This window comes from Arachis stenosperma, chromosome 5 (genome assembly GCF_014773155.1).
Source record: "Arachis stenosperma cultivar V10309 chromosome 5, arast.V10309.gnm1.PFL2, whole genome shotgun sequence".
Lineage (NCBI taxonomy): Eukaryota > Viridiplantae > Streptophyta > Magnoliopsida > Fabales > Fabaceae > Arachis > Arachis stenosperma.
This window is the reverse complement of record NC_080381.1, coordinates 113,593,169-113,737,347: the sequence shown is the minus strand read 5'-3', so window position 1 is coordinate 113,737,347 and position 144,179 is coordinate 113,593,169. Positions and strand designations below refer to the sequence as shown.

The 144,179-nt window shown below is 34.9% G+C and overlaps 4 protein-coding genes and 2 pseudogenes across 4 annotated transcripts; 1 reads left to right on the top strand and 5 right to left on the bottom strand.

The window, feature by feature from the left end:
• Window positions 1-2,878: 2,878 nt before the first annotated feature.
• On the bottom strand, window positions 2,879-3,756 carry LOC130979361 (kunitz-type trypsin inhibitor-like 2 protein). Its single transcript, XM_057902786.1, has one exon. The coding sequence runs from the start codon at window positions 3,658-3,660 to the stop codon at window positions 3,046-3,048; it is 615 nt and encodes a 204-aa protein (XP_057758769.1). The 5' UTR covers window positions 3,661-3,756; the 3' UTR covers window positions 2,879-3,045.
• Window positions 3,757-38,378: 34,622 nt separating this feature from the next.
• LOC130978999 (kunitz-type trypsin inhibitor-like 2 protein) lies at window positions 38,379-99,942 on the bottom strand (annotated as a pseudogene).
• A 5,496-nt stretch (window positions 99,943-105,438) lies between these two features.
• Window positions 105,439-107,673, bottom strand: LOC130981105 (receptor-like protein 44; annotated as a pseudogene).
• Window positions 107,674-112,332: 4,659 nt separating this feature from the next.
• On the top strand, window positions 112,333-114,636 carry LOC130981104 (protein MAIN-LIKE 1-like). Its single transcript, XM_057904729.1, has 5 exons — window positions 112,333-112,410; window positions 113,492-113,913; window positions 114,022-114,207; window positions 114,292-114,382; window positions 114,502-114,636. Exons 1-5 carry the CDS (start codon window positions 112,333-112,335, stop codon window positions 114,634-114,636), a joined length of 912 nt encoding a protein of 303 aa, XP_057760712.1.
• A 519-nt stretch (window positions 114,637-115,155) lies between these two features.
• On the bottom strand, window positions 115,156-116,166 carry LOC130981103 (uncharacterized). Its single transcript, XM_057904728.1, has 3 exons — window positions 116,138-116,166; window positions 115,333-116,069; window positions 115,156-115,232 (listed from the first exon to the last, which is right to left on the bottom strand). The coding sequence occupies exons 1-3, from the start codon at window positions 116,164-116,166 to the stop codon at window positions 115,156-115,158; spliced, it is 843 nt and encodes a 280-aa protein (XP_057760711.1).
• Window positions 116,167-119,038: 2,872 nt separating this feature from the next.
• Window positions 119,039-119,890, bottom strand: LOC130982362 (kunitz-type trypsin inhibitor-like 2 protein). Its single transcript, XM_057906337.1, has one exon. It carries the CDS (start codon window positions 119,842-119,844, stop codon window positions 119,215-119,217), a length of 630 nt encoding a protein of 209 aa, XP_057762320.1. The 5' UTR covers window positions 119,845-119,890; the 3' UTR covers window positions 119,039-119,214.
• Between the last annotated feature and the right edge of the window lie 24,289 nt (window positions 119,891-144,179).

Here is a 144,179-nt window from a genome sequence, read left to right as displayed (position 1 = left end):
AATATAGAAACTGATACTAGGAAATTATTTGAGAAATTAGAGTTTGTATAATTTTAAAATAATCAACAATGTTAGATAATCTTTTAATTTGTCATGTCATCCTTTTTCTTAGCTAATTATGTGTTTTCTGTCAACAAAAATAACAGTGTTTGACATTGATTATTTCTGTTAAACTTAATAATTTTTTTAAATTATTTTTCTCAACATTAGAATGTTTTGATTTTGAATATCATTTTTGTAATTTATTCTTTAAAACTATATAAGGTTTCATCTAATGGTGTAAGAATTCATCAAATCCTGTTTTTCAGTCTCATCAAGTTTGAGTCATGAAAATAAAAAGTAAGGGAAAGAAAAAACTAATGTACAAAACATTATCATAATTTAGTTATTACCTACAACTACAAACTCCTACCCTCTTAGAAAATAGCAAAAGAAACTGAAATTGATTGGTAAAAAAAAATAATAATAATAAAACTACCCCCTTCTTTCTATCTCTCTGGTTAACTACAAAACTTTACATTTCTCAGAATTTGGACCCAAGGGAACTGAAATCTTTTGTTATTATGCCCGAGTCAGAAGTTGAAAGCTAATCAAAAGGGTAGTTGATTTAGTTAACGGCGGTTTTGACTTCTCAAGGAAGCGAATTTACTACAAGGTTGTTGGTGTAGGGTGTTGTGTGAAGAAGTTGAAGTCATGGCATGAATCTGCAGCACTGTACAGATATGATATCCTTTCATATTCACATGGCTCTGGATTCAGCCATAGATCTTCTTGCATCTTGTAATTAGCTAGACCGAAAGGCGGCAGAGAAATGCCGCCGCCACCACTGTTTCCGTTCTTTTTCTTGCATTTGTTTCCTTCAGTGCTTCCCCAACCACAGCACCAATATATGTCTTTCTCTGTGTCAATGTTGTCACTTTCTGTTTCACAATCTGCAGACACATGTAAGAAATTGTGTTCAGATTTTGGCGAGGATTCGATCATGCCTGGTTTCGCAACAATTGCATAGGAGCGAGTCTCCATTTTGGTTCTTGAAATTGTGTACATGCTTTACTTTAGCATATGAAATTAAGAAAGTAATTATTTGGTTCCTGAAATTGTATAGCGTGATTCAATTTTAGGGACTAAACTGTTAATTTTTCTAAATGAAAGATTTTTGAAGTGAAAAGTCATTTTAGTACACAACTCTAAGGACCAAAATAAACGTTCACTCAATTATGTAAATCAAACTAAATAATTTATGTCACTCTTGATCCAAAACAATGCATGGACACAATAAACATGTCTAGTATCATAATTTTCATTTGTGTAAAAAGTTCCTCGATTCTTCCTATTTGGCAGTTGAGAAAACATGAAAGATGCAGTCTACCACGTATTCCTAAGTGTTACCTTGAAAAGATGAGGACAATGTGTGATAAGTGAGGAAGCATGCTTCTAAGTCCTTGTCATTTTTTCGACTCGGAATGGTGTAAATTGGGTACCTATTCAACATAGATTTAACTTCTTATAGAAAATAATAGTGTTATGAAGACGATGTAGAAATCACAACTATAAAAATCATTATAATTTATAAACAGAGCATTTTTTATTCGACACTAAGAAAGAAAATGGCCTGATGGGAAAATCACAATGAATGATGCTAACCATGAAACCGCCATCCAACTTGCCGGGGAAATCTCAACACTTTTGAATGTCATTAGTGCCGGATGGGTTCTAGCTAACTCGGGAATCTGAAACAAGAAACAATCACAAGTTATGCATCGTGTAGTGTACCATACAAACCTATCTATCTATCTTCACTTGAGAACAAAAGGCTACCTTCACTTGAGATCCTTCAAAGTGAAGTATTCAATTGAATCCTTATTACCATGAGGTTGCCACAGGCTATTTAGATCACTCAAGAAACTCTGCCTAAACCGTCATAAAAGCAAAAAAAATTTTAATGCAACGGTTGAATCTTCTATATTTGTTACCGTGTGGATTTGTAACTCCATGGGAATGCATTAACAGTAATTTCTGTCACTTAGTAAGGTATACATCTAGTTAAATTAAATCTTCTAAGAACCTATAAGATGTACAATTCATCCATCAAAAAATTCTTTATTAAGAATGGTTGCTAATATCTGACATGATCAACAAATCAGAGTCTGATCTCTACTTTTGTTCTCATTTTCTCATGGTCCTCTCATCTTTTCAACAAAGTGACGCCTCTTCTCTTCCAACTTCTCGCCGATATACAGTTTAAAGGTGAAAACTCGTATATAGTTTGTCTTGATGTAAAATTGATATTTAAGAATAGTTAAATAATTTAACAAATTTAATTAATTTAATCATTTTTAATTATCAATTTAATATGAATATAACTGCATGCAATTTTTAATCCTATTTGAATTAACCAAACAATATAGACATTTTAGAATTTATTTGGAAAAAAGCAACTCCATTATTCAAGTACGAAGCACACGAGCTCCTCGTGGGAAAATAGTTTAATATACTTTACCACGAGGACAAGAATTATATACACACAGTGTTGTAGTTCCATTAATATAATGAGTCTCCCTCCGATTTATGAACTTATTATACCACTCTGTGCATGCATGTTATTGATCATTATTTCTATCTAAAGTCTAAACAATTTATGATTATCTATTGAATTCTTTTAAAAAGTATTTATAATATAAGTATTACTTTTTTGTCTCATTTTTATTTTGTGTGCGTGTTACATTTTTCTTTAAGTTACAAATATTTTAAAATTAGTAACCTATTAATATGATTTAATTACAAATTTACATAAGTAGTTATCGATTAAAACCTTTTAATATAATTAAACATTTTATGTTACATTAACTCATCAAGCATAAATATGCAAGAAAGGGACTCAGAGAAAAAGTTGTTGTATTTATTAAATTTTTTCAACACTTTTGCATCAAGATTCTGCTAGCAACTGTAACCAACAGAATTCATCACAAGAAAAACTATGATGATTATTCATTCAACCCTACCTTTTCCATGCACGAGATAATTATTAATAATTTCATATGCAGATTAAACTACGGATCTAATTACATTATTGTAAGAACTAGACTCTACGAACACAATGTCAAAGGCCTCACCCTCAGTGAGATTCAAACGCCTTCCCCCTTCACCATTATCAAACCTTCCAATATCCAAACAAGTTGGTGAACCCGCAACACAGAACACAAGCTTGTATCCGAATTTGTATTTCTTAATGCTGAATGTGCCCGGGAAAGTTTGCTGGCCAGGGTGGTCCTCAGGACCACCAATGCCTACGCAAGCTTTCGCGATTTCATTGTCAACAAAGATAATCCACTTCGAAGAGTCCGCGCATTTTGGCTTCTTTGTGAACTCTATTTCCAGTGGAGTACCCTCGTAGATTTCGAGGGTACTTACTCCTGGAATAGTGAATTTCACAGAGATGCCGTTGACAACCTCAGAATAATCTTGAAGCACAGTAACCGGACACTTTGAGTTTCCGGTTGTGGCGAGCTTTACTCCGCCCCCCGGTGGGCCGAATATGGCCGGCAAAATGTAGTACTCGCGACCGGGGAAAATGGGGTTGCCATTTGAGTCCAGAACTTGTTGAGCAAAGGCCAAGGGAAAAGCAAAGAAGAGAAAGAGAGGAACTAGGGCTGACTTCATTGCGTCAATACTAAATATTAAATAATTGATTGAAAGAAATCTATTGATGAGGTTGCTGTTTGTGACTTGTGGAGTTTGAAGCCTCCCTTAAGTATTAACTCTATTTATAGATAGAAGAATCCAATATGGCAAAAGCTAATAAGGAACATGCATACTTGTGGTGTAGCTAAGTATGCAACCTATCTTGGTCAAGTTGTATTTGTTTTCACTTCAATTTGTACCAATTAATTAACCCATCTTGATAATCATCAATCTTAATGTATCTACATTATTGCATGTATCTTTATTTAATAATGGTTTAAGTTTTTTGAATAAATAATTTCGTATGATATATTATTAAAGTTTTAATGATTAAAAAATTTGAATTTTAATCTTTATTCTATAAAAGAAATGAATTTATATGACAAAAAAAATGAAAAAAATTTATGCAAAGTTCACGCTTTAAACTTTAAAAAAGTGGTTGTATAAAGAAATATGTTAAATAATTTATAATTATTTATATATATTTTACTTAAGTTTTGGGGGTTTTTTCGATTAAGTGGTTTATCTGCAAGTAAATAACATTTGATAAATTAATAATAAAAGTACTACTTAAATTATTGCTGGTTCATGCTCCGCGAGGTGTAATAATTAACCACAGAATATTAATATTCATGAATATTTTATTCTTCCACGTTGAGCACGACCAATCAGTTATTCAGTTTTATATCGGTGATGTATATGTCTCTCTCTGATATATGGTTCAAAGTTTATTTTGTAGATAGTGAGGTGTGTACATTAAGCAATAACGTGTAGCTTCCTTTTTCTGATTTGTATGGAGAACTGCAAACACAAAAGGCTGCTACTGTAGGTTGATGCAGACATTGTCATACTTGGGGTAAGTTTAGTTTAAGAAAATTACTATTAATGTAAGTGATTATAATGTTTGGAAATTGGGTTGAAACTTTTTAGTCTTACTTAGAGTAAATGGGCTTCTTGTTTTGTACAAAATGAAATTATACAATCATTTTTAAATTTTTTTTTATCATTATGTTCTAATATAAAAACTGTTTAAATTTTTTATTCTTAAATGGATTAAAAAAGTAAGAATGTGCAGGACATTGTTTTGAGCTTTTAAAAGAAACTAAAAAAAGAAAAGAATGATGTATGTTAATAATAATGATAATATATAAAATATATATTTATTATTGCTATAGTCAAATTATTAATACATAAAACTTATTATGTTTACAATACGATGATAATAATTATGTTTACAAATAGTAAAACTTTATTATCTAATATTTTTAATTATATGTATAATATTTAAAAAAAGATTAAATCTTTTTATAAAGAGATACTTATATCTTTAATTATTTTATTATTTAATTTTGTTATCGTTATATAAGGTATTTTTTAATTTTAGTAATTTTTAATTAACATGAATAAGTAAATAAGAATACAAATAAAAAAAAATGAAGATTATGAAAACAAATAAAAATAAAAAGACATTGAAATAATTTAAAATAAAAATGTAAAGATTATGAAAATAAATTAACATAAAAATAAATAGTTAATAAAAATTATTAATATAAGGATTATGAAAATTAAGTGAAAAAATTAAGGATATATTATTTTTTATTAAAATATTTAGTCCTCCTTCTTATAAATATTAATGAAAAGATTTAGTCCTTTTTAATAAGTTTATTATTAAATATTTTTGCTTAATAATTAAATCTTTTTAACGGTCTTTTAGCCTAATTTTTCATGTTTTTTTATCTTATAAAATTTGAAGAAAATAAAAAGACTGAAAATTTTAATTGTATTGATCAAGTAAATAATATGTCTACTTGAAAATGTGTGATAATTACTAAGTAGACATACTATTTACTTGATCAATGTAATTAGAATTTTCAGTTTTTTTTCTTCAAATTTTATAAGATAAAAAAACATAAAAAATTAAACTAAAGGACCGTTAAAAAGATTTAATTATTAAAAAAAATATTTAATAACAAACTTATTAAAAAAATCAAATCTTTTCATTAATATTTATAAGAAGAAGGACTAAATCTTTTTATAAAAAAAATAAATATATTTTTAATTATTTTTTCACTTATTTTTCATAATCCTTATATTAATATTTTTCATTAACTATTTATTTTTATGTTAATTTATTTTCATAATCTTTACATTTTTATTTTAACTTATTTCCATGTCTTTTTGTTTTTATTTGTTTTCATAATCTTCATTTTTTTATTTTTATTTGTATTCTTATTTACTTATTCATGTTAATTAAAATTACTAAAATTAAAAAAAAATTACTTATATAACAATAACTAAATTAAATAATAATATAACAATAACTAAATTAAATAATAAAATAATTAAAGATATAATTATCTTTTTATAAAAAAATTTAATTTTTTTCTTAAATATTATGCATATAATTAAAAGTATTAGATAATAAATTTTTACTATTTGTAAACATAATAAATTTTATGTATTAATAATTTGATTATAGCAATATATATATTTTTTGTTTCTCATGGTCTCCTCTAACCCGGCTGTAAGACCCAAAACTTTTGAAAAGTCTTATTATGATCAAGTCTCAAATCATATAGCTATTTATAGCCTTAATTTCAGAGATTATTTTATTAAAGATAATTAAGGCAAGTTTTGATTTATTGAATTTGAGACGAGTTATGATTATTATCCAATTTTATAATTATTGGGTTATTTTCTATATTTAAATTATAAAGTTGATAGTTATGAAATAATAAGGATTTTGTATGATTTGAATTAAATAATTAATATTTCAAATATTAATACGTTACTTTGGAAGATAAAGGGTTTAATTATATTATTTCTAATTATTTTGATTTGGGCATTTTACGAAAAATAATTTGTATGATTGATGAGCAAGTAGTATTTTTATACACTATTATTGTTGGATTAGAACTCATTTCTAATTACTATATTATTTCCAATTTTATGTGAAATGACCATAATGCCCTTAACCCTAATTTTTGAAAATAAAACCCTAACCCTAAAACCCTACCCGGTTACCCGTTGCTCCCTATTCCCCAGCTGCAGCCGAAACCTTTCCTTGTTCCTAATTCAGCAGCAGCCGCTGGCCCCTTTCTTTCCCCCAAAAACTGCAGCAAACACACACCAAAACCCTTCAATGGAAACAGAACAGAGAGAGAGAAGGCTGAGTCGCGGCGGGGGAGAGGAGAAGTGAGCTCGCCGTCGCGCCACCACGCCACCACCTCACGCCTTGCCACTGGGCCTCACGCCTCGCCGCCGTCATCTTCGCGAGAATGAAGGAAGCTCTTGCTGCCACTGCTGCTCGTATAACCGACGCCGTCGCGGGTTAGAACTCAGGCGTGAGAGAAGGTCGCGAAGAAGGAGGGAACTGCGCCGCTCAGCCGCAGTCTGAGAAGCCTGGGTCGCCGTTCTGCCTCGCCATCGCCACTGAAGCCGCACCCAACCCAGCTGCGCCGCTGTCCCTGCGCCGTCACAGAGCAGATCTGAGGCGAGGGAGAACCGGTCCGCCATTGAGCTGCCGGGTCAGGAAAGGGGTTCATGCCGCCGGAATTTCCCTGCAGCCGCCGCTGAGGCCAGGGTGCTATGGTGGCTGCTAACCGAGTCGCCGTTGATGATTGGGTGAGGCTATGATGATTCTGAGTTGCCGTGTCACTGCCAAAGTAAGGAAACTCACTGGAATAGCATCACCGGAGCTGATGCCGCTGCCTGGGTCGCTGCGGTACGAGCTGCCGTTGATAGAGCTCCTATGTTCAGTGATTTTTGTGAGTTCCGGCTTTGCGGTAAGGGTGTTAAATTTGTGGTTTCTGTCATTTTGGGTTTCGATAAGATTTTGATGCTGCGCGGTGTTTTATAGTTGATCCACCGGAGCTTCTGGCCGCCGCCGGAACTGTTGCTGGGCCGGTTCGAAATCGCAGCTGCCTCATTGTGTTATTTCGGTAAGAAACTATGTTTCGAACAATCTCGCGTTAGTATTTGGTTGTGTTTGGTAACGTGAGATTGAGTCCTGATTATTATGTTACGATTAGTGTTGCCTTGGTTATTGCGAAAGTGGCTGGGAGCTGAGGTTTTGGTTGCCGTCGGTTCGGGCTGAGGCGGAAAGGACTCTGTGAGGCGTTTGAGTTATGGATTTGCGCTTTGAGGTAGGGGCGCTTTCCAAAACTATATTTTATGTATTGGAATTATTACATATGGATACTGATGTGAGATATTGTGTATTTAGTGATTGTATCTGCCTTATGTATTACTTGATTAATTCGAATGATTATGGATGTTGATTTGGCTGAATTGTTGTGCGGCTTGTGAAATGTAATGTTTGAAGTTGATTCTTTAAAGATTTGAAATCTGAGTTTAATCCGTTGAGGATTGGTTTGATTTGAGTAAATTATTTTGATGATTTGAAAGGTCGAATGTACCTTTGAATTTAGCCTGGTTCATTTTAATTGATTTGGTTTTGGACCAGTGTTTTGGTTATTGAACCGTTTCTTTAAAGCTTTGGAAATGAGTTATATCGATTAATATTGAGTTGATTTTGAAATGATATCCTTGAGATACGCCACTGAGGCGATTGTTGGATTTAGCTTGCTTTAAATTGATTTCTGGTTTTGAGCTGTTGAAAAGGAATGAGAAATGGTTTAGTTGGGACCCGAACCGGGTGGCAAAAGTCCAAGTTTTAGGGGAGGTGCTGCCGAAATTTCTACAAAATCCTACACTTGTTTGTAAGGTTATTTAAAAAGGGTTGGATTTGAGAAATTGTATTATTTGATTTATTAAAAGGATATTTATGTTTTCAAGCTTAATTTATTTGATGAGCCTTATACGTTGAGTTCGGCTTATTTAGAATTGAACTATTTCTACCGTTTGAATCACTGAAGGAAAGAATGATGCTTTAATATTGGTTTCAATATAAAACGGAGTTTTTAGTGATTTTTAAAGGAACCTAGACTTTTGATTGAGTAATCAAGTTTGAGGCATTTTGGAAGAGTTGAAAAAAATGGGTTCCAAAAAGAAATCTGAAAGTGGTTTGATTCAAATGAACCGGTTCCGTTTCAAATGAGTTGATTTTTGGACCGGGTTGGAACTTGTGATTTTGCATGATCGGTTTTATGATAAATTCAGTTTTATTTACTTGAACCAAGGATTTATGATTTTAAGAGTTTCAATGAATTTTAAGGAATTTATATAAGTTGACCTTCCCTAAAGACTTGGGACTCTGCCGAGAAACTTTTGTTATAAAAATCCCATTGTTGGATGGGTGATTTTGAATGCTTTGAAATAAATCCTTAACTTGCCATGGTTTTGGAAGTTTTGGAAAGAGAATGCCGAGAGTGGCTTTGTTTTAAAAAGGGAATTCACTTTGAGTAAAATTTGGCTTATGAGCCTGAGATGATTTGAGAAATGAGATCCTTTAAAGCCAAGGCTGAAAAGAGTTGAAATTTGATTTCAAAGTGAAATGGCTTGAGAAAAGTGATTTATGGCTTAAATGCCGGTTTTATGAATTTGATGATGTTGAATATGGAAGTGCTGTTTTGTTATGGGCCGGAAAGGCTGTGTTTGATTATGAATATTGGCTGGTTCTGGATTGAACCGTGAGCCGGAATAGTTGTGTATGGTATTGTTTTATGGCTGATTGCCGAATGAGTTGTGGGCCGTATGGCTGACTATGAATTATGAATTTAAGCCGGATGGCTGAGATGGATGTTGATCCATGGTTAGAACTGAATGAATATATGCTTGAGATACCTGGGTAGTAGCAAGGGTTGTGGTTTGTCCCACTTGCTCCGGGTCAGAGACTGTGATACCTGGGTAGTAGCAAGGGTTGTGGTTCGTCCCACTTGCTCCAGGTTAGAGACTGTGACGCCTGGGTAGTAGCGGTAGTAGTGGTGATTCCACTCGCTCCAGGTTGAGCTGTTAAACACCCGCCTGGGTAGTAGCCGCAGTAGTGGTTATTCCACTGGCTCTGGGTTGAGCGGGTAGTAGCAAGGGGGTTGTAGCTCAAACTTACTTGCTCCGCGATGGGTGTTTCTGTCCATGGTTAGCTACCAGGACGTGTCGGGTTGGCTATATAACCGACAGATGATATCATCAGCCACTAGGGACAGGCATGCATCATATGCATCTATGTGACATTGTTTGGGTATGCATATTGTACTTGGTTTGCCTATGTGATTAACTGCTAATTGTTTTACTTGCAATAACTGTTTGTTTGTGTTTGCATCTTCCTACTTGTGTTTGCATCTGGAACTCTGTTGGATTGTGGTGGATTGGTTGTGGTTGGATTGTTTGGGCCTAGGGCCGTGGTTGAATGAGATGGACCGATGGTTGATTTCGGTTTTGTGGTTCTGGTTTGGAATAAGATATGAAATGCTATTTCGGTTCAGTATAGATAAACCTTTTTGAAAGGCTTTGATGTTTTGAGAATTGAACGGTACCTCTTTCAGAAAAGATTTCCGACTTTATTTTTATTTGAAAACGGTTGTTTTTGAAAAGAGGCATAAGACGGTTATTAATCACTGGTACGGTTTATCTTCACGTATCCTATTACAGTAATTCCCAAAAACCCTCTACTGAGAACCCTTTCGAGGATGATGTTCTCACCCCCCTATATTTTTCCCCTTTCAGGATATGGCGCAGAAGTTATGAAGAGTTCCATTATTTGTTATTGAGATGTTCTGTATTGGCTATTGCTTTAGATTATTAATTATTGTACCCTCGCCTTTATCTTGATATATTCTGTAAGAGGGATAGGAATTGTATTGGTTAACGTCTGTAATATTATTTATATATGTGTGTATATATGGATGTACTCTTTATGAGTTTTTGTAAGTTGTATGGTTTCTTTGGATGTACGTTATCGAACGAAAGTATTTTTGGGAACGGTATTTGCGGTTTAAAGTTTCAAACAGGCTCATATTTTAGTAATAAATAGTATAAGAGTCGTCGTAATGTCCGAGCTATCAGAGTAGCGCAGCCGGAAGCGTGAGCTTTGGTAGTTAGGGTATTACATTATGGTATCAGAGCAGTTCTTCCTGTAGAGCCTGAGGAATGGACTGACTATGCTTCAATTGCATACTCTGAGTGTTTGTCATGTAATAGGTCTTGTCGAATGACGAGAATTAGAGCTTTATGCACATGACGATCTATTGATTTAACGCTGTTAGTCTTGCATTGCATAACTCCTAATATTAAGTTTGGCCGGCTTAATACTAGTGAATTATGTATATGAGAGCACTGATGGGTTATCATAGATGAAATCCGAGTTTTGAGTAAAACGAATCGCGGGTTTTGGGAACGTTGGAAACTTTTCTCGAGGCTATTCAGTTGTGTGTCTTGAATTTTGTTCGAGTCGGCCTGTTCTTTCATATTCTAACTTGAAGTTCTTGTTGCTAGTTATTTTGAAAAGTAGCTTGATTTTTCAACTTCATTCTTCTATTCATATGCGTTCTTGTTTGATCTTAAGTGCATATGCTTGGTTGAAATCCTTGTTGTATCTACCTTTCTCTATTTGAGTCCTTCTTGATTCAAGTATTCTTTGATATAGCCTTGAACTTGTCTTAATGTGCTGTGACTTTTAACTCTGGGTTCTGATTTCATTCTTTGAGAAATTGTTGATTCAGTTTTTCTCTTACTTGACAGTGATCACAGCCAATTTTGAGATTTTATAAATTGCTGTTGATTAGATATATACTTTTCTATATATGAAACTTTGAAGATTGCTCATACCGCTTAGCAACTATCTATTTCCAATACCTCGCTTGTGTTTTTACTGGTTTATGGAACTGCATTTACCTTAAATTACAATTTGACTTTCTAGTAATTTTACTATAGTTCCAATGCACATCTTCATTTGATTATGTATTTGGATATTTTCCGAAATTCTAGAAAGGAAAGATTTTTTCGCTTTTATTCCGGTCGAGTTTTGTTTGATGAACTTCACTTAATTCATTTTGATTTGAGTCTGGTTTAGTATACTACATGGTTTATGCCACTGTTGTTCTTTTGAAAATGTTGGACTCATAGCTTTCTTCTTATGAACGGACTAAATTCTTTGTTAAACCTATCATCTCTATGAATGTCATACTTGACTTTGTTTTTAACTAATTTCTTACATCTTGTGAGCATTACCATTGATCTTGGTTTATCCAATCTTGTGAATCTCATTCTTATGTGAGTTAGTTTGATTCGTTTCAAAATAGTGCATCATTTATATATCCTCTCATTATCTTTACAAAAGTTTTTAGTTAAAGATTTATCCTTGAGAAATTACTAATGATTGAGTTGTCTTTTCCTTATGACTTTTGTATTCTTTTGGATCAATTGAAAGCTTGTTTGATGACTCATGCCTAGTGAATCTTGTTTGAACTACTTTGGTTTAAGATCCTTTCTTGTATGGCTTGACTCCTTTTCAAGTACATCCTAATATCCTTGAATATCCTTTTGAAATGGTGATTTCAACTATACTTTTGGAGTCTTGTTTTGAATTTTTAAAGAAGTTTTGAATTCTCTTTGAAGAAATTCTAAACTGAATCTATTCCCTGTTACTTGATTGAGAGTGAAACCATTATTCGATTTTGATGAAATTGTTCTTAAAGTTGGCATGCGCTATTTTAAATGAGGTTTTGAAAAGTTTCCTTGTTTAGTGGAAACCGGTTCGTTTGTAACGCACCACTTATTTCCTTTACCAAATTGTAAGCAAATTTTTACTTCGGAATTTCCTTTCTAAAAAGAGTTTAACTCATCTTTTGTCCTTGCTATAGATGTCATACACGCTTGTTTGAATATGGACTTTGGAAAATTTTGAACAAGCATTTGATTTTTCTTCCAAGCCTTCTGAACTACTTTTGGCTGAGTTTGTGCACCTGACTATCTTTCTAAGATACTTGAGGAAATATTTTAGCTTTTAGCCAAACTTGTGTGCATTTTGTTTTTAAAACTCTGCATGATATACTTCAACATAAACTTGTATTACAGCAAAGCCACGTTTATGCTTTTGTTACTCTATTGAAGCATGTTTATTACTTGACTTTCTTCTAAACTGCGAAGTGATTTTTCCGCAAGTTTTCGATTCTTTTATGAACAATGTGTTCGAGAGTATTTCTAATCGTGCTCTTAAGTTCTATGAGTTTTGTCTTGGGTCTGGGATATTCTTTTCTGTAAACCTCATACTTCTTCGACTCAGCTTGAATTTGTTTCAAACTGATGCGCTGGTTTTCTTGTTGATCCTATTGAACTTCTTTGATCCAAGGGTTATCTTTGAAGTTGTCAATTGATTTATTTTTAGCAAACTTCATTGCTTGAGCGTCTTTGTTTATCTAGAAATTGGATGCATCCTCTCAAATCTATTACTGCCATCCTAGACATTTGACTCTCCTTTTTAAATCTTGTATCCTTCTGAGTAGACTCGAGAATCATTTTGATATCACGTGTGACTTGTAGACGTAGTAACGCGATGCGTTAGTTCTTTAAGACGTGATATGTGTATACGGAAGTTGAAGCGGTAGGTGTGCAACGTTACGAGTGGTGGGTGTTTTGATCCTTGCGAACGGGTTTGTGGTTGCCAGGCTTGTGATCGAAATTGGGGTTTGTAAGGTGCTTGATGGAGTTGGAAAGTTGAAACTTTGAGGTTGATATGAGATTAGTGTGCGGAGGTTAAGCACGTTGTTTTAACTCCATCCTGTTTTATAGCCTTTGATGCTTTGCCCTTCTATCACATGATCGACCCATGTTAACTTTTGGATTGAGCCTACCTTATAACGTTTGCTTTGCAATCACACTCCTACCTTTACATCCTTAAGCTCATGACAATCAAAGTATTTGAAAACCATATATATGTTTATATGTTGAGACATTTTTGCTTATTTCTTAAATGTGTTCAAGAATGAACTGTTATGAAATTTCTTTCGTTTTGTATCAATTTTCGAGGGCGAAAATTTTTATATGGTGGGTAGAATGTAAGACCCAAAACTTTTGAAAAGTCTTATTATGATCAAGTCTCAAATCATATAGCTATTTATAGCCTTAATTTCAGAGATTATTTTATTAAAGATAATTAAGGCAAGTTTTGATTTATTGAATTTGAGACGAGTTATGATTATTATCCAATTTTATAATTATTGGGTTATTTTCTATATTTAAATTATAAAGTTGATAGTTATGAAATAATAAGGATTTTGTATGATTTAGATTAAATAATTAATATTTCAAATATTAATACGTTACTTTGGAAGATAAAGGGTTTAATTATATTATTTCTAATTATTTTGATTTGGGCATTTTACGAAAAATAATTTGTATGATTGATGAGCAAGTAGTATTTTTATACACTATTATTGTTGGATTAGAACTCATTTCTAATTACTATATTATTTCCAATTTTATGTGAAATTACCATAATGCCCTTAACCCTAATTTTTGAAAATAAAACCCTAACCCTAAAACCCTACCCGGTTACCCGTTGCTCCCCATTCCCCAGCTGCAGCCGAAACCTTTCCTTGTTCCTAATTCAGCAGCAGCCGCTGGCCCCTTTCTTTCCCCCAAAAACTGCAGCAAACACACACCAAAACCCTTCAATGGAAACAGAACAGAGAGAGAAGGCTGAGTCGCGGCGGGGGAGAGGAGAAGTGAGCTCGCCGTCGCGCCACCACGCCACCACCTCACGCCTTGCCACTGGGCCTCACGCCTCGCCGCCGTCATCTTCGCGAGAATGAAGGAAGCTCTTGCTGCCACTGCTGCTCGTATAACCGACGCCGTCGCGGGTTAGAACTCAGGCGTGAGAGAAGGTCGCGAAGAAGGAGGGAACTGCGCCGCTCAGCCGCAGTCTGAGAAGCCTGGGTCGCCGTTCTGCCTCGCCATCGCCACTGAAGCCGCACCCAACCCAGCTGCGCCGCTGTCCCTGCGCCGTCACAGAGCAGATCTGAGGCGAGGGAGAACCGGTCCGCCATTGAGCTGCCGGGTCAGGAAAGGGGTTCATGCCGCCGGAATTTCCCTGCAGCCGCCGCTGAGGCCAGGGTGCTATGGTGGCTGCTAACCGAGTCGCCGTTGATGATTGGGTGAGGCTATGATGATTCTGAGTTGCCGTGTCACTGCCAAAGTAAGGAAACTCACTGGAATAGCATCACCGGAGCTGATGCCGCTGCCTGGGTCGCTGCGGTACGAGCTGCCGTTGATAGAGCTCCTATGTTCAGTGATTTTTGTGAGTTCCGGCTTTGCGGTAAGGGTGTTAAATTTGTGGTTTCTGTCATTTTGGGTTTCGATAAGATTTTGATGCTGCGCGGTGTTTTATAGTTGATCCACCGGAGCTTCTGGCCGCCGCCGGAACTGTTGCTGGGCCGGTTCGAAATCGCAGCTGCCTCATTGTGTTATTTCGGTAAGAAACTATGTTTCGAACAATCTCGCGTTAGTATTTGGTTGTGTTTGGTAACGTGAGATTGAGTCCTGATTATTATGTTACGATTAGTGTTGCCTTGGTTATTGCGAAAGTGGCTGGGAGCTGAGGTTTTGGTTGCCGTCGGTTCGGGCTGAGGCGGAAAGGACTCTGTGAGGCGTTTGAGTTATGGATTTGCGCTTTGAGGTAGGGGCGCTTTCCAAAAACTATGTTTTATGTATTGGAATTATTACATATGGATACTGATGTGAGATATTGTGTATTTAGTGATTGTATCTGCCTTATGTATTACTTGATTAATTCGAATGATTATGGATGTTGATTTGGCTGAATTGTTGTGCGGCTTGTGAAATGTAATGTTTGAAGTTGATTCTTTAAAGATTTAAAATCTGAGTTTAATCCGTTGAGGATTGGTTTGATTTGAGTAAATTATTTTGATGATTTGAAAGGTCGAATGTACCTTTGAATTTAGCCTGGTTCATTTTAATTGATTTGGTTTTGGACCAGTGTTTTGGTTATTGAACCGTTTCTTTAAAGCTTTGGAAATGAGTTATATCGATTAATATTGAGTTGATTTTGAAATGATATCCTTGAGATACGCCACTGAGGCGATTGTTGGATTTAGCTTGCTTTAAATTGATTTCTGGTTTTGAGCTGTTGAAAAGGAATGAGAAATGGTTTAGTTGGGACCCGAACCGGGTGGCAAAAGTCCAAGTTTTAGGGGAGGTGCTGCCGAAATTTCTACAAAATCCTACACTTGTTTGTAAGGTTATTTAAAAAGGGTTGGATTTGAGAAATTGTATTATTTGATTTATTAAAAGGATATTTATGTTTTCAAGCTTAATTTATTTGATGAGCCTTATACGTTGAGTTCGGCTTATTTAGAATTGAACTATTTCTACCGTTTGAATCACTGAAGGAAAGAATGATGCTTTAATATTGGTTTCAATATAAAACGGAGTTTTTAGTGATTTTTAAAGGAACCTAGACTTTTGATTGAGTAATCAAGTTTGAGGCATTTTGGAAGAGTTGAAAAAAATGGGTTCCAAAAAGAAATCTGAAAGTGGTTTGATTCAAATGAACCGGTTCCGTTTCAAATGAGTTGATTTTGGACCGGGTTGGAACTTGTGATTTTGCATGATCGGTTTTATGATAAATTCAGTTTTATTTACTTGAACCAAGGATTTATGATTTTAAGAGTTTCAATGAATTTTAAGGAATTTATATAAGTTGACCTTCCCTAAAGACTTGGGACTCTGCCGAGAAACTTTTGCTATAAAAATCCCATTGTTGGATGGGTGATTTTGAATGCTTTGAAATAAATCCTTAACTTGCCATGGTTTTGGAAGTTTTGGAAAGAGAATGCCGAGAGTGGCTTTGTTTTAAAAAGGGAATTCACTTTGAGTAAAATTTGGCTTATGAGCCTGAGATGATTTGAGAAATGAGATCCTTTAAAGCCAAGGCTGAAAAGAGTTGAAATTTGATTTCAAAGTGAAATGGCTTGAGAAAAGTGATTTATGGCTTAAATGCCGGTTTTATGAATTTGATGATGTTGAATATGGAAGTGCTGTTTTGTTATGGGCCGGAAAGGCTGTGTATGATTATGAATATTGGCTGGTTCTGGATTGAACCGTGAGCCGGAATAGTTGTGTATGGTATTGTTTTATGGCTGATTGCCGAATGAGTTGTGGGCCGTATGGCTGACTATGAATTATGAATTTAAGCAGGATGGCTGAGATGGATGTTGATCCATGGTTAGAACTGAATGAATATATGCTTGAGATACCTGGGTAGTAGCAAGGGTTGTGGTTTGTCCCACTTGCTCCGGGTCAGAGACTGTGATACCTGGGTAGTAGCAAGGGTTGTGGTTCGTCCCACTTGCTCCAGGTTAGAGACTGTGACGCCTGGGTAGTAGCGGTAGTAGTGGTGATTCCACTCGCTCCAGGTTGAGCTGTTAAACACCCGCCTGGGTAGTAGCCGCAGTAGTGGTTATTCCACTGGCTCTGGGTTGAGCGGGTAGTAGCAAGGGGGTTGTAGCTCAAACTTACTTGCTCCGCGATGGGTGTTTCTGTCCATGGTTAGCTACCAGGACGTGTCGGGTTGGCTATATAACCGACAGATGATATCATCAGCCACTAGGGACAGGCATGCATCATATGCATCTATGTGACATTGTTTGGGTATGCATATTGTACTTGGTTTGCCTATGTGATTAACTGCTAATTGTTCTACTTGCAATAACTGTTTGTTTGTGTTTGCATCTTCCTACTTGTGTTTGCATCTGGAACTCTGTTGGATTGTGGTGGATTGGTTGTGGTTGGATTGTTTGGGCCTAGGGCCGTGGTTGAATGAGATGGACCGATGGTTGATTTCGGTTTTGTGGTTCTGGTTTGGAATAAGATATGAAATGCTATTTCGGTTCAGTATAGATAAACCTTTTTGAAAGGCTTTGATGTTTTGAGAATTGAACGGTACCTCTTTCAGAAAAGATTTCCGACTTTATTTTTATTTGAAAACGGTTGTTTTTGAAAAGAGGCATAAGACGGTTATTAATCACTGGTACGGTTTATCTTCACGTATCCTATTACAGTAATTCCCAAAACCCTCTACTGAGAACCCTTTCGAGGATGATGTTCTCACCCCCCTATATTTTTCCCCTTTCAGGATATGGCGCAGAAGTTATGAAGAGTTCCATTATTTGTTATTGAGATGTTCTGTATTGGCTATTGCTTTAGATTATTAATTATTGTACCCTCGCCTTTATCTTGATATATTCTGTAAGAGGGATAGGAATTGTATTGGTTAACGTCTGTAATATTATTTATATATATGTGTGTATATATATGGATGTACTCTTTATGAGTTTTTGTAAGTTGTATGGTTTCTTTGGATGTACGTTATCGAACGAAAGTATTTTTGGGAACGGTATTTGCGGTTTAAAGTTTCAAACAGGCTCATATTTTAGTAATAAATAGTATAAGAGTCGTCGTAATGTCCGAGCTATCAGAGTAGCGCAGCCGGAAGCGTGAGCTTTGGTAGTTAGGGTATTACACCGGCAGGCCAAAGACTAATCCGTCGCGGTACTGAACTCTATTTAAGAGTTTGCTTCCGACAGTTGCTTCAGTGGACTAGTGGGCTAACCATTAGACCAACCCAACTTAGTTAATAAATATATCTTTTATATTATTAACATACATAATTTCTTTTAGTTTCTTTGTAAAAGCTCAAAACAATGTCTGCACATTCTTGCTTTTTTAATCCATTTAAGAATATAAAATCTAAACAGTTTTTATATTAGAACATAATGATAAAAAGAAATTCAAAAAAGATTGTATAATTTCATTTTGTACAAAACAAGAAGCCCATTTACTCTAAGTAAGTCCAAAAAGTTTAAGCCCAATTTCCAAACATTATAATCACTCACATTAATAGTAATTTTTTTAAACTAAACTTGCCCCAAATACGACATCGTCTGCATCAACCTGTATGACAGCCTTTTATGTTTGTAGTTCTCTATACAAATCAAAAGAAAAAAGCCACACGTTATTGTCTGATGTACACACCTCATTATCTATATGTATGGATGTTTCTTCTAATCCACACCATAAAACTTTCCTCTATTATAAACTATAGGAGCTAGTACAGTGGCGCAAGAAATAATAATAATAAAGTACTAGATCAACGTTAAAGGCATTAAAATCAATTATCATCAAATAGAATATATATTAAAATAAATATATATAAAAAATAAAAATTAAACGTTATGTAGTACATGTGGCGCTGTCCTTGACTGACGCGTGGCCACATGTTTTCCACGTTGTTGCCGCATGGCTGCAGGAACTGGTAGAGTGGTTGCGACTTGCGAGGTTGCAGCAATTAGATAAATGGAGCCCAATTAAAGAGAGTTATTAAAGATAAAATTGATGCTAAATTGTTAATGATATTAGATATTTATTATTTTTTTAATATTTATATTAATATTTTAATAAGTTTTTTTATTTGTTTTTATGGTATCTCCAAATCCGACAGGTCAAAGATTAATTCGTCGTAGATCTAAAGTCCATTTAAAAGTCTGCTGCTGGTCAATAGATTACTGTATACATAAGATGAAATTCGAACCTCCGACACTTACTTAAGCGAACAAGTGAACTGACGATTTTACTAACTCAAATTGATTTAATAAAGTTTTTTATTCACTAAATTATTTTTAAATTTTTTATTTACGCTCAACCCATAAAACAAGCGTTTGTCTTAGTGGTCTGTAATTGCTATCAGAAAGGCCAGCTGCATGCATGAACTCATATATTAAGGTTTTTCTTTAATTGGTAGGGAAAAAAAGGTTTTCCTTACACTGCAAGGCTTATTTTTTGGTTTTTTTTGCGATATTTTTTAATTTGACAGAACAATAATTAATTTGTTTTGGATCAAAATTTTATTTAAAAATTTGTTATTGGCTAATAAATTACTACATATACAAGATGATATTCGAACTCGCGATATTTGATTAAGTAGAATAGTTAACTAATCACTAAAAACCAACTTAACTTAATTTTTGGCAGGCTTGATTTAGTAATCTCTATATATGCTTTGTTTAAAAAATGCACTGGATTTAATTCTTAGTTATAACTAAAAAATAGGTAGATAGAACTCATGAAGAAAGAAGGATATATGTGTATTAGACTGTAAGTTGACAAATAAAAAAAAAAGAAAAGATTTTCCAAGCTTGTGACTAAGGCCAAATATATTTGCTATCTAGAGAGCCAATGGTTATTGAAAAGATGTTTTTAATATATATAGTGTGAGTAAGTAGGTGTATATACCGTGTGTATGACACAAAAAAGAAAGTTTTTCAAGCCAAATAAAAAAGTTTTCATTAATTATTCATATAAGACTTTTATAACCTAATTTATAACAGGCACCACTTAAATAAAGATCCCAAAAATAATTTTTTCTAAAGACGCCTACGTGGTAAAATTTAAATTATACATTCTAAAACCACACTTTTAACTACATAACACTTAAAATTATAGTATTTTATGAGAAAAGCGTCACCTAATGGAAAAAAGTAAATTAAAAGATTTAAGAGAAGAAATAATTAAATTATCAAAATTAATAGATCAAAAACTAATGATTTTAACTAATGTTAATTGTAATGACACCGAATTTTTAAAATCAATACAAAATGATTTTTTTCAAAATCTTTATTTTTACTATAAGTTTTATTGAAGGACTTCAAAAACCTGAAAAAACTTATATTTCACATGGAATTTCTAAAAAATGCTACCATGGAAATGATTCCCCACATCTCTATCATACTTTTAACCCACAATTAAATTTTATAGTAGATATGCTTAAAGAAATATTAGTATCCATAAAATTTCAAAGAAATAAGGAAAAAGAGGAACCTAATATAAACAAAATTAAACAAATATTAAAGAAATATTTTTAGAAAGAGAATCCCAAAGAAAAAAAAATTCAAAATATAGCCAACATAACAAAACTAAAAGTAAAACCACCATTGAAATTATGAATATTGAAAAAAATTAGAAGAAGTTACAATGCTTTTTAAACAATTAAAAATGGCTCAAGAAAATAATATTATGGAACAAGAGTTTCAAATAGAAGAAGAATTAGTAAATTCTGAAAATATAGAAAATGAAGAACACATCCTAGATTATTCAAGTGATGAAGAACCAGCAATTCCAATACAAGTAAAAAATGAAGTTAGAACATTTAAGGATAATCAATCTCAATTTAAATGGGAAACAGGTTTTGAAAATTATGCTTTTAAAAAGGGATTTATAAATAAAAATTCAAAGTATACAAAAATACCATCAAAGTACGTTCCTAAAATCCAGGAAACGGAAGGAGAAAGAATGCTCGATTTAGACTGTAAAAAGAATGAAATTTTTTTTTCGAGAATTGGTTGAATTCCTTCTTATTAGAAGCCTTTACTAATCCAAAACTTAGTGAATTGTCTGAGGAGATATCTGGAATTATATAGGGTTTCATACTAAAGAAACTGTAAGAGATTATATGACATCAATAGAAAACCAAATAATAGAAGAATTAGCAACAAAAACAACAGTTTACAATAAGATATTACATATAATGATGATTTTGTATAAAGAATTTTTTGGAAAAAATATTATAGATCATAGACAAGAAGTCTATAATAAAGAATATCAAGAAGCAAAAAACCATTTAGCTAATATTCAAATATATGATTTATGTAATGTGAAATCTTACATATGTGAATACATAATATATTATTATAAACTAAAAGAAGAAGATAAAAACCATTATCTTAGTATGTATATAACAAAACTTTCATATCCTGCTAATGAATTTATAATGGGAAGATTTATAAGAGAAATAAATAGAGGAACAATTGAAAATAATTTTGGTGGAGCAACCTCTGCAATAAGAGAGGAAATAAAAGAACGTTGTATGCAAGAAGCAACTCAAAAAAGATTTGAAAATATAATTAGAATTTGCTGTCAGGATAATGAAGAAATACCTCAAAAATATGGTCTTAATAAAAATTTTCAAAGAAAAAGAAAATATCAATTTAGAAAAAGAAAATACTATCCAAACTGGAGAAAAAAGAGGTATTTTAGAAAAAGAAATAACAATAAAAACAAAAAACAAAAAATGACTACTGCCCAAATAAAAAAGAAAATTGTAAGTGTTGGTATTGCCAAGAAGAAGGATACTATGCAAATGAATGTCCAAAAAAGAAGGATAAAAAAGACCTTACCAAACAATTAGAAATTGCTAAGTCTTGCTTCATGAAACCATTAGAAGAATCAGATGATAACTTAGACTAATTTTTGAATATGTCTCAGAAACAGACTCAGAGACTGAGCAATAATGCCATATTTATTACTATAAAAATAACAGAAAAGTTTATAAATGCTTTCATAGATACTGGAGCAACACAATGCTTTGCTAGTACAAATATAAAACTTGGTTGGGAAAAATTAAACAAACCATCAAGAGTTAGAATAGCTGACAAATCAATACATAAAATTGACCAAAAAGCAGAAATAGTTGAAATATTTATTCAAAATTATAAGTTTATTGTTCCATCCATATATATGTAGATTCTGGGATGGATTTTATCATAGGAAATAACTTCTTAAAGCTATATCATCCATTCATTCAAGAATTAACATATATAGTTTTAAAAACTCCACACGATTCTTCAATAAATCAAAAATCAAAACGTATAAAGATACCAACTACTACCACAGATAAGATTTTAAAATTTAAAATATTTTTTATATTAGAAACATGTTATTTAAATTTATATTTTCAGATAAATATCTCAAAAAATAATCTTGAAATGAAGAACTTTTGGATGAAATTTGCGTTGAAAATCCTTTAGATATTAAAAATACAAATAAAGAATTAGTAAGCATTAAATTAAAAGATCCTACAAAAGAAATAAATGTTCCAAATAAAATTCCTTATTCTGCAAGAGATAGAGAAGAGTTCTCATTAGAATGTAAAGATCTTTTGGAAAAAGAAATTATAAGATTAAGCAAAAGTCCTCATGCGGCTCCAGCCTTTTATGTCAAAAACAATAATAAAATTAAAAGGGGAAAACGAAGAATGGTAATTAATTATAAGAAAATGAATGAAGCAACTGTTGGTGATACTCATAAACTTCCAAGAAAAGATTCTATTTTAGAAAAAATCAAAGGAGCAACTTGGTTTTCATCTCTTGATGCAAAATCAGGATATTGGCAACTTCGTTTAGACGAAGAAACAAAGAAATTAACTGCTTCTACTTGCCCAATAAAAGAATCAACAAGTATGTTGCTCTATGAATGGAATGTTTTACCATTCGGATTAAAACAAGCCCCAGGTATTTATCAAAGATTTATGGAAGAAGATCTAAAAGAGTTAAATGAATTTATTTTAGTTTACATTGATGATATATTAATTTTTACAAAACAGGATAAAGAAGATCATCTTCAAAAATTATTAATAGTTTTAGAAAGATGTAAAAAAAAGGATTAGTTCTTAGCAAAAAGAAAGCAAAAATTACAAGACAAGAAATAGAGTTTCTTGGGTTAATTTTATCCACTCAAGGAAAGCTAAAACTTCAACTAAATATTTTAGAAAAGGTAAATTTATTTCCTAATAAAATAGAAGATAGAAAATAATTACAAAGATTTTTAGGGTGTATAAATTATATTTCTGATCAAGGATTTTTAAAGAATATAACAGAATACACTAAAAACTTATTTCCAAAAATAAGTACTAAAAAAGAATGAAAATGGGAAGAAAAAGATAGTATGCAAATTCAAAGAATCAAAGAATTATGTGAAAAGCTTCCGGAACTTTATATTCTAGAAGAAAACGACTACTTAATAGTAGAAACAGATGCTTTGGACATAACCTGGTCAGGATGACTAAAAGCTAAGAAAGCTATAAAAAGTTTGGAACAAGAAAAAGAATAATTAGATTCTAAATATTCCCCAAAGGAATCACTTTGGAACAAGAAAAAGAATCACTAGATTCTAAATATTCCCCAAAGGAATCACTTTGCAGGTATATTTCAGGGACTTTTACTCCAACAGAACAGAGATATACTACTCATGAAAAGGAAACTCTAGTAGCAATTAAATCTCTTAAAAAATAGAAAATTGATTTACTACCCAAAGAATTTACATTAAGGATAGATTCAAGTTACCTAACAGGTTTCATTCGATACAATTTAAAAGTTGATTATAATCATGAGCGATTGGTAAGATGGCAATTATTTTTGTTACAATATCCAATAAAAATTGAATATATTAAGGGTGACAAAAATATTATTACAGATACATTAACAAGAGAATGGAGTTCGTTTACAACACATTAAATCAAGAAATTTAAAAATATCAGTAAGAACTCGAAGAATGCAAGCATTGTCAGCAAATAAGGACATAGATCCAATCCCTCAAGAAGGCCATTGAAGCAATGAAATCAACACAACAAGCAAAACCATCAGAGTTTAGCCAGCTAAGCATGGTGGACAAACCAGGTGAAGAAAAAATTTCAAAAAATAAAATAATTGCTGAAATTATTAAAAAATTCACACAAGATAAAAAATATTATGTAATTTATAATGGCCCCATGAAAGGAGTATATGATGCCTGGGAAAAAGCAGCACCATTCACACATCAATCAAAGATAGTTCATAAAGGAGGATTTTTAACACTAGAAGAGGCAAAGGAATCCTTCAGGGAATATGAAGCTATTCATCCAGAGCAAACCCTAAAAAGAGCAGATAAAGCTCCAATTCAAGCCCAGAGAACAGTAATAATGAGAAACATTCCTACAAGGGCTGAAATCAAGGAAAAGAAAAGGGTCTGTAGATCAAATCTCAGAGAAACCCTTAATATAGTCCTGAATTGGACTGAAGAAAAAAGGGCAAGTTTGGGATACTATCCTATTGCCAAAGAACAGCTAACAAAGCTGGTTATTTTTCCAGAGGCTTTTCCATCTGACACTTATCAGTTTTTCCAGTATGGATTAATTGATACAATTTTAATTTTTAATGATCTAAAAATTATTAGTGAGTTTCCTGCAAGATTCGTTGATGCATTAAAGAGATTTAAAAATATGATTGACAATGTAAATCCAAGGGATATATCCCTAAAATTTACAAATAGTCAACCTATTTTTAATGAAGAAGAAGAATGCTTAGTTCCGGCACACCAAGTAATATTCATGTCTGTCTTCCCAGGAAACTTTCAACCAATTGATCAAATTCAAGATTTAACAATCTACAGTCATGAAGGAAGACTAGCCAGCACATTAGCAAGGGTCTTTGGAAGAACTCAAAAAATAACAAGGGAATCTCACACAAGAATTAATTATAAAAGCAGAAATACTCTGCTTGTGTCCAGTAAAAGAAATAAAATTGAAGAAAGAGAGATGAGACTCTTGGTGAAATTTGAATCTGCATTCTACAATTTATCCGGACTCTTAGAAAAGCTCCCTGAAAGGATAAAAAAGGAATCTCTGCTATTTGATAAAAGACAGAGAAGACCACAAGTGCCAGCTATGTGCCTCGGAAATATCTGAAGAAAGCAATAATGAAATGGAATCCACCCACATAATAAAAGAAGAGGACAGTGCATCCACCCACATGATAAAAGAAGAGGACAGTGCATCTGAAGCATCTCTCAACATTATTGCATAATGACGTAAGCGCTTAGGTCATAGAGCACCAACAATGTAGCTGGTGCAAGATAATAAACAATGATGTAAGCAATGACGTCATAAGAAGGGTAAGGATGGGACTTGTCCATCAGACCCAATGGTGCACGAAATTGCAATCACACTTTTGCAATTCCGCACAACTAACCAGCAAGTGCACTGGGTCGTCCAAGTAATACCTTACGTGAGTAAGGGTCGATCCCACGGAGATTGTCGGCTTGAAGCAAGCTATGGTTATCTTGTAACTCTTAGTCAGGATATCAATAATTCTCAGGTTTAATTGTGAAAAGTAAAAGAACATGAAATAAATACTTGTTTTGCAGTAATGGAGAACAGGTTGAGGTTTTGGAGATGCTCTATCTTCTGAATCTCTACTTTCCTATTGTCTTCTTCTTCATGCACACAAGGCTCCTTCCATGGCAAGCTGTATGTAGGGTTTCACCGTTGTCAATGGCTATCTCCCATCCTCTCAGTGAAAATGTTCAACGCGCTCTGTCACAGCACAGCTAATCATCTGTCGGTTCTCAATCAGGTTGGAATAGAATCCAGTGATTCTTTTGCGTCTGTCACTAACGCCCAGCCCTCAGGAGTTTGAAGCTCGTCACAGTCATTCAATCCTTGAATCCTACTCAGAATACCACAGACAAGGTTTAGACCTTCCGGATTCTCTTGAATGCCGCCATCAATTCTAGCTTATACCACGAAGATTCTGATTAAGGAATCCAAGAGATATTCACTCAATCTAAAGTAGAACGGAGGTGGTTGTCAGCCACACGTTCATAGGTGAGAATGATGATGAGTGTCACGGATCATCACATTCATCAAGTTGAGGAACAAGTGATATCTTAGAATAGAAACAAGCGTGATTGAATGAAAAACAGTAGTAATTGCATTAATCCATCAAGACACAGCAGAGCTCCTCACCCCCAACCATGGGGTTTAGAGACTCATGCCGTAGAAGATACAATGAGAAACGTGTAATGTGTCATGAGGTGAAGATACAATGTCAAAAGGTCCTATTAATAGTGAACTAGTAACCTAGGGTATACAGAAATGAGTAAATGACGTAAAAATCCACTTCCGGGGTCCACTTGGTGTGTGCTTGGGCTGAGCATTGAAGCTTTTCATGTGTAGAGACTTTTCCTGGAGTTAAACGCCAGCTTTTGTGCCAGTTTGGGCGTTTAACTCCAATTTTTGTGCCAGTTCCGGTGTTAAATGCCGGGAATTCTGAAGCTAATTTGCAACGCCAGTTTGGGCCATCAAATCTCAGGCAAAGTATGAACTATTATCCATTACTGGAAAGCCCAGGATGTCTAATTTCCAACGCAATTGAGAGTGTGTTAATTGGGCTTCTGTAGCTCCAGAAAATCCACTTCGAGTGCAGGGAGGTCAGAATCCAACAGCATCTGCAGTCCTTTTTCAGCCTCTGAATCAGATTTTTGCTCAGGTCCCTCAATTTCAGCCAGAAATTACTTGAAATTACAGAAAAACATACAAACTCATAGTAAAGCGCAGAAAAGTGATTTTTAAATAAAAACTAATAAAAACATACTAAAAACTAACTAAAATGTACTAAAAACATACTAAAAACAGTGCCAAAAAGCGTATAAATTATCCGCTCATCACAACACCAAACTTAAATCGTTGCTTGTCCCCAAGCAACTGAAAATCAATTGGGATAAAAAGAAGAGAACATGCTATAGACTCCAAAATATCAATGAAACTTAGCTCCAATTAAATGAGCGGGACTAGTAGCTTTTTGCTTCTGAACAGTTTTGGTATCTCACTTTATCCTTTGAAGATTAGAATGATTGACATCTATAGGAACTCAGAATTCAGATAGTGTTATTGATTCTCCTAGTTAAGTGTGATTATTCTTGAACATAGCTACTTTATGAGTCTTGGCTGTGGCCCAAAGCACTCTATCTTCCAGTATTACCACCGGATACATACATGCCACAGACACATAACTGGGTGAACCTTTTTTGATTGTGACTCAGCTTTGCTAGAGTCCCCAATCAGAGGTGTCCAGGGTTCTTAAGCACACTCTTTTTGCCTTGGATCACTTTTTATTTCTTTTTTTTTTGAATTCACTGCTTTTTCTTGCTTCAAGAATCAATTTGATGATTTTTTAGATCCTCAATAATATTTCTCCTTTTCCATCATTCTTTCAAGAGCCAACTAGTTTAACATTCTTTAATCAATAAATTCAAAAGACATATGCACTGTTCAAGCATTCATTCAGAAAACAAAAAGTATTGTCACCACATCAAACTAATTCGATTAGTTTCAGAGATGAATTCAAAATCCCGCACTTCTTGTTCTTTTGTGATTAAAGCATTTTTCATTTAAGAAAGGTGAAGGATTCATAGGACATTCATAGCTTTAAGGCATAGACACTAAGATACTAATGATCATGCAGTGAAGACACAAACAAAGATAGAACATCAAGCATAAAAATCGAAAAACAGAATAATAAGAACAAAGAAATTAAAGAACGAGTCCACCTTAGTGATGACGGCTAGTTCTCCTTCTTGAAGATCCTCTGGAGTGCTTGAGCTCCTCAATGTCTCTTCCTTGCCCTTTGTTGCTCCTCTCTGATTTCATGGAGGATAATGGTTGCTTTTGTTGAGGTCCATGAGTGGACTCTCTTGTTTGCTCCATCCTCTTTCTTAGTGGTATCCATGAGGACTTGGTCTACTCTTTGATCAAAGTTGACCCTTTTTGAGTTTGAAAGGGACCTCGGGGATCACCTTCTTCTTGGCCACAACTTCATAGAAGTGGTCTTGATGCACCCTTGAGATGAATCTCTCCATCTCCCATGACTCGGAGGTGGAAGCTTTTGCCTTCCCTTTCTTCTTTCTAGAGGTTTCTCTGGCCTTAGATGCCATAAATGGTTATGAAAAAATAAAAAGCAATGCTTTTACCACACCAAACTTAGAAGGTTTGCTCGTCCTCGAGCAAAAGAAGAAAGAAGAGAGTAGAAGAAGAAGAAATAGAGGAGATGGAGGTGGCTTTGGTTCGGCCAATGGGGAGAAGTGGTGTTTAGGTTGTGTGAAAATGAAGGAGTGAAGATGGGTTTATATAAGAGTGGAGAGGGGGTGTATGGTTCGGCCATTATGGGTGGGTTTGGGAGGGAAAGTGGTTTGAATTTGAATGGTGAGGTAGGTGGGGGTTTATGAAGGATGGATGTGAGTGGTGAAGAGAATAGTGGGATTTGATAGGTGAGGGGTTTTTGGGGAAGAGGTATTGAGGTGATTGGTGAATGGGTGAAGAAGAGAGAGAGTGGTGGGGTAGGTGGGGATTCTGTGGGGTCCACAGATCCTGAGGTGTCAAGGAAAATTCATCCCTGCACCAAGTGGCGAGTAAAAATGCTCTATATGCCAATTCTGGCGTTAAACGCCGGGCTGGTGCCCATTTATGGCGTTTAACGCCAGCTTCTTGCCCCTTCCTAGCGTTTAACGCCAGTCTGGTGCCCCTTTCTGGCGTTAAACGCCCAGAATAGTGCCAGACTGGGCGTTAAACGCCCATTTGCTGCCTTTACTGGCGTTTAAACGCCAGCAAGTTTTCCTCCAGAGTGTGCTATTTTTCTTTCTGTTTTTCATTCTGTTTTTGCTTTTTCAATTGTTTTATGATCATCAACCTACAGAAAACATAAAATAACAAAGGAAAATAGATAAATATAACATTGGGTTGCCTCCCAACAAGCGCTTCTTTAATGTCAGTAGCTTGACAGTGGGCTCTCATGGAACCAAACTTAGAGTTTGAATGTGGGGGTTCAACACCAAACTTAGAATTTGGTTGTGGCCTCCCAACACCAAACTTAGAATTTGACTGTGGGGGCTCTGTTTGATTCTGTTTTGAGAGAAGCTCTTCATGCTTCCTCTCTTTCCTATCTGCAAACCATGGTACTTCCTGAATGGCAAAGAGTTGCTCATCCGGAAAGGTTTCAGAGATCTCAGTAGGAGGGTGGGGCACTCCTGCTACTGGTTCTATCCGGGACAAGTGATCAGCTACTTGATTCTCTGTCCCTTTTCTGTCTCTTATTTCTATATCAAACTCTTGCAGAAGCAACACCCATCTTATGAGCCTGGGTTTTGAATCCTGCTTTGTGCGTAGATATTTAAGAGCGGCATGGTCAGTGTACACAATCACTTTTGATCCTACTAGATAGGATCTAAACTTGTCAATGGCATAAACCACTGCAAGTAACTCTTTTTCTGTGGTTGTGTAATTCTTCTGTGCATCATTTAAAATACGGTTAGCATAATAAATGACGTGTAGAAGCTTGTTATGTCTCTGTCCCAACACTGCACCTATAGTATGATCACTGGCATCACACATTAGTTCGAATGGTAATGTGCAGTCTGGTGCAGAGATGACTAGTGCTGTGACCAGCTTAGCTTTCAGAGTCTCAAACGCCTGCAGACACTCCTTGTCAAAGATAAATGGCGTGTCAGCAGCTAGCAGATTACTCAGAGGTTTGGCAATTTTTGAAAAATCCTTTATAAACCTTCTGTAGAATCCTGCATGCCACAGAAAGCTTCTGATTGCCTTAACATTGGCAGGTGGTAGTAATTTTTCAATTACCTCCACCTTAGCTTGATCCACCTCTATTCCTTTGTTCAAAATTTTGTGCCCAAGGACAATTCCCTTAGTCACCATAAAGTGACATTTTTCCCAGTTTAAGACCAGATTAGTCTCTTGGCACCTTTTCAGGACAAGTGCTAAATGATCAAGACAGGAGCTGAAAGAGTCTCCAAATACTGAGAAGTCATCCACGAAGACTTCCAGGAACTTCTCTACCATATCAGAGAAGATAGAGAGCATGCACCTCTGAAATATTGCAGGTGCATTACACAGACCAAAGGGCATCCTTCTGTAGGCAAATACTCCAGAAGGACATGTGAATGCTGTTTTCTCTTGATCCTGAGGATCTACTGCAATTTGGTTATAACCTGAATAGCCATCCAAAAAGCAGTAGTATTCATGACCTGTTAGTCTCTCTAGCATCTGGTCTATGAATGGTAAAGAAAAATGATCCTTTCTGGTGGCTGTATTGAGCCTTCTGTAGTCAATACACATACGCCACCCTGTAACTATTCTTGTAGGAACCAGTTCATTCTTTTCATTATGAACCACTGTCATGCCTCCCTTTTTGGGGACAACGTGGACAGGGCTCACCCAGGGGCTATCAGAAATAGGATAAATAATCCCAGCCTCTAGTAACTTAGTGACCTCTTTCGGCACCACCTCCTTCATGGCTGGATTTAGCCGCCTCTGTAGTTGAACCACTGGCTTAGCATCATCCTCCAATAGGATCTTGTGCATGCATCTTGCTGGGCTAATGCTCTTAAGATCACTTATGGACCACCCAAGAGCTGTCTTGTGTGTCCTTAGCACTTGAATTAGTGCTTCTTCTTCCTGTGGATTTAAAGCAGAGCTTATGATCACTGGAAAAGTGTCACCTTCTCCCAGAAATGCATATTTCAGGGATGGTGGTAGTGGCTTGAGCTCGGGTTTAGGAGGCTTATCTTCTTCATGAGAAATTTTCAGAATTTCTTTTATTTCCTTTAGTTCCTCCAGATTAGGCTGAACATATTTAAAGATGTCATCTAGCTCTGATTCGAGACTTTCAGTCATATTGACCTCCTCCACCAAAGAGTCAATAATATTAGTGCTCATGCAGTCATTTGATGTGTCTGGATGCTGCATAGCTTTGGCAACATTCAACTTGAACTCATCCTCATTGACTCTCAGGGTTAATTCCCCTTTTTGGACGTCAATGAGGGTTCGTCCAGTTGCTAGGAAAGGTCTTCCTAGAATGAGAGTTGCACTCTTGTGCTCCTCCATTTCTAGCACTACAAAGTCAGTGGGAAAGGCAAATAGCCCAACCTTGACAATCATGTCCTCAATTATGCCTGATGGATATTTAATGGAGCCATCAGCAAGTTGGAGACATATCCTGGTTGGTTTGACTTCTTCAGTCAAGCCAAGCTTTCTGATAGTGGATGCAGGTATTAGGTTGATACTTGCCCCAAGATCACATAGAGCTTTCTTGGTACAAGTACCCTCTAATGTGCATGGTATCATAAAGCTTCCAGGATCTTTAAGCTTCTCTGGTAAGCTCTTTAATATGACTGCACTGCATTTTTCAGTGAGAAAAACTTTTTCAGTTTCTCTCCAATCCTTCTTATGACGTAAGATCTCTTTCATGAACTTAGCATAAGAGGGTATTTGCTCAAGTGCCTCTGCAAATGGAATCTTTATTTCGAGAGTCCTGAGATAGTCTGCAAAGTGAGCAAATTATTTATCCTGTTCCGCTTGGCGGAGTTTCTGAGGATAAGGCATCTTGGCTTTATACTCTTCAACCTTAGTTGCTGCAGGTTTATTTCCTACAGAAGTGGTTGGAGAAGCCTGCTTAAGGGGGTTGTTATCAGCACTTGCAAGTGTCTGACCCCTTTGTGGCGTTTGAACGCCAGGATTGGGTGCTTTTTGGGCGTTTAACGCCAGATTGCAACCCTTTTCTGGCGTTTGAACGCCAGAATTGGCTACCCATTGGGCGTTTAACGCCACTTTCTTACCCTTTTCTGGCGTTTGAACGCCAGAATTATTCCTCTCTGGGCTCTTACTATCCTCAGAGGGATTTTGGGTAGTTGGTGGGTCATCCTCTGTCAGTTGTTCCTTTCTTAGCTTTCTGCTGCTTTGAGTTGATACATTCAATGTCTTCCCACTCCTTAATTTAACAGCTTGGCATTCTTCTGTTATCTGTTTAGATAGTTGCTGTCTTGTCTGATTTAATTGTGCTTCCATATTCTTGTTAGCAATTTTAGTTTCTTGGAGCACCTCTTTAAATTCTGCTAACTGTTTTGTCATCATGAGTAATTGCTGATTAAGCTCAACCATCTATTCTTGAGGGTTAGGATCAGTAGTTACTTCCATAGCTTCTTCTTTTATAGAGGACTCACTGCTTGAGTATAAATGTTGATTTCTAGCAACCGTATCTATGAGCTCTTGAACCTCTTTAATCGTCTTCCTCATGTGTATAGATCCACCAGCTGAGTGGTCTAAAGACATCTGAGCTTTTTCTGTAAGCCCATAATAGAAGATGTCTAACTGTACCCACTCTGAAAATATTTCAGAGGGGCATTTCCTTAGCATACCTCTATACCTCTCCTAGGCATTATAAAGGGATTCATTATCCTCTTGTTTAAAGCCTTGGATGTCCAGCCTTAGCTGTGTCATCCTTTTTGGAGGGTAAAGTTGATTCAGGAATTTGTCTGATAACTGTCTCCATGTTTTTATACTTGCTGTGGGTTGGTTATTCAACCACCTCTTAGCTTGATCTTTTACAGCAAATGGAAACAGTAATAATCTGTAGACATCCTGATCCACCTCTTTATCACGTACTGTGTCAGCAATTTGTAAGAACTGTGCCAAAAACTCAGTAGGTTCTTCCTGTGGAAGATCGGAATACTGGCAATTTTGCTGCACCATGATAATGAGTTGAGGATTTAGCTCAAAACTGCTTGCTTTGATGGGAGGTATACAGATGCTACTCCCATATGCAGCTGTAATGGGGTTAGCATATGACCCCAAAGTCCTTCTGGACTGCTCAATTCCACTTAGGTCCATGATGGAGAAAGGAAGATGATGTGGATTGCAAGTAAATTATATTTTTATTTTTTTTATTTAATTAAAAGTGACTGAAAATAATAAAATAAAATAAATAGAAAATAAAATAAAATTTCAAAAATTAAAAGAAAATAAAATCAAAGCAGATTGAAAACTAAATTAATTAATTACTTAAAAAGATTTTGGAATTAGCAATTAAGAAGATATGATTAAAAATTATTTTGAAAAAGATATGATTGAGAAGATATGATTGCAATAAAAAGATATGATTGAAGAAATTAAAAAGATTTGATTTTTGAAAAAGATTTGAAGAAAAATCAATTTTTAAAATTAGAATTTTGACTTGAATAAAAAAAAAATAATTTTGAAAATATTTGACTAATTTAAAGCAAAATTTCGAAATTTATGAGCAAAATAAGGGAAAGATATTTTTTATTTTTAAATTTTAATGAGGAAAGAGAAAAACAACAAAATAACACTAAACTTAGAAATTTTAGATCAAAACAAAGAGAACAAACAAGAAAACTTTGAATGTTAAGATGAACACCAAGAACACTTTGAAGATCAAGATGAACACCAAGAACAAATTTTTGAAAATTTTTAAGTAAATAAAAGCACAAAAGACACCAAACTTAAAATTTTTGGAAAATCAAACAGAATTTTTCGAAAATTTAAAGGAAAACACAAAGAAGACACCAAACTTAAAATATGAAACTAAACTCTAATAAAAGACTCTAAACCAACAAAATTAAAATATTCCTAATCTAAGCAACAAAATAAACCGTCAGTTGTCCAAACTCGAACAATCCCCGGCAACGGCGCCAAAAACTTGGTGCACGAAATTGCAATCACACTTTTGCGATTTCGCACAACTAACCAGCAAGTGCACTGGGTCGTCCAAGTAATACCTTACGTGAGTAAGGGTCGATCCCACGGAGATTGTCGGCTTGAAGCAAGCTATGGTTATCTTGTAACTCTTAGTCATGATATCAATAATTCTCAGGTTTAATTGTGAAAAGTAAAAGAACATGAAATAAATACTTGTTTTGCAGTAATGGAGAACAGGTTGAGGTTTTGGAGATGCTCTATCTTCTGAATCTCTACTTTCCTACTGTCTTCTTCTTCATGCACGCAAGGCTCCTTCCATGGCAAGCTGTATGTAGGGTTTCACCGTTGTCAATGGCTACCTCCCATCCTCTCAGTGAAAATGTTCAACGCTCTCTGTCACAGCACGGCTAATCATCTGTCGGTTCTCAATCAGGTTGGAATAGAATCCAGTGATTCTTTTGCGTCTGTCACTAATGCCCAGCCCTCAGGAGTTTGAAGCTCGTCACAGTCATTCAGTCCTTGAATCCTACTCAGAATACCACAGACAAGGTTTAGACCTTCCGGATTCTCTTGAATGCCGCCATCAATTCTAGCTTATACCACGAAGATTTTGATTAAGGAATCCAAGAGATATTCACTCAATCTAAAGTAGAACGGAGGTGGTTGTCAGCCACACGTTCATAGGTGAGAATGATGATGAGTGTCACGGATCATCACATTCATCAAGTTGAGGAACAAGTGATATCTTAGAATAGAAACAAGCGTGATTGAATGAAAAATAGTAGTAATTGCATTAATCCATCAAGACACAGCAGAGCTCCTCACCCCCAACCATGGGGTTTAGAGACTCATGCCATAGAAGATACAATGAGAAACGTGTAATGTGTCATGAGGTGAAGATACAATGTCAAAAGGTCCTATTAATAGTGAACTAGTAACCTAGGGTATACAGAAATGAGTAAATGACGTAAAAATCCACTTCCGGGGTCCACTTGGTGTGTGCTTGGGCTGAGCATTGAAGATTTTCATGTGTAGAGACTTTCCTGGAGTTAAACGCCAGCTTTTGTGCCAGTTTGGGCGTTTAACTCCAATTTTTGTCCCAGTTCCGGCGTTAAACGCCTGGAATTCTGGAGCTGATTTGCAACGCCAGTTTGGGCCATCAAATCTCAGGAAAAGTATGGACTATTATACATTGCTGGAAAGCCCAGGATGTCTACTTTCCAACGCAATTAAGAACGCGCTAATTGGGCTTCTGTAGCTCCAGAAAATCCACTTCGAGTACAGGGAGGTCAGAATCCAACAGCATCTGCAGTCCTTTTTCAGCCTCTGAATCAGATTTTTGCTCAAGTCCCTCAATTTTAGCCAGAAATGACCTAAAATTATAGAAAAATATACAAACTCATATTAAAGCCCAGAAAAGTGATTTTTAAATAAAAACTAATAAAAACATACTAAAAACTAACTAAAATGTACAAAAAATATACTAAAAACAGTGCCAAAAAGCGTATAAATTATCCGCTCATCACCCAACCATTATAAATAGATTGCTTAGGCAATTGTAGAAGTATCAGAAAATAGAAAGCAGAAGGCTAAGAGTACTCATATGCTAGGAGAGCAAGGAGGAAGCTGCTGAGGCGATTCTGTAGTCTGACAAAGAATTCCCTTAGGAAAAAATAGTTTTAAACTCTCCTCTGGAGTTAATATCTACAATTTCCCCTCTGGAGATAAAAACATCGTATGTAAAATATACTAAATAAAGGAAGTTTTTCTCCAAAAAGGTACGTCTTTATCCTAGTCTCTTAGTTATGAATTATTTAGAAAGTTTAGAATTAACAGAAGAATCTGATTATTATAGATTAGCTGCTTTATTAGATAATGAAAAATAGGCTGTTCTATAAATAGAACTAAATCTCAAATCAAATGAAAATTTTAATAAACAAAGTCTTTTAAAAGAAGTTTTTAATAGAAAAAATATAATATACTATGGAAAAATTTGACTTGAAGCCCCTGTAAAAATAAAATCTGCTAATGGAGAACTTGAAATAGCTTTGATAAATGATGAAGAATTAAGTAAACAGATTGAGAAAATTAAGGATCAACAGAAAAGATCTAAAATTGGATGGATTCATATTAGTACCATACAAGTTTTAATCAAATCTACATATATGAAAGGAATTAATTCACCAATAAGTTTAGCAATCTGTGACAAAAGAATTACTGATGACCCAATAGATCAAATAATTGGAATTGTTCATGGAAATTTGGCAAATGTAAATGTTAAATTTAATGCCCATCTTGGATATACTATACCTTTATCAACTGAAAATCTTGGTAGATCTATAAGTTTAGCTTATAAATTTCATTGAAAAAATTTAATGGAACAAGATGATGAACCATTTTCAATTACATATGCAATAAATTATGCTTTAACAAATAGCCATCATAGTATAATATTTAAAAATAGAGAAAGAATTTATGTTGATGAATTATTTCAGAAAATTGTAAAAACAGAAATACCAAAATATAAAGCTATTGAAAACCCAGTTCTATTATTAAAAGAACCATCAAAAAGATCGGTTTCATCAAATTTTCAAATAAGAGAATCTAAAATCAATAGTCCTTTAAGTTTATCTAAATTAAAAATTAAAGAAGAAAACTCTGAAATAAAAGAATTAACAAAAAAGGTCGAAAAATTAAATGAAACCCTAAATATTAAATTATGACAATAAATAAGGAAGAAATATATGTAACTTATCAAGATAAGAAACAAGAGCTCTTTGAAAGAGAGAATCGTTTAAATTATTTGCAGTTTTCTGAAATAAATCAAAGAGCATTTGAAGCTCTAAAAATAATCTATAACAAGTTGAAAAAAGAAGTTGAAGAGCTAGAAAAATTAATAGAATCTCTAGAAAATAGTCATGAATCGATGATAGAATTTGCAGAAATTCTAAAATAAATAATGCTAAACAAAACTATTTTTAGAATTATAATAAGATTACCTAATTTATGAAGTATAAAAAGATTGAGAAACCAGAAAATAAAATAAAAAGGAAAAGAGCGAAAAAATTAAAAAATAAAATAGAGGAGTATAAAAAAGAATTAAATAATCTTCAGGTCGAAATTGATGATCTTATAATAAAAAAGATAGAAATAAGAATAAATATTAACAAGATGGAACTAAATTTAGGAAATTTATAAATGCCTGGAAAACCATATTACGATTTAAAAGAATTAAAGCTGTTGAAAGAAAAGATGGAGAATGAAATTGAAAAATTAGAAAGATATTTAGAAGAAAGAGAAAGTGTAGAAATAAAAGAAGTTTTTGAGGATTTAAGAAATTATATTAAAGAAAAAGACAAACACATAAAATATTTTATATATAATAATCCCTGTAAAAAAAGAATATTATAATTATGATAGAAATTAGAACAGAATTAAAAAATTATAAATATGAAATCAGAATTATAAATATACATCAAGGACTAGTAATAAATAATCATATAACAAATACAAGAGAAATTGTAGAAATGGTTAATACTTTAGATTATGAAGTTGCAAATTATTTTTATCAAAATCCTTTGAATAGAGCACCACCAATACAAATTATAAACTTATTCGAAGCAAAATATGAAGAGTTAGTAGAAATTTCGAAAGAAGAATTAAAAGAAAAATCGAATTTGAAAAATTGGTATCAGAGCCAAGTTAACGATTAAGGGTAACACTTTCTCTTTAAGTAACACTTTTAATAATACGCTTTTAAATCAATAACAACCACAAAATGAAAAACGTCTTTACAAAAAGATGAAATTGGCAACTTCACCGTAACATCCCCCATTCATAACATCCATATGATTATCCACCTAAAAATATGTTTATATAAAAATAATAATTATAATAATAACACGTATTATAGAGTTTAGTTAAATCATTTTATAATATTCAACTATCACATTCATATAAAATCATCTTCATTAATGTGACTAGTCATGTTTTTTAATAATATTCTTACTGTAATTAGTGTAAGTATAATTAGACAATTATTTTATAACGGAAGAACGAATTATCAATGAATTTCTTCAGACACGTAGCAACAGTAAGACAAAAAGAAAAATTTAACAAACTAATCATTGATCGTCAATAAAGTGATGAACATCAAAACATGACAATTAGAAGAGCACTTGTCACACGTATTGTAACAGATGCAAGATGTGTCACACATCACAAGATATAAGCCAATTTATTACATGACATTGATTGTTACATTATTCTTCAACATTATACAACACTAGCATATAATGATCATTTGATTCATGCAATAATGGAGTATCGTCCATCGACAACACCGGCATCTTCAAACACAACCTCATAGTTATCAATTAAAACTTTTTCAATATAAACAATTTTTATTGGTCGTACCAATAATTAACTTTTCTAAACAAAATTTATGAACTTATGATAAACCTACTTTCATATGCAAGAAAGGGACTCATAGAAAAAGTTATTATATTTATTAAATGTGTTCGATATATAGTGAACACTTTTGCAACAAGATTCTTCTTGCAACTGTATACATCACAAGAAAAATTATGATGATTATTCATTCAACCCTACTTTTACATGCATATTCAAATTAAACTACAGACCTAATTCCATTATTGTAAGAACTAGACTCTATGAACACAACATCAAAAGGTTCACCATTAGTGAGATACAAACGCCTTCCACCTTCACCATTCTTATTAAACCTTCCAATATCCACACAATTTGATTCATAACAGAACGCAAGCTTGTACCCGAATCTGGCCCTTTTAATGGTAAATGTTCCTACGATAACATGCAGGTCATCAGGATCATGGTCCTCGGGACCACCAATGCCCACACAAGCTTTCTCGATTTCATTGTCAAAAAGGAGAATCCACTTGGAAGATTCTACGCATTTTGGCTTCTTTGTGAACTCTATTTCCAGGGGAGTATTCTCGTAAATCTCGAGGGTACTTATTCCGTAAATTTCATAGGGATGCCGTTGACAACTTCAGAATAATCTTGAAGGACAGTAACTAGACACGTTGACTTTCCGGTTGTGCCGAGCTTCACTCTGCCGCCGGGTGGGCCGGCTACAGATGGCAAGATAAACTACACCACATCCGACAGATAGCAGCGGTTATTTGTAGAATTAGCAGTGGTTTTTAACCGTTGTCAAACGGATAGCAGCGATTGATAAATTTGCTGAAAGATAGTGTGCAGCTAAACTCTTAGCAACGGTTATAAATAACCGCTGGTACAACCGCTGCTAGATGGTATTTTACAGCGGAATTATTTTACAGCGGTTTCATCCACTACTAAATTGTGAAAATATGATTTAAGGGAGATTGCAGCAGTTGTCAACCGCTGCAAAATATCATACGTTTACTAATCCTGTTATGAATATAGCAGCGGATTAAAACCGCTGCCAAATGTCGAGTAACACTTTTTAAAAAAAAAAAACAGAATTTATAATAAAATATGACACCTCTTTTATTCTTTATATGTTCATCCACTCAATTGCGTTAATTTATTAAAAAAAGCAACAGCCAATCCAAAAATAACACACGAAATAAAACATAATTAATTTTGCAAAGGTGAATCATTATAATGATAATTTGCATTCAGTGCATCCATTACTGTAAACTACAAATAAAGTCAACAAAATAAAAAACTACAAATAAATATCTCAAAAGTCATTATGAAAGTAAATAATAAAAGGGTATTCCGCTTCCTACACTGATAAGTTAAATCATTAGTGCCCACACATCATTTTGAATGGGATGAGGTTGGTGCACCTCTCAAAGAATCCAAATCCGCAGCTATTTCAGGTGGCAAATTACCTCCTTGCTGCTGGATTACGTATGTCAACAAATTTCCCATTGTCTATATTTTTGCCTTCCCTTTAGCTGCCTCTGTCTGCATTCTCTGTCTTTTTGCCTTTTCCTCTGCTGCTGCTGCCTTGAGTTCTGCTGCCTCCGCCTTGAGTTTCACAATCTCCATCTGATACTCCTCAATCTGTACACCGTAGTCCGACTGCTCTGAAATATGACGAAAACACCGACTTGGACATGTACCAATACCGAGTCTACAAACTCTTCCTGGGTGCTCCTTGCCAAGCACTTGTGCAAGAGAATCATTCTGTGAAAATTTCTTGCTAGAGGGGTCTTGGCTCTCAATAAGTTCAATTGCTTCCTGCAAACATGTGAGGTCCGGATTTACACTAATCTAAATTCAATGATAGTAATTGCAAAGGGAGATTTGAAAAAGTAATGAACATAATTTACCCCAACCAAACGCGCTTCTTTATTCATATAATTTCCATTCTTTTTTTATGACTTATGGTCCATCCCTCTCCTCTCCCAATAGGCCTTCCCTATCGTTGCTCCTATAACACTCATCAACACACATTTTTATTAAAGACAACACTGTATTACCAGACACACGTCAACATTCTTAAACTAAAGTTAAATTAATTACTTCTTGGTGCCTCTTTCTTGCCATCGTTTTAGAACCTCCGGTGTGTGTGTATTGTTGCTTTGAACGATTAACGGCATTTATTCTACACTTCTCCTACACACAAAATGAAGAAAAATAAATGTTATCGGGATAAATTACTACACTGTTAATGATTTGCCAAATCAGCCTTGAGGGTACAATTTCAGGAAACAAAAAAATGATAAGGTGATGAACTTTTGGGTAGTAGTTTTTCCACTATCATAATAAATTCATCATAGTTAGGAGTAATTCATTACCATTTAAAATCACATACAATGACATTTCAACTACATATTGGTTACCTTCGTGTCATCGTCCAACCGATATTGAAGAAACTTTTTCCAATGATTTGCCTCTATTCCTGTTGGCTTACGCCTGATGTTTTTCTCAAAAGTTAGTTCTTCGTCATAAACCTTATGGAACAAATGATTTCTTGAATTCCTCCAGCAGCTTCCTATTCTTTGTACGATTCCCCGCTTTATCCACCCTCTTTTATCGTCCTCATAGTGGAAGACTCGCTACAAGAAGTTCAGATCAAAAGACAACATATAATAATTAACCACCTCTAACAGACTTATGTATTATCAAAAGACATACTTTATGACATCAACAATTTTTGACAACCAAAATTCACAGTAGTCAACTACAAGAAAACCCAACATGCACTATCCTTCTCTAATTTACCAGACTAAAACAAATAAAATAGAAAACCAAAGAAATCCACCTACTAAAGGAGAGTTGCATCACCAAAAAAACAGCATCCCCATAGAAAGGAAACAATGAAATAATGTCTCAAGACAAAATTAAAACCACATAAACATTCAAAATATCAAACTTTGGACGGTAACATAATCAACTTGTGCAAATGTGGTCCAAATTTATTTTCCTTAGACATTTTCAAATAACCGAAAATCATAAATAATAGCTAGTCACTCTCTAATTAATAGCAGTAGGAATAGCTTTAACATTCTCATGAGGTTTATAAGTTTTATCATTAATATTGTTAGTATTATTACTACAGTTATTAGTTACATTGCTATACATGAAGGATCAGATTAATTGGGGATTAAGCTATATAATTATATACTGCAATTTAAACTATACAAAAGATTCCTTAGAAATTTATCGAATATTCTATAAAAATCCGTATGGTCGATTTCATGTGTGTGCGTCTTAATCTTTCCTTCTATTGTTCATTTAATATGTAAAAAAATAGCAATTTATACCGAGCATCGATAACGCCTTACTTTATCAAGCAAAAGGGTAAACATTACCTTAACCTGGTCATACGCATGCTCCTTGGAAGCCTTGCTCATTGTCTTCCAACTCTTTGCACAAATTGGTAATTGTTGAAAATCAGACCCCATTGTCCCCAATAACCCGCTCAATAAGCCCGCTGCCTGACCAACTTGTTACAACTCTCTGTTATGGTGTAGAATGATCTTCTTTCCAGAAGGAAGTGCTAATGCCTCCTTAACAGTCAGCTCCATAGAAGAGATCACACCATTTTCTAACAGCAATGAACAAACTTCAAATGCTATTTTACTAAGAGAGTATAATGCACGGAAAAGAATAATTACATTTACTAAGAAGCAAGCATCAGAAGAATACCTATGACATCAACAACCAAATAATCAGTGTCCTTTTTTTTGCTGTTGGCATTGCCTTGACGTTCAGCTTCATGTGCGGCAAACATGTTATCTAGATGGTCATCAAATGACTCGATCTCATCCGCCTCCGGGTCATAGTCTGCGTCTTCTGAATGGTCATCTACACCTTCATGTGAATCCGGTGGATGCTTTCTATTTGTCGCAGGAGCTCGAGTGTCCCCAATGTCACCTGACGAATCCAGCCGTGTTTCATTGCGAGGTGGTCGAAAGGGTACAGCGTTAACACGGGATTGTCGAGCACCGTTGCCTGAACGCGGTGGTGGAGGGGCTCTTGCACGTCGCTGTGCACTTGAAGTACCTGCTCCCGTATCATGTGTTCCATCCGTTTGCTAAAAACAAAGTAGTTAGAACATCAATTTATTTTATTCGATTTTCCCACAAATTATATTGAAGAAGTGTATACACTAAAAGGCAAATGAACATTTTAAATAAGTGGTGCATGAAATAACTCACCGAATTAGCGTGGGTTTGACTATTAGGACCAGCTACAATTTCGGCTGCATTACTAACGGTGTACCGAGGTTTTCTTGGCATTTGATTATTCCTTTACCAACACAAGGTCATTAGAGAACCAGCAATAGAACGACAATGGAAAACCAAATAGTGCAAAATGAATATACCAATTATATCAATCAAGTTTCAAACAACATTTAAGGCATTATATAGCAATTTTGTTGCTGAATAATAATAAATAAATGAAATTAAATAATCAATTCAAAGTTTGTTATCAACTTTCAAAGGTGCTAATAAAGGAGACAAACTCGGTGGTGTTAAAGACGACATTGGCAACAACTTTTCATCCCCAACAAACATTTGACTAAGTAAAATGAGAAATTAATGTAACCTTAGCAAATTGAGCATTAAAGAAGTTGTTAAATAGAAACTTTTGAGATGTAAATATCTATCGTATTAAATTTTCCCTGAACTAGTCATGCCCAGTGTTGAGGCTGTAAACCAAAGATTGGGGGTAAGACTCATTAAAAATTGATACTTATTCAACCTTTCTATAGCAACAACTTTTTCAGGTATCTCTAATTAATTTTGTAAATGTTGAAAACGTCTGATTGGTACGTAACAGGTCTATCTTGCATGTAAAGAAGCAGATCATCAATAACCAAAGGTAGAAAAATTCAGTATCATAACATTTGGGTAGGAGTCGCCATGGTTTGGATTTTCAAAAATCCAAACAAGATCCACTTTAGAACCAATTTTATGGTTCATGATACCAAACTGGAACCGGATTAAAAAGAGCCACAGGTTTAATACGGGTTTGAAGAAACAAAAACCTATTTCATAGCGGGTTTAATATTTAAATCTGGTGTCATTTATTAACCAGATGTTAAATCCAGTTTTTTAATATCGAAATTAAAAATCCAATTTTAAATCTGGTTTTAAAATATCCAAATTTAAAATCTGGTTTTATTTTTAACATCAAATTTTAATACCAGATTTTTTAACCAAAAAGCCAGTTTTAATCAAAGTATGGTTTTTTTATCCCTCCCTGTCCAAACCAGAAGAACAACCAAAGCCAACAAAAGAACAACAAAGCTTCTAATTAGCTTATAATTTTCATGTGGACTGAATTTAAAAAAAAAATCCAGATCAACATCAACAAAAAGGGACAGCAACATTTCAGATCTCGAGGTAAACAAAAAGCATCAAAGGACGTAAACAAAAAAGTGAGCAGAAAAAAAAAAACACAGAACAATAAAATCTTCGAGGCAATGGATGAATGAATAACAATAACAAAATCATATCTTGTTCCTAAAGGTAAAAACACAATCACAATCAACGCAGATTAATAGTTGGAGAAAGAACTAATTTTCAAAATCAGATAATCAAAATGCAGCTCAACCTCAAGAATCCCAGCAGCAATATGTCAACAATATATCAGATAAGCGAACAAACTGCAATTCAAACTCAAGAATATCATGATTGTATGATGAACATAATTCTAAACAGCAATGTTTACGCACAATCCAGTTGAATCGGTAAGCATATGGCAGCAAAATCAGCATCGATATAGTGGATAAATAGGATCACACAATCTCAATAATTACAGCAACAACCATAAGTCCATTTTCAATATATAGGTCCAAAATATGAACTTCTCTTGTAACGACTTCAGTAGAGATAGAAAAGTACTGGTCCATTTATAATAACATTATTTTTTTTTGGTCTCATTTATTCAGAGTTCAAATAATACAATTTAAATTTGAAAAGGGTTCGAATTCTGGGTTAGACTGAGGGAGAGTGTGTATGTTCTGTAAGACCAAAAAAATAGAGAGAGACAAATATATAAAAGACATTAATAGATAAAAATAAATAAGTAAATAAATTGGGGAGGAGAATTTTAGCCACAAAAGTGTTTGCCTCAGGTTAATTCAAAGATGAATGACGAAATTTGAGAAGTTGGGCCCAAGTGTGTTCGCTCCAAAATCAAATAATTAACCAAATTATTCAAACTTAGTAAAATTAAACAGGAAAATGGACCAGAATCTGGAAGAATAGAACTAGAACAGGGCAAAAAGAAAGGGGACAGGGGTGTTGCAGCGGCGGTGGATGGAGGATGCAAATACAGGCGGTGGTGGACGAAATTGTGATCCTCAAAGTTGGTCTCTTTGTACTTGTATGAAATTTAAATATTGGCTCTATCAAGAATACCCCAAAGAGATCATGGTATGATGAATTGGGATCTTAATAATCCCTGGTAATGGCACCAACAGCTTAGTGTTGTTGTTGGACCAAAAGAGTAACAGGCACTGTTAGAGAATCTCACAACTCCGTTCAACTAACCAGCAAGTGTACTGGGTCGTCCAAGTAATACCTTACGTGAGTAAGGGTCGATCCCACGGAGATTGTTGGTATGAAGCAAGCTATGGTCACCTTGTAAATCTCAGTTAGGCGGATTAAATTGGTTTATGATAAGTTCGAAAATTAATAATAAACAGAAAATAAAATAGGATAGAAATACTTATGTGAATCAATAGTGGGAATTTCAGATAGGCGTATGGAGATGCTGTGCTCCTCTTGAATCTCTACTTTCTTATTACATTCATCCAATTTCTTCTTACTCCTTTCCATGGCAAGCTGTATGTAGGGCATCACCGTTGTCAATGGCTACATTCCATCCTCTCAGTGAAAATGGTCCTATGCTCTGTCACAGCACGGCTAATCATCTGTCGGTTCTCAATCAGGTTGGAATAGAATCCCTTGATTCTTTTGCGTCTGTCACTAACGCCCAGCCTTCAGGAGTTTGAAGCTTGTCACAGTCATTCAATCCCGGAATCCTACTCGGAATACCACAGACAAGGTTAGACTTTTCGGATTCCCATGAATGCCGCCATCTATCTAGCTTATACCACGAAGATTCTGTTGGGGAATCTAAGAGATATGCGCCCGGCCTAAGGTAGAACGGAAGTGGTTGTCAGTCACGCGCGTTCATAGGTGAGAATGATGATGAGTGTCACGGATCATCACATTCATCAAGTTGAAGTGCAACGAATATCTTAGAATAGGAATAAAAGAGAATTGAATAGAAAATAATAGTAATTGCATTGAAACTTGAGGTACAGCAGAGCTTCACACCCTTAATCTATGGTGTGTAGAAACTCCACCGTTGAAAATATATAAGTGAAAGGTTCAGGCATGGCCGAATGGCCAGCCCCCATGGTCTAAGGACTAGGCGTCCAGAGATGTCTAATACACTAGTAAAAAGTCCTATTTATAATAAACTAGCTACTAGGGTTTACATGAGTAAGTAATTGATGCATAAATCCACTTCCAGGGCCCACTTGGTGTATATTTGGGCTGAGCTTGATCTATCCACGAGTTGAGGCTTCTTTTAGAGTTGAATGCCAAGTTGTAACGTGTTTTGGGCGTTCAACTCTGGGTCATGACGTGTTTCTGGCGTTTGACTCCAGACAGCAACATGGAACTGGCGTTGAGCGCCAGTTTACGTCATCTAATCCCGAATAAAGTATGGATTATTATATATTGCTGGAAAGCTCTAGATGTCTACTTTCCAACGCCGTTGAGAGCGCGCTATTTGGAGTTCTGTAGCTCCAGAAAATCCATTTCGAGTACAGGGAGGTCAGATTCCAACAGCATCAACAGTCCTTTGTCAGCCTCCTTATCAGAGTTTTGCTCATGTCCCTCAATTTCAGCCAGAAATTACCTGAAATCACAGAAAAACACACAAACTCATAGTAAAGTCCAGAAATGTGAATTTAACATAAAAACTAATGAAAACATCCCTAAAAGTAGCTTGAACTTACTAAAAACTACCTAAAAACAATGCCAAAAAGCGTATAAATTATCCGCTCATCAGGCGGCAGGCGCCGGTGTGCTAGAACTGTGTTGGAACTCTGTGGAAAGAACAGAATCTAGCAATTCCTGCTTTGTAGTGCTTGTGCTATAACTGCTTGTTCTGCTTGTGCTGGAAATCCGTGAAAAGAAGATAAAAATTTTTTGAATGAACAATTTGGAGAATAAAAATGATAACAACGTGACCCATTCCTTATCTTTGTTGTTTGGAACTATGTTGCAGTAACAACATAAAAACATTATGAAAAAGAGCTCATGCAAAAGACGAAAATCTGTTACATAGGAGAAATCATCATCAAACTAATCATCAATTGAAGAAAGATATAAACAATATAAACTAATTACATGAGAGTGAAAAAGGAACAATGATGGAAAATTTAGTAACCTTAAGTGACTGGACAGAAATTATAAAACCAAAAATCACGGTTTCGTTATCACTTCAACCCTTTGGTTAAATTTAAGAGCCTTCTTCTCAATGATTAAAAGGACATGATTATTGTGCAGAGGAATAAGCTCAGTATTCGTGCAAAATCTATCTAAAATAAGAATTATAAAGTGGTTCGGGGTGAAGGAAGCGCAGAGTAGGTTATGAAGAGGGGAGACACTGAATGCTAAAATATTTGGTGGTTTTTGAAATCCTAACAACTTCATCTCAATCAGATTTTCCGGCTTTTACTTAACTATCTTATTTGATTTCAAATTTTGCTAAAACGTTGGGTGGTTTTTTGAAATCCTAACAACTTCATCTCAATGAGATTTTTTGGCTTTTACTTAACTATCTTATTTGATTTCAAATTTTGCTAAAATATTGGGTGGTTTTTTGAAATCCTAACAACTTCATCTCAATCAGATTTTTCGGCATTTACTTAACTAGCTTATTTGATTTCAAATTTAAATTTTTTTGTTATTTGAGTTGAGTAGCCCGTTTCTCCTACTACTTATTTTAACATTTTATTTAATCAAGTTATCCTTCTATTTAATTATTTGTAACTGAAAAAAAAGCCTTGTTTTCAAAAATAGACTGTAAATCCGGAGAATATAGGCAAATTCGTTTTTTCTTTTACTTATCTTCAAAACAGACTTGATAATATCTTATATTTTAAATGAGTTTGGTCGACTATATAATAACAGATTTCACTTAAGTATAATTGTAAACTCATTATCTCCACTCTTCTTCTTATAAAATTTTAGGTTCCAACAACAGTCGTCTGTGGGTTTCATCAATTTCCAACTACACATTCTTCCAGGTACCACCATTTTCATTGTTAAACACTAATCTCCTTTCCAATTGTTATAATCAAGGTTTTGTTGTACTTAATTTTCCAAGTAATTCAAAATCTCATTACTAGAGTTATTTAACTATTTCTTTTCATTCGTATGACAATATTGCTTGTTTTTTCCTATTAGCTCTGGTTTCGTCTTTAAGATTAATTGCTATGCTTCAAACTAACTCTTTAAACTCTATACCCCGAAACTCGTTAGTTATTAGGTGCTTCATCTAAATTTTTAAATAGGTTTCTTAAATTTCTCCTACACAATAAGAAAACTCCAAATGTATTTAAATTTATCGCATCGTCTCAAAGTTATTTTTGCCAAAAAATTTTAACATGGAAAGCTTTATTGCAATAATGCTAGTCAGTGTGTAGGTCCTCAGAGAGCTAATCAGTAGAAACATTCAAATAAAAAAAATTACAACACAGCAACAACACAAAAAAGTTTCAAAAGAACATTTAAAACACAACAACAACACAACACCTATAGGAATATTGAAAACAAAGCAACACAGAAAGAAATATCTAACAATCAGCATTCTCGGGTGCTCTAAATTGAACGTGTATGCTTAAATTGCCAAAGGGTAAGTTTCACTTGGAGATTGAAGAACACCTAAACAAAGGAAACTTCAATAACAGCTTAAATCCAAATTCACAATCCCTTTAAATTTAAGCAACAAGCAACTTGAGAACTAAAGCAAGCTTAACAAGGTTCAACAATGAACTAAAGCAGTAATTTTTAGATAGTTTAACTAAGAAAAATCAGCAAATCATACAACCAATCAATCCAAAATAAAACCAAAACTATAATACACAACAGAAGCAAATTTAACTAATGATTTAAAATTTCAATCTCAGTAGCATTGACAGAATAAAAAAAATTGAACATTGCATAAAGGAAAAGATAGAAAAAAATTGAATACAGCAGAATACTCAAAGTCAACATACATTTGATTAATCATATAAGAAACAAAATAAAAAATTTAAAAAATTAAAAAAAACAAGAAGGGCAGAAGAAATGAAGTCTGAAGAACAAAATGCCAGAACCAAAAATGAAAAGTTGAAAACAATGCCAGAAAGTAGAAACCCAGAACTTACCCGCGACGTGAGTGACCCGCGACGTGAGTGAACAGCGACGGTGAGTGACCTGCGACGGTGACTGGCCCGCGACGAGCAGATACGGTTAGGAAGAGAAGAGTGGCGGCGGCTGGGGGAGCTGACAGTGGTTAGTGGGGCAGTGGCTGGGGGCTAATGTGGGCGGCGCTCTTTTCTCCCCTAGGTTAAGCAACTAGGGATTTTGGTTTCTATGAGAGAGTGAGACAGATGGGAGAGGGGTCGGGTGTTTTAGGGGGTGGGGTTTTCTTTTTTTTCTTTATTTAGAGAATCGGTCTTTTGATAAACCTGACTGGTTCAGTCGGTTCACCTAATTATCTTATATTATTGTGATATAATATAATCATATTAAATTAATTTTAGTGATAAAACTGTTTGAAAAAATTTTGATGAATTTCTTAAATGTTTTGGACATTATTTTATATGTACTTACTATGTTACATCTTTTTGATACACTTTTCAGAATATTTTGTCGGCTTATAAACATATAGTGCGTAATTATTTATGTGTTCTTGTTGTCGGCTTGCAATTTTTCTTGAGGTTTTTTTCTTTTATTTTGAATTTATTCATCTTAAGTCACCAAAAAAAATTATTAACAAATATATGAAATTATATATTATCCAAACAATTAGGTTTAAAATTTTAAAATTTTAAATTATATTTATTTAAATTTTAAACATTTAAATTATAGTTATTTATATGTTACATAACTTGAGTAAAACATGTTATTATTAATAAAAAATTGAGAGACTAATTTAAATAAATAAGTATATACATATACGTATTAGCAATTTAAAATATTATTTAAATATATGTTCTAAATATTCGAATGACTTAATTAAAGTAAAAACTTAAAGTTTAACTAGAACATAAATTCCATTTAATTCAAATTATATTATATTAGATCAACATAATTTGAAAACTAAATTTAAAATAGCACGGTACAAATCAAGCATTTGCATAAAATTTATTTATGTGTGTTTTTTGGTGTACAATAGATATGGACAAAACCTGAATTCTTAAGCCACGAGATAGCATAGAATATAGACGAGGACTTAATAAGTTCCTAGACTTTGCATTTGCAAATGCATCGTCAGATAACATGATAAAGTGTCCATGCCCTCAATGTGGGTTTCAATTTATGCAAACAAGAAAGGATGCGTACGACCACGACCACCTGTTGATAAAGCCTTTTCCTCCTGGATATAATTTGTGGTTGTGTCATGGTGAAAAAGTAGCTGAGGATATATCTACTGGCACACCGATACTTGAGAAAGTTACAACCGAGAGAAATCCATATCTTCAAATGGTGCATGAGGCATTTAACTTCACAATGCCTCCTAGAGGTGAGGAGACCACAAAAGGGGATCCTGTAGAAGACGATGATCTGGAGTTTTCGTACTTGTACGATGGTCCAAGTCGCGAGGCAAAGGATTTTACCGATCTTCTTGCGGATGGAGCGGAGGAATTATATCCCGGCTGCTCGAAATACTCAAAGTTGTCTTTTCTGGTGAAACTGTATCACATTAAGTGTATGTGCGGGGTGAGTGACAAGGCTACGTCGATGATCTTAGACTTATTGCGGGATGCATTCGAGCAAGCCAAATTCCCATCCACTTTCTATGAAGCAAAGAAAACTATACAAAAGTTGGGGATTGAATACAAAAAGGTTGATGCATGCCCGAATGATTGCATGTTGTATCGGGGTGATGATGAAGATGCTACCAAATGCAAGCAGTGTGGGACTTCACGATGGAAGCAAAAAACACGAAAGGGTTCCGTTACGAAACTCAAAATACCGATCAGGAAGAACGGAAAGCCTCTCCCAGCAAAAAACTCTCCGTTACTTTCCTCTTATACCACGACTACAACGGTTATTCATGTGTAGCAAGACTTCAACTGACATGGTATGGCATAAAGAGTCTGATAATAATGATGGGTACTTGAGGCATCTAAGGGACGCTGAAGCATGGAAAGAATTTGATGCAAAGTATCCATGTTTTTCCAACTATCTGCACAATATTCGTTTAGCTTTAGCTAGTGACAGATTTAATCCTTTCAGAAATATGAGTACGAAGTATTCCATTTGGCCTGTGATTCTTATTCCGTACAATCTTCCTCCATGATTTTGCATGAAACAAACATCTTTTATCCTATCTATGATTATTCCCGGTCCTAAAATGCCAGGTAATGACATAGATGTATATCTGGAGCCCTTGGTGGATGAGTTGAAGCAATTGTGGGATGGTGTTGAAACTTATGATGCTAATAAGAGGACCACTTTCAAGATGCGTGTGGCGCTAATGTGGACTATTAGCAATTTTCCGGGGTTGGAAAATTTATCTGGATGGAACATGTACAGTGGGTTAGCATGTCCGAACTGTAATGTGGACGCTAAGCCTCAGCGACTAACATTCAGTCGAAAATGGTGTTACATGGGACATCGCCGCTTCTTGACTTAGAGCCATAAATATAGACTAGACCGTAGTCGATTTGACGGACAAGCTGAAAGCAGGGATCTACCAAAGAAGTTTTCTGGAATAGATGTCTTAAGGCAACAGTGTAGCATGCAAGTATTGTTTGGGAAGAACTCATCTCTGACAGCCAAAAGAAGACGCATTGGTGAAGATGCATATCAAGATGAGTCATATTAGAAAAAGAGGAGTGTGTTCTTTGATCTCCCGTACTGGAAGGATCACATGTTGCGTCATAACCTTGACGTGATGCACATAGAGAAAAATATTTGTGACAATGTGGTCTTCATGATCTTAAATGATAGAGTCAAATCAAAAGATAATCTTAAAACTCGCAAAGATTTACAAAGCATGGGCATAAGGCCTAAATTGTGGCCAGACGAAGGTGGTAAATATCCTTCAGCAATCTTCACAATGTCAAATCCATAGAAGGATGTATTCCTGAATACTCTACAGAACGTGGTCTTTCCAAATGGTTACTCGAGCAATATTGCTCGTTGTGTTGACATCCGGCAGCGCAAGTTATATGGGTTGAAGAGTCACGACTGCCACATTCTAATGGAACAATTACTTCCAATTTTGGTGAAGAATGCATTACCAAGTCCGGTATCGACTGTGATTGCGAATCTGTCCTCATTTTTTCGAGAACTCTGTGGAAAGGCTGTAAATCCTATGCAGCTTGGTGCCCTTCAAAATCATGTTGTGCAAACTCTGTGTCAGATGGAAATGATTTTTCCTCCATCCTTCTTCACTGTCATAGTTCACCTTACAGTGCATCTCGTTGATGACCTAAAACTTGGTGGCCCAGTATATTATCGGTGGATGTATCCAATAGAAAGGTTAGCTTGCTACTGAATGCATTTAAGACCTTTTTTTTCAATTTTGTTACGTATTTACTAAGCGTTATGTCGACTTTATGTAAAAGGAACTTAGGACGATTGAAGCAATACGTGCGTAACATGGCACAAGCAGAAGGCTCAATTGCGGAGGGCTATTTATCCGAGGAGATTTTGACATTCTGCTCCAGATATTTGGATAATATTGAGACTAGAATCAACCGACCAGCGCGAGTTGACGATCAACCTATGGATATTACAAACAATACAGGAAGTACTATGTTCCCAGAAATTGGAAAAGCTTCAAGGGCTGTTTCACATTTTGTACTAACCCCAATGGAAGGAGATTAGGCACACCGTCATGTGCTAGTCAATTGCGAGGCCGTTGCTCCATTTATTGAGTAAGTATGCACATGTAATCATTAAGCACGAATATAACCCATTTCAAACACTCAGTCTTTGGACTAATTTCTTGTTATGTCATAAAGTACATTTAAGGAAGAAACCAAGCAAAAATTACGGGATCAAACAAGGTCGCAATCTAAGATAGACCGTGTTGTGCATGCAGAATTTTCTCGTCGATTCAAGCGTGAGGTTCGTAGAAATTTAAGCTGACCACCTTATTTGTGACTTATTTTTTATATATTATGAATTATAATATTTAATACGAACAAACTATAATTTATGGTGCTAGGTTCGAATGTACAGTACTGTATATTCGAAAGGAATGAAGTTGCTGGCATGTGGTCCCATGCTTCAGGCAAGACGTTTTGGGGCGTACAACGTCAATGGGTACAAGTTTAGAACTATCACAAAGGAAGACGTGCTGAAAACACAAAATAGTGGAGTTTATGTCTCATCTAATACAAGAAGTTATGCCAGCATACGTGACAATAGAGTGGCTATTGGTAGTGTTCCATATTATGGAAAAATTGTGGACATAATCGAACTGAACTACAGCTGCCATTTCATAGTGGTTTTGTTCAGATGTATTTGGGCTGATATAACTACGGGCAGAGGAATCAAACAAGACCATCTGGACCTTACCAGCGTTAATTTCACTCGTCCAATTCACACCGGTGATCGAGAAGAGGATGAACCGTATATGTTGGTATCAAAAGCCAATCTCGTGTACTATGTACGTGATGAAGTAGATCAAGAATGGAGTGTAGTGGTTCATGTGAAACCACGAGACTTGTATGACATAGGAGGAGAGAATGAAGAAGTTGAAGCTACTTTTTCTCCACAGCCCGGGGTGAACATGTCAGCAGCAGGTGACATCAATGATTTACAATTGACAAGGGATGATGATATAGAAGACCCAACAGAAGATGTTTCTGATAACATCGATCATGTGGCATTGTGAAAATATGGCAAAACATGTACATCATTCATAGAACATCTGTGTGTGTCTAATAATTTTAACAGTGTTTATGATGTATGCAGTTTGCTGGTAACAATAATCTCACTTTTCGTCTTTGAATTAAGTTTTCATTTCAAGTTGAATTTCATGAATACACCAGTTCCTTATTTCTTCCAACGATTTTTTGCTTTTCAAAGTTAGTTGTCAAGACTTTGTTGTTCTCATCATCATTGCTATTGTTCTTAACCTCCAATAAAGAAAATTATACATCGAGTAAATTATCTTGAATTATAGTATTGTTATCATTGACAAATATAGTTAATATAAAATGGTGTTGTAACAGGAGAAATAAAAAAGGAGGATTTCTCATCATGCTGTGCAGGCACAACATTTGCTAACGAAATAGCTATGACCTCTCCATTCTCTTCATTGGAACATGCAATTGCTGTTGCCAGAGACATATGGTCACGTAAGTTGAATGTTAGGTCTTGGTTGGAGGCTATATCATGACGATCTTATTCTAATGAATACTTGGAAATGGCGAACAAAGCTACTGTGCAGGTCCGTTCATAAGCCGTACCCTTAAACACTTGACTTAAACATTATTTGAATGATAAGTATTTTAAGTTGCTATATGCTTACAACATTTATCCAGTGATAGTTGTTACGTTCATGCTAAAATTTTTTAGGAACTTCATGAATGGGGATCAAGGTACGAGGAAAAATTTGGCTATGTTTTTGTGATATTTGTAGCTGGTAGGACATCTGAAGACATACTTGCTGAATTAAAGGTTGGAAATAAATTTCTAGCACAGAAAGTGAATTACAGAGACACAATATGCTTTACAAAATAGACCATCAATTATACATTTTATTATGGTGTAGATGCACTTTAATAACTCGCATGGTGTTGAGTTGGAGATTGCTTCAAAAAAGGAATTGAAGTATATAGAACGTGCTATCAGAGAGCTTCTTTCCAAGAAATCTGTCCAAACTACCGACGAATGAGTCGGTAATAGTTAATTTTGTATTTGTTAATTTTGAAAGTCATCTTTCCATAATTTTGTAATTTTTTTCCTTAATAACTATAATGACTCGGAAGTTATCATTCTTTTAATTAAGTACATTTATATGTTGTTTGTTGCATGTTCATATATTCAGTGTCAGCTGAATATTCAGGCGAAATAGTTGCTGACATTCTAGATGGAGCAGACACTGATTCAGAAGACGATTTAGATGCTATCTCCTCCGGTGGAAATGACATCTCTAGAGATGTTGAGCTTAATAAGGTTCCAGAAGAAGACAATGAAACTTTAAACACCCAACATAGAGAAGATGTCGTACATGCTGCAAAAAGGGGTTTCGATCTGAACAAGTTGCCATGGTTTGGAGATGACTTATCAGATCCGTTATCACGTCACTATAGCGCTTTTTTGAGAGAGTATTTCTGGCCAGGTCAATACGATGTTTGATGGTGTTTTTGTGGAAAAATGAATTTCCAACACACATATCCAACCGGCAAGTATACCGGGTCGCATCAAGTAGTAATAACTCACTTAGAGTGAGGTCGATCCCACAGGGATTGATGGATCAAGCAACTTTAGTGGGTGATTAGTTTAGTCAAGCTAACATTGAATGAATTGTGTGAAGTTGAGCAACAGAATGTAAATTTGCAGGGAATTTAAATTGCAGAAAGTAAAGTGGCAGGAAACTTAAAGAGCAAGAAAAGTAGATTGACAAAATCTTAAATGACAAGAAATGTAAATTGCATCAAATGTAAAGGGGGATGGGGTGCTGGAAATTAAATGAGAGCAGTAGATCCAAGCTTAGAACAATTGCAAAGAAATTAAATTGCAGGAAAAGTAAATTCATGGTCACAGTAGCTTAAATGTAAATTGCAGAAGAACACAAGTGCAGGAAATTAAATTGGGAGCAATGAGATGCAACAAAGAGACATAGATCATTTCTCAAGTCTTAAAGTGAAATTAACAATTTCAATGAAACAGTAAAAACAGAAGGAAAGCCAAGAGCTCAATTGCTCACTTGATCAAGACAGAAACAAAATTCAACTCAATTGTGAAATTCAGAAAAGAAATTCAAGATCTCAGGGAATCAATGAGACTAGAGAACAAGTCTAGATCTCAAGCCCTTCCTTGATCAATATAGAAAGCAGATTGAAGAAGAAAGAAAGATGGAAGCAGTACAAGAAACTTCAGATCCAATTTCTCAATTTCCTCAATTATGCAGAAGAACACAAATGAATTTCAGATGGAGAATTGAAACAGAATTCCTTCAATTCTTGATCCAAAATTTAAGCAGAACGGAAAATTTAAAAGAGAGAGCTATCTACTACTCCCTAATGGAGCGAACCTTCTTTTTTAATTCAGCTCCCATTGATGCCATTATATAGGCTTTACAAAATGAAAAATGAAAATGAAATTAAAACAAATTACAAAAATGAAAATCCTAATTTAATTGATCCATGTGCCTTTGAGTGATGATGTGGGCTTTGCTTGCTTTGGATTTGAGGAGAAATGGGTTTGGTTGGCCTTGATTCAATTTGGAGAGGAATTGAATTTAAATGAAATTTTGGTTGAATTTTGGCCCATGTTGCTCCCAGGAGGCTGCCCTGCCCTTGTGGAGGGCAGAGCAGGGAAGCCTTGTGTAAGGATCCAACTAGCGTGCCAAATTTTGGGAGAGACCTTTAGGATGCTGCCCTGTCCTTGTGGAGGGCAGGGCAATGTTGCCATGATGCACCAAGCCTTGCCTCCCTGCCCGTGCTGTGATGCGCCAAGGATGTGCGCCCAAGCTCCTGGCCGTGCCAAATTGTGCGTGCCATGCACCAAGGAATGTTGCTCTGCCCTCCTTGTGGGCAGCGCTTTCCTTGTTATTGGGTGAGGTCCCAAGTTCGAATCTTGGTGGAGGAAGTTGCTGCAATTTTTCCTTGGTTTCCTTGGCACCTAATTCACGCATAAGGCTTGGCTTCCTTGGAGGTCTTGTGTTCGAACCTTGGTGAAAGCATTTGGGGGAGCAATTTTCCTTGATTCTTCATGAAGAGAGCACGACATTGCCCTGCTCTCCAAGAGGGCAGAGCAGAAAAATGAGCGCTACTTGCTTTGGAGTGAGGTTCCAACTTCGAACCTTGGTGGAAGCACTTTGGTTTATTTTCTCTTATTTTTGGCCCTTAAAGATGCCTTTCACTCATGCCTCAATTGTGCGCCAAATATGAATTGCTATATATCGTTAGAAAGCTCTGAATGTCAGCTTTCCAACGCAACTAGAAGCACATCAATTGGACGTTTGTAGCTCAAGTTATAGCCCTTTGAAGTAGGCATGGTCATTCTGTGAGCGCCCAGATTTTAACTTAGCGAAAATTTGCTTCCAACCTCACTTTGCATCACGATATTGCCCTGCTCTTGGCAAGGGCAGGGCATTGTGCGTGTTGGTTGCTTTCTTCTTTGATTTGGTCATGGGCCATGCTTTTAAAAGCGTGGCCTAAGGCTCCAAAGTGTGCTCCAACTTTAAAGTGTGTCCCAAAGCTCTTTTTTTCTCTTTTTTTTTGTGCTTTTTTGCTTCTTTTTCTTCTTATTTCCTACAAGATTTATAAAATTAAAAGATCAAGGAAATATACCAATTAAGTATTAAAGCATTCAATATTTAAGCACAATTTATCAATTTCTTCTATGAAAAAGCATAGAAAAATAGGTATATGATGACATGTCATCACAACACCAAACTTAAACCTTGCTTGTCCCCAAGCAAGAAAAGAATCATGCAATAAAGATTGACAACCCAAGGTAAGAAGAATAGCAACTCAATGTTCATGGCAAGCTAGTTTTCTATGCATGCTACAACCACAAAAGAGATGTAAATGATTGATGCTTCTATCTAGCTCATTTTATGAAATATTTTTCTTATGATTCTTCCTTGAAACAAGCTTTTGAATTTTTTTTTTCTTCTTCTTTTTGGGTGCTTTATCCCATGAGTTGATAACAAAGCTATGACTTCTAAATGCTTTGTTTTCAAGTATTACCACTTGATACATAAGCACCACAAGCATTTAATTAGAGGACTTCATTAAGCTCATTTTTCTTTTCTTTTCTTGACTCTCTAATCATTGATGCTCAGAGCCTTGAGCTTTGAGGGAGTGCTTTTGCACTTGAGCCTAGCCTTGACTTCTAAGTGTTTTGTTTTCATGCATTTGGCTTGATACATAAACACCACAAGCACTTAACAAATAAATTGCCATTGGTACTCAGAGCCTTCAGCTTTCTCATTCTTTCCCTTTTTCTTTTCTTGCTTTAATTGTATTTGCTTCTTCAAGGTTTTCATGATTTCAAAAGATTTCACAAAAGTACTAGATGAAAAACTTCAATTAAATAAAATCCAATGCAATTGAGCAACAATCAAACATACTAGCTCTCCAATACTTGTATGCACATGCTAAATTCTTCTTTAATGCCTTGTTTGTTTATGATCATGATACTTTACTGCTTTTGAACTCAGAGAATTCAAGTTGGTAGTTATAATGCCACAGCAACATATTACAAATCAAGATTCAAGCTATGCTTTATTCATACACACATGTAAACAGAGAAGATAATAAGACAATCATGCAATTCAAGTGCTGGAAACAAATTAGAAGAAAAGGAACTCTACAACCTTGTAGTTCATCTTCATTATTGTTGTCCTTTTTCCTCTATTCTTCCTCTTTCCCTTGCCAAACTCAGAATGCTTGCTCATCCTCAAACAACAATTAGAACAATGGCTATGGGGCTAAGATGGATCATGAATGTCTTACACAATGAAAAGTTAGTAGTACATGTGTTCTAAGCAAGCAAAATTAAAGATAATAATCAAGGCACAAGAGACAGAGACATTGTGATTGCAAACTTAAGAAGGTGAGCACAATACATTGCATAAAAGATAAGTGGCACACCAAACTTAGTGTGACACTTTCACTTGGAACTGATGCAAGTATCTAGTAGATATGGGAACCAAATTTTTGTTGCATAGCAACACCAAACTTAGAATGCAATCATATGTCAATTTATTTGAATACTAAGCAAATGAAACTGTTATATGTTAAGTACAATCACCAAGCCAAGAATCTGTCATGAATAAAGCTCTCTTGGTAATGTATTAACAAAAACAGTTGATAAAAGAAACTTAAAAATAAAGAGGTGACTAAAACAAAGAAAATGCAAACGAACTATCAAAACAAAAGAAAAATAACAATGCAAAGGCAATATGATTATGCAGACAAGTGATGTTGCTGGATGAGTTGCATAGAAAAATAAGTGGCACACCAAACTTAGAATCTTAGTGTGACACTTTCATGTAGAATTGATGCAATCATCCAAAGGAGTTGAAGACAATTTGTTGCAGGGCAACACCAAACTTAGAATGTAACCATATGCCAATTTATTGAATTTAAACAAAGCATAGAAAGAAAACAAAGCAGAAAAGAAATGTTACCTACGGTTGGGTTACCTCCCAACAAGTGCTCTTTTAGTGTCATTAGCTTGACATGTTGTTCTTCACTTTCTTCCTCTTCTTCCAGTTTGTTAAGAGGAATGACCTTAAGGGGGGAGAAGATTCAGCTACTGTCCCTTGTCTTGGCCTTTCCTCAGCAAGCTTTCTTTTGCAGATGGCTTGATTGATCTTGCTTGCTGGATGGTGGACGAAATTGTGATCCATATTCTTTTGTACTTGTATGAAATCATTATTATGGCATCGGTTGTTTTCACAACTCCGTTCAACTAACCAGCAAGTGTACTGGGTCGTCCAAGTAATAAACCTTACGCGAGTAAGGGTCGATCCCACAGAGATTGTTGATATGAAGCAAGCTATGGTCACCTTGTAAATCTCAGTTAGGCAGATTAAAACTGTTTATGGTTTCGAAAATTAATAATAAAATAGAAATAATAAAAGGGATAGAATACTTATGCAGATTCGTTGGTGGGAATTTCAGATAAGCGAATGGAGATACTGTATGCTCAAGGACGCCTGCTATTCTCCTGCTTCAACTCAATCCTTCTTACTCCTTTCCATGGCAAGCTGTGTATAGGGGTTCACCGTTCGACGATGGCTACTTTCAATCCTCTCGGGAAAATGGTCCTCTGCGGCTGTCACTCGCATGGCTAATCGTCTGGAGGCATCACCTGGCCGAAGGCTACATCCCATCCTCGCAGTGAAAACTACGCTCACGCGCTCTGTCACAGCACGGCTAATCACTGGTTGGTTCCCGCGCCTACTGGAATAGAATCCCTTGATTCTTTTGCGTTTGTCACTAACGCCCAGCACTTGCGAGTCTGAAGCACGTCACAGTCATTCATTACCGGAATCCTACTCGGAATACCACAGACAAGGTTAGACTTTCCGGATTCCCAGGATCCTACTCGGAATACCACAGACAAGGTGAGACTTTCCGGATCCTCATAAATGCTGCCATCTATCTAGCTTATACCACGAAGATTCTGTTGGAGAATCTAAGAGATACACATTCAAGCTCTGTTGCATGTAGAACGGAAGTGGTTGTCAATCACGCGCGTTCATAAGTGAGAATGATAATGAGGGTCATATAATCATCACATTCATCATGTTCTTGGGTGCGAATGAATATCTTGGAATAAGAATAAGAGAGATTTGAATAAAAGAAAATAGAATTGCATTAATACTTGAGGTACAGCAGAGCTCCACACCCTTAATCTATGGTGTGCAGAAACTCCACCGTTGAAAATACATAAGTAAAAGGTTCAGGCATGGCCGAATGGCCAGCCCCCTAAAACATGATCAATAGCCTCTTAGGATGAAGAATAAAACAAAACTGAGACCAAAGATGTCTAATACAATAGTAAGAGGTCCTATATATATTAGACTAGCTACTAGGGTTTACATGAGTAAGTAATTGATGCATAAATCCACTTCCGGGGCCCACTTGGTGTATGCTTGGGCTGAGCTTGATCAATCCACGAGCTGAGGCTTCTCTTGGAGTTGAACTCCGAGTTATGACGTGTTTTGGGCGTTCAACTCCGGATCATAACGTTTTTCTGGCGTTTAACTCCAGACAGCAGCATGTACTTGGCGTTCAATGCCAAGTTACGTCGTCAATTTCCGAATAAAGTATGGACTATTATATATTGCTGGAAAGCCCTGGATGTCTACTTTTCAACGCCGTTGAGAGCGCGCCAATGGGAGTTCTGTAGCTTCAGAAAATCCATTTCGAGTGTAGGGAGGTCAGATTCCAACAGCATCAGCAGTCCTTTTGTCAGCCTTTTTCAGAGTTTTGCTCAAATCCCTTAATTTCAGTCAGAATTTACCTGAAATCACAGAAAAACACACAAACTCATAGTAAAGTCCAGAAATGTGAATTTAACATAAAAACTAATGAAAACATCCATAAAAGTAGCTTGAACTTACTAAAAACTACCTAAAAACAATGCCAAAAAGCGTATAAATTATCCGCTCATCACAACACCAAACTTAAATTGTTGCTTGTCCCCAAGAAACTGAAAATAAAATAGGATAAAAAGAAGAGAATATACTATAAATTCGAAAATATCAATGAATATTAATTATAATTAGATGAGCGGGACTTGTAGCTTTTTGCTTCTGAACAGTTTTTGCATCTCACTTTTTCCTTTGAAGTTTAGAATGATTGGCTTCTCTAGGAACTTAGAATTTTGGATAGTGTTATTGACTTTCCTAGTTAAGCATGTTGATTCTTGAACACAGCTACTTATGAGTCTTGGCCGTGGCCCTTAGCACTTTGTTTTCCAGTATTACCACCAGATACATAAATGCCACAGACACATAACTGGGTGAACCTTTTCAGATTGTGACTCAGCTTTGCTAGAGTCCCCAGTTAGTGGTGTCCAGAGCTCTTAAGCACACTCTTTTGCTTTGGATCACGACTTTAACCACTCAGTCTCAAACTTTTCACTTGGACCTTCATGACACAAGCACATGGTTAGGGACAGCTTGATTCAGCCGCTTAGGCCTGGATTTTATTTCCTTGGGCCCTCCTATCCATTGATGCTCAAAGCCTTGGATCCTTTTTACCCTTGCCTTTTGGTTTTAAGGGCTATTGGCTTTTTCTACTGCTCCTTCTTTTTTTTTTTCGCCATTCACTGCTTTTTCTTGCTTCAAGAATCAATTTCATGATTTTTCAGATTATCAATAACATTTCTCTTTGTTCGTCATTCTTTCAAGAGCCAACAGTTTTAACATTCATAAACAACAAGATCAAAAGACATATGCACTGTTCAAGCATTCATTCAGAAAACAAAAAGTATTGTCACCACATCAATATAGTTAAACTAAATTCAAGAGCTATTTTCGAAATTTATGTACTTCTTGTTCTTTTGAATTAAAACATTTTTCATTTAAGAGAGGTGAAGGACTAATGGATTTTATTCATAGCTTTAAGGCATGGTTACATACTAATGATCATGAAATAAAGACACAAAACATAGATAAACACAATATTAAAACCGAAAAACAGAAAGAAATAAAGAACAAGGAATGAATCCACCTCTAGTGGCGTCTTCTTCTTGAAGGACCAATGATGTTCTTTAGCTCTTCTATGTCCCTTCCTTGCCTTTGTTGCTCCTCCCTCATTGCTCTTTGATCTTCTCTTATTTCTTGGAGAATGACGGAGTGCTCATGATGTTCCACCCTTAATTGTTCCACATTGTGGCTCAAACCTTCTAAGGAAGTGTTGAGTTGCTCCCAATAGTTGTTTGGAGGAAAGTGCATCCCTTGAGGCATCTCAGGGATTTCTTGATGATGAGCTTCCTCATGCACTTCTTGAGAACCGTGAGGGGCTTCTCTTGCTTGCTCCATCCTCTTCTTGGTGATGGGCTTATCCTCTTCAATGGAGATGTCTCCTTCTATGATAACTCCAGCTGAGTAACATAGATGGCAAATAAGGTGAGGAAAAGCTAGCCGTGCCATAGGTGAGGGCTTGTCGGCTATTTTGTAGATTTCATTGGAGATGACCTCATGAACTTCTACTTCCTCTCCAATCATGATGCCATGAATCATGATGGCCCGATCCACAGTAACTTCAGATCGGTTGCTAGTAGGAATGATGGAGCGTTGAATGAACTCCAACCATCCTCTAGCTATAGGCTTGAGGTCCAGTCTTCTTAGTTGGACTGGCTTGCCTTTGGAGTCTCTCTTCCATTGAGCTCCTTCCACACAAATGTCCATAAGGACTTGGTCCAACCTTTGATCAAAGTTGACCCTTCTAGTGTAGGGGCGTTCATCTCCTTGCATCATAGGCAAGTGAAACGCCAACCTCACATTTTTCGGACTAAAATCCAAGTATTTCCCCCTAACCATTGTGAGATAATTCTTTGGACTCGGGTTCATACCTTGATCATGGTTCCTAGTGATCCATGCATTGGCATAGAACTCTTGAACCATTAAGATTCTGACTTGTTGCATGGGGTTGGTTAAGACTTCCCAACCTCTTCTTCGGACTTCATGTCGGATCTCCGAATACTCATTTTTCTTGAGCTTGAAAGGGACCTCAGGGATCACCTTCTTCTTTGCCACAACATCATAGAAGTGGTCTTGATGGCTCTTGGAGATGAATCTTTCCATCTCCCATGACTCGGAGGTGGAAGCTTTTGTCTTCCCTTTTCCTTTTCTAGAGGATACTCCGGCCTTAGGTGCCATTGGTAATGGAAAAACAAAAAAGCTTATGCTTTTACCACACCAAACTTAAAATATTGCTCGCCCTCGAGCAAGAGAAGAAAGAAGAGAAGAAGAAGAAGAAGAAAATATGGTAGAGAGGGAGAGAGGTAGGTTCGGTTTAGGTGAAGAAGGAGGGGTTGTGTTGTGTGAAAATGAAGTAGAATGGAAGGGTATTTATAGGGAAAGGGGGGAGGTATGTTCGGCCATTTGGGTGGGAATGGGAGGGAAATTGGTTTGAATTTTTGAAGGTAGGTGGGGTTTATGGGGAAGAATGGGTGGATGTGAGTGGTGAATGGGGTAATTGGGAAGAGGAATTGAGGTGATTGGTGAAAGGTGTTGGGAAGTGTGACATGGGGAAGAGTGATTTTGGATTAGGAGAGTGTGATTAGGATTAAAAGGTAAGGTGGGAATATGTTAGGTGGGGATCCTGTGGGGTCCACAGATCCTGAGGTGTCAAGAAATTCCATCCCTGCACCAAATAGGCATGTAAAATGCCTTCGTGCATCATTCTGGCGTTTAAACGCCCATTGGTGCACATTCTGGGCGTTCAACGCCCATGTAAAGCATGTTTCTGGCGTTGAACGCCAGTTTCATGCTTGTTACTGGCGTTCAGCGCCAGTTTTTCCTCTCTGGGCACATTCCTGGCGTTCAGCGCCAGAATGTTGCTTGTTTCTGGCGTTCAGCGCCAGAATGGTGCTCTGTTCTGGCGTTGAACGCCAGCCAGATGCATCTTACTGGCGTTGAACGCCAGCCTGTGCGTCCTCCAGGGTGCGATTTTTTTTCTTCTGCTGTTTTTGATTCTGTTTTTAATTTTTATGATTTTTTCGTGACTCTTCATGATCATGTACCTAATAAAACACAAAATAACAATAAAATAGTATAAAATAGAAATTAGATAAATAAAATTGGGTTGCCTCCCAACAAGCGCTTCTTTAATGTCAATAGCTTGACAGTGGCTCTCATGGAGCCACAAGGTGATCAAGTCAATGTTGTATAGTTGTCCACACCAAACTTAGAGTTTGGATATGGGATCTTAACACCAAACTTAGAGTTTGGTTGTGGCCTCACAACACCAAACTTAGAGTTTGACTGTGTGGGCTCTTCTTGACTCTGAACTGAGAGAAGCTCTTCATGCTTACTCTCTTCTGTCACAGAGGGATGACCATGTGCCTTAAACACAAGGTAGTCCCCATTCAATTGAAGGACTAATTCACCTCTGTTGACATCTATCACCGCTCCTGCTGTGGCTAGGAAAGGTCTTCCAAAGATGATGCAATCATCCTCTTCCTTCCTAGTGTCTAAGATTATGAAATCAGCAGGGATGTAAAGGCCTTCAACCTTTACTAGCACGTCCTCTACTATTCCATAGGCTTGTCTTAATGACTTGTCTGCCAGTTGTAATGAGAACAAGGTAGGTTGTACCTCAATGATCCCCAGCTTTTCCATTACAGAGAGTGGCATTAGATTTATCCCTGACCCCAGATCACACAGAGCATTTTCAAAGATCATGGTGCCTATGGTACAATGTATTAAGAACTTGCCAGGATCTTGTTTCTTTTGAGGTAGAATTTTCTGAATCCAAGTATCCAGTTCATTAATGAGCAAGGGAGGTTCACTTTCCCAAGTCTCATTACCAAATAACTTGGCATTCAGCTTCATGATAGCTCCTAAATATTGAGCAACTTGCTCTCCAGTTATATCTTCATCCTCTTCAGAGGATGAATAGTCTTCAGAGCTCATGAATGGCAGAAGGAGATTTAATGGAATCTCTATGGTCTCTGTATGAGCCTCAGATTCCTTTGGATCCTTAATAGGAAACTCCTTCTTGCTTGAGGAACGTCCCAGGAGGTCTTCTTCACTAGGATTTTCGTCCTCCTCCTCCCTTGTGCATTCGGCCATATTGACTATGTCAATGGCTTTGCACTCCCCTTTTGGATTCTCTTCTGTATTGCTTGGGAGAGTACTGGGAGGAGTTTCAATGACTTTCTTACTCAGCTGGCCCACTTGTGCCTCCAAATTTCTGATGGAGGATCTTGTTTCACTCATGAAACTGAAAGTGGCCTTTGACAGATCAGAGACTACATTGGCTAAATTAGAAGTGTTTTGTTCAGAATTCTCTGTCTGTTGCTGAGAAGATGATGGATATGGCTTGCTATTGTTCAGCCTGTTGCGTCCACCATTGTTAAAACCTTGTTGAGGTTTTTGTTGATCCTTCCATGAGAAATTTGGATGATTTCTCCATGATGAGTTATAGGTATTTCCATAAGGTTCACCCATGTAATTAACCTCTGCCATGGCAGGGTTCTCAGGATCATAAGCTTCTTCAGAAGCTGCCTCTCTAGTACTGTTGGATGCATGTTGCAATCCATTCAGATTTTGAGAGATCATGTTGACCTATTGAGTCAACACTTTGTTCTGAGCCAATATGGCATTCAGAGTATCAATTTCAAGAACTCCTTTCTTCTGAGGTATCCCATTGTTCACGGAATTCCTCTCAGAAGTGTACATGAACTGGTTATTTGCAACCATGTCAATGAGTTCTTGAGCCTCTTCAGGCGTTTTCTTCAGGTGAATAGATCCACCTGCAGAATGGTCCAATGACATTTTCGAAAATTCAGAGAGACCATAATAGAATATATCTAAGATGGTCCATTCTGAAAACATGTCAGATGGACATCTTTTGGTCAGCTGCTTGTATCTTTCCCAAGCTTCATAGAGGGATTCACCATCTTTTTGTTTGAAGGTTTGAACATCCACTCTCAGCTTGCTCAGCTTTTGAGGAGGAAAGAATTTATCTAAGAAAGTAGTGACCAGCTTATCCCATGAGTCCAGGCTATCCTTAGGTTGTGAATCCAACCATATTCTAGCTCTGTCTCTTACAGCAAAAGGGAAAAGCATGAGTCTGTAGACTTCAGGATCAACTCCATTCGTCTTTACAGTCTCACAGATCTGCAAGAACTCAGTTAAAAACTGATAAGGATCTTCAGATGGAAGTCCATAGAACTTGCAGTTTTGTTGCATTAAAGCAACTAGCTGAGGTTTCAGCTCAAAGTTATTGGCTCCAATGGCAGGAATGGAGATGCTTCTTCCATCAAACTTGGACGTTGGCTTTGTGAAGTCACCAAGCATTCTCCTTGTATTATTATTATTTTCGGCTGCCATCTCCTTCTCTTGTTCGAAAATTTCTGAAAGGTTGTTTCTGGATTGTTGTAATTTAGCTTCTCTTAATTTTCTCTTCAGAGTCCTTTCAGGTTCTGGATCAATTTCAACAAGAGTGCCTTTATCCTTGTTCCTGCTCATATGAAAGAGAAGACAACAATAAAAGAAGAGGAATCCTCTATGTCACAGTATAGAGATTCCTTTATGTTAGTAGAAAAAGAAAGGGGTAGAAGAATGAAGAAGGAGATTCGGATTTTTGGATGAAGAGAGGTGAAGAGAAGTGTTAGTAATTAAATAATTAAATAGAAGAAGAAAAGAGGAGGGAGATTTCGAAAATAATTTTGAAAAGGAGTTAGTAATTTCGAAAATTAGAGATAAAATGTAATTAAAATTAAAACATGAAACAATTAATTAATTAAAAAGAATTTTTGAAAAAGGGATGAGATATTTTCGAAAATTAGAGAGGGAAAAGTAGTTAGGTGGTTTTGAAAAAAATAAGAAACAAACAATAAGTTAGTTAGTTGATTGAAAAAGATTTGAAATCAAAATTTAAAAAGATAAGAAGATAAGAAGTTAGATGAGATATTTTGAAATCAAATTTTGAAAAAGATAAAATTTTGAGAAGGATAAGATAAAAAGATAAGATAAAAATTTGAAGAAAAAGATATTTTGAAAAAGATTTAATTTTTAAAATGACTTAACTAACAAGAAACTACAAGATAAGATTCTAGAATTTAAAGATTGAACCTTTCTTAACAAGAAAGTAACAAACTTCAAATTTTTGAACCAATCACATTAATTGTTAGCTAATTTTCGAAAATTAGATATAAAAGATAAGAAAAAGATTTTTGAAAAAGTAATTTTTTTTAAAATTTCGAAAATAAGAAAAAATGGAAAAGATATGATTTTTGAAAAAGATTTTGAAAAGATAAGATTTTTAAAATTGAAATTTTGACTTGACTTTGTAAGAAACAACTAATTTTAAAAATTTTTTGACCAAGTCAACCCAAAATTTCGAAAATTTGGAGGGAAATAAGGAAAAGATATTTTTTTGATTTTTGAATTTTTTTAATTATGAGAGAGAAAAACAACAAAAATACTCAATGCATGAAATTTTTAGATCAAAACCATGAATGCATGCAAGAATGCTATGAATGTCAAGATGAACACCAAGAACACTTTGAAGATCATGATGAACATCAAGAACATAATTTTGAAAAATTTTTGATGCAAAGAAAACATGCAAGACACCAAACTTAGAAATCTTTAATGCATGGAAAATATGAATGCAAAAATGCACATGAAAAACAACAAACAATACAAAACAAGAAATCATCAAGATCAAACAAGAAGACTTGTCAAGAACAACTTGAAGATCATGAAGAACACTATGAATGCATGGATTTTCGAAAAAAATGCAAGAAAAATTTTTTTAATGCAATTGACACCAAACTTAAAAATTGACTCAAGACTTAAACAAGAAACACAAAATATTTTTTATTTTTATGATTTTCTAATTTTTTTTTTGAATTTTTATTAATTTTTTCGAGAATAAAGTTTTGAAAAACGAAAAATAAAAGAAAAATTTTGAAAAAGATTTTTGAAAAGAAAATTACCTAATCTGAGCAACAAGATGAACCGTCAGTTGTCCATACTCGAACAATCCCCGGCAACGGCGCCAAAAACTTGGTGGACGAAATTGTGATCCATATTCTTTTGTACTTGTATGAAATCATTATTATGGCATCGGTTGTTTTCACAACTCCGTTCAACTAACCAGCAAGTGTACTGGGTCGTCCAAGTAATAAACCTTACGCGAGTAAGGGTCGATCCCACAGAGATTGTTGATATGAAGCAAGCTATGGTCACCTTGTAAATCTCAGTTAGGCAGATTAAAACTATTTATGGTTTCAAAAATTAATAATAAAATAGAAATAATAAAAGGGATAGAATACTTATGCAGATTCGTTGGTGGGAATTTCAGATAAGCGAATGGAGATACTGTATGCTCAAGGACCCTGCTATTCTCCTGCTTCAACTCAATCCTTCTTACTCCTTTCCATGGCAACTGTGTATAGGGGTTCACCGTTCGACGATGGCTACTTTCAATCCTCTCGGGAAAATGGTCCTCTGCGGCTGTCACTCGCATGGCTAATCGTCTGGAGGCATCACCTGGCCGAAGGCTACATCCCATCCTCGCAGTGAAAACTACGCTCACGCGCTCTGTCACAGCACGGCTAATCACTGGTTGGTTCCCGTGCCTACTGGAATAGAATCCCTTGATTCTTTTGCGTTTGTCACTAACGCCCAGCACTTGCGAGTCTGAAGCACGTCACAGTCATTCATTACCGGAATCCTACTCGGAATACCACAGACAAGGTTAGACTTCCGGATTCCCAGGATCCTACTCGGAATACCACAGACAAGGTGAGACTTTCCGGATCCTCATAAATGCTGCCATCTATCTAGCTTATACCACGAAGATTCTGTTGGAGAATCTAAGAGATACACATTCAAGCTCTGTTGCATGTAGAACGGAAGTGGTTGTCAATCACGCGCGTTCATAAGTGAGAATGATAATGAGGGTCATATAATCATCACATTCATCATGTTCTTGGGTGCGAATGAATATCTTGGAATAAGAATAAGAGAGATTTGAATAAAAGAAAAGAATTGCATTAATACTTGAGGTACAGCAGAGCTCCACACCCTTAATCTATGGTGTGCAGAAACTCCACCGTTGAAAATACATAAGTAAAAGGTTCAGGCATGGCCGAATGGCCAGCCCCCTAAAACGTGATCAATAGCCTCTTAGGATGAAGAATAAAACAAAACTGAGACCAAAGATGTCTAATACAATAGTAAGAGGTCCTATATATATTAGACTAGCTACTAGGGTTTACATGAGTAAGTAATTGATGCATAAATCCACTTCCGGGGCCCACTTGGTGTATGCTTGGGCTGAGCTTGATCAATCCACGAGCTGAGGCTTCTCTTGGAGTTGAACTCCGAGTTATGACGTGTTTTGGGCGTTCAACTCCGGATCATGACGTTTTTCTGGCGTTTAACTCCAGACAGCAGCATGTACTTGGCGTTCAATTCCAAGTTACGTCATCAATTTCCGAATAAATTATGAACTATTATATATTGCTGGAAAGCCCTGGATGTCTACTTTCCAACGCCGTTGATAGCGCGCCAATTGGAGTTCTGTAGCTCCATAAAATCCATTTCGAGTGCAGGGAGGTCAGATTTCAACAGCATCAGCAGTCCTTTTGTCAGCCTTTTTCAGAGTTTTGCTCAAATCCCTTAATTTCAGTCAGAATTTACCTGAAATCACAGAAAAATACACAAACTCATAGTAAAGTCCAGTGATGAGCGGATAATTTGTACGTTTTTTTGCATTGTTTTTAGTATGTTTTTAGTAGTTTTAGTTGAGTTCTTAGTATATTTTTATTAGTTTTTAGTTAAAATTCACTTTTTTAGACTTTACTATGAGTTTGTGTGTTTTTCTGTGATTTCAGGTATTTTCTGGCTGAAATTGAGGGACCTGAGCAAAAATCTGATTCAGAGACTGAAAAGGACTGCAGATGCTGTTGGATTTGACCTCCCTGCACTCGAAGTGGATTTTCTGGAGCTACAGAAGACCAATTGGCGCGCTCTCAATGGCGTTGGAAAGTAGACATCCTGGGCTTTCCAGCAATATATGATAGTCCATACTTTGCCCAAGATTTGATGGCCCAAAACTGGCGTTCAAAGTCACCTACAGAATTTCCAGCGTTAAACGCCGGAACTGGCACCAAAATGGGAGTTAAACGCCCAAACTGGCACCAAAGCTGGCGTTTAACTCCAAGAAGAGTCTCTACACGAAAAATGCTTCATTGCTCAGCCCAAGCACACACCAAGTGGGCCCGGAAGTGGATTTTATGTCATTTACTCATCTTTGTACACCTTAGGCTACTAGTTTCCTATAAGTAGGACCTTTACTATTGTATTTTCATCTTTTGATCATGTTTTTATGATTGAACCTCTTTGGGAGGCTGGCCATTCGGCCATGCCTAGACCTTGTTCTTATGTATTTTCAACGGTGGAGTTTCTACACACCATAGATTAAGGTGTGGAGCTCTGCTGTACCTCGAGTATTAATGCAATTACTATTGTTCTTCTATTCAATTCGCTTGATCTTTGTCCAAGATATCACTTGTTCTTCAACTTGATGAATGTGATGATCCGTGACACTCATCATTATTCTCACTTATGAAAAAGTGACTGACAACCACTTCTGTTCTACAAGCAACAAGGCTCTAGTGAATATCTCTTGATTCCTGATACACGATGCATGGTTGATCGCCTGACAACCGAGTGCTCGTCTGACAAACGAGCCAGCCATTCCATGAGATCAGAGTCTTCGGTATAGGCAAGAACTGATGGCGGCATTCAAGAGAATCCGGAAGGTCTAACCTTGTCTGTGGTATTTGAGTAGGATTCAATGATTGAATGACTGTGACGTGCTTCAAACTCCTAGCAGGCGGGCGTTAGTGACAGACGCAAAAGAATCACTGGATTCTATTCCGGCCTGACCGAGAACCGACAGATGATTAGCCATGCTGTGACAGAGCATAGGAACGTTTTCACTGAGAGGATGGGAGGTAGCCACTGACAACGGTGAAACCCTTGCATAAGCTTGCCATGGAAAGGAGTAAGAAGGATGGATGAAGACAGTAAAAAGCAGAGAGACGGAAGGGAAAGCATCTTCATACGCTTATCTGAAGCTCTCACCAATGATATACATAAGTACCTCTATCTTTATCTTTATGTTTTATTCGTATATCACTATACCCATTTGAGTCTGCCTGACTAAGATTTACAAGGTGACCATAGCTTGCTTCATACCAACAATCTCCGTGGGATCGACCCTTACTCGCGTAAGGTTTATTACTTGGACGACCCAGTGCACTTGCTGGTTAGTTGTGCGAAGTTGTAGTGATCACGATTTCGTGCACCAAGTTTTTGGCGCCGTTGCCGGGGATTGTTTTGTGTATGGACAACTGACGGTTCATCTTGTTGCTTAGATTAGGTATTTTTCTTCAGAGTTCTTAAGAATGAGTTCTAGAGTTTCATGATGATCTGCTGAAATCTGGCTGGCTGTGAAGCCATGTCTAATCTTATTGGACCGAGGTTTCAACCTATCATCACAAGAGCTTGTTGATTTCTATCAATCTTGCTATTGGAGCAATGATCTGCTAAGGCTTGGCTGGCCATTGGCCATGTCTAGTGTTTTGGACCGAAGCTTTCTTTGAAAGCTTGGCTGGCTGTGAAGCCATGTCTAATTCCTGGACCGGAGTCTTAGACTAGCGTTGCAATGATTCCTGGAATTCAAACTAAGAATTCTGAAACCTTCATTTTATATTTTCATATAATTTTCGAAAAAGCACAAAAAAATTTCAAAACCATAAAAACCAAAAATAATTTTATGTTTCTTGTTTGAAGTCTAGTGTCTCATTTTAAGTTTGGTGTCAATTGCATGTTTCTGCTCTTTTTGCATTCATGCATGTGTCTTCATTAATCTTCAAGTTGTTCTTGATGATTTTATTACTATGATTTTTAATTCTCTTGACTTGAGTGTTTATGTGTCTCATATGCATTCACATTCTATTAGTGTCAGTAGTATACAAACTGCTAAGTTTAGTGTCTTGCATGCATTGTTATTTGATTTTAGTTGCATCTTGATTATTCCTTATTATTAAAAATCCAAAAATATTTTTTATTTGTGTCTTTTCAAGTCAATAATACGGAGAATTGAAGACTCATAACATACTGCAGAGGAATTACACAGAAAAAGCTGGGCGTTCAAAACGCGTAGTGAAAAAGGACAGACTGGCGTTTAAACGCCAGCCAGGGTACCTGGTTGGGCGTTTAACGCCAAAAAGGTAGCATTTTGGGCGTTAAACGCCAGAATGGATACCATTCTGGGCGTTTAACGCCAGGATGGCACAAGAGGGAAGATTTTGTTTTCAAATCAATTTTTTTTTCAAGTTTTCAAAGTTTTTCAAAATCAAATCTTTTTCAAATCATATCTTTTCAATCAAATGTTTTCAAAATCAATTTCTTTCCTTTTTCAAAGATACTTGCTAACAATTAATGATTTGATTGAACATTTCAAGTATGTTGCCTTTTCTGTTGAGAAAGGTTCAATGTTTGAATCATATCTTTTCTTGTTAGGCAAGTCATTAATTTTTAAAATCAAATCTTTTTTAAAATTGTTTTCAAATCATATCTTTTTAATCATATCTTTTTTTTTAATCACATCTTTTTCAAATTAGTTTTCAATCATATCTTTTTGATTTCTAATTTCAAAAATCTTTTTCAAAAATCACTTTACTTCCTTCCCACTTTTGTTTTCGAAAATCAAATTAAAGTTTTTCAAAATGTTTTTAAAATCTTTTTAAATAATTTTCGGAAAAAAAAATTCTTCCCCTCTTCTCACATCCTTCTATTTATGAAGTACCACTCCTTCTCAATGCACAATTCGAACTCTGTTTGACTAAAGTTCAAATTCTTCTACCTGTTCCTTCTAATTTTCTTTTCCTCTGACACCTCAAGGAATCTCTATACTGTGACATAGAGGATTCCATAATTTCCTGTTCTCTTCTCTTTCATATGAGCAGGAGCAGAGATAAAGGCATTCTTGTTGAAGCTGACCCTGAACCTGAGAGGACCTTGAAGCGAAAGCTAAGAGAAGCTAAGGCACAACTCTCTGTAGAGAACCTAACAGAAATCTTCAAAGAAGAAGAACCCATGGCAGCCGAAAACAACAACAATGCAAGGAAGGTGCTGGGTGACTTTACTGCACCTACTCCCGACTTCTATGGGAGAAGCATCTCTATCCCTGCCATTGGAGCAAACAACTTTGAGCTTAAGCCTCAATTAGTTTCTCTAATGCAACAGAATTGCAAGTTCCATGGACTTCCATTGGAAGATCCTCATCAGTTCTTAGCTGAATTCTTGCAAATCTGTGACACTGTTAAGACTAATGGGGTTGACCCTGAAGTCTACAGACTTATGCTATTCCCTTTTGCTGTAAGAGACAGAGCTAGGATATGGTTGGACTCACAACCTAAAGAAAGCCTGGACTCATGGGAAAAGCTAGTCAATGCCTTCTTGGCAAAGTTCTTTCCACCTCAAAAATGAGTAAGCTTAGAGTGGAAGTCCAAACCTTCAGACAGAAGGATGGAGAATCCCTCTATGAAGCTGGGAAAGATACAAACAATTGATCAGAAAATGTCCTTCTGACATACTTTCTGAATGGAGCATCATAGGTATTTTATATGATGGTCTCTCTGAACTATCCAAGATGTCTTTGGATAGCTCTGCTGGAGGATCTCTTCATCTGAAGAAGACGCCTACAGAAGCTCAAGAGCTAATTGAAATGGTTGCAAATAACCAATTCATGTACACTTCTGAAAGGAATCCTGTGAACAATGGGACTAATCAGAAGAAAGGAGTTCTTGAGATTGAAACTCTGAATGCCATTCTGGCTCAGAACAAGATATTGACTCAACAAGTCAATTTGATTTCTCAAAGTCTGTCTGGAATGCAAAATGCACCAAGCAGTACTAAGGATGCTTCATCTGAAGAAGAAGCTTATGATCCTGAGAACCCTTCAATGGAAGAGGTGAATTACCTAGGAGAACCCTATGGAAACACCTATAATTCTTCATGGAGAAATCACCCAAATTTCTCATGGAAGAATCAAGAGAGACCTCAACAAGGTTTCAACAACAATAATGGTGGAAGAAACAGGTTTAGCAATGGCAAGCCTTTTCCATCATCTTCTCAGCAACAGACAGAGAATTCAAAGCAGAACCCCTCTGACTTAGCAACCATGGTCTCTGATCTAATCAAAACCACTCAAAGTTTCATGACTGAAACAAGGTCCTCCATTAGGAATTTAGAGGCACAAGTGGGACAGCTGAGCAAGAAAGTTACTGAACTCCCTCCAAGTACTCTTCCAGGCAATACAGAAGAAAATCCAAAAGGAGAGTGCAAGGCCATCAACATGGCCGAATTTGGAGAGGAAGGAGAGGAAGTGAACGCCACTGAGGAAGACCTCAATGGGCGTGCACTGACCTCCACTGAGTCCCCCAATGAGGAACCATGGGAATCTGAGGCTCAAAATGAGACCATAGAGATTCCATTGGACTTACTTCTGCCTTTCATGAGCTCTGATGAGTATTCTTCCTCTGAAGAGGATGAGTATGTCACTGAAGAGCAAGTTGCTAAATACCTTGGAGCAATCATGAAGCTAAATGACAAGTTATTCGAAAATGAGACTTGGGAGAATGAACCTCCTTTGCTCACCAAAGAACTGGATGACTTGTCTAGGCAGAAATTACCTCAAAAGAGACAAGATCCTGGGAAGTTTTCAATACCTTGTACCATAGGCACCATGACCTTCAAGAAGGCTCTGTGTGACTTAGGGTCAAGTGTAAACCTCATGCCTCTCTCTGTAATGGAGAAGCTAGGGATCTTTGAGGTGCAAGCTGCAAGAATCTCATTAGAGATGGCAGACAACTCAAGAAAACAAGCTCATGGACTTGTAGAGGATGTTTTGGTGAAGATTGAAGACCATTACATCCCTACTAATTTCATAGTCCTAGAGACTGGAAAGTGCATGGATGAATCCATCATCCTTGGCAGACCCTTCCTAGCCACAGCTAAGGCTGTGATTGATGTTGATGGAGGTGAACTGATCATTCAAGTGAATGAAGAATCCTTTGTGTTTAAGGCTCAAGGATATCCCACTGTCACCATGGAAAGGAAGCATGAAGAGCTTCTCTCAAATCAGAGTCAAGCAGAGCCCCCACAGTCAAACTCTAAGTTTGGTGTTGGGAGGCCACAACCAAACTCTAAGTTTGGTGTTGAACCCCCACATTCAAACTCTAAGTTTGGTGTTGGGAGGTTCCAACATTGCTCTGAGAAAATGTGAGGCTCCATGAGAGCCCTCTGTCAAGCTACTGACATTAAAGAAGCGCTTGTTGGGAGGCAACCCAATGTTACATTTTATCTATTTTCTTTTATTATTTTATGTTTTTTTGTAGGTTGATGATCATGAGAAGTCACAAAATCAAGTGAAAAAGCAAAAACAGAATGAAAAATAGGAAGAAAAATAGCACACCCTGGAGGAAGAACTTACTGGCGTTTAAACGCCAGTAAGGTTAGCAGTTGGGCGTTTAACGCCCAGTCTGGCACCATTCTGGGCGTTTAACGCCAGAAAGGGGCACCAGACTGGCGTTAAACGCCAGAAAAGGGCAAGAACCTGGCGTTAAACGCCAGAAATGGGCACCAGCCCGGCGTTTAACGCCAGAATTGGCTCAAAACGTGATTTTGAATGCCATTTGGTGCAGGGATGACTTTTCCTTGACACCACAGGATCTGTGGACCCCACAGGATCCCCACCAACCCCACCACTCTCTCTTCTTCTTCACCCATTCACCAATCACCTCAACACCTCTTCCCCAAAAACCCTTCACCTATCAAATCCCATCTTTCTCTTCACCACTCACATCCATCCTTCATAAAACCCCACCTACCTCACCCTTCAAATTCAAACCACTTTCCCTCCCATACCCACCCATACATGACCGAACCATGACCCCCCCTCTCCTATATATACCCTTCTTCACCCCTTCATTTTCACACAACCTAAACACCACTTCTCCCTCTCTTTGGCCGAACACTAAGCCACTCCCTTCGTCCTCATTTCTTCTTCTTCTACTCTCTTCTTTCTTCTTTTGCTCGAGGACGAGCAAACCTTTTAAGTTTGGTGTGGTAAAAGCATTGCTTTTTGTTTTTCCATAACCATTTATGGCATCCAAGGCCGGAGAAACCTCTAGAAAGAGGAAAGGGAAGGCAAAAGCTTCCACCTCCGAGTCATGGGAGATGGAGAGATTCATCTCAAGGGTGCATCAAGACCACTTCTATGAAGTTGTGGCCTTGAAGAAGGTGATCCCCGAGGTCCCTTTTTCACTCAAAAAGAGTGAATATCCGGAGATCCGACATGAGATCCGAAGAAGAGGTTGGGAAGTTCTTACCAACCCCATTCAACAAGTCGGAATCTTGATGGTTCAAGAGTTCTATGCCAATGCATGGATCACCAAGAACCATGATCAAAGTGTGAACCCGGATCCAAAGAATTGGCTTACTATGGTTCGGGGGAAATACTTGGATTTTAGTCCGGAAAATGTAAGGTTAGCATTCAACTTGCCCATGATGCAAGGAGATGAACATCCTTACACTAGAAGGGTCAACTTTGATCAAAGGTTGGACCAAGTCCTCACAGTCATATGTGAAGAGGGCGCACAATGGAAGAGAGATTCAAGAGGGAAGCCGGTTCAATTGAGAAGGCATGACCTCAAACCCGTGGCTAGAGGATGGTTGGAGTTTATCCAACGCTCAATCATTCCCACTAGCAACCGGTCCGAAGTTACTCTAGACCGGGCCATCATGATCCATAGCATCATGATTGGAGAAGAAGTGGAAGTTCATGAGGTTATAGCCCAAGAACTCTATAAGGTGGCGGATAAGTCCTCTACCTTAGCAAGGTTAGCCTTTCCTCATCTCATTTGTCACCTCTGTTATTCAGTTGGAGTTGACATAGAGGGAGACGTCCTTATTGATGAGGACAATCCCATCACCAAGAAAAGGATGGAGCAAACAAGAGACCCCTCATCATGAGATCCCTGAGATACCTCAAGGGATGCACTTTCCTCCATAAGACTATTGGGAGCAACTAAACACCTCCCTAGGAGAATTGAGTTCCAACATGGGACAACTAAGGGTGGAGCACCAAGAACATTCCATCCTCCTCCATGAAATTAGAGAAGATCAAAGAATCATGAGAGAGGAGCAACAAAGACAAGGAAGACATTGAGGAGCTCAAGCACTCCATAAGACCTTCAAGAGGAAGAACAAGCCGCCATCACTAAGGTGGACCCGTTCTTTAATCTCCTTGTTCTTTATTTTCTTGTTTTTCGAATTTTAGTGCTTATGTTTATCTATGTTTGTGTCTTATGATCATTAGTGTCTATGCCTTAAAGTTATGAATGTCCTATGAATCCATCACCTTTCTTGAATAAACAATGTTCTTAATTGAAAAAGATAAGAATTGCATGAATTTTGAATTTTATAACAGTTTAATTATTTTGATGTGGTGGCAATACTTTTGTTCTCTGAATGTATGCTTGAACAGTGCATATGTCTTTTGAATTTGTGGTTCATGAATGTTGGCTCTTGAAAGAATGATGAAAAAGGAGACATGATACTGAGGATCTGAAAAATCATAAAAATGATTCTTGAAGCAAGAAAAAGCAGTGAATACAAAAAAAAAAGAGAGAAGCAAGCGAAAAAAAAAAGAAAAAAAACGAAAAAGAAAGAGAAAAAGAAAGAAAAAGAAAGAAATAAAGTTGTGATCCAAGGCAAAAAGAGTGTGCTTAAGAACCCTGGACACCTCTAATTGGGGACTCTAGCAAAGCTGAGTCACAATCTGAAAAGGTTCACCCAATTATGTGTCTGTGGCATGTATGTATCCGGTGGTAATACTGGAAGACAGAGTGCTTTGGGCCACGGCCAAGACTCATGAAGTAGCTGTGTTCAAGAATCAACATACTTAACTAGGAGAATCAATGACATTATCTGGATTCTGAGTTCCTAAAGAAGCCAATCATTCTGAATTTCATAGGATAGAGTGAGATGCCAAAACTGTTCAGAGGCAAAAAGCTAAAAGCCCCGCTCATCTAATTAATACTGATCTTCATAGATGTTTTTGGAGTTCATTGCATATTCTCTTCTTTTTATCTTATTTGATCTTCAGTTGCTTGAGGACAAGCAACAATTTAAGTTTGGTGTTGTGATGAGCGGATAATTTGTACGTTTTTTGGCATTATTTTTAGTATATTTTTAGTAGTTTTAGTTGAGTTCTTAGTATATTTTTATTAGTTTTTAGTTAAAATTCACTTTTCTGGACTTTACTATGAGTTTGTGTGTTTTTCTGTGATTTCAGGTATTTTCTGGCTGAAATTGAGGGACCTGAGCAAAAATCTGATTCAGAGACTGAAAAGGACTGCAGATGCTGTTGGATTCTGACCTCCCTGCACTCGAAGTGGATTTTCTGGAGCTACAGAAGCCCAATTGGCGCACTCTTAACGGCGTTGGAAAGTAGACATTCTGGGCTTTCCAGCAATATATGATAGTCCATACTTTGCCCAAGATTTGATGGCCCAAACTGGCGTTCAAAGTCACCTACAGAATTTCCAGCGTTAAACGCCGGAACTGGCACCAAAATGGGAGTTAAACGCCCAAACTGGCACCAAAGCTGGCGTTTAACTCTAAGAAGAGTCTCTACACGAAAAATGCTTCATTGCTCAGCCCAAGCACACACCAAGTGGGCCCGGAAGTGGATTTTTATGTCATTTACTCATCTTTGTACACCTTAGGCTACTAGTTTCCTATAAGTAGGACCTTTTACTATTGTATTTTCATCTTTTGATCATGTTTTTATGATTGAACCCTCTTTGGGAGGCTGGCCATTCGGCCATGCCTAGACCTTGTTCTTATGTATTTTCAACGGTGGAGTTTCTACACACCATAGATTAAGGTGTGGAGCTCTGCTGTACCTCGAGTATTAATGCAATTACTATTGTTCTTCTATTCAATTCCGCTTGATCTTTGTCCAAGATATCACTTGTTCTTCAACTTGATGAATGTGATGATCCGTGACACTCATCATCATTCTCACTTATGAACAAAGTGACTGACAACCACTTCTGTTCTACAAGCAACAAGGCTCTAGTGAATATCTCTTTGATTCCTGATACACGATGCATGGTTGATCGCCTGACAACCGAGTGCTCGTCTGACAAACGAGCCAGCCATTCCGTGAGATCAGAGTCTTCATGGTATAGGCAAGAACTGATGGCGGCATTCAAGAGAATCCGGAAGGTCTAACCTTGTCTGTGGTATTCTGAGTAGGATTCAATGATTGAATGACTGTGACGTGCTTCAAACTCCTAGCAGGCGGGGCGTTAGTGACAGACGCAAAAGAATCACTGGATTCTATTCCGGCCTGACCGAGAACCGACAGATGATTAGCCATGCTGTGACAGAGCATAGGAACGTTTTCACTGAGAGGATGGGAAGTAGCCACTGACAACGGTGAAACCCTTGCATAAGCTTGCCATGGAAAGGAGTAAGAAGGATTGGATGAAGACAGTAAGAAAGCAGAGAGATGGAAGGGAAAGCATCTTCATACGCTTATCTGAAGCTCTCACCAATGATATACATAAGTACCTCTATCTTTATCTTTATGTTTTATTCGTATATCACTATACCCATTTGAGTCTGCCTGACTAAGATTTACAAGGTGACCATAGCTTGCTTCATACCAACAATCTCCGTGGGATCGACCCTTACTCGCGTAAGGTTTATTACTTGGACGACCCAGTGCACTTGCTGGTTAGTTGTGCGAAGTTGTAGTGATCACGATTTCGTGCACCATCCAGAAATGTGAATTTAACATAAAAACTAATGAAAACATCCCTAAAAGTAGCTTGAACTTACTAAAAACTACCTAAAAACAATGCCAAAAAGCGTATAAATTATCCACTCATCACTGGATTAGGGACATAATTGGTGTTCTTGCTAGTTGCCTTCACTTCTTTGGATTCAAGACTTGGTTGCTGTGTGATTATTGGAGTTTCGTATTCATCCAGAGCTTTTTGAATTGGTGGTTCCATGAGCTTTTCTTCTATGTACTTCTCTGCTTCACTTGAGTGTAAATTTTCTGGAATGACTTCCTCACTTTCTTGCTCCTCCACTCCTTTCTTTGCACCCAACATTTGACTTAATAGTTCTTTTATGGAGGAGGTTTGTTGTTCTTCCCAAGATTTCTTCATCTCTTCTTCATATTTTTCGATCACAGATTCACGGGAAGTTTGTGAGGGTTGTGAATGTTCATGTTCCTTTGTCACCTCAAGTAGCGTTTGTGAATGTAAAATCCTTGGCTCATGTCCCTCATCCTTCATTGCAATTTCACTTGACACAGGGACCTTTTGTTTTTGTTTTTCCATTTTCTCCTTCCATGCATTCGACAATTGGCCTAACTGCACTTCCATATTTTTGAGGGAGTTCTCTTGTTCTTTTTGGTACTTCTCTTTCTCCTCCACAAATCTTTTGAGCATGGACTCAAGCTTTGAGATTCTTTGGCTATTGGAAGTTTGTGTGAGTGGTAAGTTTTGAAAGGAGCTTTTTGTTGAAGCATGGTCAAGTGATGATATCTTTGGATGAATATCATATGGAGCATTAGAATTCCTTTCCCAGCCACTATTGGAATTATGACTTGCATCATTTTGTGGTGGAGGGAAATATCCCATATGATTTTCTTGCTCATCTTGTGTCTGTGAAGCAAATCTCCATGGATTGGAGTGCTTAGAATTTGTATTTTCTTGGTGATATTCCCAACCACCATTAGAGATTGGTGATGGTGGGTGATATCTCATAAAATTTTGTTTGACCATAAGATGAGTTGAACTCCATTTGTATTTTGTAAACATCAATGAAATTTGAAATTCATGTCACAGAGAAAGAATTTCTTAGTGAGGCAATAGCTCAAACACCTTGCTATCAATTTAAAACAGAGAACGAAAACAAAAAAATGCTTGATATAAACTTCTCACCCACTTAATCATTGTTGATCTAATCAATCCCCGACAACGGCGCCAAAAACTTGATGGTGTTTTTGTGGAAAAATGAATTTCCAACACACATATCCAACCGGCAAGTATACCGGGTCGCATCAAGTAGTAATAACTCACTTAGAGTGAGGTCGATCCCACAGGGATTGATGGATCAAGCAACTTTAGTGGGTGATTAGTTTAGTCAAGCTAACATTGAATGAATTGTGTGAAGTTGAGCAACAGAATGTAAATTTGTAGGGAATTTAAATTGCAGAAAGTAAAGTGGCAGGAAACTTAAAGAGCAAGAAAAGTAGATTGACAAAATCTTAAATGACAAGAAATGTAAATTGCATCAAATGTAAAGGGGGCTGGGGTGCTGGAAATTAAATGAGAGCAGTAGATCCAAGCTTAGAACAATTGCAAAGAAATTAAATTGCAGGAAAAGTAAATTCAAGGTCACAGTAGCTTAAATGTAAATTGCAGAAGAACACAAGTGCAGGAAATTAAATTGGGAGCAATGAGATGCAACAAAGAGACATAGATCATTTCTCAAGTCTTAAAGTGAAATTAACAATTTCAATGAAACAGTAAAAACAGAAGGAAAGCCAAGAGCTCAATTGCTCACTTGATCAAGACAGAAACAAAATTCAACTCAATTGTGAAATTCAGAAAAGAAATTCAAGATCTCAGGGAATCAATGAGACTAGAGAACAAGTCTAGATCTCAAGCCCTTCCTTGATCAATATAGAAAGCAGATTGAAGAAGAAAGAAAGATGGAAGCAGTACAAGAAACTTCAGATCCAATTTCTCAATTTCCTCAATTATGCAGAAGAACACAAATGAATTTCAGATGGAGAATTGAAACAGAATTCCTTCAATTCTTGATCCAAAATTTAAGCAGAAAGGAAAATTTAAAAGAGAGAGCTATCTACTACTCCCTAATGGAGCGAACCTTCTTTTTTAATTCAGCTCCCATTGATGCCTTTATATAGGCTTTACAAAATGAAAAATGAAAATGAAATTAAAACAAATTACAAAAATGAAAATCCTAATTTAATTGATCCATGTGCCTTTGAGTGATGATGTGGGCTTTGCTTGCTTTGGATTTGAGGAGAAATGGGTTTGGTTGGCCTTGATTCAATTTGGAGAGGAATTGAATTTAAATGAAATTTTGGTTGAATTTTGGCCCATGTTGCTCCCAGGAGGCTGCCCTGCCCTTGTGGAGGGCAGAGCAGGGAAGCCTTGTGTAAGGATCCAACTAGCGTGCCAAATTTTGGGAGAGACCTTCAGGATGCTGCCCTGCCCTTGTGGAGGGCAGGGCAATGTTGCCATGATGCACCAAGCCTTGCCTCCCTGCCCGTGCTGTGATGCGCCAAGGATGTGCGCCCAAGCTCCTGGCCGTGCCAAATTGTGCGTGCCATGCACCAAGGAATGTTGCTCTGCCCTCCTTGTGGGCAGCGCTTTCCTTGTTATTGGGTGAGGTCCCAAGTTTGAATCTTGGTGGAGGAAGTTGCTGCAATTTTTCCTTGGTTTCCTTGGCACCTAATTCACGCATAAGGCTTGGCTTCCTTGGAGGTCTTGTGTTCGAACCTTGGTGAAAGCATTTGGGGGAGCAATTTTCCTTGATTCTTTATGAAGAGAGCACGACATTGCCCTGCTCTCCAAGAGGGCAGAGCAGAAAAATGAGCGCTACTTGCTTTGGAGTGAGGTTCCAGCTTCGAACCTTGGTGGAAGCACTTTGGTTTATTTTCGCTTATTTTTGGCCCTTAAAGATGCCTTTCACTCATGCCTCAATTGTGTGCCAAATATGGATTGCTATATATCGTTGGAAAGCTCTGAATGTCAGCTTTCCAACGCAGCTAGAAGCACATCAATTGGACGTCTGTAGCTCAAGTTATAGCCCTTTGAAGTAGGCATGGTCATGCTGTGAGCGCCCAGATTTTAACTTAGCGAAAATTTGCTTCCAACCTCACTTTGCATCACGATATTGCCCTGCTCTTGGCAAGGGCAGGGCAGTGTGCGTGCTGGTTGCTTTCTTCTTTGATTTGGTCATGGGCCATGCTTTTAAAAGCGTGGCCTAAGGCTCCAAAGTGTGCTCCAACTTCAAAGTGTGTCCCAAAACTCTTTTTTTCTCTTTTTTTGTGCTTTTTTGCTTCTTTTTCTTCTTATTTTCTACAAGATTTATAAAATTAAAAGATCAAGGAAATATACCAATTAAGTATAAAAGCATTCAATATTTAAGCACAATTTATCAATTTCTTGTATGAAAAAGCATAGAAAAATAGGTATATGATGACATGTCATCACAACACCAAACTTAAACCTTGCTTGTCCCCAAGCAAGAAAAGAATCATGCAACAAAGATTGACAACCCAAGGTAAGAAGAATAGCAACTCAATGTTCATGGCAAGCTAGTTTTCTATGCATGCTACAATCACAAAAGAGATGTAAATGATTGATGCTTCTATCTAGCTCATTTTATGAAATATTTTTCTTATGATTCTTCCTTGAAACAAGCTTTTGAATTTTTTTTTCTTCTTCTTTTTGGGTGCTTTATCCCATGAGTTGATAACAAAGCTATGACTTCTAAATGCTTTGTTTTCAAGTATTACCACTTGATACATAAGCACCACAAGCATTTAATTAGAGGACTTCATTAAGCTCATTTTTCTTTTCTTTTCTTGACTCTCTAATCATTGATGCTCAGAGCATTGAGCTTTGAGGGAGTGCTTTTGCACTTGAGCCTAGCCTTGACTTCTAAGTGTTTTGTTTTCAAGCATTTGGCTTGATACATAAACACCACAAGCACTTAACAAATAAATAGCCATTGGTACTCAGAGCCTTCAGCTTTCTCATTCTTTCCTTTTTTCTTTTCTTGCTTTACTTGTATTTGCTTCTTCAAGGTTTTCATGATTTCAAAAGATTTCACAAAAGTACTAGATGAAAAACTTCAATTAAATAAAATCCAATGCAATTGAGCAACAATCAAACATACTAGCTCTCCAATACTTGTATGCACATGCTAAATTCTTCTTTAATGCCTTGTTTGTTTATGATCATGATACTTTACTGCTTTTGAACTCAGAGAATTCAAGTTGGTAGTTATAATGCCACAGCAACATATTACAAATCAAGATTCAAGCTATGCTTTATTCATACACACATGTAAACAGAGAAGATAATAAGACAATCATGCAATTCAAGTGCTGGAAACAAATTAGAAGAAAAGGAACTCTACAACCTTGTAGTTCATCTTCATTATTGTTGTCCTTTTTCCTCTATTCTTCCTCTTTCCCTTGCCAAACTCAGAATGCTTGCTCATCCTCAAACAACAATTAGAACAATGGCTATGGGGCTAAGATGGATCATGAATGTCTTACACAATGAAAAGTTAGTAGTACATGTGTTCTAAGCAAGCAAAATTAAAGATAATAATCAAGGCACAAGAGACAGAGACATTGTGATTGCAAACTTAAGAAGGTGAGCACAATACATTGCATAAAAGATAAGTGGCACACCAAACTTAGTGTGACACTTTCACTTGGAACTGATGCAAGTATCTAGTAGATATGGGAACCAAATTTTTGTTGCATAGCAACACCAAACTTAGAATGCAATCATATGTCAATTTATTTGAATACTAAGCAAATGAAACTGTTATATGTTAAGTACAATCACCAAGCCAAGAATCTGTCATGAATAAAGCTCTCTTGGTAATGTATTAACAAAAACAGTTGATAAAAGAAAACTTAAAAATAAAGAGGTGACTAAAACAAAGAAAATGCAAACGAACTATCAAAACAAAAGAAAAATAACAATGCAAAGGCAATATGATTATGCAGACAAGTGATGTTGCTGGATGAGTTGCATAGAAAAATAAGTGGCACACCAAACTTAAAATCTTAGTGTGACACTTTCATGTAGAATTGATGCAATCATCCAAAGGAGTTGAAGAAAATTTGTTGCAGGGCAACACCAAACTTAGAATGTAACCATATGCCAATTTATTGAATTTAAACAAAGCATAGAAAGAAAACAAAGCAGAAAAGAAATGTTACCTACGGTAGGGTTACCTCCCAACAAGTGCTCTTTTAGTGTCATTAGCTTGACATGTTGTTCTTCACTTTCTTCCTCTTCTTCCAGTTTGTTAAGAGGAATGACCTTAAGGGGGGAGAAGATTCAGCTACTGTCCCTTGTCTTGGCCTTTCCTCAACAAGCTTTCTTTTGCAAATGGCTTGATTGATCTTGCTTGCTGGATTAGGGACAGAATTGGTGTTCTTGCTAGTTGCCTTCACTTCTTTGGATTCAAGACTTGGTTGCTATGTGATTATTGGAGTTTCGTATTCATCCAGAGCTTTTTGAATTGGTGGTTCCATGAGCTTTTCTTCTATGTACTTCTCTGCTTCACTTGAGTGTAAATTTTCTGGAATGACTTCCTCACTTTCTTGCTCCTCCACTCCTTTCTTTGCACCCAACATTTGACTTAATAGTTCTTTTATGGAGGAGGTTTGTTGTTCTTCCCAAGATTTCTTTATCTCTTCTTCATATTTTTCGATCACAGATTCAAGGGAAGTTTGTGAGGGTTGTGAATGTTCATGTTCCTTTGTCACCTCAAGTAGCGTTTGTGAATGTAAAATCCTTGGCTCATGTCCCTCATCCTTCATTGCAATTTCACTTGACACAGGGACCTTTTGTTTTTGTTTTTCCATTTTCTCCTTACATGCATTCGACAATTGGCCTAACTGCACTTCCATATTTTTGAGGGAGTTCTCTTGTTCTTTTTGGTACTTCTCTTTCTCCTCCACAAATCTTTTGAGCATGGACTCAAGCTTTGAGATTCTTTGGCTATTGGAAGTTTGTGTGAGTGGTAAGTTTTGAAAGGAGCTTTTTGTTGAAGCATGGTCAAGTGATGATATCTTTGGATGAATATCATATGGAGCATTAGAATTCCTTTCCCAGCCACTATTGGAATTATGACTTGCATCATTTTGTGGTGGAGGGAAATATCCCATATGGTTTTCTTGCTCATCTTGTGTCTGTGAAGCAAATCTCCATGGATTGGAGTGCTTAGAATTTGTATTTTCTTGGTGATATTCCCAACCACCATTAGAGATTGGTGATGGTGGGTGATATCTCATAAAATTTTGTTTGACCATAAGATGAGTTGAACTCCATTTGTATTTTGTAAACATCAATGAAATTTGAAATTCATGTCACAGAGAAAGAATTTCTTAGTGAGGCAATAGCTCAAACACCTTGCTATCAATTTAAAACAGAGAACGAAAACAAAAAATGCTTGATATAAACTTCTCACCCACTTAATCATTGTTGATCTAATCAATCCCCGGTAACGGTGCCAAAAACTTGATGGTGTTTTTGTGGAAAAATGAATTTCCAACACACATATCCAACCGGCAAGTATACCGGGTCGCATCAAGTAGTAATAACTCACTTAGAGTGAGGTCGATCCCACAGGGATTGATGGATCAAGAAACTTTAGTGGGTGATTAGTTTAGTCAAGCTAACATTGAATGAATTGTGTGAAGTTGAGCAACAGAATGTAAATTTGCAGGGAATTTAAATTGCAGAAAGTAAAGTGGCAGGAAACTTAAAGAGCAAGAAAAGTAGATTGACAAAATCTTAAATGACAAGAAATGTAAATTGCATCAAATGTAAAGGGGGCTGGGGTGCTGGAAATTAAATGAGAACAGTAGATCCAAGCTTAGAACAATTGCAAAGAAATTAAATTGCAGGAAAAGTAAATTCAAGGTCACAGTAGCTTAAATGTAAATTGCAGAAGAACACAAGTGCAGGAAATTAAATTGGGAGCAATGAGATGCAACAAAGAGACATAGATCATTTCTCAAGTCTTAAAGTGAAATTAACAATTTCAATGAAACAGTAAAAACAGAAGGAAAGCCAAGAGCTCAATTGCTCACTTGATCAAGACAGAAACAAAATTCAACTCAATTGTGAAATTCAGAAAAGAAATTCAAGATCTCAGGGAATCAATGAGACTAGAGAACAAGTCTAGATCTCAAGCCCTTCCTTGATCAATATAGAAAGCAGATTGAAGAAGAAAGAAAGATGGAAGCAGTACAAGAAACTTCAGATCCAATTTCTCAATTTCCTCAATTATGCAGAAGAACACAAATGAATTTCAGATGGAGAATTGAAACAGAATTCCTTCAATTCTTGATCCAAAATTTAAGCAGAAAGGAAAATTTAAAAGAGAGAGCTATCTACTACTCCCTAATGGAGCGAACCTTCTTTTTTAATTCAGCTCCCATTGATGCCTTTATATAGGCTTTACAAAATGAAAAATGAAAATGAAATTAAAACAAATTACAAAAATGAAAATCCTAATTTAATTGATCCATGTGCCTTTGAGTGATGATGTGGGCTTTGCTTGCTTTGGATTTGAGGAGAAATGGGTTTGGTTGGCCTTGATTCAATTTGGAGAGGAATTGAATTTAAATGAAATTTTGGTTGAATTTTGGCCCATGTTGCTCCCAGGAGGCTGCCCTGCCCTTGTGGAGGGCAGAGCAGGGAAGCCTTGTGTAAGGATCCAACTAGCGTGCCAAATTTTGGGAGATACCTTCAGAATGCTGCCCTGCCCTTGTGGAGGGCAGGGCCATGTTGCCATGATGCACCAAGCCTTGCCTCCCTGCCCGTGCTGTGATGCGCCAAGGATGTGCGCCCAAGCTCCTGGCCGTGCCAAATTGTGCGTGCCATGCACCAAGGAATGTTGCTCTGCCCTCCTTGTGGGCAGTGCTTTCCTTGTTATTGGGTGAGGTCCCAAGTTTGAATCTTGGTGGAGGAAGTTGCTGCAATTTTTCCTTGGTTTCCTTGGCACCTAATTCACGCATAAGGCTTGGCTTCCTTGGAGGTCTTGTGTTCGAACCTTGGTGAAAGCATTTTGGGGAGCAATTTTCCTTGATTCTTTATAAAGAGAGCACGACATTGCCCTGCTCTCCAAGAGGGCAGAGCAGAAAAATGAGCGCTACTTGCTTTGGAGTGAGGTTCCAGCTTCGAACCTTGGTGGAAGCACTTTGGTTTATTTTCGCTTATTTTTGGCACTTAAAGATGCCTTTCACTCATGCCTCAATTGTGCGCCAAATATGGATTGCTATATATCGTTGGAAAGCTCTGAATGTCAGCTTTCCAACGCAACTAGAAGCACATCAATTGGACATCTGTAGCTCAAGTTATAGCCCTTTGAAGTAGGCATGGTCATGCTGTGAGCGCCCAGATTTTAACTTAGCGAAAATTTGCTTCCAACCTCACTTTGCATCACGATATTGCCCTGCTCTTGGCAAGGGCAGGGCAATGTGCGTGCTGGTTGCTTTCTTCTTTGATTTGGTCATGGGCCATGCTTTTAAAAGCGTGGCCTAAGGCTCCAAAGTGTGCTCCAACTTCAAAGTGTGTCCCAAAGCTCTTTTTTTCTCTTTTTTTGTGCTTTTTTGCTTCTTTTTCTTCTTATTTCCTACAAGATTTATAAAATTAAAAGATCAAGGAAATATACCAATTAAGTATAAAATCATTCAATATTTAAGTACAATTTATCAATTTCTTGTATGAAAAAGCATAGAAAAATAGGTATATGATGACATGTCATCACAACACCAAACTTAAACCTTGCTTGTCCCTAAACAAAAAAAGAATCATGCAATAAAGATTGACAACCCAAGGTTAGAAGAATAGCAACTCAATATTCATGGCAAGCTAGTTTTCTATGCATGCTACAATCACAAAAGAGATGTAAATGATTGATGCTTCTATCTAGCTCATTTTATGAAATATTTTTCTTATGATTCTTCCTTGAAACAAGCTTTTGAATTTTTTTTTCTTCTTCTTTTTGGGTGCTTTATCCCATGAGTTGATAACAAAGCTATGACTTCTAAATGCTTTGTTTTCAAGTATTACCACTTGATACATAAGCACCACAAGCATTTAATTAGAGGACTTCATTAAGCTCATTTTTCTTTTCTTTTCTTGACTCTCTAATCATTGATGCTCAGAGCCTTGAGCTTTGAGGGAGTGCTTTTGCACTTGAGCCTAGCCTTGACTTCTAAGTGTTTTGTTTTCAAGCATTTGGCTTGATACATAAACACCACAAGCACTTAACAAATAAATTGCCATTGGTACTCAGAGCCTTCAGCTTTCTCATTCTTTCCCTTTTTCGTTTCTTGCTTTAATTGTATTTGCTTCTTCAAGGTTTTCATGATTTCAAAAGATTTCACAAAAGTACTAGATGAAAAACTTCAATTAAATAAAATCCAATGCAATTGAGCAACAATCAAACATACTAGCTCTCCAATACTTGTATGCACATGCTAAATTCTTCTATAATGCCTTGTTTGTTTATGATCATGATACTTTACTGCTTTTGAACTCAGAGAATTCAAGTTGGTAGTTATAATGCCACAGCAACATATTACAAATCAAGATTCAAGCTATGCTTTATTCATACACACATGTAAACAGAGAAGATAATAAGACAATCATGCAATTCAAGTGCTGGAAACAAATTAGAAGAAAAGGAACTCTACAACCTTGTAGTTCATCTTCATTATTGTTGTCCTTTTTCCTCTATTCTTCCTCTTTCCCTTGCCAAACTCAGAATGCTTGCTCATCCTCAAACAACAATTAGAACAATGGCTATGGGGCTAAGATGGATCATGAATGTCTTACACAATGAAAAGTTAGTAGTACATGTGTTCTAAGCAAGCAAAATTAAAGATAATAATCAAGGCACAAGAGACAGAGACATTGTGATTGCAAACTTAAGAAGGTGAGCACAATACATTGCATAAAAGATAAGTGGCACACCAAACTTAGTGTGACACTTTCACTTGGAACTGATGCAAGTATCTAGTAGATATGGGAACCAAATTTTTGTTGCATAGCAACACCAAACTTAGAATGCAATCATATGTCAATTTATTTGAATACTAAGCAAATGAAACTGTTATATGTTAAGTACAATCACCAAGCCAAGAATCTGTCATGAATAAAGCTCTCTTGGTAATGTATTAACAAAAACAGTTGATAAAAGAAAACTTAAAAATAAAGAGGTGACTAAAACAAAGAAAATGCAAACGAACTATCAAAACAAAAGAAAAATAACAATGCAAAGGCAATATGATTATGCAGACAAGTGATGTTGCTGGATGAGTTGCATAGAAAAATAAGTGGCACACCAAACTTAGAATCTTAGTGTGACACTTTCATGTAGAATTGATGCAATCATCCAAAGGAGTTGAAGACAATTTGTTGCAGGGCAACACCAAACTTAGAATGTAACCATATGCCAATTTATTGAATTTAAACAAAGCATAGAAAAAAAAAAAGCAGAAAAGAAATGTTACCTACGGTTGGGTTACCTCCCAACAAGTGCTCTTTTAGTGTCATTAGCTTGACATGTTGTTCTTCACTTTCTTCCTCTTCTTCCAGTTTGTTAAGAGGAATGACCTTAAGGGGGGAGAAGATTCAGCTACTGTCCCTTGTCTTGGCCTTTCCTCAGCAAGCTTTCTTTTGCAAATGGCTTGATTGATCTTGCTTGCTGGATTAGGGACAGAATTGGTGTTCTTGCTAGTTGCCTTCACTTCTTTGGATTCAAGACTTGGTTGCTGTGTGATTATTGGAGTTTCGTATTCATCCAGAGCTTTTTGAATTGGTGGTTCCATGAGCTTTTCTTCTATGTACTTCTCTGCTTCACTTGAGTGTAAATTTTCTGGAATGACTTCCTCACTTTCTTGCTCCTCCACTCCTTTCTTTGCACCCAACATTTGACTTAATAGTTCTTTTATGGAGGAGGTTTGTTGTTCTTCCCAAGATTTCTTCATCTCTTCTTCATATTTTTCGATCACAGATTCAAGGGAAGTTTGTGAGGGTTGTGAATGTTCATGTTCCTTTGTCACCTCAAGTAGCGTTTGTGAATGTAAAATCCTTGGCTCATGTCCCTCATCCTTCATTGCAATTTCACTTGACACAGGGACCTTTTGTTTTTGTTTTTCCATTTTCTCCTTCCATGCATTCGACAATTGGCCTAACTGCACTTCCATATTTTGAGGGAGTTCTCTTGTTCTTTTTGGTACTTCTCTTTCTCCTCCACAAATCTTTTGAGCATGGACTCAAGCTTTGAGATTCTTTGGCTATTGAAAGTTTGTGTGAGTGGTAAGTTTTGAAAGGAGCTTTTTGTTGAAGCATGGTCAAGTGATGATATCTTTGGATGAATATCATATGGAGCATTAGAATTCCTTTCCCAGCCACTATTGGAATTATGACTTGCATCATTTTGTGGTGGAGGGAAATATCCCATATGGTTTTCTTGCTCATCTTGTGTCTGTGAAGCAAATCTCCATGGATTGGAGTGCTTAGAATTTGTATTTTCTTGGTGATATTCCCAACCACCATTAGAGATTGGTGATGGTGGGTGATATCTCATAAAATTTTGTTTGACCATAAGATGAGTTGAACTCCATTTGTATTTTGTAAACATCAATGAAATTTGAAATTCATGTCACAGAGAAAGAATTTCTTAGTGAGGCAATAGCTCAAACACCTTGCTATCAATTTAAAACAGAGAACGAAAACAAAAAAACGCTTGATCTAAACTTCTCACCCACTTAATCATTGTTGATCTAATCAATCCCCGGCAACGGCGCCAAAAACTTGATGGTGTTTTTGTGGAAAAATGAATTTCCAACACACATATCCAACCGGCAAGTATACCGGGTCGCATCAAGTAGTAATAACTCACTTAGAGTGAGGTCGATCCCACAGGGATTGATGGATCTAGCAACTTTAGTGGGTGATTAGTTTAGTCAAGCTAACATTGAATGAATTGTGTGAAGTTGAGCAACAGAATGTAAATTTGTAGGGAATTTAAATTGCAGAAAGTAAAGTGGCAGGAAACTTAAAGAGCAAGAAAAGTAGATTGACAAAATCTTAAATGACAAGAAATGTAAATTGCATCAAATGTAAAGGGGGCTGGGGTGCTGGAAATTAAATGAGAGCAGTAGATCCAAGCTTAGAACAATTGCAAAGAAATTAAATTGCAGGAAAAGTAAATTCAAGGTCACAGTAGCTTAAATGTAAATTGCAGAAGAACACAAGTGCAGGAAATTAAATTGGGAGCAATGAGATGCAACAAAGAGACATAGATCATTTCTCAAGTCTTAAAGTGAAATTAACAATTTCAATGAAACAGTAAAAACAGAAGGAAAGCCAAGAGCTCAATTGCTCACTTGATCAAGACAGAAACAAAATTCAACTCAATTGTGAAATTCAGAAAAGAAATTCAAGATCTCAGGGAATCAATGAGACTAGAGAACAAGTCTAGATCTCAAACCCTTCCATGATCAATATAGAAAGCAGATTGAAGAAGAAAGAAAGATGGAAGCAGTACAAGAAACTTCAGATCCAATTTCTCAATTTCCTCAATTATGCAGAAGAACACAAATGAATTTCAGATGGAGAATTGAAACAGAATTCCTTCAATTCTTGATCCAAAATTTAAGCAGAAAGGAAAATTTAAAAGAGAGAGCTATCTACTACTCCCTAATGGAGCGAACCTTCTTTTTTAATTCAGCTCCCATTGATGCCTTTATATAGGCTTTACAAAATGAAAAATGAAAATGAAATTAAAACAAATTACAAAAATGAAAATCCTAATTTAATTGATCCATGTGCCTTTGAGTGATGATGTGGGCTTTGCTTGCTTTGGATTTGAGGAGAAATGGGTTTGGTTGGCCTTGATTCAATTTGGAGAGGAATTGAATTTAAATGAAATTTTGGTTGAATTTTGGCCCATGTTGCTCCCAGGAGGCTGCCCTGCCCTTGTGGATGGCAGAGCAGGGAAGCCTTGTGTAAGGATCCAACTAGCGTGCCAAATTTTGGGAGAGACCTTCAGGATGCTGCCCTGCCCTTGTGGAGGGCAGGGCAATGTTGCCATGATGCACCAAGCCTTGCCTCCCTGCCCGTGCTGTGATGCGCCAAGGATGTGCGCCCAAGCTCCTGGCCGTGCCAAATTGTGCGTGCCATGCACCAAGGAATGTTGCTCTGCCCTCCTTGTGGGCCGCGCTTTCCTTGTTATTGGGTGAGGTCCCAAGTTTGAATCTTGGTGGAGGAAGTTGCTGCAATTTTTCCTTGGTTTCCTTGGCACCTAATTCACGCATAAGGCTTGGCTTCCTTGGAGGTCTTGTGTTCGAACCATGGTGAAAGCATTTGGGGGAGCAATTTTCCTTGATTCTTCATGAAGAGAGCACGACATTGCCCTGCTCTCCAAGAGGGCAGAGCAGAAAAATGAGCGCTACTTGCTTTGGAGTGAGGTTCCAGCTTCGAACCTTGGTGGAAGCACTTTGGTTTATTTTCGCTTATTTTTGGCCCTTAAAGATGCCTTTCACTCATGCCTCAATTGTGCGCCAAATATGGATTGCTATATATCGTTGGAAAGCTCTGAATGTCAACTTTCCAACGCAACTAGAAGCACATCAATTGGACGTCTGTAGCTCAAGTTATAGCCCTTTGAAGTAGGCATGGTCATGCTGTGAGCGCCCAGATTTTAACTTAGCGAAAATCTGCTTCCAACCTCACTTTGCATCACGATATCGCCCTGCTCTTGGCAAGGGCAGGGCAGTGTGCGTGCTGGTTGCTTTCTTCTTTGATTTGGTCATGGGCCATGCTTTTAAAAGCGTGGCCTAAGGCTCCAAAGTGTGCTCCAACTTCAAAGTGTGTCCCAAAGCTCTTTTTTTCTCTTTTTTTGTGCTTTTTGCTTCTTTTTCTTCTTATTTCCTACAAGATTTATAAAATTAAAAGATCAAGAAAATATACCAATTAAGTATAAAATCATTCAATATTTAAGTATAATTTATCAATTTCTTGTATGAAAAAGCATAGAAAAATAGGTATATGATGACATGTCATCACAACACCAAACTTAAACCTTGCTTGTCCCCAAACAAAAAAAGAATCATGCAATAAAGATTGACAACCCAAGGTTAGAAGAATAGCAACTCAATATTCATGGCAAGCTAGTTTTCTATGCATGCTACAATCACAAAAGAGATGTAAATGATTGATGCTTCTATCTAGCTCATTTTATGAAATATTTTTCTTATGATTCTTCCTTGAAACAAGCTTTTGAATTTTTTTTTCTTCTTCTTTTTGGGTGCTTTATCCCATGAGTTGATAACAAAGCTATGACTTCTAAATGCTTTGTTTTCAAGTATTACCACTTGATACATAAGCACCACAAGCATTTAATTAGAGGACTTCATTAAGCTCATTTTTCTTTTCTTTTCTTGACTCTCTAATTATTGATGCTCAGAGCCTTGAGCTTTGAGGGAGTGCTTTTGCACTTGAGCCTAGCCTTGACTTCTAAGTGTTTTGTTTTCAAGCATTTGGCTTGATACATAAACACCACAAGCACTTAACAAATAAATTGCCATTGGTACTCAGAGCCTTCAGCTTTCTCATTCTTTCCCTTTTTCGTTTCTTGCTTTAATTGTATTTGCTTCTTCAAGGTTTTCATGATTTCAAAAGATTTCACAAAAGTACTAGATGAAAAACTTCAATTAAATAAAATCCAATACAATTGAGCAACAATCAAACATACTAGCTCTCCAATACTTGTATGCACATGCTAAATTCTTCTATAATGCCTTGTTTGTTTATGATCATGATACTTTACTGCTTTTGAACTCAGAGAATTCAAGTTGGTAGTTATAATGCCACAGCAACATATTACAAATCAAGATTCAAGCTATGCTTTATTCATACACACATGTAAACAGAGAAGATAATAAGACAATCATGCAATTCAAGTGCTGGAAACAAATTAGAAGAAAAGGAACTCTACAACCTTGTAGTTCATCTTCATTATTGTTGTCCTTTTTCCTCTATTCTTCCTCTTTCCCTTGCCAAACTCAGAATGCTTGCTCATCCTCAAACAACAATTAGAACAATGGCTATGGGGCTAAGATGGATCATGAATGTCTTACACAATGAAAAGTTAGTAGTACATGTGTTCTAAGCAAGCAAAATTAAAGATAATAATCAAGGCACAAGAGACAGAGACATTGTGATTGCAAACTTAAGAAGGTGAGCACAATACATTGCATAAAAGATAAGTGGCACACCAAACTTAGTGTGACACTTTCACTTGGAACTGATGCAAGTATCTAGTAGATATGGGAACCAAATTTTTGTTGCATAGCAACACCAAACTTAGAATGCAATCATATGTCAATTTATTTGAATACTAAGCAAATGAAACTGTTATATGTTAAGTACAATCACCAAGCCAAGAATCTGTCATGAATAAAGCTCTCTTGGTAATGTATTAACAAAAACAGTTGATAAAAGAAAACTTAAAAATAAAGAGGTGACTAAAACAAAGAAAATGCAAACGAACTATCAAAACAAAAGAAAAATAACAATGCAAAGGCAATATGATTATGCAGACAAGTGATGTTGCTGGATGAGTTGCATAGAAAAATAAGTGGCACACCAAACTTAGAATCTTAGTGTGACACTTTCATGTAGAATTGATGCAATCATCCAAAGGAGTTGAAGACAATTTGTTGCAGGGCAACACCAAACTTAGAATGTAACCATATGCCAATTTATTGAATTTAAACAAAGCATAGAAAGAAAACAAAGCAGAAAAGAAATGTTACCTACGGTTGGGTTACCTCCCAACAAGTGCTCTTTTAGTGTCATTAGCTTGACATGTTGTTCTTCACTTTCTTCCTCTTCTTCCAGTTTGTTAAGAGGAATGACCTTAAGGGGGGAGAAGATTCAGCTACTGTCCCTTGTCTTGGCCTTTCCTCAGCAAGCTTTCTTTTGCAAATGGCTTGATTGATCTTGCTTGCTGGATTAGGGACAGAATTGGTGTTCTTGCTAGTTGCCTTCACTTCTTTGGATTCAAGACTTGGTTGCTGTGTGATTATTGGAGTTTCGTATTCATCCAGAGCTTTTTGAATTGGTGGTTCCATGAGCTTTTCTTCTATGTACTTCTCTGCTTCACTTGAGTGTAAATTTTCTGGAATGACTTCCTCACTTTCTTGCTCCTCCTCTCCTTTCTTTGCACCCAACATTTGACTTAATAGTTCTTTTATGGAGGAGGTTTGTTGTTCTTCCCAAGATTTCTTCATCTCTTCTTCATATTTTTCGATCACAGATTCAAGGGAAGTTTGTGAGGGTTGTGAATGTTCATGTTCCTTTGTCACCTCAAGTAGCGTTTGTGAATGTAAAATCCTTGGCTCATGTCCCTCATCCTTCATTGCAATTTCACTTGACACAGGGACCTTTTGTTTTTGTTTTTCCATTTTCTCCTTCCATGCATTCGACAATTGGCCTAACTGCACTTCCATATTTTTGAGGGAGTTCTCTTGTTCTTTTTGGTACTTCTCTTTCTCCTCCACAAATCTTTTGAGCATGGACTCAAGCTTTGAGATTCTTTGGCTATTGGAAGTTTGTGTGAGTGGTAAGTTTTGAAAGGAGCTTTTTGTTGAAGCATGGTCAAGTGATGATATCTTTGGATGAATATCATATGGAGCATTAGAATTCCTTTCCCAGCCACTATTGGAATTATGACTTGCATCATTTTGTGGTGGAGGGAAATATCCCATATGGTTTTCTTGCTCATCTTGTGTCTGTGAAGCAAATCTCCATGGATTGGAGTGCTTAGAATTTGTATTTTCTTGGTGATATTCCCAACCACCATTAGAGATTGGTGATGGTGGGTGATATCTCATAAAATTTTGTTTGACCATAAGATGAGTTGAACTCCATTTGTATTTTGTAAACATCAATGAAATTTGAAATTCATGTCACAGAGAAAGAATTTCTTAGTGAGGCAATAGCTCAAACACATTGCTATCAATTTAAAACAGAGAACGAAAACAAAAAAATGCTTGATCTAAACTTCTCACCCACTTAATCATTGTTGATCTAATCAATCCCCGGCAACGGCGCCAAAAACTTGATGGTGTTTTTGTGGAAAAATGAATTTCCAACACACATATCCAACCGGCAAGTATACCGGGTCGCATCAAGTAGTAATAACTCACTTAGAGTGAGGTCGATCCCACAGGGATTGATGGATCAAGAAACTTTAGTGGGTGATTAGTTTAGTCAAGCTAACATTGAATGAATTGTGTGAAGTTGAGCAACAGAATGTAAATTTGCAGGGAATTTAAATTGCAGAAAGTAAAGTGGCAGGAAACTTAAAGAGCAAGAAAAGTAGATTGACAAAATCTTAAATGACAAGAAATGTAAATTGCATCAAATGTAAAGGGGGCTGGGGTGCTGGAAATTAAATGAGAGCAGTAGATCCAAGCTTAGAACAATTGCAAAGAAATTAAATTGCAGGAAAAGTAAATTCAAGGTCACAGTAGCTTAAATGTAAATTGCAGAAGAACACAAGTGCAGGAAATTAAATTGGGAGCAATGAGATGCAACAAAGAGACATAGATCATTTCTCAAGTCTTAAAGTGAAATTAACAATTTCAATGAAACAGTAAAAACAGAAGGAAAGCCAAGAGCTCAATTGCTCACTTGATCAAGACAGAAACAAAATTCAACTCAATTGTGAAATTCAGAAAAGAAATTCAAGATCTCAGGGAATCAATGAGACTAGAGAACAAGTCTAGATCTCAAGCCCTTCCTTGATCAATATAGAAAGCAGATTGAAGAAGAAAGAAAGATGGAAGCAGTACAAGAAACTTCAGATCCAATTTCTCAATTTTCTCAATTATGCAGAAGAACACAAATGAATTTCAGATGGAGAATTGAAACAGAATTCCTTCAATTCTTGATCCAAAATTTAAGCAGAAAGGAAAATTTAAAAGAGAGAGCTATCTACTACTCCCTAATGGAGCGAACCTTCTTTTTTAATTCAGCTCCCATTGATGCCTTTATATAGGCTTTACAAAATGAAAAATGAAAATGAAATTAAAACAAATTACAAAAATGAAAATCCTAATTTAATTGATCCATGTGCCTTTGAGTGATGATGTGGGCTTTGCTTGCTTTGGATTTGAGGAGAAATGGGTTTGGTTGGCCTTGATTCAATTTGGAGAGGAATTGAATTTAAATGAAATTTTGGTTGAATTTTGGCCCATGTTGCTCCCAGGAGGCTGCCCTGCCCTTGTGGAGGGCAGAGCAGGGAAGCCTTGTGTAAGGATCCAACTAGCGTGCCAAATTTTGGGAGAGACCTTCAGGATGCTGCCCTGCCCTTGTGGAGGGCAGGGCAATGTTGCCATGATGCACCAAGCCTTGCCTCCCTGCCCGTGCTGTGATGCGCCAAGGATGTGCGCCCAAGCTCCTGGCCGTGCCAAATTGTGCGTGCCATGCACCAAGGAATGTTGCTCTGCCCTTCTTGTGGGCAGCGCTTTCCTTGTTATTGGGTGAGGTCCCAAGTTCGAATCTTGGTGGAGGAAGTTGCTGCAATTTTTCCTTGGTTTCCTTGGCACCTAATTCACGCATAAGGCTTGGCTTCCTTGGAGGTCTTGTGTTCGAACCTTGGTGAAAGCATTTGGGGGAGCAATTTTCCTTGATTCTTCATGAAGAGAGTACGACATTGCCCTGCTCTCCAAGAGGGCAGAGCAGAAAAATGAGCGCTACTTGCTTTGGAGTGAGGTTCCAGCTTCGAACCTTGGTGGAAGCACTTTGGTTTATTTTTGCTTATTTTTTGCCCTTAAAGATTCCTTTCACTCATGCCTCAATTGTGCGCCAAATATGGATTGCTATATATCGTTGGAAAGCTCTGAATGTCAGCTTTCCAACTCAACTAGAAGCACATCAATTGGACGTCTGTAGCTCAAGTTATAGCCCTTTGAAGTAGGCATGGTCATGTTGTGAGCGCCCAGATTTTAACTTAGCGAAAATTTGCTTCCAACCTCACTTTGCATCACGATATTGCCCTGCTCTTGGCAAGGGCAGGGCATTGTGCGTGCTGGTTGCTTTCTTCTTTGATTTGGTCATGGGCCATGCTTTTAAAAGCGTGGCCTAAGACTCCAAAGTGTGCTCCAACTTCAAAGTGTGTCCCAAAGCTCTTTTTTTTCTCTTTTTTTGTGCTTTTTTGCTTCTTTTTCTTCTTATTTCCTACAAGATTTATAAAATTAAAAGATCAAGGAAATATACCAATTAAGTATAAAAGCATTCAATATTTAAGCACAATTTATCAATTTCTTGTATGAAAAAGCATAGAAAAATAGGTATATGATGACATGTCATCAATGTTGATGAGAAATTTTGACTAAACTTGTTTGTCTACTTTAGTAATTCTGATTTTTATGCTCCATTGAACTTTGTTCTGATTATATGAATTCGGACGTTCACTTGATTTTTATGTTACCAGTTATGGTTAAATACAAACTCAAAATGGCTGATATAACAAAAGAAAACCTGATTCGTAAATTCGTTTTTAGTTATTAACGTATAAATATATTTTTTAATAACTGAATTATTTTTTATTTATTTAATGCATTAATTAAGTTGCAGTATTTGAAACATGTTTTTTCATTAAAAAAAGCGAGGACTAGAATAGTTATAACAAGGCAATAATGTTTATACAAAAAAAATTCAAGTTAAAAATAATATTGCAGCGGTTGAAAAAAACCGCTGCAAAACGAGTATCAATGTATTCAACAACTGGACATTTAGCAGGGGTTACAAAAAAATTGCTGCAAAATGAGATTATTTAGCAGCGTCCCCTGAAACTGCCACAAAAACCACTGCAAAACGGGTACATCTTGCAGCCGTTATCGAAAAACCGCTGCAAAATAAGCTCATTTGGTAGCGTCTCCTAAAATCGCTACAAGAACGACTGGCAGAATCTATTTAGCAGCGGTTTTATAAAACCGCTGCTAAATAACTGCCGCTATCTGCCGGATTTCTTGTAGTGATATAGTACTCGCGACCGGAAAAAATGGGGTTGCCATTTGTGTCCAGAACTTGTTGAGCAAAGGCCAAGGGAAATGCAAAGAAGAGGAAGAGAGAAACTAGTGCTGCCTTCATTGTGTCTACACTACTATTGACTAAATTGAAAGAAATTTATTGAGGTTAAGTTGTTGTTTGTGACGTGTTCGTTGTGGAGTTTGAATCGTCTCTTAAGTAGTCTTAGGTGTATAAGATAGAAGAATGCAATATTGCAAAAGGAGCATGCATACTTGTGGTAGGTGTAGCTAAGGGTGTGCAACGTATCTTTGTCAAGATGGATTTCTTTTCACTTCAATATGCATGTATCAACTAATTAACCTATTATGATAATTGTCGAATAAGGAGTGCTAGAGGGCGAGTAGAATTTGTGATGTTTAATCATCAATTAGTCATTATCAATATTTTTAATGATGTGAGATGGCATCTAATAGTGTAGGATTAATCATTTTTTTTATGATTAAATGTTAGCCAAATTTCAACAAAAATGGTGGTCCCTAGACTTTTTTTTTTGTCGAATATTAGATGTATCTACATAATTGTGGGTATGTATTTATTTGCAATCCTAATAAATGTTACTAATATAAAATATATTTTAAAATTTAATTAAATAATATATATAAATAATATTTTTTTATTTACTCAATATTCTATATTTTTTGAATATTTGATTTTATAATATATATTATCAAAATTTTAAAAAGTTTAAACTTGGAATCTTTATTATAGAAAAAAAAATTTAACCAAAAAAAATTGTTTATACAAAATTTATTTTTTAGGCTTAAAAAAAGATATTATTATATAAGATGCGTTAGATAAATAATTATTTTAAAATAAGTAATTTATACGCAAATAAAGAACATTCGATACATAAATAATCAAGGTAGAGAAAAATTTAATGACTAACAATTTTAATTCATATTGGACAATATTCTTAGTTTACGGTCTAATATTTTTAATTTAATAGTCTAATATTATTTTTTTGGTCAATATCTTTAAATATTATGTACTAATTGTTAATGAGTTATAATCCGAATGGTATAAATAAATAAATCATTCGACTAATTTAAATTGGTTAAATACACAATCTTATTTATATACATGTCTAAATGCATGAAATTTGAATTTTTTTAATTTTATTTTAGAAAATAAAATATAATTTTTTATTATTTATTTTATAAGTAAAACAAAAAAATATAAAAAAGTTATTTAAAAATAAAAGATTATATTTTATTTTTTAAAATAAATATTTAAAATTTAAAAGATGTACTCGGGCTGTATGTCTTCTGTGCCGTTGCTAGAGAGTATAGTTGTCAAAACCGAACCGGTGATCGAACCGGTCAGGTTACTAGGTTACTTGGTCACTGGTTTAACCGGTAAATCACTGGTTGAACCGGTTAACTCGGTCCCACATAAGTAAAATGTATAAAATAGCTAAAAACTTAAAAATTAACAGTTAAAAAACATATCTCCAATAACATTTTAATAAACATTAAGTCTCAAATCCTAAAAATAAGTAGTAATACGAAAATAAACATAATGTGAACGTGGTAACATGGCCGAGGATTCATGAAGAAGAAGATGGGTCCAAACACTTCAAGCCTGCCATTGTGGTCCCATAGAACATGCTGACATGAGCATTCATAGCCACAGAAACTTTTTTATCAGCAACTCAGTAAACAATGAGCTGAATCTTAATAGATATGGCTCCCTACAAGTTGTTCCTTCTGGACATACTACCAAGTCACCTGTTTTCCACTCACCAAATCACAATCTTGTTTTCTATCCTTTGTGAGTCTAACAATCCTAATTGGAGCTATGAACTCTGACACCTTACTCAAGCTACATGTGACTGCAATCAAAGGCTTAGCCAAACAAGTGCTTAAGAAAACAGGATCAAGGAGTGTCCTATGTGTGCAAACATATATAACACTAATCTCCAAGAATAATCCACAACAACAATCCACTAACTACTAAGAATAATATACAACAACAACCAACATATATAACACTATAACAGATAATCAACAATCAACAATCTAACAACAATGGATAATCAAATAGAAAAATATGTGGAAGTATTCATGTTCTCATCTGCCAACATACAGAATCAATCTACAATAATCAATTAATTCTGGCTATCAGTACTAAATCAAACAGAAAAACATGTGAAAGTAATGCCAACATACAAAAATCAAACAGAAAAACATGTGGAAGTATTGCTAATATACAAAAATCAAACAGAAATCAAAGTATCAAACATATGTGAACAACCAATTTGGGTAAATTCTAATAGAAATCAAACAGAAACCAGCATACATAATCAATCTACAATAATCAATTAATTCTAAGTTTCTAACTATCAGTATTCAGTAGTAGTTCATTAATAAATTATTGAAAATTAACTTCAAAAAATGAAAAAATTAAAACTACATACTTGGACGGCTGGACGGCTGGACCCTGGAGGGATGGAGGGACGAGAAGAGCAGAGAAGAGGGAGACAGGAGGTGGCGACTCACAACTGATTACCTGGAGGCAGTAGGCGACGAGGAGGCGACTGCTTCTTCGCGGTGGTGAGTGGCGCACGAACTCTGGCTGAAGCTGCTGGCTGCTGGGTCTCCGCGTCGGCGACAAACTGAAGCAGAGTAGCAGACTCTCTATCTCTCAGCTTTCAGCTCTCATGGAGTCATGTTGGTCTTTCATGGCCAAAGTAACCATTTGGGAAGGGAAAGGATGGAAACATGGGATGGATGCAGTGAATAAGGGTATAAGACGAATGGAGGCTAGGGTTAGTTTCAGCAGCAACTCTTTTTATTTTATTTTTTTTAATTTTTATTAGGAAACGACGTCGTTTCCAGCGAAAAGGAAAAAAAAGGGTTCAAACTAGCTCGGATTAAATGAAACCCACCGGTTTGCCGGTTCTTACCAAACTCGGCCGTTTCAATCCGGGTCATTCCGGTTTGATTTCTTGTCCGGTTATATGTCTCGCCCGGACTAGTTATAGCACCGGTTCACTAGTTTTCCGGTCCGACTGGCCGGGTCGGTCCGGTTTTGACAACATTGCTAGAGAGATAGGGACTGATGACATGTCATCATATACCCATTTTCTATGCTTTTTCATACAAGAAATTGATGATTTGTGCTTAAATATTGAATGCTTTTTGTACTTAAATGATATATTTTCTTGATATTTTAATTTTATAAATCTTGTAGGAAATAAGAAGAAAAAGAAGCAAAGAAGCACAAAAAAGGAGAAAAAAAGAGCTTTGGGGTACACTTTGAAGTTGGGGTACACTTTGGAGCCTTAGGCCACGCTTTTAAAAGCGTGGCCCATGACCAAATCAAGGAAGGAAGCAGCCAGCACGATTCTGCCCTGCCCTTGCCAAGGGCAGGATCGTGATGCACATTAAGGATTGGAAGCAAAATTTTCACTAAGTTAAAATCTGGGCGCTCATAGCATGACCATGCCTCCTTCAAATGGCTATAACTTGAGCTACAGACGTCCAATTGATGTGCTTCCAGTTGCGTTGGAAAGCTGACATTCAGAGCTTTCCAACGATATATAGCAATCCATATTTGGCGTACAATTGAAGCAGGAACGAGAGGCATCTTTAAGGGCCAAAAATAAGCAAAAATACACCAAAATGCTTCCATCAAGGCTCGAAGAGGGAGACACAAGGAAACAAAGTGGCGCTCAATTTTCTGCCCTGCCCTCTTGGAGAGCAGGGCAATGTCGTGTTTTCTTCAAGAAAATTCAAGGAAAAATTGCAACAACTTCCTCCACCAAGTTTCGAACACAAGACCTCTAGGAAGTAAAGGCTTAGGCTTGGCACACACAAGGAGAGCATCATGGCACGGTCAAGGAAGTGGTGCGCGCACAAGACACACCAAGGCAACATTGCCCTGCCCTCCACAAGGGCAGGGCAGCATCCTTGCGCACCAACAAGCATCATACGCACCAAGGAAAATTCTGCCGCGCCAAGCTCGCTCCTGGCCGCACCAAAAGCACGCACCATGCATCAATTTTCTGCCCTGCCCTCCACAAGGGCAGGGCAGCCTCCTGGGAGCATCATGGGCAAAAATCTCATTTAAATTCAATTCCTCTCCAAATTGAATCAAGGCCAAGCAAACCCATTTCTCCTCAAATCCAAAGCAAGCAAAGCCCACTCAACATGACTCAAAGGCACATGGATCAATTAGATTAGGATTTTTATTTTGTTTTAATTTCATTTTCAATTTTACTTTGTAAAGCCTATATAAAGGCATCATTTCCATCTTTGAAAGGAGGCCGGCTCCATTAGGAATAGATAGCTCTCTCCTTTAGTTTTCTTATCTGTTTCGAATCTTGAGTGAGATTGGAGGAATTCTGTTTCATTCTCATCTTAAGATCTCTTGTTTACTTTTTCTGCATAATTGAAATTCACATACTGCTTCATCTTCTCTTTTAATTCTGCAATTCATTTATCTTCTTTCCTTCTGCAATTGTTCTTGGTTGGATCAAGGAAGGAATTGAGATCTAGACTTGTTCTCTAGTCTCTTTGATTTCCTGAGATCCTCACTTGTCTTTTTAGATTTCATATTTGAATTAAGCTTTCTTGCTGATTTACTTTTCTGCTGTTATTTCATCTGCAATTTTACCTTTCTGTTCCTATTGCTTCCAATTTAATTTTAAGCAATTTAATCTCCCTGCAATTGTTCTACGCTTTGCTTTACTGCTCTCTTTAATTTCCAGCACCCAACCCCCCTTTACTTTTCATGCAATTCACTTTTCTTGCAATTTAAGATTAAGCTATTTTACTTTCTTGTTCTTTAAGTTACTTGCAATTTTACTTTCTGCACTTTAATTTTCCTTGCTATTTACTTTCTGTTGGCTACACTTCATCCAAATTCACTTCAATGTTAGCTTGACTAAACTAATCACCCACTAAAATTGCTTGATCCATCAATCCCTGTGGGATCGACCTCACTCTTGTGAGTTATTATTACTTGATGCGACCCGGTATACTTGCCGGTTGGATTTGTGTGTTGGAAATTCGTTTTTCCACAAAAAACACCATCAGGGACGAGGTGCATGAATTAAAGACGTGGACCCAATTATTAGGTCAAATTTGATGACAATGACCTTGTGTATTTATTAGTTTATAATCATATATTAATGTTGTTGTGCCGTGGAGTTTAATTTGTAGAAAAAAAGTTTTAAATAGTTAATATTTAATTTAAAAATATAAAAATTAATAAATTTTTAAAATTTATCAAACTTTAATAAATTTTGTGTTTTGATATTTGTTTAAAAAGCAAGTTTGACATGTTCGATACTAAAATAAAAAAATAAAAAAATTAATCATTAATATTTAAATTGGAAAAACTACTATTTGTACCCATGAATTTTGCGAATGCTGACAAAAGTATCCATCAAACAAGAAAACTAACGTTGTACCCATGAAAGATGGGTTCCGTGTGACAATAGTACCCAAATCGTGATTTTTCATTGGCTTTTTAATAAAATTCCCAAATTACCCCCTCTATCTTCTTCCCCAAATTTCAAATTTCACAACCCTCATCCTTTGTCTTCCTCCTCTAGTGCTGCCAGCCACCAGGCATGAGCTGACTGATTTTGCCTTCATCTAGAGCCATCTTGTGCTCCGTGACTTTCAACCATATGCAAACCCCAGTGAAGCTGAGGACGAGGCTGGCAAGGCCACTCCCGAACCCGATCCCAACAATGGCTAAAACAGACAGGCCCCTGGTCTTGATGGGCGGAAGAGGGTAGCCGTAAAGATCCTTGTTCCCCAAGAAGGAGGTAGCGTTGAAGCAGAGCAAGTGCCGGACTGGTTGGACAAAGAAGGCGGCATGGGCCCGGAAAGCTTGTTATTAGAGACATCGAAGGTGGAGAGCCTGACGAGGAGGCCCAATTGCTGGGGAATGGGACCAGTGAGGAGGTTATCATGGAGGTCAATGACGTTGAGGTAGGCGCACATTGTGAGCTGTGGCGAGATCTGGCCCTGGAGTTGGTTAGAAGAGAGGTTGAGGACGGCGAGGTTGACGAGGGACTGGATGTCAGGAGGGATGGGTCCGGTGAGGGCGTTGGAGGAGAGGTCAAGTGATTGGAGGTAGGTGCAGTTGGAGAGGAAGGGAGAGATGGTTCCTCTGAGAGAGAGGTTGTTGAGGGAAAGCCTCAAGATGCGGCCGTTGTTGCAGGTTGCCCCTTTCAGGTTGGATAGTAGTCGTTCCACAAGGTGGCTGGCAGCAGCAGAGGAGGAAGATGAAGGATGAGGGTTGTGAAATTTGGAATTTGGAGAAGAAGATAGAAGGGGTAATTTGAGAATTTTATTAAAAAGTCAATGAAAAATCACGGTTTAGGTACTATTGTCACACGGAACCCATCTTTTATAGGTACAATGTTAATTTTCTTGTTTAATGGGTACTTTTGTCAGTATTCGCAAAATTCATGGGTACAAATAGTAGTTTTTCCATTTAAATTTTAATAAACTTTTCTGGACCGCTATACTAATAAATCAATTATCGGTTTTTTTGGCCTGAGTCCACAAGACAAAGGCTTATTCTATTAATTTTATTTTTATACTCTACTTAATATTTTTCACGAAAAAAAATAAAGTATAAAATGCAAAAATTTAAAATTTTCTAATTATTTTAGGTAAATACTTATTTGTACACCTAGAAATAAATTACTACTATAACACTCTGAATTTTTAAAAATTAAATAATAAACTATTAGGTATGAAGTTCTTGTTTATTTATCGGTTTGGTTATCAATGTTTTGAACATACACAATTCTTAAAGAGTTGTGCCCCTTTAGCTAATAGACACAATGTTTTGAACATACACAATCCTTAAAAGGTTGTGTCCTTACAACCAAATGGTACTAAATGGTTAGTAACCGTTTATTAATATTTATAATAATATTAATAATAATATCAATAATATTAATAATATTAATTTAATCAAATTTGTAAATACCCTTCAATCCCTCACTATTTACAAAATTTAAATGACATACAAGTATGTGCATAAAGAATGTGTCACTAAAATTAAACATTCTTTTAGTGTAAATTTTAAAGTTCTAACAAAGTAACAGGTGTCTAGTCGATTAAACCTATACTCCATATGCTAGTACCAAAAATCACACACATTACTTATACCCTCCAAGTTCAAGAGTTTATAATTTTAAGCACTTATATAGCCTTGTGCTCATCCTAGTTTCATGAATATTTACGAGAATAAAACTTCTAAAATTCTCGATTAGAGCGACACCGCTCTTATATTCATATAGGTAGAATCTTTTGATAAATAATATTATCATTTCATTAAGAGTTTTAACTCACCCTCTTAATTTATTGTAAATAAATTTTAATCATATACCTTAGTGCTCCAATTGCTAAATAACTTGTTACTACCCATTAAACCTTGAAACTAGTGGTCTACTAGAATAAGATTGGGTTCCCATCATTTAGCAATAATAGGTTTTAATTCCATTTTAGCAGTAATCTCTTTGATTTTATCTCTTGACAAATCTTTAGTCAAAGGGTTTGCTAAATTTTCTTGAGATCTTACATAAGTGATGGTAATTACACCATCATCTATTAGTTGCCTCACAAAGTCATGTCTCAAAGTTATATGTCTAGACTTTCCATTATAAACCTTATTATATGCTCGAGACATGGTTGATTCACTATCATAGAAGATTGAAATGGTTGTCATCTGCTGTGGCCACAACTTTATATCATACAACAAATTTCTTAACCATTCTGCTTCTTTACCTGCAGCTGATAAAGCTACAAACTCAGCCTCCATAGTAGAATGTGTAATACATGTTTATTTCTTTGAGGCCCAACTTATTGCTCCATCACCTATGGTGAAAATTCATGTTGAAGTAGATTTGTTATCACTAAGATTTGTAATCCAATTTGCGTCAGAATATCCTTCTAAAACTACAAGATAATTACTATAATGTAATCCCAAGTTTATGATTTTCTTGAGATAACCAAGAGCTCTTGTTATAGCTTTCCAATTTTGATTGTTAGACTTTCATGTAAACTTTGATCATTTGCACACCGCAAATGCTATATCAGGTCTAGTATAATGCATTGCATACATTAAACTTCCTATAGCACTAGCATATTCTAATTGTGCTATAGGTCTTTCCATATTTCCTTCTAATTTAAGATTAAGATCATAGGCCGTATTGGATTCTTTAATTGTGAGATGATCAAACTTTTTCAATACCTTTTTGATATAATGAGATTGACTTAAAGTAAAGCCAACTTCATTCTTATGCACCTTTATGCCTAATATTGTATCAACTTCATTCAAATCCTTCATCTTGAATTTAGAAGTTAGATACTCCTTTGTTATACGAATTCCTTCTAAATTTGTTCTGATGATTAACATATCATCAACATATAAACAAACGATTACTCCATAATCTTTAGTAAATTTTGAGTAAATACATTTATCCGCACTATCATGTGAGAAGCCATTTGATAATACCACTGAATCAAACTTCTCATGCCATTGTTTAGGTGCATACAAAGACTTAATTAATTTGAAAATTTTCTTTTCATTTTCGGGTAGCACATAGCCTTCCGGTTGCTCCATATAAATTTTTTCATTAAGATCTCCATTTAAAAAAGTTGTTTTAACATCCATTTGATGTATATGAAGCTTGTGAATGGATGTTAATGCTATAAGAGTCCTAATAGAAGTCATTCTTGCCACAGGTGCATAGGTATCAAAATAGTCTAGACCTTCTTGTTGTCTAAATCCCTTGGCCACTAACCTTGCTTTAAAGGTTTGTAATGAACCATAAATGTTATACTTTCTTGTAAATACCCACTTACATCCTATAGGCTTTGATCCAGGAGGCAAATCAACCAAGACCCAAGTATTATTTGATAATATTGAGTCTATTTCATCATTTATTGCTTCTTTCCAAAAAGCAGAATCCCTTGAAGGCATAGCCTCTTTGAACATTTGAGGATCACTCTCTATGTTTTCCACCATAGGAATCTTGTTTGTCACAGAATCCCTAATTCCTTCTACAAAAAAAGTGATAGCCTGAGAAGAAATAAAATCTGGACCCAAGTCCTTTTTTTTCTCACTCTTAAGCTCTTCCTTGGTTCAATCAACTTTTTTCACTTAGACGTTTATTATTTTGATTATTTATTTCTTGTGAAATATTAGTATCATTTTGGGGATATTCTGAATTAGAAGTTGAATCATTAATAAATTTATTTTCAATGAATTATACCTCTCTTGATTCAACAACTACATTAGACACTAAGTCTAATATTCTATATGTTTTAGAATTTTGAGCATATCCTATAAAAGTGTCTTTTATGCCTCTTGGCCCAAATTTGGTTCTCTTTTGATCAGGAATAAAAGGCTAAACACCCCCACAATTTAAGATATTTCAAATTAGGTTTTCTTTCTTTCTAAATTTCATAAGGAGAAACATTTCTATGTCTTGATGATATCCTATTATAAATATGACATGATGTCAATAATGCTTCACCCCACAAATTGTAAGGTAATTTTGTATTTAATAACATTGAATTAACCATATCTACTAAGGTACAATTTTTTCTTTCCGCCAAGCCATTTTGTTGCGGAGTATATAGAGCGGAAGATTCATGCACAATACCATGTCATTCACAAAAATGATCAAATTCATTAGAAAAATATTCTCCACCTCGATCACTACGAAGAACTTTTATTTTCTTATCGTGCATATTTTCTACTTCTATTTTATATTTTTTAAACATTTCAAAAGCTTCATCTTTATTTCTAAGCAAATACACATAAGTAAATCTAGAACAATCATAAATGAAAGTTATAAAATATTTTTTTCCTCTAGTAATATTGCCATTTAATTCACAAATATCATTATGAATCAATTCTAATAAATGTGTATTTCTTTCAACTTTGGAAAAAGGTTTCTTAGTAATTTTGGATCGTATGCAAATATCACATTTCTTATTAAAATCCTTGTTATTAAGATCAATATAGTTATTTTTATGTATATATTCAATTGATTTGTAATTTAAATGTGCTAATCTACTATGCCATAAATCACAAGAATCAACAACATATACAAGGAAACATTCACTTTATTAATACTAAGTTTAAACATGCCTTCAATACAATATTCTTTTCCTATGAATACATCATTCTTAAACAATATCACTTTATCAGATTCCATTACAACTTTGAATCCTTTCTTACACAAGAGACTAACAGAAACTAAATTTTTTCTCAAATTTGGAACATGAAGTACATTAATTAAACTTAATTTCTTTCCAGATGTGAAATTCAATTCCACAGTTCCTTGACCACAAACTTTGGCTGAGTTATCATTACTCATCAAGACTTCTCTATTGTTCACTTCTTCATATGTTTTGAATTGGTTGCGATCATTGCAAACGTGAACAAAACAGCCCCAGAATCTAACCACCACTCAAGTGATTTTCCTTATGTTGCTATGTTGACCTCTGTAACCATGCCAATATGTATCTTTTATACTTTTTTCTGCAACCATAGCAATTAGATCCTTCTCTTCCACTAAGTTGGTCTTTGGTGCTTCCTTTTTCGGAAGTCTACATTCTTTGATATAGTGTCCTTTCTTGTGACAATGATAACACTCTCTTTGTCTTTTCTTATCTTGCTTTGAATCTTTAAAGAACTTTCTTTTCTTCTTATTGGTGTTATTTTCACCCATATGATTCACTTTAGAACTTCGAGAAAGATACACAGCATCACATTTTTGAGTTTCTTCCTCTATACGTATATGCGAGTAATTTTTCAATTGTGAAGTCCTCACTAAGATGTAAAAGTTTCTTCCTATAACCATTCCAAGATGAAGGCAATTTTGAAATAATTGCTCAAACTTGTAATGATTCAGGGAACACCACTTGTAGATCACGAAGTTTACTTACAAGGATTTGTAATTCATGAATTTGATCCATGACAGGCATAGTATCATTCATAATAAATTCAAAATATTTCATCATAATAAACTTATCTGTTCCTTGTCGTTCATTATTGTACTTTTCTTCCAAAGATTTTCAAATCTCCAATGGTGATTGAATTAACATATAGAGATCATAGAGTCAGTCGGATAAAGTATTAAGAATATGACCTCGACATGTATCTTCATCACGTTTCTTCTTCAATTGAACAATCTTTTCTTTCTCTTTCAGTGTGAAATTTTCAATGGCATCGGTAATTGGTGTAGTCTTTGGGTCAATCACATATACAAGATTGAGAACCGAAAGAAGGAACATACATCATCTTGTCCTTCCAAAGGTTGAAGTTTGTTCCATCAAAGCAATCTAACTTGACAAACTCTTGATTCATGACCTTGAACGTGGTGTTTTGATCTTGTACCATCTTTAAGTATTATCTCTCTAAAAATGTTGGGTATATGAAGATGGTAAGATGACAAAATCTATATTGTGTTATGGTATCGCTTTTTTAGAGAGATATTTGTCCCCACATTTAGTTGCTATAGGGTTGATGACAATACTCTCTCAGGATACAATGAAACCAATGAATTTCTTAATTAGCAATAATAAGAAATTCTCAACTTTTTTGAACTTTAAAAGAAGAAAAAAATAAGGCTTGATAAACAATTTTCTCTTGTCTTTTTTGTTTTGAGTATAAGGGATATTTATATATAGGCCAATTCTACGGTGCCTTTTGTTTGGTGTTTAATTTTTACCTAAATTATTTGTTATAGTAACTTTAAAATATTTAAAAAATTTAATTTTTATACTTTTAAATTTAAAATTAATTATTTTACCTATTTTAATAATTAGACAATACTTTTTAGACACCATAACAAACACTTATATATATGTTGCATAAATACCTAGAAGTCACATACCATGTTGAATTGTGACTCTTTATTGTTGTATGAATAATCACAATTCTTTTATTGTTAGGTTGAATAGACACAAAATATCATTTCACACACAAATCATTACATACACATATATATCACCGGTTAATCAATTAACTAACTCAAAATTGGCGCTTTTTAATTTTCATATTGGACCGGTGCTGGGGTATCACAAGGATATGGGGGTGGCTGGTGTGTAACCAGGTTGTGGTGTCAGGGGGAGTGGGACTCGGACCCTCCGAGTTCAAGCCACGAAACGCACGGTCCGAGTCCAGTGCATGGTGATGACGTTGGTGAGGGACTCGGACCCTCCGAGTCGGCGTGCGTCACGGACCGTCCGATTTCGGTCTGAGTAGTCGCACGGTCCGAGTCCAGTGCTGGAGTGGACACGCGGCGCTTCCCCGTTGAGTCCCTATTCGGTGGGCATCACAAACGTAGTAAAAGAACCCTGCTCCCTTACCATCCGAATCCCTCCTTCACTCCCACCAACCTTTCTCCCTCAAAACCTTCATCTTCATTTCTCTGAAACCTTGCATGGTGGAGGAGCAACATTAATGGGGAAAAAATCAAAAATTAAAGATGTTGATCGATCTGAGCTTCATATTATTCACTATCTCAGTGATCCTGATTATGTAAGTATTTTTTGAATTTCTTTTGAATTTTTTAATTTTTTTATAGTTATAGTTATTAAAAAATAGAATTTCAATATCATGATTGTTGTTAGGATACACAGTTGAAGAATATAAATAGAATGATTATGACTAATTTGTTAGTATTAGTTAGATTATTTTAAAATATTTTTAACAGATTAATAATTATGTTTATGATGATTAAAATTTATTTTATGATTATATTGTTGTTGTTAGACATGCATTTGAAAAACATAAATGGAATGAGTATGACTTGTTTAAAATTATTTTACAGATTAATAATTATATAAATCATGATTAGAAAATTTGTTATGATTATGTAGTTGTTAGAGATATATGTAGTTGAAGAATATAAATAGAATGGTTATGACTAATTTTAAAATATTTGTTAGGTTCTATTTAAATATTTTTTTACAGATTATTAACTATATATATCATGATAAGAAAATTTGTTATGGTTATGTTGTTGTTGTTCTTTAGTTTTGTGTTTTTGGCTGTAGTAGTAAGTAGAACATAATGTAAATTTTAAATAAATTTATTTAATTGTAGTATAATTATTATTTGTAAGCCAGGTATTTGAATGTGTTTTTAAGAAATTAAGTGTAACTGTTATCGATTTTGGTTAGATGTTATTATTATTGTGGTAAAGTGTTAATGCTGAGTTGATTAGAAAGGTTTTTTTAATTAAGCCATGTTAGATATTTCTTTATGGGAAAATTTAAATAATTTTAAATGTAGTAATTATTATTAGCAAGTTAATTATTAGCGTTGTTAGAATATGAATGATGGCATATACAGATTTATTAATATTTTGTATTGCAGGGGAAAAAAATTTTAACAAAAGAGTAATTAATTAATGTTCGATAATATTGTTGAGATTTATGATTAGGAATATATGTATTTGTAATGAGTTTCATTAGCAGTTATGAATACTTTTGAGGATTAACTAGTTAAATTTAGAAGTTACGAGAATTAGTTGTATAAGGATTCAGTCAATAAATTTATGATGGTAAGTTAGCAATTCTTAATAATTTGATTAGTAATTTGTTATGTTTTTTTGTAGAAATCAAGAATGTTGACATGTAACTATCCACTTCCTCCGGATCGGTACAACGAAAGGGTGGAGGATCATCTGCGAATTACCGGGTTCTATCATGCATCTCAGATTGGGATAGTGCAGTGTCAGAAAGCATTGGTAAATGCTCTAATTGAACGTTGGCACCCGGAGACACATACGTTCCACCTTCCCATTGGTGAATGTGCTGTGACACTTGAAGATGTAGCTATGATTCTTGGTCTTCCCACAGATGGTCTTCCGGTCACAGGGATGACAATGAGCAGTTATGAAGCGTTGGAGGCGGAGTGTTTGCTTCAATTTGGAGTTGCACCGCGTATGTCTGACTGTAGATCTAGTTGCATAAAACTTACCTGGCTGCGTGATTTAAAAGAAAATTTACAGTTGATTGATGATATCAGTATACAGAGGTATGTGAGGTGCCATATTATGTTGTTGATCGGGACGATCTTGTTTGGGGATAAGTCTAGGGCAGGAGTGCATTGGAAATTTCTACCCTTGCTACGTGATTTTGGTAGTATTGGTCAGTATAGTTGGGGAGCGGCATGCCTGGCACATCTCTACAGGGCATTATGCCGGGCATCCCGTTTTAACTGCAAGGAAATAGATGGTCCACTAACACTTCTACTCTGTTGGGCTTGGATCAGGATGTCATACCTATCGCCGCTACCTAGGGAACCTCGAAGTTTTCCACTAGCAAACAGGTAATAATTTGTTAGAATGTACCCGTATGTTGATATTTATGATTCATTTAATGGTAGCTGAGGTAATTGAATATATCATAATAGGTGGCGGAACTGGGAGCGTGGTGACCGACGATTTAGATACTTGAAGTTAGCTCACTTTAGGAAGTCATTTGATGAACTTCAGGAAGGGCAGGTATGTTTCAATGAAAGTAGTATTAGTTTTATGTTTAGGGTCTGAGACATAATTATACAGCATTGTCTTTGTAATTGGCTTTGTGGACTGTTATGTTGAGGTTCCTTTATTTTTTCCAGTTTGTTTGGGTTGCTTATGCTGTGGATCGGGTGGATCCGAACATCATTCCTCCTGAAATCTACATGCAGTCGGTGGTTTGGAGTGCTACAGTTCCGCTGGTATCATTTGAATGTGTCGAGTGGCATGCTACCTAGTGGCCTAAATCTTGCTCGGTACACCCGCCGAACTTGGTCCATCTTATACACATCATGCACATATAGCTTCCAATCCAGTCGCTGGTTTGCACAACATGCGAACACATGTCTGCAGGGGATCCGGTCCACCTGGAACTCACCACAGTCACATCGAAGGGCGCGTAGATCGACTGCAAACTCCAGTCCGCTTGGCATCTCACGCACCTCGAAGACTTCATTCTGCCGGTCAAAGCAACTGACCTGTATGTTTCCTGATGCAAGTTGGTTTGCATGCAACTTCGAGGTCACGACTTCGGAGAACACATGGCCAGCATTAATCCGCGCTTCTGCCTCTGCTCTTTTTCTGGTGAAGAGCTCGTTTAGCCTGTAGAATGTTGCCTTGACAAGAGCAGTAATAGGAAGATTGCGTGCACCCTTCAACACTGAATTGATGCATTCCACTAGATTCGTTGTCATGTGACCCCATCGGTATCCACCATCAAACGCCAATGCGTACTGTTCGCGAGGAATTCGGTTTAACTAGTTGGTATACGCTTCCCCCCGTTCCCGTAATCGCTGGTAACGCACTTCATACTCCCGCACCGTCCTGGAATATCCTAGAGGAAAGCAAAAAAAAAATAAAAATTATAAAACTCGAAAAGAAATATTAATATTTAACTACTGTTAATAAGTTACTTAAATTTAGTAAATTATTACCAATGTTGACGACCAATTTTTGGAGGTACGGTGCCTTGAATTTCCGCAGAAAATTTGACTCTATATGCCTGATGCAGAACATATGAAAAGCTCTAGGAGGTGACCAGGCTCCGTTACTCCGTTCCACAGCTGCATTGATGGATTCGTGTCGGTCGGATATCAGTCCCACACCATCCCGAGTGACAACATGTTGACGCAAGTTACTAAGGAAAAAGTGCCACGCATCAGAAGTCTCACCCTCGACAATAGCAAACGCAATTGGGACGATGTTGTTGTTGCCATCCTGTGAAACTGCGACTAGGAGACAACCCTTATACTTTCCGTACAAGTGAGTCCCATCCACCTGGACAACTGGCTTACAATGTCTGAATGCCCTGATACAGGGGTAATAACTCCAAAATACTCTATGCAGTACCCGAATATGACCAACCAAGTCATCGCCTTGGTATGCAGGCATAGTCTCAAAATGGACAACAGCTGATGGCTCCTTATGACACATGGCCTGAAACCATATAGGCAACGCTTCGTACGATGCCTCCCAACCTCCAAATATTTTTTCTACTGCCCTTTGCTTAGCCAACCATGCTTTTCGATAGCTAACAGTATAGTTAAACTTCGATTGCACTTCTGCTATAACGGACTTTACCTTTAAGGAGGGATCAGCCTCAACCAATGGCTTTATTGCTTCTACAATTGTGATGGAGTCCAGCTTCGCATGATCCTGTGAAATGGTGGCTCTGGTACAAGTGTGACTACCATTATACTTCCTTATAACCCAACAATACTTCCTGCTGATCAGACTAACCCTGATAAGCCAATCACAACCTGACCCATACTGTGTACACTTGGCATAAAATGTCAAAGGCTCAGACTCATACACCCGGTAACCTACGCTTCGTCGTATGGTATACTCTTTTATTGCCTTAATAACAGCTTCCCGGGAACTAAACTCCATCCCAACAGCAAATTCACCATCTGCGACAATAGGAACTTCTGCCAGGACAACAAGCATGGGAAAAATTTCAATAAATACATATATATTTCAAAACCATACTAAATCAATATTAACTGCATCAAGTATGACATAAATCCGACCCTAACGTAAATAATAATAAAATATTAAATTCTATGTTCTATATTCGTTTAAAATAACGTTATATGTTTCAAACATTACTGAACACATATGTTGACTTTTATTTATATAACTTCGTACTATTTTTTAATTTTTTTTTTTACATAGGATCAGCTCAACCGGTTCAATGTCTAACACATACATGACATCAACGCATGCTTAAATAATGGGTAATAAATAATAATTCATTCATAAATAATTCAATAAATAAATAAAAAAGACAATTATTTTTTATTAACGTACCTGCAGTCATATATTCCGGAAACTCCGGAACATGCATGGCTTCCAAGTCCAGAACTCGCATGAATGAAGGCTCCCCAAACGGCATATCGTTTGCGAGTGCATCTGCCACCTCTGTCACATCTGGATCCATATTTCCCTCACCATGATCGTCATCTCCATCTGCACCAACACATTCATAGTTGCTTTCGAACTCTTCTTCACTGTCACTATTATAATCTTCCCGTAGAATGTTTCGGTCTGCCTCAGATTGTTCAAACTCAACATACAACTCGATAAACGAGATCTGCGCCCGGTTTTCAATATACATCGAAAACATCTCCTGCATGCTCGCTTCGTCCGTCACATATCTTGTTTGAAATTGGACAAACCCACCAAATACCGGTACGGGATATCTGTATAGAACACATGATATTTTTTTTTGCTCTCTCAGAATCAATCTTTTCACAGATCAAACCTTTCAGTTCTTCAAAGGAAATGATAAAAGGAATAACAACATCTATTAGATTTTCACAAATAAATTTTACCCCTTCAGATGTTTCTAATAAAATTTGACCAAAATAATACACCTTTATTAGTACTCTATCACTCATTTCTCCTACTCACAAAAAAAAAACATAACACTAACTACACACTCCTTTGATTTTGAACAAGCATATAAGAGATCCAGAAGAAGGAAACAGAGGAAGGAAGCGGCGAATAAGAAGGGGAAGAAGAAGGGTAACCTAACACTAACTCGTTGCACACTTTTATATACACTCTATACTCAACTCGGACCATCCGACTAGGTTAACTTCATTCAAAAATATACTAAGCAACCAAATCGGACCATGCGTGTTCATAAACCGGTTCTGCCATCCCCAGCCAAAACGGACGGTCCGAATCCAATCCATGCACGCAACTCGGACCGTGCGTGTTGTCCTTCTCCTATGCCATCTCGCAGGGTCCGATTTCCCCCCCCCCCCCCCCACGACTCGGACCGTGCGTCTTCCGGTTTACCATTGTCACGAACAGAGAACTCGGACCGTCCGAGTCCTTCTCCCAAAACCTGCCAAAATTCTGCCCCACATCCATGTCTAACCCACCTTAACTCCATATCCATGAAAAACTCACATACAAGCTCCATATCCAAAAAATTGAGCCCAAAATCGGTTAAGAATTTTAACCGTTCACTTAATTATTAGTGTTAATAATATAGTATTTTGAAATAATAAATATCTAATGTAATGAGCATAAATTTATCTTCATAAGTGTCCTTAATTGGAGGCCCACACCTGTAATGGCTGCAATTACTAGCAGTTGGTGCAGTAATAACATGCATGCATGCCCACATAATGTCTATATGGGTGGAGACAAACTAGTGTCGGCACTATTCCCAGCCAGATGCATGCATGCATGAACCCATATATATCAAGTTTGCAAACTAGATTTCCAATTCAAATTATTCATAGCCATGAGAGTGTCTCATCATATGGACACTTTGTAGTTCACCGTTTAGAATGTATATTTTTGACCTTTTTCCGTTGTTGTTATTATTATTATTATTATTATATTATTATTATTATTATTATTATTATTATTATTATTATTATTATTATTATTGTCTAATCCGTTTAAGCTAATTTGTGTCAGTCTACGGATTAAACCGGTTCCGCTACGTTACCAACAGCATATCTGCCAACTTCTGCCAACTCTTATTTATAATTGTGTTTTATGGAAGTGTGTTCATGGATGTGTCTAATAAAAATGTCTTTTTTATAACTGTGTTTAATAGAAACCTTTATAGATATATTTTCTGGATGTGTCTCTTTATATATGTATTTAAAATATATTAATTATTAGACACATCTACGAACACACTTCCATAAAACACAAATATAAATAAGAGTTGACAGAAGTTGGCAGATAATATGTTGGTACCCTATACTTTTCCTTATACTAATTGATTTGCTTTTTTTCTTTTCGGCGTATTTACTGACTCAATTTTTAGATTTTGACCGTTTGTAGCAGTCCAACGAGTTATACGGACTGGATCATTTACATATTTTTTTAATTTTTTTTTTTTAAATTGGGAAATAAAAGCCTGTTTTTGGGGAAAAAATAAACAATGGGGATTTTTTTTTTTTTTGCTGTTTTAAAAACTCCAACCTCATGTTTATGTAATGCTGTCTGCCTCTGCCTTGTGAACTTGCATTCCACTCTGTATGTAAGACCTTTTTTTGAGCTGTTTTTTTTTTTTTTTGCTTTTTTGTTCTTAGCAACGTATTAATTAAGACAAAAGAAAAGCTTATTAACAAACTAATCATTCATCAATTAAAGTGATGAAACATCAACACATACATGACAATTAGAAGAGAGCAATTGTCACACTTATTGTAACAGTTGCAAGATGTCACAAATCACAAAATACAAGACAATTAACCCTAGTTACTAGATCACATTTATTATTATTATATTATTCTTCAACATCAACATACACTACCCCTAGCAGCATATGGTGATCATTTGATTCATGCAACAATAGAGTAGTGTTCGTCAACAACACCAGCATCTTCAAACACAAGTTCATAAGCATCTTTATCCGTGAGAATCAAACGCCTTCCATGCTTATCATCGTACCTCCCAATATCATAACACAAACCAGGTGGTGCAGTTATACTGGGACAAAACATAAGCTTGTAACTGAATGTTCCAACTTTCTCAATCTTAAAACTACCATCAATGATTATCTTCCCAGGATGATTTTCAGCACCACCAATAGCTACATATGGTGCCGGCAAATCATCAATAACCACCCATTTTGAAGATTCAGCGCAACCGGGTTTGTACTCAAACGAAATATCAAGTGGGGTTCCGGTGAAGATTATGCCGGGGCCTATGTCTTGCTTAATAGCAAACTTCACCGGAAGACCCTTTATAACCTCCGAATAATCTTGCAGGACGGTAACCGGACAGATTTGGTTACCAGTCCTGCCGAATTTGACTCCACCTCCAGCTGCGCCAAAAATATTTGGCATAATGTAGAATCTTCCGCCAGGAAAAATTGCGTTGCCGTCTGTGTCCACCACTTGTTCTGCTGCCATGACTAGTGGCAGCAGAGTGGTGCTCAAGGCAAAGAGGGCAAGCAATGCAAGCTTCATGGGATTTTTTTAAAAAAAATTTCTTGAGCTATTAATTGAAAATATTGATGTGTTTGTGTGTGTTTGTGCTTCATGATTCAACTTCTATTTATAGTAGGAGTCTGTATACCCTTGTTTATTAAATTTTAGAAGATGATCAAAATTTATTATTTTTAGTAATTAATTAGTTATTAATATTTAAAAATATTGATTAATATTTATTATTGAATTATTAAATTAAAAAAATTGAGTTAATAATTAAAAATAATAATTAAATATAATAAATTTTGATAATTTTTTAATATTTTTTATTTATTTGTTTACTTATTTATTTAAATTTTTTGTGACTTATCTTATTATTCTTATTATTCAAATATAAATTTCTTACAATAAGTAATTAAGTATGTCTAGTTAATGTGCTCAACAGGTTTCAAAATAACTATAAAACATTACATTTTTAATAATAATAATAATAAATTAATCTTGACAATGCATAAATTTATCTTTAGATAATAGACTAAATTTTCTTTATTAATTATTATATAACAAGCATTAATATGTTTAAATTAAAATCATAGTCTTAATTTAAAAATAATTTTAAGAAAAAAAAGTTGCAAATGTAATTAATTATGCACATGACTGTTCATAAGGACCTCATTATTATTTGTTAATTGAAATGAGTGAGGAAATATTTTTCATCGAGAAGTGCACTTGACTTGCATGACAACGTTCTCGTGTTGTTTATTCGTGGTTGTTCAAGAACATTATTAAAATTATAAAGTAATTTTTTTTCTTCTTGTACAATAATAAAGAGACATATACACATGTCTCTAGATATATTCGAATTAAACTAACTCTTTCCTTAGAATTTCGATTTAACTGATAAAATTTTTTAATATTATAATTTAAATAAACTAATAAATTTTACAAAATTTATATTAAATATTATTTAAATTTTATTACGATTTCACGTTTTAAGTACTTAATTAACTTTTTTTTATTTTAGGTAATATTTTGATTTTCTTTACCTTGTTAATTATACGGGCTACGTTCTGAAGGTCAAGTTAAGCATGTAATAAAATAGTTGCGCGCGTGTAAAACATTTGCATATATCTAAGGAGAAAATTAATAAATAAATTATTAGAGTTGTTCAAAATGGAGTAATCAGTAATGTTATAATACAAAATAATCATATTTAACTTAATATCTATAATAATCTTATTTTGCATTTGTCTTTTTTCATTTAATTTTTTTATTTTTTATTTTGCCTTGGAAAATAAAAAGAATCAAAATTTAGATTTTTAGATTATAAAAATTTTGATATCATATTATAATACTATTTTTTAAATTTAAATTAATAAAAAATACATAAATTATTATCTTTTTAACCGTAAATGACAAAAAAAAAAGCAAACAAAAATTACTTACAGGAATCTTTTGTTACAAATATAATTTATATTTTTTTTCTGTTAATTTAAATTTTTATAAAAAAAAATTTATGAAATCTTAAAACTTAATTTTATGGAGCATATGAATCATGTCGTTGGGATTTCTTGTCTATGATATTAATTAGTCCTTTCATTAATTTTGTGGAGCAAAAGAATATCATCGATATTGGTGTTCAGAAAAATTAAAGATGATATATATAATGTAGAACTTAGGAAAATAGGTTATATTACGAATTTAATTATATGCTATATATGTCGTTCGTATTGGATTGCATTGCATTGCATTGTCGCTTTTCGATCGTGGTTCTTGTGGATTTTTCATAAATAGTAAAAACCTAAGAACTTGCATTGTCAAAAGGATAAGCACGAATATTAGGCCGTGGCAATTTTAATACATGTTTTGTTTTCTTGCTTCAAAGCATAGCATGTGCAGGAGGCTCAACGTGTCAATCAATTATAATCAAAGAACTTGAACAATCAAAATAGATATATAAATGCTGAGTTATTTTGACCCAATTAAAATATAGATCAAGGTGGTTTGGGTCATTTAAATCAACTAAATACTAATAAAGTAAGTATCATATTCATTCACGAGCTTCACATGGTTGTTTTTTTTTTTTTTTGTGACTGCTTCACATGGGTGTTTAATTTACTAGGCATTACTCCTTAGGGCGAATATATTATAATTTTTCTCAACAAACTAAGAAGGGCGGATAATAAATGTAGCAAATAAATCACCATTTGTATTTATAAGAAATTAAAATATTAACATATGTATTTATATTAAATCGAAATTAAACATATACTTATATAAGATGTCTTTTATGTGATAAAAGTATTTTACGTGATATTTTAATCCTTCAAAAATAAAATACTTTTATCACACAAAAAACATCTTATGTGAATATAAATTTAGTTTCGATTTAATGTGAGTAGATATATCAGCAATTTTATCTTTTATAAGTACAGATAATCATTTATTCTAACTGTAGCCATTAAAATGATCAAATAATGCATTGAGCTAAATTTAAGTTAATTTTCTATTATTTTTCAATTTTCTATAGATAAATAACCAAGATGTTGATAACCGGATAATAAGATTAATAGTCAAACTAAATTAGTTTGAAAAATGAGATGTTTTTTAAATTTATTTTTAAAAAAATTTATCAACTAAATTAGTCCTTTAAAAATTACAAATTAATCATATTTATTTTTTAATACTTCACTTATAATTTTTGTATAACATACATGACACTTAACATGTCTAATTATTGGATGCTGGCAAAATATACTTATGAAAATTTATCTATTTAGTCGCTATGTCATATTAAAAATACAGTTTATGTAATTGGAAAAAATAACTAAATTAATAACTTTTCATAAACATATTTAGTTAATCTCCAAAATTAGACATGTTAGGTATTATATATATTGTCAATTAACGTTTTACAATATCAATTGTTAGAATATATTAGAATTTTTTTTGGTGAACATATATTAGGATTAATTATCTTTTACTAGAATTATTTAGCATATTTAAATATTTATTATGGAATATTATGTCTTTATAATTTCGATTCTCTAAACACTTATAAATATCTTTCTATATTATATTATTCGATACAACTTGAATACATACTAACCTTTTCTCTACCATTCTCTCATACCTTTCTAACATGGTATGAGAGTCATGGTATCTTTCTTAAGGAGGATAAATTGTTTTTATTCTGGTACCATTTTTTTCCTTCTCTTTTGTCAATGCTTTGATGCTTTCTCACCTAACCGATTAGCTCATTCACTACTTACACAACTAGAAAATAGATTAATACAGACAGATTTACAGACAGATTTAGTCTTTCTTACAGACGGATTTTTGGTTACCGACAAAATTACCGACGGATTTTGTCCCTCTATAAAAGCCCCGTCGAAAATTATTTACCAACGAATTTTTTCCGTCAAAAAATTACAGACGGATTTTTACCAGTTACTGACGGATTTTTCCTCTGTAAATTCTCTATCCATTTCCCGAAGGCGACGAACTTTCCGACGGATTTTTCGTCTGTAATTACAGACGGATTTTTTGACAGATTTTTCATCTGTAATTACAGACGGATTTTCAGACAGATTTTCCGTCTGTAATTACAGACAGATTTTTCGACGAATTTTCCGTCTGTAATTACAGATAGATTTTCAGATGGATTTTCCGTCTGTAATTACAGACAGATTTTCCGACAATTTTTCCGTCTGTAATTTGAACTTTGAAAAATCATCTCACACTCTGATTACAGACAAAAAATCTGTCTGTAAATCCGTCAGTAAGGTAAAATAGAATTTTTTATTTTTTCAATTACAAAATAAACTTGTTTTCATACAAAATAAATATAAATTTAATACAAATTTTTATCTAATTTGTATTCAAATATTTATAATATTTCAAAAAATAAACAAATTCATTGTATTATCAAACTAAAAAAAACTACTATAAACAAGCAAGTTAATATAATTCAAAATATAAACAAAGTGTATTGATACATCAACTATAATAATAAGTAACAAACATACATCAACAAAGTCTATTGAATAAATTAAAAGTTTGTTAATGAGTATCCAAAGGGCTCTAAATGATTTTCCTCATACTAGTAAATTAAAAGACCTATATTGCAAGCAACTCCTATTCAATTTTCTAACTTATTTGAATAATTTTTGCTGCTCTAATAATTAATAGATGAAGTTGGTGAAGGAGGTCCTGTGTTAATTCCACTTATCTCATCTGTAAAATTCACTTCACTTGCTCTTTCTGCTAGTTGGTGAAGGAGGTCCTGTGTTATAGCTCCAATTAGTGCACCTAGAAAACAAGATTGTTAATCACATTTTAACATTGGTATAATGCTTTAAGTGCTACTGTGCTAGCAGCAATCACACACCTTAAGAGGTTAATTAAGAGAATGGGGATCTATGTTGTGCTACAAGCCTACAACTTAGTATGTGTACACGTGTGTCTATATATATATATATATATATATATAGGAGTAGTCTTCTAATGTCATTTAAATATTTAATTACTTGCAAATGCACCAATAATTGCATTTTCTGGATCATTCAAAATTTTTTCGGGCCTAAAAATGGAATGGCAGTCACATCCTCTATCAAAAAATACAGTGCAACAAAACATATAACTATAAAGATTGAGAAATTTACCGCAATCATATAACTCATCCTAATCTGCTCATAGATGCAAAACTGAATAGCATCAAAGGGCAAATCCCGCAATAAAAAAGATCCATACCCCTGGGTTTCAAAGATCAATGTCAAAGAAAAAATAGGATTGTCAAATGTTTCTCAAAAGGAATATGATCAATATTAAACATGATATGTAGATACAATGCAGAATCAATTATGTAGGAGCAAGCATGGCATTTCTATGACATAGCTAACATAGTCTTCTTTGCTTGATTCATTTTTAATACCTTAGAAAATTTTAAATCCTTCCTCATCCTAATAATGATAGATTTTTTTTTTCAAAATTCAGTTTATATGATCAAATATGTCTTATACTATTCATAAACCACATTGCCTAATATGCAAGTCATTACAGTTTCCCCTCATAACTGATAAAAACAAATAGAATTGAAGACCAGGGCCAAGCTGCATATGATACAAAATTTCTAAATATATATCATTACATGATGAAAATGCCAAATTATGAATAATAGTTGCTAAACTGTTTAGAAGGAAGGATTTTAGAAGAAAAAAGATATTATCGCTTTGAAGGGCCACCTTCCAGCACAATTAAATCCACTGAGTATTCCATTTCCAAGCTGCAATTATGAAGCAGTTATGTGATGATCCGGGAAAAAATCCATAGAATTCCATACTTTTAAACTTGGGTTGAAACTTGAAACAAAAGAGAAAGTTGAAGAACAAAACAAAACCCAAAAAACCCACTTGATATTGGAAGAATGAGGCTTGAAATTGGTGTGAGGCTGAGGTTGAGGCAGCCAGGTGAAAGTAGCAGAGTCTGGACCCATGAAGTCAGCACAGAGATGTTATCAAAGCCATAATCGTACTCTCATTCTTTTTCAAAATATACCTATTAAAAACTGTAAACTAAAATTCGAACTTAAATTACATCCTTATATGATAAACTGAGCTTCTTTACCATCAGACAAAAATTTATGTTGTCATGTATTGATTGTTCAAGAAAAACAAGGCATCAAAAAACAAGCAGTACTTGCTTTAATAAATACCTTGACCAAGAGTGAACTTTATAGGTTGATCTTTATCCCTACTGGAATCAAACTTGGTTCCATCTTCCAAAGTCCCAACATAGTGCACTGCATTCTCGAGATGAAATAAATAATCAAACATTAAACATTTTTTTATTATTAACAACAACTACTACTTTTTTATTACTAACAACAACTACTGCCACTAAGAGTGTTCTTGTTTCAGCTTATGTTGCCAGAAAAATCTAATTTTCAAAAACAATCCTAATAAAAAAAATCAATAAATCTGATTTTTCAGCTTCATACATTCTCAAATTCTTCAATTATATGTAAAATCACCTAAGAAGTTATGTCCAAAGCAGTATGAACCCTCCACCAGGCTTGGAGAAAAGATTCGCCAATCCGAAACTGGCAGCAATGATCCCAGCAGTGTGCAGCTTGAGATTGAATCTGTCATAGAAGTACTCAGCTATGATGTTATCAATAGTCAACTCCACACCAAAGCAGTATCCATAAGTGAAGTACAGACAGCAGTATTCAATTTATGAATAAAAAAGTAATCTTTACAACAGCAAAAAATAAATAAATAAATAAAGTATAATGCCAACAAAAAAGTGTCAAAAATAGATTATAAAGCATTACTTACAGTATTTTAGCTTAGTTTAGCTTAGCTTCCTTTTAATTGCAGTAGGGAACAAGCAATAATCAAAATTAAACAAAGGGAAAGGAGAGAATGAAAAGGATGGGAGCATAGAGAGCATACATGTTCGTTCTTTGTTAATCAAAACAAACATGTCGTTCTCAACCACCTTTGCTACTCCCAATCAGCTATAGCAATTCTCTGCTTCTGTCCTCGAGAAATGGGTGCCACCTTCTCCAACCTGTGTTAGAAACAAACTATCAGGCCTTAAATTTGAATGCGTATTTTCTGATATCAAAGTGTTTTAGATCTACACTTTAGTTATCGAAAGATTTTTGTTTTAACACTCTAGTCCCTTTTGAGGATTAAAATGTATATATCTTAATCATGAGGAACTGAAGTGTAGTTTTACTCAATTAATCGTGTTGTGGACACACCTGAGTATTATAACCATCAGGTAATCCTTCAATGAAGGAATGAGCATTTGCAGCCTTGGCAGCTTGTATGATTTGATCCATGTCATCACCTTCTTTTCCAAATAAGATGTTGCCAGCTATTGTTGTGGCAAGTAGTGCTAGTTCTTGACTTACCAGTCCCATTTGTTCTTTCAACCATTTCAATTGAAGATTATTTAAGTCATATCTATCCAACAGGATCTTACCTAAGTGAAAATTAATGCATCAACCTCTCCTCCTAAATGCACAACTCTATATAAAGCAACTATCTGTGAACTATTTTAATCAAGTGTGATATATGTCAGGTTTATGCATCTTAATGTGTTTGTATTTTTTGTCCTCAGAATTGAGATAGTATTTAATGCAGGTGTGACTTTGGTAAAAATAGAGGTGAAAAATTTAAAGATGAGTCTTAGGTATGATTTTACTCAGTTTGATCGTAATTCAAACATGACCTGAAGTATTATTGCAATAGCAATTATCATGCAAATTGAAATGAGTTTAAAATGAAGATGTAAATTAAAGGATACAATGAGAAATATCCATCAGGCCAAAAAAAAGTAACTCTCTGACCACCATTGAGTATGACTTTGACATTCGACACTTTTCCAGGAATTATATAGTCTTTTGTTCCTAAATCTGCAAATAAATTTATGCACACCATTAACAAGAAATGGATGCAAGGAATGGATGCACACAAAGGAATGGATGCACACCACAATGAACTCTAGAAAAACCTTGCTGAATTCCACTCAATTAACATTATCAGATACACCTAAGTAAATAAAATGACACCGGAGATGCTAACAAGCTCTGACAGCCATCTTTCTAAATATTTTAAATTACAATTTATACTATAAATCAACCAAAGCTTCAAATTAGATGAATTCTGAATGACTAAATCAAACTTGATTTTGGTGTGAACTCCAAAATAACATGAACAACTTGAACTGACATATGACCCCAAGCACCATTACCAGTCCCATCAACAATTCAAAGTCAATCTCACGTATTAAAGTGCTTTAGTGCATCTACATATTAAAGTTGAAAGCTTTAGTTAATCTAAATTTTATTGAACAAAATATAAAAAATCTGCCAATTCAAATGCAATGGTTATTCGCATTAGTCACCATCCAACAATTAGATTTTGAATTAACTAAAAAGTAAGAAAATAAAAATCAGAATGACAAAAAAAGAAAAACAAAGGATACTGTTGGGGATCTTCACTCGACCATAAATGGTGTAACCTTCAGCGGACCTGAAAAAAACAAATTAGGATTAAAATCGATCCACATAACATAATTCTAAACCAGAGAGAACAAATGGAAAATTAGGGTTAAGGGACGAGAATTAGGGTTAAGAAAAACAGGGAAGGGACAGGGTTAGGGCTAGGGATAATGAAATCGGAACAGAATCACAATGGAAGGGTTAGGGCTAGGGATGAGAAGGAAGCGGAGGCCTACCTGAACTAACAGCGATGAGAAGAGACGATGACAAACCTCAGCCGAGGAGAGAAGAAGCAGCGCGAGAGCGGTGGCGGAAGGAGCTCGTAAGACAAGAGCACAGCCGAGAGAACTCGTGTGACGACGAAAGGAGAAAACGCATTGAGAGCGGCAGTGGAAGGAGCTTGTGCGACGCGAGCCGCGGCGGCGGCGGTGGCGGCGACAGCGGAGGACGTCACATCTTCAATGGAGCTTCAATGGAGAGAGAGAGAGAGAAGGCATGTGGGTTCAACGGAGTAATTCACGGAGATGTGAAAAAAAGTGAAATGAAGTATTCGGGAGTAAAGTGACCCATCTCCTTATTCTAATATATTTTTGTCGGAAAATTTTAAATTACAGACGGATTTTCCGTCTGTAATAATTATTTTTCACAAAAAAAACTAATTTTACAGACAGAATTATCGACAGATTTTTTTTCGTCTGTAATTTATGCTAATTCATTTTTTTTGTTTTCCGACAAAAAAATCCCTCTTAAATTCTGTCTGTATTTCCGCGGGATAAAATCCGTCGGAAATATCCGTCTGTAATAACTAATTTTCTAGTAGTGTTACTTATTCTCAGGGAGAAACCAATTATTTTTTGTCACCTTTCGATAGTTTGCCATCTCCTCGCACTTTGTCACTTTTCAACAGTTTTTCGGCAATTTGCAATCTTTTCAGAAGTTTTTCGGCAATTGGCCACTCTTGCGACAGTTCTGTCTGCACTTTTCTTGTGGCAGTTCTGCCTGCGTTTCTCTATGGTAGTTTCGTCTGCGCTTTCTTGTGGTAGTTTCGTCTGCACTTCCATGTGGCAGTTTCATCTGCACTTCCTTGTGCTAATTCTGTTTGCGTTTTCTTTCAGAAATTTCGTCTACGTTTCCTTCCGACAGTTCCATATACACTTTTTTCTAGCAGTTTCGTATGCACTCATTTTATCAATTAATGCATTTTTTATTTCGTTATTTTAAATAAGTTTCAAACTCAAATTGTCACTTAAGTTTGAGCAGGATGTTAGAATATATTAGAATTAATTAGCTTTCATTGTAATTATTTAGTATATTTAAATATTTGTTATAGGATATTATATCTTTATGATTTTGATTCTCTAATCACTTATAAATATCCTTCTATATTGTATCATTTGATACAACTTGAATATTCACAAACATTTTTTTTATCGTCTTCTCATACTTTTCTGACATCAAATATTTGAAGAAAATTATTAATAGAGTAACTGGAAGATAAATAGGATTAAATTTTAATTTTTCATAGACTAATTTAGTTGAAAAAATTTTAACGATAAATTTAAAGAATGTTTTATCTTTTAAAAATTAATTTGACTATTAATCCAGTTATAAACTTATAATACCGGTGATTTTATTGGCCCCATTTAAATTAAAGCTCAATTATGAAAAAGGCTCGACCTGTGAAACCAAAAAACTGAATATTAATGAAGTCCACTAATGAGTTATCCACCAAGATTATGAAAATCGGTTCGAACTGATCCTCAGTTGAACTGGTCAAATCGCAAATCGATGAAAATAACGATTCAAATGGATGTTAAAATTGCAAAATAAAAAAACTGTTGTTGGATCGTTAAATTGGCCAGAAACCAATCGGTTAAACTGAATCGTGAGCCGGTCAATTTTCAAAATTTTTGTAAAAACGGCATCGTTTGGCTTCAGGAGCCCTAACCATTATCCAACCCAACCTTAACTCCACAACGCGCAGCACTCCCTCTAGTCACCTTCAAACTCGAGCTCCCCCTTCTCTCATCGTATCGAGATCGCTCCCTCACTTCCGTCGAGCCACCGGCTTGCTCCCGCCGTCGTCGCAACTTCCTTCCCCTCTCATCTTCGATCTTCAAACGTAGAAAAAGAGGCAACCCTAAGCCTCCATCTCCTCGCCATTTTTCAAGCTGTCCAGCCACCTGCGCTGTCGCGTTTGCTCCGCCGCCGCTTGAACTGCTTCAGCGTCACATTAACGCGTCTATTACGCGTCTTTTCGTCGCGCTTCCACTACTTTTCAGCCTTTGTTCCATCATGCTTCCATTGATGTTCATCCTCTGGTCCGCCACGCTCCAGTCCTCGTATTCCACTTCAAGTTCCTCATCTGTGCTCCCGCCCCCTTGCGTGTTTGAGTTCCAGCCCTCGTTTGTGCTCCCTTTCCCTCATCTATTCGAGTTTGTGCTCCATCTCCCTCGGCTATGCAAGGTAAATTCTTGCTGGTGCTGATTTCTTCTTTATTACGTTGTTTTTCTTACTGCCATTTAAAGTTAAATTTAACATACATTTGTTTTATTTTGTGATTTAGATTTTAAACCCTTGTTTATTACTTTGTTGTTTTGCTTCTGTTTCTTATCTAATTCTGCTAGTATTTTTACTGCTATTTTTAAAATTGCCATTGTTGTTAGTGATGATGTGGAAACTCTTGTTACTAAAGTTGTGTTATTAATTTCTTTTTACCTACAAAATTTGAATTTATGTTTTTTATTTCAATACTGAAAATGACAAAAGTTTAACTGGTGTTTGATTCTGTGAAAACTGAAAACTCTTATTGCTGATGCTGTTTTATTAAAATTCTGCCATTGTAGCATTCATGCACATGGTGTTTGATCAAATGCCTAAAAGAAATTAGAAAAACCTCTCAATGAATATAATGAATTATTTGACTTTAGTATTTATATTTTTCTTTTGAATTTATAGGTTCTAATGGATAAATGAGTATCATAAGTATGTAAAAAAAAATAGTAATACTGAAAAAATTGATTATTAAAGATGAATGTTTATCAATATTGATTTATATTTGTGTTAGTTGTGGTAGTGTTATGATTCTAAAAAATTGTATGAATTAAGTTAGATAGTTGTATAATATAATTTGAATGATATTTTAAAGTTTATATTATACTATAATTATATTTTAGTGTGTTTAATTATTTATATTTTAATTATTATTTTATTATAAAATAGTTATTTCAATTAAATCACAGTTAAATCGGTTAAATCAATAAATTAATAACTAAAACGGTTTCGATGACTAATTCGATTTTCAAAGCTTATTATCCACAAACTCCAAGAGCAGATAACCCTGACCAAAAACAAAAAGAGCAGATAACTGTATTTTTTTTCAAAACAAAAACCTTATTTTATACTTTCATAATTATATAATGTGTTAAAGATTTAATTTTGTATATATTATTTTTGGGTCCATCTACTGTACAGATGTACTTTTGTACAGATTTACAGATTTTTGTCTTTTATTGATTTAAAAGCGTGTCATTAAAAGTGTTGCTTAAAGAGAAAGTGTTACCCTTAATCGTTAACTTGGCTCTGATACCAATTTTTAGATGTAATTTCTTTTTCAAAATTTCTATTTTCAAAATTTCTATTAACTCTTCATATTTTGCTTCGAATAAGTTTATAATTTGTAAAAATTTGGTTGGTGGTACTTTATAGTTTACAATTTCATAAAAAGTATTGACAATTTCTAGTATTACTAATTCTGATTTTATTTTTATAGTTTTTCAATCTTGTTTTAGTTTATAATATTCTTTTTTGCATGGATTATTGTATATAAAATCTTTTATCTGTTTGTCTTTTTCTTTAATATAATTTTTCAAATCTTCAAAAACCTCTTTTATTTCTACACTTTCTGTTGTTTCTAAATATCTTTTTAATTTTTCAACTTCATTCTCCATTTTTTCTTTCAACAGCTTTAATTCTTTTAAGTCATAATATGGTTTTCCAGGCATTTATAAATTTTTTAAGTTTAGCTCCAACTTGTTTATATTTATTCTTATTTCTATCTTTTTATTATAAGGTCATTAATTCGAACTGAAGATTATTTAATTCCCTTTATACTCCTTTATTTTACTTTTAATTTTTCGCCCTTTTTCTTTTTATTTTGTTTTCTGGTCTTTCAATCTTTGTATACTTCATTATTTATCTTAGAATTTCTGCAAATTCTATCATTGATTCATCACTATTTTCTAGAGATTCTATTAATTTTTCTAACTCTTCAACTTCTCCTTTCAATTTGTCATAGATTATTTTTAGAGCTTTAAATGCTCTTTGATTTATTTCAGAAAACTGTAAATAATTCAACCGATTTTCTCTTTCAAAGAGCTCTTGTTTCTTGTCTTGATAGGTTACATATATTTTTCTTTATTTATTGTCATAACTTAGTGTTTAGGGTTTCATTTAATTTTCGACCTTTTTTGTTAATTCTTTTATTTCAGAATTTTCTTCTTTGATCTTTAACTTAGATAAACTTAACGGGCTATTAATTTTGGATTCTCTTATTTGAAAATTTGATGAAACTAATTTTCCTGATGGTTCTTTTAGTAAAAGAACTGAGTTTTCAATAGCTTTATATTTTGGTATTTCTGTCTTTACAATTTTCTGAAATAATTCATCGACATAAATTCTTTCTCTATTTTTAAATATTATACTATGATGGCTATTTGTTAAAGCATAATTTATTGCATATGTAATTGAAAATGGTTCATCGTCTTGTTTCATTAGATTCTTTCTGTGAAATTTATAAGCCAAACTTATAGATCTTCCAAGATTTTCAGTTGATAAAGGTATAGCATATCCAAGATGGGCATTGAATTTAACATTTACGTTTGCCAAGTTTCCATGAACAATTCCAATTATTTGATCTATTGGGTCATCAGTAATTCTTTTGTCACAGATTGCTAAGCTTATTGGTGAATTAATTCCTTTCATATATGTAGATTTGATTAAGACTTGTATAGTACTAATATGAATCCATCCAATTTTAGATCTTTTTTTGTTGATCCTTAATTTTCTCAATCTGTTTACTTAATTCTTCATCATTTATCAAAGCTATTTCAAGTTCTCCATTGGCAGATTTTATTTTTATAGGGGCTTCAAGTTGAATTTTTCCATAGTATATTATATTTTTTCTATTAAAAACTTCTTTTAAAAGATTTTGTTTATTAAAATTTTCATTTGATTTGAGATTTAATTCTGTTTTTAGAACAACCTGTTTTTCATTATCTAGTAAGGCAGATAATCTATAATAATCAGATTCTTCCGTTAATTCTAAACTTTCTAAATAATTCATAACTATGAGATTAGGATAAAGGCGTACCTTTCTGGAGAAAAACTTCCTTTATTTAGAATATTTACATAAGATGTTTTTATCTCCAGAGGGGAGATTGTAGATACTAACTCCAGAAGGGAGTTTAGAATTGGTTTTTCCTAAGGGAATTCTTCTTCAGCCTATAGAATCGCCTTGGCAACTTCCTCCTTACTCTCCTAGCATATGAGTACTCTTAGCCTCCTGCTTTCTATTGTCTTATGCCTTCTACAATTGCCTAAGCAACCTATTTATAATGGTTGTGTCTGATGAACAATTCCCATCCTTACCCTTCTTATGACTTCATTGCTTACGTCATTGTTTATTATCTTGCACCAGCTACATTGTTGGTGCTCTATGACCTAAGCGCTTACGTCACTATGCAATAATGTTGAGAGATGCTTCAGATGTGCTGTCCTCCTCTTTCATTATGTGACCTTCAGATGTGTTGTCTTCTTCCTTTATCATGTGGGTTGATTCCGTTTCATTATTGCTTTCTTCAGATAACTCTGAGACACATAGCTGGCACTTGTGGTCTTCTTTGTCTTTTATCAAATAGCAGAGATTCCTCTTTATCCCTTCGGGGAGCTTTTATAAGAGTCCAGATAAGTTGTAGAATGCTGATTCAAATTCCACTAAGAGTCTCATCTCTCTTTCTTCAATTTCATTCCTTTTACTGGACACAAGCAAAGTATTTCTGCTTTTATAATTGATTCTTGTGTGAGATTCCCTTGTTATCTTTTGAGTTCTTTCGAAGACCCTTGCTAGTGTGCTGGCTAGTCTTCCTTCATGACTGTAGATTGTTAAATCTTGAACTTGATCAATTGGTTGAAAATTTCCTGGGAAGACGGACATGAAGATTACTTGATGTGCTGGAACCAAGCATTCTTCTTCTTCATTAAAAATAGGTTGACTATTCGTAAATTTTAGGGATATATCCCTTGGATTTACGTTGTCAATCATATTTTAAATCTCTTTACTGCATCAATGAATCCTGCAGGAAACTCACTAATAATTTCAAATCATTAAAAATTAAATTGTATCAATTAATCCATACTGGAAAAACTGATAGGTGTCAATGGGGAAGCATCTGGAAATATAACCAGCTTTGTTAGCTGTTCTTTGGCAATAGGATAATATCCCAAGATTGCCCTTTTTTCTTCAGTCCAATTCAGGACTATGTTAAGGGTTTCTCTGAGATTTGATCTACAGACCCTTTTCTTTTCCTTGATTTCAGCCCTTGTAGGAATGTTTCTTATTATTCCTGTTCTCTGGGTTTGAATTGGAGCTTTATCTGCTCTTTTTAGGGTTTGCTCTGGATGAAGAGCTTCATATTCCCTGAAAGATTCCTTTGCTTCTTCTAGTGTTAAAAACCCTCCTTTATGAATTATCCTTGATTGATGTATAAATGGTGCTGCTTTTTCCCAGGCATCATATACTCCTTTCATGGGGCCATTATAAATTACATAATATTTTTTATCTTGGGTGGATTTTTTGATAATTTCAGCAATTGTTTTATTTTCTGGAATATTTTCTTCACCTGATTTGTCCACCACGCTTAGCTGGCTGAACTCTGATGGTTTTGGTTGTTGTGTTAATTTCATTGCTTCGATGGCCTTCTTGAGGGATTGGATCTGTGTTCTTATTTGCTGACAATGCTTGCATTTTTCGAGTTCTTGTTCGTATTTCTGGATTTCTTGATCTAATGCGTTGTAGACGAACTCCATTCTCTTGTTAATGTATCTGTTAGGTAACTTGAATATGTCCTTAATGTAAATTCTCTGGGTAGTAAATCAATTTTCCATTTCTTAAGAGATTTAATTGCTGCTAGAGTTTCCTTTTCATGAGTGGTATATCTCTGTTCTGTTGGAGTAAAAGTCCCTGAAATATACCTGCAAAGTAATTCCTTTGGGGGATATTTAGAATCTAGTGATTCTTTTTCTTGTTCCAAACTTTTTATAGCTTTCTTAGCTTTTAGACATCCTGACCAGGTTATGCCTGAAGCATCTGTTTCTACTATTAAGTAGTCATTTTCTTCTGGAATATAAAGTTCTGGAAGTTTTTCACATAATTCTTTAATTTTTTGAATTTGTATACTATCTTTTTCATCCCATTTCCATTCTTTTTTAGTACTTATTTTTGGAAATAAGCTTTTAGTGTATTATGTTATATTCTTTAAAAATCCTTGATCCGAAATATAATTTATACACCCTGAAAATCTTTGTAATTGTTTTATGTCTTCTATTCTGTTAGGAAATAAATTTACCTTTTCTAGAACATTTGGTTGAAGTTTTAGCTTTCCTTGAGTGGATAGAATTAATCCAAGAAACTCTATTTCTTGTTTTGCTATTCTTGCTTTCTTTTTGCTAAGAACTAATCCTTTCTATTTACATCTTTCTAAAACTATTAATAATTTTTGAAGATGATCTTCTTTATCCTGTTTTGTAAAAATTAGTATATCATCAATGTATACTAAAACAAATTCATTTAACTCTTTTAGATTTTCTTCCATAAATCTTTGATAATACCTGGGGCTTGCTTTAATCCGAATGGTAATACATTCCATTCATAAAGCAACACACTTGTTGATTCTTTTGTTGGGCAAGTAAAAGCAGTTAATTTCTTTGTTTCTTCGTCTAAACGAAGTTGCCAATATCCTGATTTTGCATCAAGAGATAAAAACCAAGTTGCTCCCTTGATTTTTTCTAAAATAGAATCTTTTCTTGGAAGTTTATGAGCATCACCAATAGTTGCTTCATTCATTTTCTTATAGTTTATTACCATTCTTCGTTTTTCCCTTTTAATTTCATTATTGTTTTCAACGTAAAAAGCTGGAGCCGCATGAGGACTTTTACTTAATCTTATAATTCCTTTTCCAAAAGATCTTTACATTCTAATGAGAACTCTTCTCTATCTCTTGCGGAATAAGGAATTTTATTTGGAACATTTATCTCTTTTGTGGGATCTTTTAATTTAATACTTACTAATTCGTTATTTGTATTTTAATATCTAAAGGATTTTCAGCACAAATTTCATCCAAGAGTTCTTCTATCTTTATTTCAAGATTATTTTTGGAATATTTATCTGAAAGTATAGATTTAAATAACATGTTTCTAATATAGAAAATATTTTAAATTTTAAGATTTTATCTATAGTAGTAGTTGGTATTTTTATACGTTTTGATTTTGATTTATGAAGAATCGTGTGGAGCTTTTAAAACTATATATGTTAATTCTTGAATGAATGGATGATATAGCTTTAAAAAGTTATTTCCTATGATAAAATCCATTCCAGAATCTAACATATATATAGATGGAACAATGAACCTATAATTTTGAATAAAAATTTCAACCATCTCTGCTTTTTGGTCAATTTTATGTATTGATTTGTCAGCTATTCTAACTCTTAATGGTTTCTTTAATTTTTTTCAATCAAGTTTTATATTTGAACTAGCAAAGCATTGTGTTGCCCCAGAATCTATGAAAGCATTTATAAACTTTTTTGTTATTTTTATAGTAATAAATGTAGCATTATTACTCAGTCTCTGAGTCTGTTTCCGAGACATATTCAAAAATATAGTCTAAGTTATCATCAGATTCTTCTAATAGTTCCATGAAACAAGACTTAGCAATTTCTATTTGTTTAGTAAGATCCTTTTTATCCTTCTTTTTCGGGCATTCATTTGCGTAGTGTCCTTCTTCTTGGCAATACCAACATTTACAATTTTCTTTTTTATTCGGGCAATAGTTATTTCTTTGTCTTTTGTTTTTATTGTTATTTTCTTTTCTAAAATATCTCTTTTTTCTCCAGTTTGGATAGTATTTTCTTTTTCTTTGAAAATTTTTATTAAGATCATATTTTTGAGGTATCTCTTCATTATCTTGACAGCAAATTCTGATTATATTTGCAAATCTTTTTTGAGTTGCTTCTTGCACACAACGTTCTTTTATTTCCTCTCTTATTGCAGAGGTTGCTCCACCAAAATTATTTTCAATTGTTCCTCTATTTATTTCTCTTATAAATCTTCCCATTATAAATTCATTAGCAGGATATGGAAGTTTTGTTATGTACATACTAAGATAATGATTTTTATCTTCTTCTTTTTAATTTGTAATAATGTATTCTATATTCACATATATAAGATTCCACATTACATAAATCATATACCTGAATATTAACTAAATGGTTTTTTGCTTCTTGATATTCTTTATTATAGACTTCTTGTCTATGATCTATAATATTTTTTCCAAAAAATTCTTTATATAGAATTATCATTATATATAATATCTTATCATAAGCTGTTGTTTTTGTTTCTAATTCTTCTATTATTTGATTTTCTATTGATGTCATATAATCTCTTATAGTTCCTTTAGTATGAAACCCTATGTAATTCCAAATGTCTCTTCCAGATAATTCACTAAGTTTTGGATTAGTAAAGGCTTTTAATAAGAAGGAATTTAACCAGTTTTCGAAAATTTCTTTTTCGTTCTTTTTGCAGTCTAAATCGAGCATTCTTTCTCCTTCCATTTCCTGGATTTTAGGAACGTATTTTGATGGTATTTTTGTGTTTTTGAATCTTTATTTATAAACCCTTTTTTAAAAGCATAATTATCAAAACCTGTTTCCCATTTAAATTGAGATTGATTATCATTAGATGTTCCAGCTTCATTTTTTACTTGTATTGGAATTGCTGGTTCTTCGTCACTTGAATAATTTAGAATGTGTTCTTCATTTTCTATATTTTCAGAATTAACTAACTCTTCTTCTATTTGAAAACCATGTTCTATAATATTATTTTCTTGAGCCATTTTTAATTGTTTAAAAAGCATTGTAACTTCTTCTAATTTTTCTTCAATATTCATAATTTTAATGGTGGTTTTACTTTTAGATCTGTTATGTTGATTATATTTTGAAGTTTTTCTTCTTTAGGATTCTCTTTTTCCTTATCCCTTTGAAATTTTATACATACTAATATTTCTTCGAGCATATCTACTATAGAATTTAATTGTGGGTTGAAGGTATGATAAAGATGTGGAGAATCATTTCCATGGTAACATTTTTTAGAAATTCCGTGTGAAAAATAAGTTTTTTTAGATTTTTGAAGTCCTTCAATAAAACTTATAGTAAAATAAAGATTTTGAGAAAAATCATTTTGTATTGATTTTAAGAATTCGGTGTCATTACAATTAACATTAGTTAAAATCATTAATTTTTGATCTATTAATTTTGATAACTTAATTATTTCTTCTCTTAAATCTTCTAATTTACTTTTTTCCATTAGGTGACGCTTTTCTTTGTGAAGAGTTACGGTTTTGAGTGAAAAGTGTAGCTTTAAGATGTGTGGTTTAGATCATTAAATCTGTAAATCTGTACAAATTTAGATCTATACCATATAATTTTCTATTATTTTTTTATCGATTTAAATTTTTGTAACAAGTAATTATCAGAGTTTTAATAACCTATCATAAACCAAAAAAAGACTTTTGCATGTGAGAAAATTCAATTATTATTCCACTGTTTTTCTTATTATGTTAAATATGAATCCTTAACTAATTAATTTATATTATCTTTTAGTTTCATCATCACAATCTCTTAACATTCTCGTTTTTTTATCAACAGTAGTACTAAAAGTTCAGCATATTTTATCATTTATAGTTATTAATTAATTATTATTAATATTTTTGATAGTATAAATTATATCTAATAGTATAACATTATATTTTTTTTCTATTAATTATATACTAATTAAATTTTAATAAAACTACTAATTAATTCCTTAGACTTTCTCATTCAAATATAACTAGAAAGCATTATTTAGTACACAAACATACATGCACTTATACATACATATATATGTTCAACGCAAGCATGCGCTGAGCTTTTAAACTTCGCTTCCAATTACATATATCATGATTAATGATATTTTCTAAATTCATTAAAATTTCAAACAACGGTCCTAATTTTTGCATAATTTGGATCCGGTTTTTGCAGCGCAAACTGGAAGTTAGGCTCAGCATTATTAGTAACAACAAGATTCAAAAGACTAACATGGTTCCCAAGAGAGTTACCATCAATATTGGAATAAGTGGTTTCAGGACAGAATTTAAGGCTATAGCCATGTGTGGATTTGTGAATGCTAAAAGGAGCATAAAGTGTTGAGTATCCAGCATGAAATTCTGGACCTCCAATTCCAACATACCCTTTTTCATTCTCATCACCAAATACTATCCATTTTGGCAACAGAACGCAGTCCGGTCGCCATAATTAAAATATTGAAAGAAATTATATTTCTAACATGGTATGAGAGTATATTATTTTTCCGTCAGAGTTTTCTCCCGGCACTGGGGAGCTAAACTTCACACAGAGGCCGTCGTAGAAGGGTATATATATGGTTAATTTCGACGGTGGTTGGACAAGTCGATTTTCCGGTGTAACCTAGGGTTAGGCAGGGGGAAAGGGTGGTCCAAGAAGGATTGGCTTAATGTAGTATGCGGTGCCTGTGAGAATAGGGTTTCCATCAGTGTCAAGGAGTGGTTCTGATGATGAAAAGGTTAATATGGGAAATGCAAAGAGGAAGATGAAAGAGAGGGTAATTAGCTTCATGATAGTGTGCTCTATGCTCAATAATTGAAGGTAATTAATTAAGGTCTGTTGTGTTTGTGTTGAGTTTTGGAGTTTGAAGGCTTGGGTCTGTTTATATATACATGCATGAATTGTTATTATAAAGTTTATTAGATATATATACCTATAACAATGTTATAGGATCAGTAAAATTTATAATATATACTTGATTAATATTAAATATTAAATATTGAATTTTAAATTATAGATCTTTAATCTTAAATTTTAATAATATAAAAATAAGGTATAAATCTAAAGTGTTTGTTAATAATAATAAAAAGTGTTAACATTTTAATATTTTTAATATAACTATTCATATATTTATTTTTAGTTTAATCTTTTGGGACAAAATAATTTTATGACATTATTATATCAAAGTTTTTATATTCAAAATATCTAAATTTCGATATTATTGACCCTCAAAAGAAATATTTTAATATAAGATAAATATAAAAAAGTTTATACAAAATTTATATAAATTTAAAAAAGACTTTTATATAAATAAACGTGCTATTATATAGATATAATAATTTATAATGTATTTATTTTTTTGCTATTAGATTAAGATTTTGAGATCAATAATTCTATAACAAAGTTTAAAGTGTCTTAGTGTGATATATATTTAATATGTAGTAGGTTTTAAACAAATCGATTTTTTAAATATCAACTATGTGTCTAATTGTGATGTAAATTTAATAAAATAGCATCAATAATTCATGATGCTTTTTTTTTCGTTTAAATAATGTTATTATTGAAGGTGGTAGTATTTGGTAAGTATTTAGGAAATAAATTATAAATTTACTTAATTCACATTTTTTTCTTTCCCACAAATTAGGGATAGAAATATGTTAGAATAAATTAGACCTTTGACGTTCGAAAATATAACTAATTAGTAGTTTCAAAATATAATCCAATTTTAGACTCATAACTTAATATAAACTATGTTTTAGGATCAATTTATTAAAAATTAATTTGTCAACTATTTTAAAATTTTCGGTAACTAATTTGTCAAAATTTTAACAAATTCATTTATCATCCCACACAAAAAATTCTTAGAAGCTAATATGAGGCTAAATTTTTTACACATAGATAATTTTAATATAAAATACAAGAATATTTAATTATTTTGGTGTTTTATATTGTCATTGATGTTTTATAATAAAAATATTTTTTTAATTATAAAAAATAAAATATTACTGACGTTTTAATAAAATATCACCGATATTTTATAAAAATTTATAATAATTTTTAGAGAATTTACTCTTAATAATCCAATATGAGGAAAAGAAAGTTCCTAATATGATGTGCCCTAAAAGTAATATAGATATCAAAGTAGAGTCTATACATGTGGCAATATAAGCCAAATGTAGCAGTTGATAACTTGACATATTGGTAATATCGGACCCAGATCTTATATATGGAACAAATAAAAACTGTATTTCATATTTGATTTTTATATTTTGGTTATTGGCTTTTGCGAAATAGAAATACTAATTTTGGTAACTAACAAAAAGTTTACCACAAGTGAAAAGTCCGAATTGCCTCGACAACTGCAAGAAAAAAAAAGTGAGTAGTGATGGTAATTCAAACTTTTTTCCTTATAATTATTGGTTGTTCATTTCTTTTTAATTGTCAAATTATTATTATTATTATTATTATTATTATTATTATTATTATTATTATTATTATTATTATTATTATTATTATTATTGGTAATTTGGAGCAGGTGATGATACGATGGTGTTTCTTGATTGCTTATGTTGATTATATGATTTAAAATGGGGGATGAGTGGGGTACTACGATGAGACCGACACTTTTAATCTACTCTATTTAACATTTGTTTATAATTGAGATATTAAAAGAATTGGTGTTTAATTTTTTAAAATATTTTTTATTTTAAATAATTGGTAAAAATTATTGTTTTAAAATTTGAATCCAAAAATTTTTAATTAAATTATAAATTATTTATTATCTTAATTAATTTAATCTTTAATATTTTTATATATCCTAATTTAAAAGAATAAATCAATAAAGATATTAGTGTTTAACTGTTTATTGATACACTAATATACCTTAAACAAGGTTGTTATTAATAGCAAAAATATGTGTTTGAAACATATATTAAAAATACTATATATATATAATTGAGGGATTTTGCTACTGTGTAGATTGTAAGATTCTTCTATTAGACTGTGAAAAGTGGCCGAGGTTCAAAAATATTTTTGAAGGAATCAAAACTTTAATATAAAAAAATACATAATAACATTTATATAAAAATAAATTTTATAAATATAGCTTTTAAAAAGTTTATCACTAAGAATAAATAAATAATTTTATAAATAAATATTTTAAAATATTTTGAAATGGTACTTTCTGAATTTTAAATGGTACGATTTTAAATATTTAATAATTAAATTAGAACTAATTTTTTTATAGTTAGAAGGATAGATATTAAAAATTATAATATTTATTAAATATTGAATATTGAATATATATTTTTAAAAATCAATTAAGAAACTAACAAAGCATAAAATAATATCAAATTAATTAGATATAAAAGAATTATTCAATTTCTTAAAATGATATGGGAAAATATAATTACTTAGAATTTAGTTTAGAAGATTAAAACTTCAAAAGTTATCAACTTGTAAAAATTTTCTAATAGTCTATACCAATATTTAAAGAATATTTTAATATTTTTGTGTAAAAAAATTAAAATAAAACCAATAAAACATAAAATAGCATTAAAAATAAACTAATTATTATAATGATTATGATAATGAGTTTTATTGTATCAATTACTTTAAAAAATCCATTCTAAGTAATGCATTAGTCCAAACAATTTGAAAAAAAATTAAAAAAGTAAAATAGTCCATTATTAGTCTACCAAATTAAAGAAAAAATAATAAAAATAGAAGAGTTAAGAGTTAAACACATTGTATGTAGTATCATATATAAAATTTTAGCTAACTGAACTCTAATAATGTTTTGCATAATCTTGTTACTAAATTTTTTATAAAAAAACTTTGGGGCTATGGCCTCCGTTGTTCACACTCAGCTCTGCCGTTGACTGTATGTGTCACTAATAATTTTTCCAAATTAAAGTTGCATACACGAGTTTGGTTATGAAGAATTTAATTTTAATATACTATGTGTAAAATTATTTTACGTATTTAATTATATAACGTCATATTAATAAAAATAATAGGCCTGCTATACATACAAGACTTTTTGGCTTATAAGCTATATAAGTTAGTCCAAATCTAAGAAAAAATACGCGCACCACATCTTTAAAATCGAGCGTCCAACGCACGCGTTCATTATGCGGCACTTTTCTTCTTCTTCCTCAAACAAAACGCAAACCATCAAGATTCGCACTCTTCTTCGTCTTCCTCAATTAAAACGCAAACCGTCAAGATTCAAGCGACATTCGAAACAAAAGACACGTTCCAACTCCTCGCGAAGAGTAGAAGAAATCAAGAAAAAAAGATACAAATCTCTATAAAAAATCACCAGAAAAAAACGAAAAAACATTATTCAAGGTACTGTTTTATTATTCTTCTAAGTTTTTTTCTAGATTGTCTCTGCCATGTGCCTCATCCTTAACCAGCAAAACATTAAAAGATTTCAAGAAGAAATATACTGTCTCCCCCATGTTTTGGGTGTATTTCTTAAATCCTTTGGGTGTATTTCTGTAATCCTTTCTGTAATCATTTGGATGTATTTCTGTAATCGTTTGGAGGTATTTCTGTAATCGTTTGGGTGTATTTCTGTAATCGTTTGGGTGTATTTCTGAAGTTCCATTATCTTCAAAACAATTTTAAAGCTTGATTTCAGAAACCATGAAAATCGAAAAAATGAAGCAAGAAGGAGATCCAATAAATTTGGCAAGAAATTCAAAAAAAGAAACGAAATCTTTTGAAAAATGGAAGTTATATATTTGCGCGTTAATTGATTTGAATTGATTTAAAAGTCTGTTAAGCTTGTAAGCGCAAAACACTTGTATGTAAAGATTAATCCTAAAAATAATTATCTTTTTACATTGACTATGTGTCATTTAAAAAAATTGTTGTAATTGCACGTGTTAGAAAGGGGAGAGGGAGCAATAGAAAAAAAGATTTGTGACTATTCAAATTGTTTAGAATGATACAATATAGAAGGGTATTTATAGGTGCTAAGAGAATCGAAATAATAAAGACATAATATCCTATCATAAATATTCAAATATATTATATAATGCTAATTGATCCTAATTATATTCTAACTTATTGAAAATAACAAAATTAAAAAAATGCATAAACTGATAGAACAGGTACAGATGGAACTGCCAGAAAGAAGCACAGATGAAACTGCCGCTGTCTGAAGGAAGCGCAGATGGA

What these genes read in the sequence shown, in the direction of transcription:
- LOC130979361 (XM_057902786.1), bottom strand. Translation starts at nt 3,660, where the DNA reads ATGAAGTCAGCCCTAGTTCCTCTCTTTCTCTTCTTTGCTTTTCCCTTG.
- LOC130981104 (XM_057904729.1), top strand. Translation starts at nt 112,333, where the DNA reads ATGGGGAAAAAATCAAAAATTAAAGATGTTGATCGATCTGAGCTTCAT. An exon ending in GATGATATCAGTATACAGAG is followed by an intron (nt 113,914 to 114,021) that starts GTATGTGAGGTG and finishes TGATTTTGGTAG; the next exon opens with TATTGGTCAGTATAGTTGGG. An exon ending in AGTTTTCCACTAGCAAACAG is followed by an intron (nt 114,208 to 114,291) that starts GTAATAATTTGT and finishes ATATCATAATAG; the next exon opens with GTGGCGGAACTGGGAGCGTG.
- LOC130981103 (XM_057904728.1), bottom strand. Translation starts at nt 116,166, where the DNA reads ATGGGTCAGGTTGTGATTGGCTTATCAGG. An exon ending in GTTGTGATTGGCTTATCAGG is followed by an intron (nt 116,070 to 116,137) that starts GTTAGTCTGATC and finishes CACTTGTACCAG; the next exon opens with AGCCACCATTTCACAGGATC. An exon ending in AAAATTGGTCGTCAACATTG is followed by an intron (nt 115,233 to 115,332) that starts GTAATAATTTAC and finishes GCTTTCCTCTAG; the next exon opens with GATATTCCAGGACGGTGCGG.
- LOC130982362 (XM_057906337.1), bottom strand. Translation starts at nt 119,844, where the DNA reads ATGAAGCTTGCATTGCTTGCCCTCTTTGCCTTGAGCACCACTCTGCTG.